At 39.5% G+C, this 144,179-nt stretch overlaps 1 long non-coding RNA gene across 1 annotated transcript; it reads right to left on the bottom strand.

Annotated features, from left to right (window-relative positions):
* Positions 1-49,141: 49,141 nt before the first annotated feature.
* LOC104006010 (uncharacterized) lies at positions 49,142-114,156 on the bottom strand. The gene is made up of 6 exons (XR_679536.3): positions 114,072-114,156; positions 104,153-104,269; positions 100,120-100,277; positions 54,073-54,501; positions 53,137-53,193; positions 49,142-51,098 (listed from the first exon to the last, which is right to left on the bottom strand). It is a non-coding gene; the product is annotated as an uncharacterized LOC104006010 (long non-coding RNA).
* Positions 114,157-144,179: the final 30,023 nt, after the last annotated feature.

The raw sequence follows: 144,179 nt of genomic DNA, 5'->3' as shown, positions 1-144,179 counted from the left end.
GCTTGGTTTATTCATAATGTACATATTTTCTATTTAATTTAACATAAAAATGCTAAGCTCAAGTCTGGAGACCCAAAAGAAAAAAAAAAGCCATATTTCTCAATAAAGGTAACAGAGGCCATTTATCAAGTACCTTCTATATATACCTGGATGAGGCATTTTAAATCTAGCATATAATTTTTGTCATTTTTAAATGTTGTCATTGAATTTTTACAAAAATTCTAGGTAGGTGGTACTATTACCTCACCGGTGATATTGACAGGTATAATTAGGCCTTGTCATCACATAACTAACGTAGTAGGAATATGGAAACAGTGCCCAGAATTGTAACTAGACAGACATCAAGAGCCCTCCAGGGCTGGTATCTCTGCTAGGGCAGAAAAGAGCCCCCCAGTCCCTGCTGCTGGTAGAGAAGCATCCCCCATCAGCATCCCCACGTGATATGTGGAAAAAGAAGGAACCTTTGCAGCAGCATAGGGCTGGGGTCAAACTTCAGCTCTGTCTCTTTCTTTACATTTATTGAGCTAATTATAGACTATCCTGAGCCTCAGTTTCCCTATTTGTAAAGTGGGAACTTTAAGAGACTCAGAGTGCAGTTAGTATGATTATAAAACAAGACCACGCCTTAAAGTCACAAAACACAGTTCCTTGTACATAGTGAATGTTTACTGTCGGTCCCCTTTCCTTTTCCTAATCACTCTATTCCTTGGTTTCCTTACCTATAAAACTGACCTAATAAAGATTGCTACTCTGTAAAGTTGTTGTGGGGCTAAGAGAACATATAAAATGTATAAGGCTTGGAGATTCATAAATGTCAGGACTTATTATTTCTTACAAATGTAAATGGATCAGGGAATATCTTTAACAGATCAACCCAGGTGAGGATTAACAGAAGTACCAGAGAGAGGAACTAGGATGCTTTCCTTCAAGTGTCCACCTCTCCCAACCCCTTCTACCAATTAACAGGTGAGAACTCTGAGATTGCTAAAGCCTAATAATTTGACCAGGATTTCTCAGTAAGCTCACTGTGCTTTTTTGGCTCCATGATCCAGCCCTTTCCACCACCTTTCTTTTACATCCCATAGGTTGCCTTGAGCCTAGTTGTATGTAAGCCTCCCAGGATGACAAGGGCAATGCTCATGTCGCAGGCTGACTGTGTCAAAGTCCCACCAAAAATTTTATCCTGTGTTATCATTGAATTTGAAGAATTAAGATGTGACTAATAACAGAGCAATATCCACATAAAATGAACTGCTACAGTGCAGCTCCTGCTGGATCTGCTCCAATCAGCAGGCCCGTACCAGAGGCTCTGGACTCCAGAGATTCATTCAGTTCCCAGCTACTGTCACCACCTCAGAACACCCTTCCCTGATCCTCCACACCACTTTGTCTTCCACACATCACCTGTTTGTCTCCACAGCACTTACAGGTATCTGGAAATAGCATGTTTATTTGCTTCCTGTCTCCGACACCAGAATGGAAACCTCATGACGGCTTGACTTGCCAGTCTAATTCAAATTCCCAGAACAGTGTCAGATTGATACCAGATTCTCAATAAATATTTGTGGAATCAATGAAGGCATGAGTAAATTTGAGCTGGAATGCCTATGCCCTACTTGCAAGCCTTTCTTGCACCCTTACCCCATCACTCCTAACCCCTTCCAGTGCCATGTGTCCACCAAACAGAAACCCTGGAACTCAATAACAACCCAGAGTCCTAGCGGGACTACACATTATTAAAGCAATTCACTCTTTTGAAGCAGGTTTTGGAGCCTGGTCTGGCTGGTTCCAAACCAAAATCTTGGTAGCTCTACAATTTTCCAAAGCTCTGGTGATCTGTAGCCCACATGCCTGAAAGTGTGCCATGATGTCCTGATTCTGTGCAAACCAAATGCTGAGGAGTCTCTGAGACTAGAGATTGCACTGTAATTCAACTCAATAAACATTCCCCAAGTACCTTCCATGTGCTAGTCAGTATATAAGCAAAACAGAAACTGTATTAGTCAGGAATCTTTAGAGAAACAGAATCAATATATAGATATAATAAATATATATTATACATAGAAGACTTATAGGAATTAGCTCAGGCAGTTACGGAAGTCCCTAAGCTGGATTAGCTGTCTGCAAGCTGGAGAATTAGGTAAGCATCATTCAGTACAAGTCCACAAGCTTGAGCAAAGTGGGAGGATGGTATGAGACCCGGTCTAAACATGAAAACCTGAAAACCAGGAAGAGCAAAAACCTCCAAGGGCAGGAGAAGATGGATGTCTCCATTCAAGCACAGAGAGAGAACTCACCTTTCTTTCACCTTTTTGTTCTATTAAGACCCTCAATGAATTGGATGATGCCCACTGCACTGGGGAGAGCTACAAGCTTTACTCAATTCTCCAGTTCAAATGCTAATCTCTTCTGGAAAGACCCTCACAGAGACACACAGATATACTGTTTTACAGCTACCTGTGCATTCCTCAGCCCAGTCAAGCGGACTTGTAAAATTAACCATCACAGACATCCTTACCAATATGATATGGGTTGTTCTGGCAATGCTTTTCACCAGAAACTGATATGGATAGGAGACGGGAAAATATTGAGTAGAAAAGGATGGTTCCCCAGCAAAGGCCCTACCCCTAAGCCTGGAAACCCATGGCTTCAAATGGGAACAGGCATTGCTGGTTTTGAGCCCAAAAGTTGTCTTTGGCCCACCACACTCCCCTATTCTGTACCCATATAAACCCCAGACCCCAGGCTCCAGAAGTAGATGAGGAGATGAACAGAAGAGCAGAAGAATGACAGAACAGCACGGCAGAGGAGAGAAGAGAAGGAGCATCTGAACACCAACAGGAGTTCAGCTAGGGACCATTGGAGAGGATACTGGTTGCTGGACAGCCAAACTCCAGGGGAAGATCATCTTCCCACTCCATCCCCCTTCCAGCTTCCCATCCATCCCACTGAAAGCCACCTCCACCACTCAATAAAACCCCCACATTTATCCTTCAAGTTCCTGTGTGACCTAATTCTTCCTGGATGCCAGAAAACGACCTGGGTACCAAGAGGGCACTGAGTTGATTAACACTTAAGCAGTCTGTGGACAGCAAAGCTAAAAGAGCACACTGTAACACATGCCCACTTAGGCTTTGGGAGTCACAGATACCCACCCCTAGAAGTTATGGTGGGGCCGGAGCCCCAAGGCACTTGCTCCAGCTCTTCAACCTGCCTGTCTGTGTGCTCCCCCTCCTGTAACAGGGTGGGGGTGGGGGGAGTTTAAGCACTTGGTGGCTGAACACACAAGCCACACCCTTGTTGCACATCCTGTGTGGGGGATAAAGGGACTCTCCCATTTCAAAACTATTTCCCCTGCTTTGAGACACAGGGACTAAAAATTATGTCATTAGCTTTTAGTCCTCAAGACCACTCAACTCTAGCTGAGTATCCACATGAGGGGCACCATCTTAGCCACTCTAATGGAGATTATTTTACCAAATACTTGCATGATAACAATCCCAGGAACCCTATAATGCAGCACAGGCCCTGGGAAATTTGATCACAACAAGGAGTACCAGAAGTAAGGAAAGAGGTTACCTAAAGGGTAACCTTTAGAAAGAGAATCCAAAAATAAACTCTACTTACTTCGGGCAGTGGAGTAAATGCCTGGGAACACTTTCCTTGGAGACAGATAGATCTGCCATCTCAGCCTGACTCAGCCTCCCACTAGCTGCATCAGCTTGGGCAAACTGCTTAATGTCTCTGAGACTGTGGTCCTTCAGGTGATGCAGGAAAAATAATACACACCTCATAGGTTTCCTATGGTGAATGAATGAATGAATGATTATGTACAAAGTGCTTAGCATTGTGTTGGGCTCAATAAGTGATATTTATTATTTATTATTATTATTCTGAGCTTGCTTAAGTATAGACCTCAAGAGGATCAGCCAAGACTACTGTACCCTTTGGAAATATCCTTTCTAAGGACAAGAAAAATGTCTTGGAATAAGACTCCATAAATCCCTCTTTCACCGTGCCTGATAGAGTTAAAGCAGCTTCCCCGAAGTGCCTTGGCTCCCAAGGGCCCTTTACTTACTGGGAAAATCTGCTTCCTCCCTCATGTGCTCTGCTTATCCTCCTACTCCCATCTGCACCAATTAGCAGGGAGCAGATTGTCAGAGACCCAGGAGAGCACCTTGAGAATGGGAACGCTGTGCTAGGAACAGGTGAGCCTTCGGAGCCTGTGCAGGTAATGGGGTCGAAAATGAAGACGTATTAGGGAAAGAGGAATTACAACTCTGCTGACTAAATGATGAAGTGAATGGAAATGAAAAACGTGGCATAATTTGTTAAGGAAACACTAGCTGCTGCAGGCAAAGGCAACAATGAGGGAGGCTGGATATTGTCGAAGGTTATAGAATGAACCAGCAGTCATAACCTGAGGCCTTGCTGTGACACAATGGAGGGAAATTTTACTCCCAGTGTTTTCTTTATATTTTAAGGGTTTCTATATTTTCAAAGAGGTCTTCAATTCCCTAGTTATCTAGCTCTGCCCACTGAATAAATATAGGAAATGACTTTAGATTAACATAAAAATACAAGTTTATGCCTGTAATCAGAGTAACTGAACTGAATATAAGCCATTTAGATTCTAGATGGTGTATTTCAAATAACAATTCAGAGAGCCAACCCCAGAATGTTTTTCTAATCACCCATGTAGAATGGCATTCTCGAATTACCACTGTAATGTAAAACAATTTGACCAAGGAAAGGTGATGAAGTAGATTCCGGTAAATAGAAACTGCTGTGAAACTTTGCCCCATATATAAGTATGTCATCCAGGAAGGTTTGTGCATGTTTACCAATCAATATATTTTTCATTACTTTAACCTGTTGTGATAGTGCCTGTCAATCCTTTCTCCCCCAACCACAGATGCATGATTGGATTGGTCTCCTCTCTCTCTCTCTCTCCCTCTCTCTCAATCTCTCTCTGTCTCTCTCTCTCTTCCTCCCTCCCTCCTTCCCCCTCTTGAGGAATACCACTGTTTCTGATAGTTACTGGAGGAGAGATTTTGTGGCTTAGAGGTAGGGCTAGCTAGGGCTCCAAGATGCAGCCACAGAGAAAAGCGGAAAACAAACCTCTAAAAGTCAGAGTGGCTTCCTCAACTGTGACTGACTTTCCCAGTACCTAGGAAGCCTGACTGTACTTCCTCTTTTGTTCAGGGATTAAAAGAGAGTTATCCTACCAATAAACCCCCTTCTCTTTAAACTAAATTGAAGGAAGGCCACAGAGCCCACAAAGGTAACCAGCTGGTTTATATGAAGCTTGAAGATTCTTCATCGTTTTCCTGACAAGTGTCCCTTCAGACTTTGCTTGAATACCCCCTTGAATGCACACTCATTATCCCACAATATGGCCCATGCCATTTCTCAACAACTCTTCCTGGCAAGGTACATGGGGACAAATAATAGAAATAAATGTTTCCATCAATTAATTGATCAATTAAGGATGCAGATGAAGCCGGAGCAAGAAAGCATAATCCCAATCCTGTTATACAACTTCTCCCAAACCCTCTCTCCTGCAGGGCTGGCAGCTATTCACACATCAGTGGATCAGGAAAAATGGAGCCCTTTTCATCACCTTGCTCTCCATCAAGGTCTGGACCACCAGAAGGATAGTATCAAAAGGAGGACAAGAAATTACTCATAAAACATTATAAAGCACTGTGTCTGCCTCCATTAGACTATGGCTGGGCAGCCATAAATATGGCCCTGGTGGCTTTTTCTGTCCATGGTTCTTTGTATAAAATTGTGTTTTCCATTCTAGTGATGGAAGTAATGTATTTTTGTCATAGAAAATCCACAAAAATGGTAAATCACAAAGAAGTAAATAAGAATAAACCATAACCCCACCATCCAAAGATAACTGCTGTCCTTTTGGTATATATCCTTCCAAGGGATTTTGTTTGTTTATTTACTTTGTTCCTTAATTGCAATATTTTTCATAGTGTTTTATAATTTGCCCCTATTTAATGTAACACTCTACCATAAACATTTTTATTTTATGTTTTAATAACTTAAACAATTTAAGTTATTAAATTTCTTCTTCAACAAAATCTTTAATGGCTATGGTGTCCATGTGCATGGATGTACCATTATCTGTCTATATTATTCTGCTTTTGAGGGGCACTTAAGCTGTTAGCAGCTCTATATAACATGACATATGATGGAGGAAAGATCAAGCACTCTGGGACCAGAGAAGAAGAGCTCAGAGAATAGACTTAAGAGGTCGAGGAGAGTTTCCCAGAGGAAGTGACTCTTGAATAGTACTTTTCAGATTGCAAGGCAACACAACATTTATTTAGTCCTCACAGTTGGTCAAGACAGTATTGGCCTTAACATTTCTCTCAGCTTGACTAAACTTTAGACAGGCTTCTTCATGTCTCTAAGTCACTGACCTCTCTTTACTTAGAGCATTTGCTTTAGAAAACTTGTAATTATAAATTCTTCCTCTGTCCCTTTGAGAAGTAAATCTTCTTAAAAGCCTCTTGCCAGGTTTATACTCCAAGAATGTCTTTCTCAAGGATCTGGGAGCCATCCTTGGAAATGTCATCATCAAGGAAAATAGAGTTCCTATCCCCAGTTCGTATGGAAAGGTAGGAGCCTAGCTTTAGCAGGCACCTTGTTCCAAGTTGGAAAACTTTCTTCTATCATGAAGATATGAGGAAGTTTAGTTTTCCTTTGGGTGAAACCAATTAGCAAAGAGAAATAACCTACAATGCCCCCATCTCAGCTTTTAAAACCTCTTCAGCCCTTTGTTTCAGCAGAGTTAAGCTTAGACTGAGTTCTGCGCTCTCCTCCCTATTGCAATGTTCTTTAATAAAGTGTAGGAGACCCAGAGACCGCCTCCAACCCCCCTTTTAGCTCTTTGTGGGCACTTCAATTGAGTCAAGAAACCAAATTGACAATAGGCAGATTAATAAGAGAAAAGCATACAAATTTTATTAGTTTAACATGTACATGGGAATCTTACAAAAAAAGTGAAGCTTGAAGTGGTCAAAGCAAGATGCTTTCATACTATTTAGGCAAGGAATGATATATTTGGGAAGAACTGACAGGACAAGGAAGATATGGTTAGAGACAGTAAATTTCTATGAAAGTCACTGGGAGATATAGGTGGTGTGGAGGGGTGTAAAGCTAATGGAAAATAAAGATTACTTCAGCAAGTATATTTATTCAGGTCCACTGCAGCCCCAACTTCCCAGTCTCTGGTGATAAGGGCTATTTTCTCTCTGGTATAGGGAGGGTACCCCTCCCAGATGAAGGATTTTTTAAGGTTTGCTGCGTCTAGGAAGAGACAGGTCATCTAGCCCTTTCTGATATTTCTTCAGTGCTTTTCAACTGAAAATAATCAATATACCAATTTGGTATATTTGGGAATGGCACATTCTTCACTCCTTCAAAGTCTTCCTTGACTGTTCAATTTTATCCAGTACAAGTTTTGCTTTGACACAATAAAAGTCTTAGAAAGTATCACTTCCTATTGTGCAAGTGAAGAAAACGGGACTGAAAGAGAAGTGACAAGGCACAAAATCCATGAGTACCTAGAGCTAATGTTGGTGAGATTCCTGAGTTCTCTTTGAATTCCTCCATGCTGCATTGACAAGAGAGGTTGAAATTAACTAGCACAGTTTATTATGCTGACAGCCTTACTGACTTGCTGGCTTCTCTATGGCTTCTTCACCTACAAAATGAAACCATAATACTACACACCTACAGGGTATCTGTGAGGGTTAAATGAGTTAGTAAATGAAAAGTGGCAGTTTCCAGCACATAGAGCCTACTATTCTTATTAACATCATTATTATTGTTACTAAGAAAGAGCACCGATTTTAGAGTCAGAAAATCTGGGACCAAATTTATCACCAACTGGGTGAGGGTATTAGGCAATCAACTTGTTTCCTAATAGATTGTGGAAATATTTAAATTACATAGCATATGCAAAGCAAATGGTTCACACTGGTCCTTTGGTAGGCAGAATTCCGGAATGACCTTTCAAGTTTTCTGGTGCCCAGTTATTCAATTAAATACAAATATAAGTGCTGCTGTGAAGATATTTTGCAGATGTAATTAAAGGTCTAAATAAGCTACCTTTAAAATACAGTGATTATCTGGATGGGCCTTACTGAAACATGCAAGCTCTATCAAAACAGAAAGTTTTATCTAGCTGGTTGCAAAAAAACGAAGTCAGAGAAATTCAAAATGTGACAAGGATTCAACATGCAGTTGATGTTTTTAAAGATGGACAGAGCCATTTGAAAACAATCTGAGATCAGCCTCCAGGAGCTAAGAATGACCCTCGGCCAACAGCCGGCAAGAAATTTATGTCTACACCCCAAGGAAGCAAATTCTGCCAACAACCTAAATGATCTTAGAAGTGGATTCTTCCCCATATCCTACAGATAAGAGCATAACTTGGCCAATACCTTGATTTCAGCCTTATAAGACTCTAAGAAAAAAACCCAGCCAAGTCTGCCCCAACTTCTGGCCTACAGAACTGTGAGATCATAAATGAATGTGGTTTTCAGTCACAACATTTGTGATAATCTGTTATGCCTCAGTAGAAATCTAATACAGGTCCTGTGTGAAGTTTTCATTTGTTTGTTTTTGTTTTCATTTTCCTCAAACATAAACTAAAAGTAGATGCAGGGGTAGCAACTCAGCCCTTTCCTACGTGCTCACATATCCTGGTCCAAGGTCAAAGTATTGTATTATTCCCTGGGACATCCTGGCTACACAGGCAAGCATCCTGCTTAAAAGTCTAAGGCAGCCTCAAGAGTCCCTTTGAAAATACACTTGCTTTTCAAGCCTCAGCACCAATGCACTAAAGAGTTCAGACTGTTTTCAAAATTGAGAAATGCAGGCAAGTCCATTTGTACCTTTTTATTGACATATCTGACCTTGCTGGAAAAGTATGTTATGTTTTGCTATAAAAATTATCAGAGAGTACAGCTTGCTGCATGATATTTCATATTACAGGACAGAGCACTCAAAGCCACTCTCCTTGAATGAGCGCTGCCATCGCCGAAAATCTGTAGTATCTTGATGAGATTTTTTTCCCCCCTAGCATCAGGTCTGCAATGTTAACTGGGCCTCACTGTTAGCAAGTGATTCAGTAGATGGAACCTTTGTGTGACATTTCCTTGATTGAATCACTCCACCAAGTATAGGTGCAGTTGTGAGTAAAATAATCAGTCTTGGGCTTTATTTCTCAAAATTATTGTTTCCTAAAAGCTCTTGGTGGACATTGAGAATGCCTGTGATCATTGGGTTTGTTTGGATGTTGACTCTTTGGACAAATCTCAAAACTACAACCAAAATTCAAGTCAGGGCCAATGAAAAAAATAAAATAAGCCCTCTTATCATTTTGTCCAGATTTCTTGTCCTCAGGCAGAAAACGTATCCCCTTAGGATAACTGTGTTACGTATTCTAATCTCTACATACTGTAAAATGACAGAATGTCCATGTTGGCTCTTATTTGTTCATAATTCAATGAAGCATTAACTTATATATGCTAGGGACAATAACAGATGCTGGGGATACAAGTTTGAAATTAACACAGCCGTGTATTTAAATAGGAAAGGCAGATATTAACCTTTCTAAGGAACTCATGCTGCCCCTTCATCTCTTTCTATGGATAGATCAAGATAAAAGGCAGATTGTGGAATATTAAGAAGACAGTTGAACAACCAGGGATCACTCCTACCTACTAGATACATAACTTTGCACAAGTTGTGTAAGTTCTCTAAACCCCACTTTCATCATGTGTAAAAAGGGAGTAATAATCAGATTGACATAATGAGGATATTGTTAAGATTAAAGTAGAGGTCTTAGCCCATTCAGGCTGCTATAACAAAATGCCATAAACTGGGTGGCTTATAAACAATAGAAATTTATTTCTCAAAGTTCTGGAAACTAACAAATATAAGATCAAGACACAGATTTTTAATATCGGGTGAGGACGTGCCTTTTAGTTCAGAGACAGCCATGTTTGTGCCATAACTTCACATGATGGAAGAGGCAAGGGAGCTCTGTGGGGTCTTTTTAAAAAGGGCGCTAATCGTATTACATAAGAGCTTCATCCTCATGACCTGATCACCTCCCAAAGACCTCACTTCCAAATACCGTCACACTGGGATTAGACTTCAACATTTGAATTTTGGGGAGGACAAAAAAATTCAGTATATAAAAGCAATCAAGCGCATCTAGAGAAATTTCTGGTTTGAAACTTGTCTTGCTGATTAATTTGCATCTTTAATAGGTATAACCAATGTTATATGTCATTTAGTTTTAAGTAAATGAGTTTACTCCCTTCAAAATTGCATATATCTAAGGAAAGAATCTACAATTGGCAGAAGTCATAATGATTTACTCTCAGGACAGTTTTCTTTTCTCGTTTCTAGTTCTGATAGTGTAGGGTTTCTTTTTTATTATGTTTTTGTATTGCAAAACAGAATATGTGTTCAAAATGGTTATGAATATCATAAGGTATGCTCCTGTTTTTGATTCAGACATAGGCTGAAATTAATGAAAATATATTTTTTGTTTTCATTTTTAAGTCTGTACAAGAGACTAATAATAATACAACAAACCTGATGATAATATGTACTTCTCAATCATAACCATTTTACCAGGCTCCAAAGGATTGCCCATTACTTTCAACACTAGTCGTGTTTTAACCACTATGCCTGGGGTGAAATATTTAAACAAAAAAGTTCTAGCCTCTCCTCTAACACGGATCTTTGGGTAAAGCGCCAATTGGGTTTATATCTCAGTATCTCCATATGTATTAAAATTGCATTTGATGTGCTTAAAAGTAGCTTTAACTAACACAATTATATTATTTAGTTATATAGCAAAATAAACTTCCATAAAATATGTGACTGGCCCTTTAACATTCATTTGAAAACAAAAGCCAAATTAAGATAGCTATTCAAATAAATGCATTGAATTCTGCAAGGCCTCAGCTAAAATATGTATCCTTCAAGGCAGTACCTGCATGGTATTTGTTTTGTTTATCTGATTCCCTTTTGACCTGTTGCTATAAACACCATGGGCACTTGATATATTTTCATTGAATAATTGATTGACTGAACTGATGCAGCAGGCTCCCATTTATGTCTCAGACTCAGCTAGATGTATTGAACCTACAAGAGTGAGTGAATCAGGACAGATCCCCAGACACAACCATAGCAAACAAATATCACCCCCAATAACCCAAGCTCTAGGTTTAATTTGGTCATATAATGAGATACGCAACTATCAACAATTCTTAATTGGTTTTCATTGTACATGAGAGGGTTTTTTTTTCCTTTTTCTCAGTGTGCTAGACCTCAAGACGATCCTTTTCTGTGTAAATGCTATTTTTTCAAAACAAAGAATGTGATGGTTTATATATCTTTTAGGTCAAATATTGGAAAATGCGAAAACTTGGAGAGAGAGGCCTTGGGTTTCCTTGCCACTAGAGTGCTTAAGATGATTTTAGGCAGCTGGCTACCAAGACTGTGTGCTCTTTCTGCCCTTTGCTTTGTTTTCCTTCAAGGAACCAATCTATTCGCTGATCCTGCAAACATTCCTAAGGCATCTGGCCAGACACTGGGCTAGATGTGAAAGTGAATAATAAAAAAGCATTCCTGACCTCAAGTAACTCATAGGTAAAGAAAAATATTTAACTGCTTTAACTTTAAGTATTACATTAATCTTTGTGATTGCAATTGCCTATTACGAGTGTCTACTTCCCAGGGAGGTTGTGAGATGAAGCTCAAATGAGATAATGCATGTAAAAGAACAAGTCCAAAGCCTGGGATTTTGTAAGTGCTCCACCAATACCAGCTGAAGACAATGGGAATCAGGCCCCCATTGTTACTGATACTTTCAGCGCTTAGAAGAGCAACTTTTCCCCATCAATGGATAGAAATGTTCCTATGATGGGTGACTGAGAGTGTAACCTTGAGTCTAGAGAGGAAAGGCAATGGAAGTATGCTTTTCCACAGGGAGGTTTGGGGAAGAGGAAGCAAAAGTCAAAATAATTTCCTTTCCTTGAAACCAGACTCTTGATGAATTTCTGCTTCAAATATTAGTTCCTCTTTTAGGTATGCTCCTTTTCATTTTCTTAGCCCTCATCTGCCTTTCTAAGGTAGCTTGTTTGCTCCTTTGTCATGGAGTGTCACTGTGTTCTATGGTGCCAGGAGGCAGTACAGAAAAGTGCTCCATGCTGAGACTGAGAGGCTGGGAAGGAAAAGCTGCTCTCCCCAGAAGATAAGACAGACCCTCACAAAGACCTGACAGACAGCCGACCACAGGGGCTCTAGCCACACGGTGTGGCTAGAAATGCACAAATCATCTTGGAGTCATCTACTTTTTCCCTAGACACATTCGTCTCCTCGATAGCCAAGTACTGAAGATTTTGCCTTCTGAGGACTTCTAAAAACTGCCTCTCTTCTCCACCCTAACCAGGGTTTGACCTCTGCAGTGTCTTCCTCACTCTTCCTCTTGCCTTCAGTCTTCCATTAAGTCCCTCACCTGCATTAAAAAAAAAAAAAAAAAAACCATGCCTATGCTCCTTTAATTGGTTTCAGAGCTTCACAGTCTGTCTCTTGCCTCCCTCTCCAGCCTCACTTCCGCAGCGCTGTCTTCCACTTTGTCCCCCAGCAAGACTGCATTGCTTACAGTTCCCCAGAGCACCATGTGTTCTTTCTCTCTTTGCTTCTGCTCATGATGTCCCTTGGTCTAGAATGTTCTCCACAAACCCCTACTGATCCTTTGAGGTTACAAAAGGACCTTGCCTCCACCTAGGCCTCCACTAGATAAGATGCAAGTTCCAACAATGACACCATTCAAACCCACTCAGATTTGCCCGGAAGTCTTTAGGGTTTATCATGGAAAAACCCACATCTCAGGAACTTCCTCCCTACCCTAGTCCCTAATCTTCTCTAAGCTTTCTTCACTCCTCCCTGATTAGGTCAGGTACCCTCCTCCGTGCTCCTTTAGTACAGATCGTCTGTCACTACCACATTGCAGCATGATTAGATACTGATGTATCTTAACCCACCCTTTGACTCTGAGCTCCTTAAGGGCAGGAACTGTATTTATTTAATTTTCTTCCTTTTTTATATCCTCATATAACATAATACCTGGAACACAACTGGCAATTAATAAGAAGGGAAGGGAGAGAGGGAGAAAGAGAAGAAGGATAAAACAAAGGAAGGAACAAAGGACTGAAGGTTTGTTATAGTAAAGCACATTGTTTAGCTCCAAAAACGAAGACATCATGGGATTCTCAGTCACCATATGTATTTTTAAGAACTGAAATACCACTTGACCCAGCAATCCCATTACTAGGTATATACCCAAAGGATTATAAGTCATTCTACTATAAAGACACATGCACATGTATGTTTACTGCAGCACTATTTACAATACCAAAGACTTGAAACCAACCCAAATGTCCATCAATGATAGACTAGATAAAGAAAATGTGGCACATATACACCGTGGAATACTATGCAGCCATAAAAAATAATGAGTTAATGTCCTTTGCAGGGACATGGAGGAAGCTAGAAACTATCATCCTGGGCAAACTAACACAGGAAGAGAAAACCAAACACTGCATGTTCTCACTCATAAATGGGAGCTGAACAATGAGAACATATGGACACTATGGGGGGAGTATCACACACTGGGGCCTGTCGGGGGGGGGGGGCGGGGGAAAGGGGAAGGGGAGCATTAGGACAAATATTTAACGTGTCCAAAGCTTAAAACATAGATGATGGGTTGATAGATGCAGCAAACCATCATGGCACATGTATACCTCTGTAACAAAGCTGCACGTTCAGCACATGTATCCCAGAACTTAAAGTTTAAAAAAAAAAGATGTAATATCTATTTATTTATTTTTTTCTTGTAAGTAAACCTCTTTCTATAGCAATACATGGAAGTAGATATCACTGTACTATCCAGTACAATTAGATATACTGGATATTGGTTGGGGACTAAATTAGTACAAATGTTAAAAAGCTACTGTAGCAAATAAGCACCAACCTTTTAATGTCTTAACATAATAGTTTATTTCTAGCTTATACAGAGTTGAATTTAGAATGCAAGTGTTCCTCATTGATAAGCATCTCTGCTCCATATGGTCATTAGGGGTCCCAGGCCTCTTCCAACCTGTTTCTCTCTCATTCATTGAGGTCAAAATCTTCTAAATCTAGGCAGCAAACAGGAAAAGAGCTTGAGGACAGACTGTGGGCAACTGTATAGACCAGTCCTGAATGGGCTGCTGGACATTACTTCCCTCTCATCCCATTAGCTAGAACTCAGTCACACGACCACGCCTAACTGCATGGGGAAGCTGAGATGCTCAGATGAGCTAATGAATGCAAGGTGATGAGCTCAAAGCCTAGAATCTTGTAATATGCATTAGTTACTAATATTATTATCACTGGTATTACCTACCCACCTTTATGCCAAGGGCATTCTAAGCTAGGGGTTACCTTTTTTTTTTTTTCTGATCCCTTGGGTCTCTGAAAAGCCACCACAAAGTTCCCACCGTCTGCTGCCCCCTTCATCAATCCCACCCTCAGGTCCTTTTCCTGCCTTAGAGATCCTAAGCCACTAGGAGAAGAAAAACAGAGTTTAATGTTTTGACCACTATTTTGAGAGCCCCCAGCTAAACTGGGATTCCAGTATCAGCGTGCCTAGCAATGATGCCCTGATGGAAAATGAATGGGAGCTGGATATGGTGTTTACAGTGTGCCGTTCATGTAATGCTTCTTTCACCTGGTGGAAGGGCTAATGCTTAGTCGTCCAACCCATGACCAGAGGTTCCTCACACAAGGAGCTTGTTTATATTGGCAGATGCCCTTGTGGCTCTTGTCTGACTCATGTACAGTTTATACCTGCCTGGCTATTGCTGTGGTGTTGGGAGCCAGGCCTGTGTCCCCCACCCTGGTGTCCCAGGGAAACTTGGCCCGGGATAGTCCCTGGTTCCTCAAATGGAAGGTGCAAATTAAATAGAGAGAGAGAGCGCACACATGTAGAAACTAGCAGTATAGATAAGGGACTAGGGTGTGCATCACTTTAAGTTTTCAGGCAAGTGCCTGATTCATCCATTTAAAGGAAGTTGTGGGCAAGCCGGGAGCCCAATTGCCTAAGCAGGAGAGATGCCTCTAAATGCTCATCTCTGCCACCGGCTTGAGCCCCTCAAGTGTGGTGTAGAACTGGAAAGTGTCAAGAGAGACTGAGCCCTGCTTCTGATATGAGAAAGTTAAACTCATACTCAAAATGGATGTCAAGGCAACATAAAAGTATAAGAATTCACTACAACTACATATATACTAGATGTCAAATGTTACAAAATGCAGCACTATCCATCATCAGACAATGATAAACTGTAATGGAATACAATTGCACTTTGTACTCAACCATGCATTTTATGAGGCTACTATAAAGTTTTACCATCAAACTCAAAAAGCAATAGTAAACCCCTATGATTCCTATGTTCTACTTTCCTGGGTGCCTTCAACAGGAAAAAAAACTATTGATTTTGAGTTGTCTGAAGTACACTCTATAAAAAATTACCCACAGTCCGTGGCTTTCTTTTTACCAGGCTCATATAATAGGAGAAAATAGGAGGTTCCTACAGAATTACACATCCAAGGCAGTGATATAGACTGTGGTTAATGACAGCCAACATTTCAACTGTGCTCAAACCTGATCTTAGAAGCCCAAATCCTAGCAGGACAGGCCTGTCTTTATGAAAAGCCCACATTCTTTCTAAGACCAACCGAATCAAAATAGAGATAGTAGAGACATATTATTTCAACTACACAGACAACTTCTATCTTCATGCACTTTTAAATAATTCCTTACTATATTTGATCCTCACAACCCTCTTGTGATAGACATTAGCCCAATTTTACAGAAAAATAAACACTTTAAGAGTTCAAATAGGTTGTCTAAAGTGATAAGGATATGTTATAACAGTGACTAGAACCCAGTTGTTCTGTTGTGATTCCTGGGACTTGCTCGGTCCTGATTGCCTGCTTCTCATTGTACAGTATCAAGAACCAGAATGAAACCCAGTTGAATGTCATATTTTGAAGAAGCCAAGATAGGAGAGGAGAGAGAAAAATCCAAAGGCTATAAAAAAAAATCACAACTACAACTTAGTCCAGAGTCAGTGATCCCCAAATAAAGCTGGGAAAGATGAAATCCTTAAAAAGCAAGGAGAATGTAATCTGGAATGGGTCCAAAGATGATGCCTTCATCCATTCGAGCTGTTGTAACAGAACCCTATTAACTGGGTGGCTTATAAACAACAAAAATTTATTTCTCACAGTTCTGGAGGCTGGATAGGCCAAGATCAAGACCCCAGAAGATCTGGTGTCTGCTGAGGGTCTGCTTCCTAGTTTATAGATAGCCTTGTTCTTGCTGTAACCTCAAAATAGTAATAGAAGGGGCTAAGGAGCTCCCTAGGGTCTCTATTATAAGTGCACAAATCCCATTCATGAGGGCTCCATCCTTATGACCTTGTCATCTCCTAAAGGCCCCTCCTCTCATAAAATCATTATTTTGGGCACTAGATTTCAACATATAAATTTGGGGGTGGGTAACATAAATGTTGAATGTATAGCAGATAAGATGCAAGTTCCAACAATGGCACCATTCAAACCAAGGCCACATGACACCAGGGCTAGATCACAGCTTCGTCCTGTGGCCAAAAGAAATGCAAGCCGTCATAGGGTCTTATTCTAGATTCCTAAAGAAGAAAGATGCCCTTAGTCTCCTAAAGCTCCTGACCTTTAACCTTTACACAATAAAATGGCTACAGCAAACTGCAGGTAAATGTGCCCAAATGTTTAATTCCCCTCCCACCAGCAAGCCTCTTGTGTTGATAAAGACCTGCAGACAAGGTGACAAAGCATGAAAGGAACTGTTTCCAACAGTTGGGTTTATTCCATTTCTTTGCTTATTTTCCCTGAAATCCCTGCAGAAAAGAAAGACAATCAGCATGTGAACAGCTATGGACAATTCACAAGGAGATGCCTAGCTCTTCTTAACCGATGGGAATTTATTTTCAGGTTTTAATTTAAAGCATGGGGCTGACCCAAAACCCATCATCACAGCCACTTGCTTGAGAATTTTCCTTACTAACTTGTGAATCTTCTCCATCACTGTGCAGGGTGTTTTATGTTTTGTTTTATTAAGCTGAGTTTTTTCCCTCCCTTCTCTGATTGCTCTGCTGGAGCTTGATGCCAGGTATGCTAGTGGGCGAGGGTGGGTGGTGTGGCTGTTCATTGAGACATTGCACTGCACCTGTCTCACCTATAGCACCACTGCCTCCAAGCAAAGATCCAGCTACAGAGACAGTAAAACAACCTCCGGGAGGCCCAGGTGCTGCCTGGCTTTCCTGGAAATGTTTGTAAACATGGTTGTCTTGTGCACACCCATAACTGCCAAACTCATTTGTAGCCTCTCCGTCACATTCCTCCTCTTCTACCCCAAATTGTCCCCTGAAAATAGAAGTTCCTCCTGAGCATGTATTACCCACAGTATAAATGCAGTCGTCTGTACAGAAGCGTTTATGGCACCAAGACAATAATAAGAAATGACTAGAAGAAACTGGTGGCAAGTCAAAAGCTAGTAACAGCTGATAGCTTTTATACAACCTGTCTCAGGCAATTTGGTAAGTGTGGTTTCAACCCACACGTGGCAGACACCCAGTTGGTTAATAGTCTGCCTCAATCTGCATCAGATCTTTCTGGCAACAGACTCTTCCCTGCACCCCCATCACTCAAATGAAAAAGCAAGTTAGTGCACCTTTGCTATTAGATGCTGACTGCAATGCAGTCTTGTCTTAGTTCCTGAACTCCTTTATCTGGATCCTATGTTAGAAACAAAGGATAAAAGGTTGTTCATACATTTTATTTAGCCTATTATTGGAGTTTTAAAAGCCTGTTTTGTTCACCAAAGCCCTCAGTGTCTTGGCAAATGTAACAAGTGTGAACATGCTGGAACCATCACAGTGGAGCAGCATTTCATATGAGCAGAGTTGTTATTGCCCCTATTCCACTGCTGGGTCCTCAAGGCAGGGGCTTAGTCTTATCCCAATATGCTTCCTCCCTACCCCCAACACAGAGGTCTGGAGGGTGAATGCTTTCGAACTGAATTGAATGCAAGGGACTTTATATTGAAATAGCAAGAGGATTCCTTTCTTCCTGAAGAGGTCTCCTTATGGGTGATTTTCATTTTCTCCTTTGGCCTTTTCTACACTTTTTTCAAATTTTCTGACATGAACATTTATTACTTTCATAATCATTTATTTGAAAATAAGTTGTTTAACAATGAAGTCTCCTCAGAAAACTCTGAGACTCTGCCACCAAGAGGGTAAATTTTTTAGGTGTGAAAAATACATAAAATGCAGCCTTTTCGATGATCATCACAACCTTAGCTTTATTAAATCATCATCTTCATGGAAGGCAAGGGGAAGCTCTGTGGGGCCAACTCTTATGTATCCTTTAGCTACCAAGGGACAGTGATCTACAGATGGCGTATTTATAGACAGTGCACCTTATACATGTATGTATCTGTGTATGCATGGGCAAAAACTTTGACTATGGCTTAGATGGTTGAGCAACATTTGTTCCCTGGTCAGTAAAACAATCTAAGCCTATATTCTAAAGACATCATAACCTTTTTCTAATGGTCATATTTCTTTTTATTTGGAGACAGGGTCTTGTTTTATCACCCAAGTTGGAGTACAGTGGCATGATCATGACTCACTGCAGCTTCAACCACCAGGCTCAAGAGATCCTCCCATCTCAGCTTCCTGAGTGGCTGGGACTACAAACACACACCATCATGCCTAGCTAATTTTTGTACTTTTTGTAGATATGGAGTTTTGCTATGTTACTGAGGCTGGTCTCAAACTCCTGACCTCAAATGATCCACCTGCCTTGGCCTCCCAAAATGCTGGGATTACATGCTCGAGTCATGGAGCCCAGCTCGTATGTCTTGATAAGACCCCATCAGCATAATTGCTGGAGCTCAAGTTTTCCCCAACAGCCAAGAACAACTTTAGTTTCTCAGCACTGTGGAAGGGGTGGATTATCGGCTCTCCCTGCTGGCAGTTACCCCATGCCATGTCAAAGAAACGGTTCTTTGTTGATGCTCTGCCCTGCCTCTGCACCTCTCATGGTCACCCTAGCTGTACCCTCAGAAGCTTCCCCCATCGTCATCCACACTCCCCTCCCCTGCTGCACACACACATACACACATCACTGCAATTGCTGCCACCCTCCTGGGGTAATAGGGTCCATTGGACCCTAAACCCAGCCCTGCACTGGTACTCTTCTCCCAAGCTTCTGGGTGTTCCGTGGACTAGGGAAACATGTTACCTCAAATTCTATGAAGATAAGGGTACTGGTTTCTCACCTGTTCTGTTTGGCCAGTGCCAGGAAACACTAATGGGATATGTGCTTCCCGACTTCTCTCTAATGTTTCTAGGATCTCCTCTGTTTCTCTTTTCATTGGAAAAGAAACATGAAGAAAGAAAAATTCACCTTGTCCTGGTCACCTTTTCTCTTACTGAATAGCTAGACTTGCTCTTGCTCTTCCGTACTAGTGAGGGCAACTCCAGAAGCCCCGAAGGGCACTCAGCTCTAAATGGCTTTGTTAGGGGAGCAGGGCATGGAAGCCAGTGGAGGGCAGTGGAGCCTCGACTCAAGTAAACACCAAGGGCAACGAACGGCAATGGCCTATGGGAACCAGGGTCTCGAGGCACCCCAACCTCCCTCCTTCTAGATCTCCCTCTTTCTGGGTATAGGCTGTGTTTAATAACTCCACTGAGGAAGTTTAATAACTTTGCTCCTGACAGTTTTAGGCTCAGACCCTGAAAACATCACAACATGAGAATAGTACTTCAGTTGGAAAATCTAGGAAAGGGCTTTTGACAGCCTGGCCGGGGTTGTTGTGAGGTCAGGGCTCCAAAACATGTCTATTCCCATTGTCGAATGTGAGCCCTACAAGAAACCTTGCAGATATTACAGCATTGTTTCAAAGATGGGGGAACTGAGACAGAACAGACTTAAATGACTTTCTTGGTGTCTGAGAGTTAAAGAAAGGGAGTAGAGAGACTCTCATACTGCTTTAGAAGTAGAAGGTAATGATAAGTGGGCTCTAATAGTTCAGATTAATTTACTGTTTTCCAGAGACTATGCTAAGCACCTGTTATGCATTATCTCATTTATCCTTCCATCAACTGAATGGTATAGGTTCTAAGATTATGATCATTTCACAGAGGAGAAATTCAAGGGATACAGAGTTGAATAACCTGCTCAAAGGCACACAGTAAGGAGGAAAGACTTGGCCAAGCATGTGCTCTCAACCACTAATTTATGATGTGGTACCTGCACCCAAAGATCTGTTAATCTATTAGCATTAAAAAGTTGACTTCATGAAACAACAGGGACAGATGCTATAGAATTAAATGGTAAGTTGTGTAGGCTAAATATAAGTTCTACAGGAATTCAGAGCAGGAAGATATTAAACTTATGGGACCTAAAGTAGTCATGGAAGACTTGATGGAAAATGCTCTGGGTTCCAAAGGGTGAAGAGGAGTTAGTTGAACAAAAAAATGGTGAAGTGACATTTAAGGAAATTGGCATGATGACAGCACTTAAATGTCAGCATTTACGATGGCAAGAGCGAAGGAATGCAATGAAGAATAACCTTGGCATTCTGGAGGATGGAGAGAAGGAAATGAATTAGAATGGAAAGGACAGACTTTGAATCTTCTTTGTCCTCTCATCACTTCATCTTATTATCATTATGATTTTTATAATTTAGATCCCCTCTTCAGAATCTGATAATGGCTATACATCCTCTTTCCCTATTAAAATGTACATACATGCTAAAACCTGGATTATATGTAAGCACTACAACAGACCCCTTATATAAAAGACCTATTTCCCCCAAACAAGCCCACTCATGAACCTCTGGTTCAGAACTCCTGCACTAAAAATGTCTAGGTTGGAATGGTTTTTTCTAGGTTAAATAAAGCCAGGTACCAGGTAGAATGAGAACTACCTGGAATAGGAAGACCTGGACTCTATATCTCGGTAATTTCAGATTCAGTCTAGGAACTTGATATCTATGTTCTAAAATACTCAATGCCTTCATTTGGGAAGTATTTATAGAACACCAACGATATACAAGAAAGACTCTCTGTGCTGAGCAGTGAGGAAACAGTCTAAAAAGGGACCCTGCCTCCAGAGAACTCATGGCTAACCCCCTTGTCTTGATTCTCACTCTTTCATTTCTGCTCATCACCTAACCTTGCCATTCTCCTTGAGTTGCAGGAGGTCTCATCATGTTGCAGGGTTTAGGATATACTCCATTACTCTGACACTTCCTTTCTCCATCCTATGTTCTTCATTCACTTCACATTTGCCTGCTGAACAAAGTATTTTTAAATAATTTCATTCTCACCTCTAAGTATTCTAAAATACAATTCTAATATGTGCATGCTCTCTCTCTGTATACATAGATTAATAGATATAGATATACATATACATATAGATAGATAGATATCTGGAAGATCATTTGGCTTATAGAAAGCCAGGCATCTTTAAAGCTAGAAAGGTAAAAACTTGACTCAACCACTTCCAGTCTGGAAGGTCTTGGAAAAGATGAAACCCCCTGGCCTCAGTTTTAATATCAGATGAGTAGGGATAATAATCATGTCTACATTTCTCAACTATTGCATTTTCTAAATAACCTATACCTAGTGTCTGGCACTCAGTAGTTACTCAGAAAATTGTAGGGTATTCACTTTTCCATCTGTATCAGCATATGTTATGTATTACTTCACATTTTAAACTCTTAGCAAAACCTACTTAAAATTTTTATTTTCAAAAAAATGTTAGAATTGCATGTATTATTTAAACTCAGGGGCAGTGGGAAGACAGATTTTTGTAGTGACAAAAAAAAAGCAGTATTAAATAATACTTTCTTCGTGTATTGCAACATTTGGCATTATGCCTGATTTCAATTATTAGATGGTGTTGCCTAAATACGGTTCTCTACTTCAAATGAGATACATGTCCAAATGACTTGATTAACTACACAATGAGAGATTTTTATTTTACTTTAAAACATCAACTATGATTACATGTGGTGCTAGGGATAAATTTCAGCACCAGAAGATATTGTTAGATCATTGTTTGTAATCAATTAGTCGGTGTAGAGGTAGGGCTATATATTCTTTAGCTATCTTCTCTCTGTAGCTTTTGATAATTTCCTTTATTCTTTTTATTGAAGATATGACACTCAAGAGGCACCCTAAGCAGTTCTCATTGCTTTGCAGATGGTTTACAAGTTACATCCCTTTCTGGGTCAGTTTCTCACTCTGACAGAAAGCCAGGGTCCACTGCCATCCTGCCTGCCTGATGGTGACAGGCAGACCTCACGCTAGACTCCCCCAGGATTTCGGACAAAGCACACAGTGCCTTGGAAAATCACTGTGGATGCAAAACACCACCTTTAAAGAAACTATTTTAAACTAAATTGATTCTTTGTTCTTTAGCCAATTAGCTAATCCTCCTCTTGAGACATGCTTCCATTTAGAAAAGCTAAAAACACGGCTCCTGGCCTGAGACTTAGAGGAGACGAGGGATATGCTGACATAGACATTAAGTAGGATTGAGCCTAGAGGGCAGCTGCATCCTGATGAGCTACTTTAGGATCTGTCCAGGATCTGCAGTCTTTGTGGCAGGAGCACATCAGTAGAAGGGGTAGTTCTAAAAGAAGCCAAGGAAAACTGAGACAGGAAGGCCTGAGTGTCTGAATCAATGATGACGCCAGCCAGGAGGGTCTGTCATGGGCATGGCAGCCACTAGATTCCAACAGGGACCCTCTTCCCTGCTGGGATTTTTGAAATAGCTCCAGCTTCCCTGAACTGTGTGAAAAATCACATAGCCAGGTCTCCACCTTCACAATATGGTCCTGAGAGAATCCTTGGGGGTTAGAAGCAAAACAGTTGAATCTGCCACACTGAGCTTCCATAAAGGAAGATGGGGGAGGGGAGGTATATGTGGGAAATGGGGGAAATGGAATGAGTCTAGGAAGACAGGGTCATAGCCAAAGCCTCATAAACAGCTCTCTTAAAGTAAGTATTTGTAACAATTGTCTTTTCTCATGTTTAAGTTTTTGCCCTTATTTCATTATTCTGTGGTGTCTGTTCAATGAAGAAATATAGAGAAACAAAACAGAAATCAGTCACAAATTCTTACAAATTCTTCCAGTCATTTTTCTATATATGTGTTGATGTTAATATGCATGTTTTACATAAATAAAACATATTATAAATGTTTTTAACATAATTATACATTATTCATTCAAGTTTTATAGAATGTATGTACTAATATTTTTAATAATTACATAGAATCCTGTTGTATTACTAAGCCATAATTTAAAATTTAGTTTCCAATTTGGGGACATGTGTGTTGTTTCCAAATTTTTAGCTATTGTAAGCAACTGAGAAGAGAATTCTTGAACATACGATAATATGCATTGTTCTAAATATCCTGGTAGGACATGTGGCTTAATCACCCTTTTCATCCCAGACCCTGGTTTCAATGTCTGGTTTATGATAGGTCATGTAGGGATGGGATGTTCCCTGGGGTAAAAGAAAGCACAGCACCACACACTCAGTCCAAATTTTTCCAGGAGCTGGGTCATTCTAGGCATTCTCAGAGTCTCTGACACTGCCATCACCCTCAAATTTTTATTGAACAATTGCTTCATGGGAAACACACAGGCCACATGCTTCCCAGACAGACTAGCTGATGCAACCCTGGTAAGCACCAACTTAGAGGCCACCAGAGTTGTATTCCACCCCAACCTATAATGAATCTAGGTCAGAACTGACTCTTCCTGCATCAACCTTAAGAAATTCAGAACAATGAGATTATAGGATATGGTTCTCTTACTCCCACTCTGTTTTAAATGGTTTTGGAATAATTTTTTAAACATTGAAACTTTAAGATTGATTGGCTTGGGAATCTGTACTGAAGAAGGAGTGAGTTGGAGTAGGTGAGTGTAACTATCTCCAATTAGAAGTGCCATCCATACATATAATAAAATATTCAAAGGCTTCCCAGGGATGTCAACTTATTCATAATTGATTTAAATGAATCACTGAAATAGAGTCCTTTAATCTCTCATATAACATGTCTCTGAAAAATTAAAATTGAATCACAGTACAATTTTTTAAAAATCCAGCAAGTGTTTCAATTACCTAGATGGGTTTGTCATTTAACTCAGCTGCTTCATGAAGTATCCCCCACCCTCGAGGTGGTTCAAGATTTAGGCTCTATGGTCTTCCAGATAAAATACAACCAGGAGGATATGAATGGCATTGTCCTTCATGTAAAAAGTGAAATTTTAAATTATTTCTCTTCCGCAGAAAAAAAAATGAAAAGCAAACAGAAAGAGAAATCCTTAAACTACTCACCTTCACTGTATCTACAATGTTGTTAAGTCTAAATGCAGGTACATAGAAGAGTCCCAAAAGTAGATTACTGTGTGGCTTCTGTCCCGTGTCACGTTTGAGGGTCTTGCGTGGTCCTAGTTGACCAGCTTCTCCAGAGGCCACTTCTCCACTTTGGTCCAATTTGCACATGTCAAAGATGAGTCCTACTTAGGTAGGCACTGTGAGTTCAGACAGTGTATTCTGGCAGTGTTCTTGCAAGATAGAGAGCAGGAGCAAGCTGGTGGCACAGGCCAGATACAGTCAGGGACCAGATAACTGCCTAACCAGAAGGGTTTCCATCTGGAGACCATTCTCAGAGTTTTCTGGAATCTTCTCCCTTTCTTATACCTGTATTTAGTCTGGGTCAGTTACAAGATGTTTTTTGTTTTGTTTTGTTTTGTTCATAAAGGGAGCTTAAGCTATTCTTGTAAGGATGATGTATTAGTCTGTTTTCACACTTCTGTAAAGAACTGCCTGCTGGGTCATGTATAAAGGAAAGAGGTTTAATTAATTCACAGTTCTGCATGGCTGGGGAGTCCTCAGGAAACTTACAATCTTGGCAAAAGGCAAAGGAGAAGCATAGCACCTCTTACATGGTGGCAGGAGAGAGAAAGCACACAGGGGAAACTGCCACTTTTAAACCATCAGATCTCCTGAGAACTCCCTCACTATCATGAGAACAAAATGGAGAAAACTGTCTCTATGATCCAATCACCTCCCACCAGGTCCCTCCCTCAACAAGTGAGGATTACAATTTGAGATGAGATTTGGGTGAGGCACAGAGCCAAACCATATCAGGTGAGCTTTGTTTTAAGGCTCATGAAAGTTACATCCGTACTGAGATAGGCTTGTCTCTAGAAATGGGACTTAGGATTTTAGGTCCCATGGTCAAAGAGACCCAGTGATCCCCAGCAAGCATTAGAAATCCCCAGGCCAGTTTATATCATTATTTCTAAGTGACAGTGTAGGCCCTGCAAGATGTTTGGGTGAGTCCTACAGTTATTCTTCATCTTACAGCATGATGTGTTTCTTACAGTAACTACAGCCTGAAATCTCTTTGCAGTGATGTAGTGTTGACATCACTTTCTACCAGCTGATGAGAGACAACTGGGAACATCCCCTCCCAAACCCATGTTCAGTGACATCCAGTTAATTTAAATTGGTCATGATGGGAGTATTTACACCATGAAATTGGCAAACTCTACTAATCAAGGCATTTTCTTTTTCCCTGAGACTCAGTTGTTAATCATTTACCAGTAACTCACTGCTTTATAACCTGGCCCACAATCCAGTAATTCACCTCCTCTGACCAAGTACTGCTGGTACAGAGGTAAGCCTTGAGCTGACCACACACACACTCATAGGAACACTCAAAAAGTATTTCTTTACTAATTAATAAAAGACTAATCTTAGACTAGTGAATGATAGGCATTGTCTTCTATCCTAATAAAAGAATGAAATTCTTCTCCTAGTTCTCATTTTCACTGTAATATTCTCAAGAAACATTGACACCCTGGACTCTCACAGCAGTTAAAATAAGAAATTAAATTAGGAACTCTTGAGCAGCTTATTATAAATTGCTCAAATGTCCATTTGTCAAACCATTAAGGTTTTCAGAATAGTCATGACCCTTTCCTGGGTGTTCTGGTTAGTGAATAATATATACCTGCAAGTATGTCCCTGATGTCCAGCCCCCAGTGAACACTTAGCATTCAGGTATGTTGATTGGCTCATGTTCCACAACCCCCAGAGTCAGATCCTAAGTGAGAGCTGCTACTTCCCTGCTGTGAATTAGTATCTTTCCACATGAATGCATTAAATAGCCATTGGTAATAATCATTCATGCATGGAACGAACAGACAAAAGATTTGCAGGTTATAAGTCTACACACCAACCTCATTTGTTCGTTGATTTATTCAAATTTCATGGCTAAGATAATAACAAATTTTAGCTCTACTAGCTTACATGGATTTTAACACTTTCTCTGCCAGGCTGCATTACTAAATGATATGTTTTATAAATCTTTTGTTTAGTGGTAAAGAATAATTGAATAGAGATCAGATATTTATAAAATACTTTATGTATCCCACTAAAGACCAATAGCTCACAGAAGCTTTAGTCAAACATTAAACTACTCCATGTGATCTGCTTTGGCTGTGTCCCCACCCAAATCTTACCTTGAATTATAGCTCCCATAATTCCCATGTGACATGGGAAAGACCCGGTGGGAGGTAATTGGATCATAGGGGTGGGTTTTTCCCATATTGATCCTGTGATAGTGAAAAAGCCTCATGAGATCTGATGGTTTTATAAAAGGACAATTCCCCTGCACACGCTCTCTTGCCTGCCACCATGAAAGGTGTGACTTTGCTCCTTATTCGCCTTCTGCTATGATTTTGAGGCCTCCCCACCCATGTGTAACTGTGAATCAATTAAACCTCTTTCATTTATAAATTACCCAGTCTTGGGTATGTCTTTATTAGCAGTGTGAAAACAGACTAATACACTATGCCAACCGTTCTTTTTAATAAAAACTCTGAAACACCAACAAGCTGCTTTGGCTTAAAAAAAAAAAAAAAGACAATGCCACTTTTGTTTCCCTACATCCATAAGCTCTTTGAATATCTAAGGCCAGATTTTTGTCTACTGGAACTCATTAAATGGGATAGAACCAATCACCTATTGTAACAAATTACCACATACTTTGTGACTTCAAACAACACAGATTTTCATTTTACAGTTCTAGAGGTCAGAAGTCCAAAATGGGTCTTAGCTAAAATCAAGGTTTGGCAGAGCTACATTCCTTCTGGAGGCTCTAAAGAAGAAAACATTTCCCTGCATTTTTCATCTTCTAGAGGCGGCCTACATTCCTTGACTTGTTGTCGCTTCTTCTGTTTTCAAATTCACCAGTGTATCATTTTCAAATTTCTCTCTCTCTTTTTCTCCTTCCATCATTGTATCTCCTTTCCTCTCTCTGTCTCTTCTACTTCCCTCTTCTCTTTCCCTTAAAAGTACCTTTATAATTACATTGGCCACATAAAATAATATGGAATAACCTCCCCACTTCAAGATTCTTAATTTATTCATATGTTCAAATTCCCTATTGTCATTTTCATATAAGGTAACATATTCACGGTTTTTAAAGATTCTGACATGGTCATCTTTAAGGGTTTATTATTCTGTTTGTCACAGTGAGGAATCTGCCATGGGAGACTAGAAAGACAGTAGCTTTTGGTGTGTAGTAAAATCAATTGGCAAAAGTATTGCCTATATTAATTTGGAAGATAGAAAATGGATTTGTGCACCTGACTAAAGAGATTTCCAGGCAGAAGATTGAAAGTGCCAACTGGCTCTCGTGTATAAGGAATAGAGAGATTAGATACAGAGAGAAGTATTAAGTATGCAAGCAGAATTTCAAGGAACTATAGAAGATCAAAGATGTACTAGGTTGGAAAATAAAACTATTTCACATTTTTTACTGTCTTTAGTCAGTAAAAGAGTCAAAACTAAGAAATAGCCTCAGAGTTGAGATCAAATCAAAGGTTTATCTATAAGACCTTTAGTTAAAACCTCAGAAAGATTTAACAGAGTACCTAGTTAGCCCCTTTCAATTAAACTAAAGTTTTCTAAAATCTTAAAGACAATGTCCCACAGCACCCTGACACAACAGAGAGAAGTCTGCCTTAAAAAGGGCTATGGAATGACTTTGGAGGCATGAAATCAAATTTATAGAATTCCCACTGAGTGGCATGTGTAAAATTTTGTACTAGCTTGAACTACAAGGAGGAGAGAAGGTTCAAAATGAAAAGAAGCTCCGGATCTCCAACTTTCTATAAGCAGGAAGCAGATTGAGAAAGCTACTTAGCTGCGAACACAGGCTATTTCTTTTAGAAAAGGGAAGACTAGATGGTAGAGCTAAGAGCCAAAGAGAACCATGGATTAGGAAACCATTCTCAAGAAGCAGAACTGGGTCCTAGTCAAGGAACATTTCTTTTCCTATAACAAGAAGCCCTGACACTATGCACCTGGCTAAATTTCAGAATTGCTATGGATCAGTGACAACTATCTGCCTCCTCCTACCCTTCTCCTTTTAGAATGAAAATATCTAATGTGGTTATTTTGACTCTCTTCTGTATCACCATTGTGTATTAGGCATCAGGGATCAAGTGTCTTATCTTTTTAGTTCACAGATCTCAAGATCAAGAGAAGCTCACTCGAAGTCCTCATCCACATCTAGATCAGATTCAGATCATGAATTCATAAAATTCACTATGGTGTCATGAGTAAGTGAAACTTTGGGAACCTTAGAAGGTGTAGTCATATTTACATATGGAAGAAAGCAGAGAGCAGACTATCACTGAATGTTTGATTAATCACCCCCAATAGATCACACATCCCAGGACACATGCTCTTGTTGATTCTCCTACTGCATTGAGTTAGAGCTTGGCTTCATGAATTTCTTTGGCTAGTGATATATCAACAAACATTACTGATATGGTTTGGCTGTGTCCCCACCAAAATCATCTTGAATTGTAGCTCCCATAATCCCCATGTGTCGTGGGAGAGACCAGGTGGGAGGTAATTGAATCATGGGGGTGGTTATCCCCATGCTGCTCGTCTCATGATAGTGAGTGAGTGCTCAAGCAATCTGATGGTTTTATAAGCACTTCCCCCTCCGCTTGGTTCTCATTCTTCTCTCTCCTACTGCCTTGTGAAGAAGGATGTGTTTGCTTCCCCTTCCACCATGATTGTAAGTTTCCTGAGGCCTCTCCAGCCATGTGGAACTGTGATACCATTAACCTCCTTTCCTTTATCTAGTCTCTTGCAGTTCTTTATAGCAGCATGAAAACAGACTAATACAGTAAGTTGGTACCAGGTAGTGGAGTGCTGCTGTAAAGATACTCAAAAATGTGGAAGTGACTTTGGAACTACGTAACAGGCAGAGGTTTGGAACAGTTTGGAGGGTTCAGGAGATGACAGGAAAATGTGGGAAAGTTTGGAACTAGAGACTTGTTGAATTGCTTTGACCAAAATGCTGATACTGATATGGACAATAAAGTCCAGGCTCAGATGGAGATAAGGAACTTGTTGGGAACCAGAATAAAGGTGGCTTTTGCTATGTTTTAGCAAAGAGACTGGTGGCATTTTGCCCCCGCCTTAGAGATCTGTGGAGCTTTGAACTTGAGGGAGATGATTCAGGGTATCTGGTGGAAGACATTTTTGAACAGCAAAGTGTTCAAGAGGTTACTTGGGTGCTGTTGAAAGCATTCAGCTTTATGTATTCACAAAGATATGGTTTGGAATTGGAACAAGTCTAAAAGGGAAGCAGAGCATAAAAGTTTGGGAAATTTGCAGGCTGGCAATGTGATAGAAAAGAAAAGCCCTTTTTCTGAGAAGAAATTTAAACCAGCTGCAGAAATTTGCATAAGAAATAAGGAGGCAAGGCCAGGTGTGGTGGCTCATGCCTGTAATCCCAGCACTTTGGGAGGCCGAGGTGGGCAGATCACAAGGTCAGGTGTTCAAGACCAGACTGGCCAATATGGTGAAACCCCATCTCTACTAAAAAAAGACAAAAATTAGATGAGCGTGGTGGTGGGTGCCTATAATCCCAGATACTCAGGAGGCTGAAGCAGGAGAATTGCTTGAACCTGGGAGTCAGAGGTTGCGTGAGCCAAGATCGTGCCACTGCACTCCAGCCTAGGCGACAAAGCAAGACTCTGTCTCAAAAAAAAAAAAAAAAAAAAAAAAAGAAAGAAAAGAAAAAAGAAATGAGGATCCAACTGTTAATCACCAAGACAGTGGGGAAAATGTCTTCAGGGCATGTCAAAGGTCTTCAGAGCAGCCCCTCCCATCACAGACCCAGAGGCCCAGGAGAAAAAAGTGGTTTCATGGGTCAGGCCCACGGCCTTGCTGCTTTGTGCAGTCTCAGGACATGGTGCCCTGCATCCTAGCCATGGCTAAAAGGGGCCAAAGTACAGCTCCAGCCATAGCTTCAGAGGGTGCAAGTCCCAAGACTTGGCAGCTTCCACATTGTGTTGAGCCTGCAGGTATACAGAAGTCAAGAATTGAGGTTTGGGAACTTTTGCATAGATTTCAGAGGATGTATGGAAATGCCTAGATGTCCAGGCAGAGGTATCTGCTGCAGGAGCAGAGCCCTCATGGAGAACCTCTGCTAGGTCAATGTGGAAGGGAAATGTGGGGTTCGAGCTCCCATACAGAATCCTCACTGGGGCACTGCCTAGTGGAGCTGTGAGAAGAAGGCCACTGTCCTCCAGACTCCAGAATGGTGGATCCACCCCAGTTTGCACCATGCACTTGGAAAAGCCGCAAACACTCAACACCAGCCCATGAAGGCAAGCAGGAGCAGGTCTGTACCCTGCAAAGCCACAGAGGCAGAGCTGCCCAAGGCCATAGGAACCCACCCCTTGCATCAGCGTGACCTGGATGTGAGACATGGAGTCAAAGATCATTTCGGAGCTTTCAGATTTGGCTGCCCCACTGGATTTCAGACAGACATGGGGCCTGTACCCCTTCTTTTTGGCCAATTTCTCCCATTTGGAATGGGTGTATTTATCCAATGTCAGTACCCCATTGTATCTAGGAAGTAACTAACATGCTTCTGATTTTACGGGCTGATAGGCAAAAGGGACTTACCTGTCTCAGATGAGACTTTGGACTTGGACTTTTGGGTTAATGCAGGAATGAGTTAAGACTTTTGGGGACTGTTGAGAAGGCATAGTTGTGTTTTGAAATGTGAGGACATGAGATTTGGTAGAGGCCAAGGGCAGAATGATATGGTTTGGCTGTGTCCCTACCCAAATCTCATCTTGAATTGTAGTTCCCATAATTCATACGTGTCATGGGAGAGACTCAGGGGGAGATAATTGAATAATGAGCGCAGTTATCCCCATGCTGCTGTTTTCTTAATAGTGAGTGAGTTCTCATGAGATCCGATGGTTTTATAAGTGACTTTTCCCTCTTTGCTTGGCACTTCTCCTTCCTGCCACGATGTGAAGAAGGACGTGATTGCTTCCCCTTCCACCATGATTGTAAGTTTTCTGAGGCCTCTCCCACCCTGCAGAACTGTGACTCAATTAAACCTCTTTCCCTTATAAATTACTCAGTCTAGGGCAGTTCGTTATAGCAGCATGAGAAGAGACTAATACAAAAACACAAATAGAGATTTGAAAAAAGCATATGCATTTGGAGTTTGTCCTCTTGAAATGCTTCCCCCCACCCCAACCATGGCTCAGTCCATCTTCCTTGAGAATGAATGACCCCTGGAGGAAGAATCCCAGCCATCTCAGCAGACCCACCTGAATGCAGCCTCCAGCCAACTTTCTGGCTCAATGTACCCATGTGATTGTGCACAGACAAAACCAGAAAAGAAAAAAAAATCACCCAGCAAACCCACAGAATCATTACAGAGCAATAAATAACTGAAACAGGAATTTAATAGAAGCATGGGCTCAGATGCTACTGAGAGCAAATGAAGCCGAGTTCCAATTTAATTGCCCTTTTTCTAGTACCTAGAGTCAACCTATCTCCCCATCTACTAAACCTCCCAGGCTTCCACTATGGCTTCCACTATAGCTTCCCTTCTATTGGTACTAGATTATCTCTCATAAATCTCATTCTTCATAGTCACAGTCTAACTCTTCTCATCACTTGCCTTCACTCAAAGACTCCCAGAATTCTATTTATGGATTTTCCATAATACTTGACCATTTAGTCAATGTTTAATGAGTTTTTAAGATAACATTAGCCCTTATGTGATTCATCGTCAGGTTCCTGTATTGTAACAGCCCAGGTTATAAGGTTATAAGTGTGTCATTGACATAAAGTTTTATCAAAAGGAACTGGCATAGTAGCTTGTTTTAGAAGACATTTCTCTTCCTCAAAATATTTTGTTGTTTTTGCAAAAATATTTGGTGTTATTTTAAGTACCTTTCTTTTCCCCTCAAGGTTCTACCTAAGCTTGGGCTTCCAAGCAAAGTCTAAGAAAAATTAGAAACATCAACCACATAGATTGATGAGGCAGATTCAAATACTTCAGTGCCCAAGTGCCTCCTGGGAAGTAACTTCCATGCTTGGGAAAGGACAGTAACTCTTCCAAGATTGCAGCACTATATTGTCTCTTAGAAAATGAAAGAGGAAATGATCCAAAGAGTCTCCCTTACTCACTGCCAAAAACACTGGAGACAAACAAGATTTTCCCTATATTATTTTGGCTACTGCTACCTTCAAACCCATGAGGTAGGCAGAACAGTATTATCATTTCCACTTTATGAATAAGGACTGTGGCTTCAGAAGGATAGGGGACTTACGCAAGGTCACAGGGCTTGCATGGGACATAAACACAGCTTAAGCTCAGATCCCTCTTTGAAGCAGGATTCTGATAATTATCGCTTTTTGGAGAAACTTGGATCCAAGCCCTAGATATTTCCCTTACTGGACTGGTGAATTTGAGCTCATTTTATTACTTCCTGTGCCAATTGTGGATAATAGTAGTTGCATTACAGAATTGTTATTAAGATTAAGTAAGTTTGGGTGGAGGGAAAATAGCAATTAACAACAGTTAAGTATGTAGATACTGAGCCAGATTGCCAAGGTTCAAATCCCAGCTCTGCTACTTTGAAGCTGGGTGACCCAGGCAAGTTGCTTAACATCTCTGTGCCTCCACTTCCACTACTTTAAAACAAAGATTAAAATAATAGCCTTACCTCATAGGATTTGTAGGAGATTAAAGATGGGCTAATATATGAAAAGCTCTTATAACAGGATCTGACTTATAGTAAGCACCAGCTCTCATTACGTTAAGCCTGGCATAGAAGCAGCATTCAATGGGCTATACATTCAGTGCTCCTTCTACTGCTCTGTGATACTTTGAAATTTTAGAGTTCACAGATTCACATCAAATGTCCAGTTTCTGAACCAGGAGACACAAGTCCTCTTGGTTGGCACTGTCAAAGAAAAAAATCTTTACCAGAATGAATAGAGAATTTGTCTCTGCTTTGATGAGACACAAATAAATTTTTTCTCACCTGACTGTAGTTGACTGTATTAAATAAATTATTCACTAAGAAAGAAGAAAAGATTAAACATTTCTGAACAAAAAAGACAGCCCCAGAACACCTAAGAAAGCTCCGTGGTCCCTTGTGGTATAGAGCAGACACGCTTAAGGATCAATTTCTCAGAGAACCAAGACTGTGCATCAGTGATTCTACAAACCTGTGACTCTGTGCTGTGGGGATAAAGGAAGAAGTCAATCAGAAACGTTAATAGATTCAGCGTCTAAAAACAGAGGAATTTAAAAATAAAGACAGAAGTTCTGTGCATATCCCAGGGAGCTCCATCATATACACGTTTCACTTTTACACTTTAAGTATATGCTCTCAGGTAAAGGAGAGAAAGAGAGTTAGAGAGATTAGGAAACAGAGAAATAAGTACACAAAAAATGCAGTAGTTGATTCCAACCGAAACACCCCTCCATGATCCTATGCCTGGAAATGAGAGTGACATTGGGTCATGTCTCTGCTCCCTTCTCGGCAGATTCCCATGACCATCTCACCCCACCACAGAGAGTTATGGGGAGCTGCTTTCATACAAATGGCCCCAAATCTAGGATTACAGAGAGCTGCTTTTATACAAATGGCCCCAAATGCAAGCCAACCCCTTCCCCTGGTGCTCCACCAAAGAAAGAGCCATGGGCTCCAACCACGGAGGATGAACTGGAAGCAGTGGATTTTCTAGCACAAATGTCAGCCTCCAATGAATTCTCTTCTTAAGGATTTTCAAGTATAATCTCAACAACGGATTTTCACCTTTTATGCAACTCTTCTGTTCTGTGTTTTTTTAGAATTTATGTCACAGTGTTTCCTATCTGAGCCCATAATGTAATCTAGAAGAAAGAAACTTCAGTCCTTCTATAATGCAAGAGATCAGGCCTTCTCATTTCACACCCATAAATTTAATTGGATTGCATTTTGATGATTTACAGTATTGCAGTCTTGTAAAGAAAAGGAAAATAGGGACATTTATCACTGCTTCTCTGATCCTAACAACTATCATATCTTCAGCCCATACAAGTAACTCAGAGTATGGAACCTACAGCTGCTGGACTTCGGCTGCATTCCCCAGATGGAATGGAATGTTTGCTGTAATACAAGCAAGAGATCTTTTTTTGAGGAAAATTTAGCATAACTATAGTAATATGCTTTCACCTTCTGGTATGAAAGTGGTGCCATGGGCAGTAGGACTTGTTTTAAGTTTATCCGAAACCAATTTATACTCAGGGGGTTAAAGTATTACTTCTCCCAGGAAACTGCATGTACGTGGAGGGGGACAGAGGTACACTTGAAGGGACTTTCTGAAAGAGAACTTTTAACACAGAAGAGATTGGGGCAGATAAATGTTTTCATTAAAGTAAAAATTTCTTTCTTTTCTTTTTTTTTTTTTGATATGGAGTCTTGCTCTGTCACCCAGGCCAGAGTGCAGTGGCACGATCTTGGCTCACTGCAACCTGTCTCTCAGATTCAAGCCATTCCCCTGTCTCAGCCTCCTGAGTGGCTGGGACTACAGGCACCTGCCAATACGCCCAGCTAATTTTTGTATCTTTAGTAGAGACGGGGTTTCACCATGTTGGCTAGGCTGGTCTAGAACTCCTGACCTCAGGTGATCTGCCCACCTCGGCCTCCCAAAGTGCTAGGATTACAAGCGTAAGCCACTGAACCCAGCCAGTGTTAAAATTTCTTAAACTCGAAGTTTCATTTTATATATAAAATAAAAATGGACTTACCCTCTTTTCTCTTTATTCACTTAGTTATCTGTGTGTTAAATTCAAATTTTAGCCTAGATTATGTTATCAAAAAAAAAGCAAAAAACAACAACTAATTCTGAATTGATAGCTGCTGAGTGGTATCTTATTGAATCCATGAAGTCGTCATTATTACCCCCATGTTACAGCTGAGGAACCTGAGGTCCTCTGGGATATTAAGTAACATACCATGGTCTCATAAATGACAGAGTGAGGATTGAACACAGGTCTTCTGACACTAAAGTGCCTTTTACTTTATGATAATTCAGCATCTGAAAACAGAAGAATCGTTTTCAGAAATCAACCCTGAATTGTAGGACCAGAGTAAAGACAGCTAGTCTTACTCTTTTCTCATAGTCAGAGATACCTCTACTCTGATATGAGTCACTGACAAAGAAAATGAAGAAGAAAAGAAGAAACACCAAGCCTTCTTGTCCTTGGCCATCCCTGTCTGTGCTAAGACATATCAAAAGTTACAGTGTCTTCTCTTTCTTAGGGACAACTCTTCTTGCCCAACAGACAGCTGGTAAAAAGGGCATACAATCTATGGATATCACAAATCAATCCAACAACATCCTAACCAAAATCAGAGCAAAAGATGCTTAAAAACCCAAAAGAATTCACTAAAAACTAAATCTAAAAGTGTAAAAGGTTTGGAAATTTAAGAATGTGTCATAGAGAAAGAGGTATTTGGGCACCAATAAAATTGCACCCAGACTGCTGAGCACTCCACAGAGGAGAAGGGCTGGTTCTATGTTTAATGTATCAAAAATTCTCAGTGGTGGCTCCTGGGAGTCTTCAAGCCAGCAGCTTTCTCCTTTTCTTGGTCTCTGTGAAACAGAACTGCAGCCACCAAAAAGCACTGCCTGCAGCAGAAAAAGTTAAAAAAAAGAAAAACTGGGTAATTTCTATCCCTCAGGCAGATATATGCAGAGTAGGCAAAAGCAAAAATTAGAAACTCCCCATCACTCTGATGCAGTCTTTCCCCCAGGATTCTCCCAGACCACTATGCTGTCCACAGTAGCAATATGTGTTTCCTCACCCAACCACTGAAGGCTGACTTCTTCAGCAAACACGCTGTTTTTCATGCACCTTGATTCTGTCTCTTCTATATTTCAATTTTCTAATCCATTTCTTCCAATAGCTTTCATGAGAAAGGGGGAAAAGAAAGCTTTCAAACTATTATGTGAAAGTGTACAAATGAACAACCATAGGAATGTGCATTTCTGGATGTATTTAAGTGAGCATTTTGATTCTATTGACAGATCGCAAAATGAAGTGAATACTAAAAACTAAGTTCATTTCTCAAGCATAATTCAAATCTTCCAAAATCAAGCAGAAGCCCAGACTATTTGATTACGTGATCTTGATAATAGCTAATCATGCATTGTTACTCAATTATGTATGGGAACAGCTTAGCTGTGAGCCCTTGTTTGTGAGTGTTATCATTGCCATTTGCAATCCAACATTTAGACACTTAAGTTTTAAATATGCATTGCATTTTACCACTTACAATGATCCTAAATAATGAACTCTCTGAGGTACAATTTATTCATTTGTATAATGAGGTTCAAATAGTATAATACCCTTTCCAACCATCTCATCTTCTAAAAATAGTCTAAGACCTTTAATATACCTGAAATATAAGCATTTTATAAATTCGTATTTAAAACAAATGAAAGTCAAGAAACTAACTTAATGAAGCGATCAAAGCGATGGACAAAAGTCAAGGAAACTGGGTTCTAGTTTTGATGCTTTACTATCTGCTCTGTTTATTGTTGCATTAAAAAACACCAAATTTAGTGGCATAAGCAATGGTGTTTTGTTGCTGCTATTATTCACTCTCACAGGGCTCGGTGCATGAGTCATGTTCAAGCTTTCTAATGTGGTTGCAGTCCAACAGTGGCTAGGGCTGGAGTCACCTGTAAAGCTACCTCACTCATAAGTCTGGCTATTGGCACTGGTTATCAGCTGAGATTTCAGCAGACAATGTTAGCCCAAATCCCTATATGTAGGCTGGACTTCCTCACAGATGACAACTGGGTTCTAAGAGGGAGCATTCCAAGGGCTGAAGAGAGCCAGGAGTGCTGCCTTTTGTGACCTAGTCTGGGAAGTCATCTAGCTTCCCTACTGCTCTATTCCATTCAGTACAAGTTAGCCGTGAAGTCCTGCCCATATTTAAGGGGAAAGAAATTAGGGGCCACTTCCTGAGAGGAGGAATGTCCAAGAATTTATAACATCATTTTTGAAGTTACCCCAGTGGCTTTGGTCAACTCACTTAATATCTAGGGTGCCGTGATCAATAACTCATCCAAATTTGTCATTTTAGTGTCTAAAATTTGAATATACAACAGCAATGAATTCAGCTGTGGATAGTCTGTTCTCACGCTGCTAATAAAGACATGCCCAACATTGGGTAATTTATAAAGGAAAGAGGTTTAGGGCCGGGTGCGTTGGCTCAAGCCTGTAATCCCAGCACTTTGGGAGGCCAAGACTGGTGGATCACAAGATCAGGAGTTCGAGACCAGTCTGACCAACATGGTGAAACCCCGTTTCTACTAAAAATGCAAAAATTAGCTGGGCATAGTGGCAGGTGCCTGTAATCCCAGCTACTTGAGAGGCTGAGGCAGGAGAATCATTTGAACCTGGGAGGCAGAGGTTGCAGTGAGCTGAGATCACACCACTGCACTCCAGCCTGGGTGACATGAGAGAAACTCCATCTCAAAAAAAAAAAAAAAAAAAGGAAAGAGGTTTAATTGACTCACAGTTCCACATGGCTGGGGAGGCCTCACAATCATGGCAGAAAGCAAATAAGGAGCAAAGTCACCTCTTACATGGAGGCAGGAGAACTCCCATTTATAAAACCATCAGATCCCATGAGACTTATTTACTACCACGAGAACAGTATGAAAGAAATAGCCTTCATGATGTAATTATCTCCACCTGGCCCTGCCCTTGACAAGTGGAGATTATTACAATTCAAGGTGAGATTTGGGTAGGGACACAGTCAAACCATATCAAGCTGCATTTCTCCAAATATTTGATTTTTCAAAAGAGTAACAGCAATATTAATAATTAACATTCATCGTGTGATTACTATGCTAAATGCCTTAAATATGTCCTATAATCCCTATGTCATAGGTACAATTATCCCCTCGGGTCCCTATAGATGCACCTTAAACTCAGTAATAAGTTAACAATCAACAGAACTAGCAAAATCTACGTTTGCAATTCCCAACATAAAGAAAAATTGTAAACATTTCTTTAGAGTTTGGTGACAGTAATGTTATTTTGGTTTAAGACATATTTTCCGTACTGATCATCATTGGGGAATGTTACCTATTCTTTATATGGAGAATGAACATAACCTCCTCAAGTCTCCTTCCCAAAAATAAATTATCCCCAAAGAGATGTCCTTTAATCAGAGGACAAACGTGTGTTATGATTCTGCCTGCAGACCCTCACAAAAGGACCCTTGAAACCACATTTGAGGATACCCATCTATTAAAGAAAACTCTCCATCTTCCCTCAGAGGAGACATTCAGCCCTTATAGCAGGCCGGACTGCAGTGAAATTCTGAGAGCAGAACTTAATAAAAATACCAGAGCCCAAGCCCAAGTATTATTGAACACTAAAGAAGCCTGCTCCTTCCCCAGAGCACTCCATTCTGACCGGTCTTATTTTTTAAAACACAGCCACAACCTTAACAAGAGGTGCATGTAAAAGCCAATCCCAGCGTGATCAGGGACTCAGCGGAAGAGTGAGAGTGTGCAAAGGCCAGGGGTGAAGTTAGACAGAACCGGCACCCCTACTGATTATTGACATATTGACCAACTCAGAAAAGTCAGAAAGTCAGGCCATCCCTGAGTCTTCCAAATCCACACCACTTTATTGTAAATGGAAAAGATCCTTGCACAGAAACCAGAGAGCACGATGCAGAGGGAACTAAACAAGTGCAGGCCCAGGTGCGGCCAAACCTCCATCATTTCCAAATGACCAGAATGACAATTTGGAAAAGGTCAGATTTAATTCGACACAATTGCCCACAGGGAGCCTGGAGCCTGTTCTGTGTTAGCCTTGGATTTAGAAAAAAAAAAGGAAAAAAGAAGGAAAAGTAGAAAATACCTAAAGAAAGAAAGGAAAGAGTAGACGCTGTTTAACTTCCCCTTGGGAATTCATTCTATTAAAAACTGTTTTCATGCACAATCGACACTCAAGAGCCTGGGGTTTTATTGTATATCAGTAGAGCAATAAGTGTATGCAATAAATAAATCTAAAACTGAGGTTGCTCAAATGAAAATATGCCTGAAAAAATAATCAAACTGGCCTCTTGAGAAATACAGAGGAAAGTCCAGATAAATTTAATAACAGAAATGATCAAAATGGTTGCCATGCTGTTAGATTTTTACCAGTTTCAAATACCTGGTGAGTAGTCACTGCTATGCTGTGAAATTTCTGTTAAGTAATTAGTTTTGAAATGTTGCCCAGACTGGTATTATTATATGCTCTTCAAAGGGGGATTGGAAAGGCTGTGATTGTTCTTGTTTATTACTCCAGGAAAACTAAAGCATCATCAACAGGATGTTTGTGGTGGCACTGGCTGTGTCAAGATCTGGACCACACTAAGCCACAAAAAAAAAATCTTAACCCAGGCTTTGTGGCTTGTTCCTAATAGGCTCTTTTCAATACAGCAAGAGTACTCATTTTCTAGCATTCTCTGGAAATGCAGAGATTCCAGAGCAGAGACCTTGCCCTTAAAAAGCTCAATTTAGAGAAATAAGCAAGGATGATGAACAGTATCTGTATAAAATAATAAACCACTGGATCACAGCTTTGTTTTACAGTTTCCCACACTGGGTGCATTAATTATTTTTCCCCCTCATTGTAGGTAGTCACTTTTTGACCAACACAAACATTCAGAATTAATTAATGTTGCTACGTGCTTTCTATGTGTCAAGGACTATGCAAGATGCTTTAAAATGTTTATATCTTATTTGATCTTTCACCCATCACCTGGGTTTAAACTCTAGCTTCTCTTCATACTACAGGATTTGGGTTAAGTTCCTTAACATTTCTGAGCTTCAGTCTCCTTATAGGTATATTGGATATGATTATTGCACCTACTCATATGATTATTGTCAGAATCAAACAAAATAATGCTTGCATTTATAAATAAAGTTTTTTGTTGTAAACAAATAGAAAAAAAAGACTTGAAAAAATAAGTTTGAAGAAAATGGAAAGATTAATGAAAAATCTGGAGAATCAGGCTCTAACCAGATAAGAAACTAAAGATTCCCAGGAAATGTTCATAGCAGAAAGCACTCCCCAGCCTGTCAGTAGTGTTGCTCACACAGTGAATGAACTCTATCCATTGCTTTCAGTTACTTTGTTCAATATGTAAGATCCCAAAAGCAAAAAGTCTAATTAACCATACTTGGATTATGTGATTGCCCTTTAACAATACTTAGTGAAGCAAAGAAAGATCTGGCAAAGGGGACCCATCAGCTCCAATGATGGCAAACAGGGGTCCTGGATCTACACTCCCACCAAGATCACACATACTTGGGGAGAGGTAAATCTCCCAGAGAAAATCAAATGCTATTAGGAAAGGAGAATGAGTGCTACATAGCTATCCAAGATGAGAGAAGTCTACTACAACATGAAATGCATGGAATATCTCAGGACTCAGTAAACGGCCATTTTCCGTGATTTGGTTATTATTATTCACATTGTGCAAAAAAAAAAGTAAATAAACTAACACTCTAGGAGGTTGGTTCATTTTCCTAAGTTACACACAAAATTAGCCAAAGCATCTGAATTCCAAGACCAGCACTTTTCCAATGGGAAGAATTAGGGTAAAAAGTTGGAAAAAACAAAGAGTTGTTTAGAAGGATGAGTACTGAGGAAAATCTGTTCAAGATTTTTGGTTCTTAAACTTGCTTTTCCTTGGGCACAGCATGAATTTTCAATGTCATGCTCTTAAGTTAAAGCAGCCTGATCTGTGATCTCTGGACATCCATACCTTTGAGGTCAGATATCATTACTTCCCACCGAGGAAGCTTTCTGCTCAACAAAAGAAAAGCCAAACTTCCTCAGAGAGGTTAGAAGGGTGTAAGTACAAGTTTTAACCTCCTGTTTTCTGATGAAATGGATAGGGAATATAAGTGTTTATGAAGTCAGACACACATGAATTTTGCAGCTAATCTCACACATAGGAAAGACCACCTGAGGCAGCTGCGATAGCAGAAGGAATTAGCATCTTCTGACTGTTATCTAGAGAAGTTTTCCCAAGCCTGAGACCCCAGTCACTTCTAATTGATAGCAAAGTCTGTTGCCCCCAGCAAAACCACTAAAAATTGAAGAAAAAGAATACATCTGGTCTCATGGGTAGCTTCTCCACCCCCACCCCACCATCACATCTCCAAGAAAGTCAGCTGAGCACACGGCAAAGGTCTGTGTGCTCTGGATGGGGGGAGATTTGCTAAAGCTGCATATACTCCTCCAAAATTCCAGCATATTAAAACAGTTGCTTAGAGTTCCCTTTGCATAAAAACCAGACAGACCTTTGGGGAGAAACTGGAAGAAAATTTTAGGAAAGATGGTTAGATCCTTAGACATGTGAAAAAATATTTCTGGAAGATACAAGTGTTGGGGGAAAAATATATAAAAGGATGTGGAGCTTGGATATGATGAATGGGGCAGATACTTACACTAAGGAGAGAAGTATCAAGCCACCTGGATTCTACCTTGAGTCACTGGGTTTTAGGATTGTCACTGAGGGACACTTTTTGAGGATGGTGATAACTCTGGTGCTCTCCAGGCCCTGGAGCTTGACCCAAGTCCCTGGGCAGAAAAGATTGCACAATGAAGAGTCAGTTTTCTATAAGAGCTGTAATAACTGAAGGAGAGAGACTAAGGTGGGATAGGAGCAGCAGAGCTAAGAGCAAAGAAGCTGCAAATGGCAGAAGAGGAAGAGGGTGGCAGATGACCCTACAGAAAAGAGAAGCAGCTGGGATTGGAAGCAAAAGCCCCAAGGGGGGGCCACAAAACAGCATAGTGAAGTGTTTCACCCATGGAAACGGAAGCAGGAGGGTGTTATCAGCAACAGAGAAGAGCACACAGGCAACCATAAAACCAATGGGAAAGGCAGGCATCGGGGTCAACCACACTGTGACTGCTCTTTGTGGATATCATTCATGTGCACGTGAATTCAACTATGCACACATGCGGTACCAACCATACACATGTGGATACTGACTGTGTGCATGTGGATACCAACCCCATTCACATGGATACCAACTATATGCATGTGAAGCAACAACCATGTGCACATGGAATACTGACCATGTTCGTGTGGATACCAACCACATGCACATGAACGCCCACCATTTGAATGTAGATGCAAAACTTATGCATATGGATGTCAACCATATGCCATTGATACTGACTATATGTAAGTGAATATCAACCATGTGCACATGATTACAAACTATGTGGAAGCAAGCATATTTTCTAAGGAATCCTCTTACCAACACTAAGAGGTACATTATTAATCCTGTTTCACAGATAGGGACACTGGATCTCTGGAAGGATAAGTAACTTGCCCAAGGTCACACAGTTAATATAACCAGGGTAAAAACCTAGGCCTGTCTCATAGCCCACATTTTGTCTCCATTGCCTTATGCCCATATCCATGGCTGATTCTCACCCCCAACATTCACCCCCACCCCCTAAGACTGGCAAAGACCCGTAAAGCAAAATCTAACTTTTATGGAGTTTTACCATATTAAGCTACTGGAGTGCAGTGGCTCGATGTCAGCTCACTGCAAGCTCCGCATCCCAGGTTCAAGCGATTCTCCTGCTTCAGCCTTCCGAGTAGCTGGGATTACAGGTGCATGCCACCACGCCTGGCTAATTTTTTATTTTTAATAGAGACGGGGTTTCATCATGTTGGTCAGGCTGGTCTCAAACTCCTGATCTCAGGTGATCCAGCTGCCTCGGCCTCTCAAAATGCTGGGATTACAGACGTGAGCCACTGCGCCCAGCCTAACTGGCTGTTTTTATAAACAGCGTCCAATATCAATTTTACTTGGTTCAATGTTTTCCATATAAGCCTTGCTCTAAGCACTTTACATATGTCATCTCATTTGGTCCTCACAACAGTTCTTATTTGGTAAGTATTCTTATGGTACCCACTGACTAGATGAAGAAGCTGTGGCCGAGGGAAGTTAAGAAACTTCATAATTACACAGCCAGTAAGGCACAGAGCAAGGACTCAAACACAGACTTATCCATGATGCTAAGCTGCCTTCCTTCATATAAAAATTAGGGGAAAAACAGGAAAAATATTTATAAAGTCATCTAAGTTTTCTCTTTTTTCAGGAATATACCTTTAAGAAGTTATTCATTCACCTACTATTTATCGAGGGCTTATACTCTGTTAGGCTATCCATATCCTGATCTGACTTTCACCTATGAAAAAAATGTGCCATAGCACATGTGGCGCTCCATCCACAGAGTGTTTCTCCATTTGGAAATCTTAAAATCAACTGAAAAGAGTCCTGCCCTCTTTTCTTCCTTCTTTCTTCCTCCATTCTTCCTTTCTTTTGCTCTTCATTCCTTGCCTTCTTTCTTCTTTTTTCTTATTCTTATGATATACCATTTGCTTTTTTAAAAAACTGTAATAATAATTTGTGATGGTTTATAGAGACAAACAAATCAGAGCATGTGTAGAAAATGTCACCAGTCTCTACCTGCCCAATTCCAATTGCCCCCTGAAAAATCCCAAGTTAGTAGTTTAACAGGTATCATTTTGCACTTTGTCCATGCCAGCGCTTACCAATTTATGTAGATATTTTCAACATACATATACAGGCTGCAACATACAACTGTCATATATATTTTGCCATACAGCTCTTTACAATTGAGACGTACCATACACATTACCCTGAAACTTGCATCTTTTCCCTTAATACTGTATCTAGAATATTCCTACATTCCCACATATTCATTCTTTTTTATATTTATATTATATTCATAAAATCTCATAATGCAGAGGTCAGAAGACTACACAGCCTGCTGGTCAAAACTGGCCTGCCACCTGTTTTTGTAAATAAAGTTTTACTGGCACTCAGCTACATTCATTTTTTAATGTATTTTCTATGGTTGCTTTCTTGTTTCAACAACAGAATTGAGTAGCTGCTACAGATAGTATATGGCACTTAAGTCTAAAACTATTATCTTTCAAAAAAACTCTTGCACTTTTCTGATTAATTTAAAAAGCTGAATATTCTTTCATATATCTACTGGTCAACATATTTTCTTACCTGTGAATTGCCTGTTCATTTTCTTTGCTAATTTTTGTACTACGCTATTAGGAGTATAATATACTTTTAAGCAAACTTGCTCTGAATACTAATAGAATTAGCTAGAATCCTGGCCCCAATACATACTAACTGTGTGACATATGGAATGTTACCTGATTTTCACGTGCTTCAGTTTTTTAAGCTATAAAATGGGATGGTAACATTGCCCCAGCTTTTAGAATTATTGTAATGATATAACAAGGATTTTAAACATATTTATTCTTCTTATTTATTATTTCTATTTTCTTTCTCTCTCTTTTTAAAAAACAATCTGTCTAATCAAAACTCTCTTTTTTCAAAACCAATCTGTCTAATCAAACAGCAAGGGTATTCTGCAAACTCCCCCTTGAAAATCTCCAGGATACATTCAGTGCATTGTATAACATCTAATATATTCTGAATACTGAGAACTTCTGAAGCCACCAAATATGTGTTTGGCCTCTAGTGAGGTCTAGGAGGTGCATAGCTAATAGGATTAGAATATTCTGGTGGTGTGATTTTTGAGTAGTGTGGGAATAAATATCTTTTCATTATTTTGCTTAATACATGTTTCATTTATATGATCAAAAACATTTTCTGTATCAGTCTAGTAAATCATAAATGAGTTTGGCTGCAATAAGTGAGGGTCCTGCAGGCCCTCAGAGATAGCATTCCTAACATTGGTTTTATTGTACAGGGCAGTAGAAGATAGAACCCCAAATCCACCGAGCCTGTGATCTACCTTGATTGAAAAAAGTAATTCCTGCTAAATTCCCATTGCCTGCAATTAAAAAAAAAATACTCACATCCCCTCCTTTATTTTTTATCTATGCATTCTATTAAGCTTATGTGTACCTGTCCTATCTTAGCTACTAAATTGCAAATAGCTTGAGGGCAGACTAAGCATCTGGTTCACTTTTGTGACCCTCACAGCACACAACAGAATATGTTCCACAAAGCAAGAGTTCATTAAATAATAACTGAATGAATGAATATCAATAGCCTCAAGTTTTTTGGTTCTCCTAAAAACAAAGCAAAACAAAGAAATTTTAGTTAATTTAGGGCTTTGGGTCATTGAGTTCCAATTAATTGACATCCTACAGGAAATGGAATCTCTCTAGCAGTTCTTCTTTCATGAGAGAACATTGGAACCTAGAGAACCTGGAATTCCTGATGGGGTCTGATTTGGAATTTGCAACAAAAAAGTTGAATAGATTTTGTCTTGAGTTTTCAAAACTTAGATTGTTAAAATAGAGCAGAATAATAATAATAACATTTGGAACCAACACCTAGTAAGCATGTTACATATATCAGTTAATCCACCCCAAATACTATCAGGTTGGTAATATTCTTATTCCCATTTTGTAGATAAAAACTCTACAGCACATGGTGATTAACTAACTTGCCCACGGTCACACAGCTAGGATGTGACACACTAAAATTTAGCCCCACACATATGGCTCTAGGACCAACACCTTCTTCTCTACATTGCAGTAGAGACATTGCCAAACAAAGTCACCTAGGAACAAATTGCCAGAAGAGGTCAGATCTCTTAAAGCACTAGAGTTAGAATAAGAAAGCATGAGCCTGACTCCTGGACTAACAATTACCTATAAGCAAAACTTCCAGCAAAAACTTCCAACGCCTTTCTTGGACCTTGGTTTTCCTCATCTAAAAGGGGGATAATACCAGCCCAGAATCTACCTTACAGTTGTCTAAATTAGAATGACATAATGTATATAACAAGCACTTTCTAAACTATAGAGCAAGCTATCATGGTCATAAGCCCAAATATACTAGAATCTTGCAGTTCATGTTAGGAGAAGAGCATAAGAGGTGGGGAATATATTTAAAAGGAAGTGTTAGTTGTACTCACTGACCCTCAAAAAGTAGATACAAGTAGGCAAAGGGGAGATGTTCAGAACACTTATACCTCAAATTTTTTTTTTTTTTTTTTTTTTTTTGAGACAGAGTCTTCCTCTGTGACCCAGGCTGGAGTGCAATGGTATGGTCTTGGCTCACTGCAACCTCTGCGTCCCAGGTTCAAGTGATTCTCCCGCCTCAGCTTCCCACGTAGCTGGGACTACAGGCACAAGCCACCACACCCGGCTAATTTTTGTATTTTTAGTAAACACGGGGTTTCATTATGTGGGCCAGGCTGGTCTCGAACTCCTGACCTTGTGATCCACCTGCCTCAGCCTCCCAAAGTGCTGGGATTACAGGTGTGAGCCACTGGCCTGGCCTATACCTCAAATTCTAAGCACTCCAGATTACCCAGGCCACCATAACACTGTAGCTGAATCATACAACTAATTATTTCAATTATCCTCATTTCACTGCAGTGATATAACAGGGATTATGAGTTGTATTATAAAGAGACTAATTATAAAGAGACTAATTATAATGGCAAATTTCACCAAAAAGTTTTAAAAATAATTTTACATATGTTGCCAACCCTATGGGATATTAAACGTCTTTAGATGAGAATTAACAGAAAAAGAACTTCTAAAATTAGAGAACTCTACATCTGTATGGCAGGAGGAAGGAGAAGAGATAACTAGCCAGAGCTATGTGTGATGATGCAATTCTGTGGTTAATTTCTACTTTCCTAGTCCCAGCCCTTTCCTTAGGCTCATCCCTCTATTAAAGTCCCCTTTCTTCTACCCATTAAAAAATGTTAAACCTAAATGCCACCTTCTCCATGAAGCATCTCCTGGTCACTGCAGCCAGAGGGGATCGCTCTTCTCTGAGAATCACTCTATTTTTATTTTATTTCTCACAATGACTTAGAAAAGACTAAGCTCTTATAACAACAACAAAAAAAAAGACCCAGAAATATTGTGACATGAACAAGATGAAAGTTTATGGCTTTCTGTATAAGATTCCTGAAATGAGGAATCCAGACTGGGAAAGCAGCTCTGCTCAATCCAGTCATATGGAGACCCAGATTCCCTCCATCTTGTGGCTCTGCCATCTTCTGGGGCACTGTCTTCCACATGGTTGAAGCTGGGCCACAAATATATCCATAAAAACTTCAGGTAAGAGGAAATAGCATAAATCCATGGAAATCACTTTCTTTTAAGCAAGAGAAGCAGAGCTTGAACATAACATTTCTGCTCACATTTCACTCACGGCCGCACCCAACTACGTGGAAGCATAGGAAATGCAGTTTCTCGCCAGAGGAAAGGGAAAACAGTTCTTTTGGATAACTGGTTGTTCTCCACTCCAAATTCTTATGGTACTTCTAAAGGGCCTTTTGATAGAGTTCCTTGCATAGGTGTTTTATTTTCTCAACTCACTGTGAACTCCGGAAGTGCAGGGGTCACTGAAACTCACAGGATTGGACTTCTGTACCATGGCAGCTCAGTGCTCCACACTGAGTTCAATTTGTTGAAATGAATGGATGAATGTTCAGTTTTTCGTAGAAAGACCATGGGTCCTTTGTCTGCTCTTTCTCTTTGTAGTATCTACCTCAATTATAATTACTTAGAAATTTATCTTTTTAATATCTCTTTCTCTTATCTCTTTCTCTTATGTACATTGTATCCCTTTATGACACTACAATAAAGACAGAACCAGGTTTGATGTGTATTCTCACATAGGAAGTAAACACACACAAAAATTATTAAATAATGAAGGCGTATATTTGTCAAAAGTTAGTGCTAGCTCATTAAGAAACACCTCAAATGAGAGTAGGTATCGAGGACTGTAATGGAGACAGGAAGGCTGGCTACAAAATGCATTCCCTTCATTCCCGTTGGTGTTGGATGTCATCTTGAGGGTGGGTTCTGTCCAATAAAATGTGAATACATGGGCAGAAATGAGACCCACCACTTCTAGCTTTTGACTATGTTAAACCTTCAAGTTCATTTTTCACACATTCTTTCTTTGCCTGTTGACAAGATACAAGAGAGGAGATTAAGGCCTTAGGGGATGGTGGAGCAATGGGCAGAAATGATAAAGGTCCCTGAATGATCATGTGGAGCACCACCATAGGGCCTGCATGAAAGTAAGAAATAATTTCCTTTGTATTGAGTCATTGATGTTTTGGGTATTTTTGCTGAAACAGTTTGCCTACCCTAACTAATACAAGAAGAGAACCCCAGATGATGCTGTCTGATATTTCTTACATTTTTTCAGCAAGATGTTTACTTTTCTTATCTTCAGAAGTGAAAAATAGTCCTGAAAATACTTTACTAGGAATGGCCAATGGCTATAGTTGGGACAAGCCTTACTCTTAGGTCATATTGATAGACAAGGGATAACAAAAAGATGCTCCGAACAGGATCGTGGCACCCACCAAAATGCCTGAAATTCTCACAACTAAAAAATCATTATTTGTAAGTTTTAGGATTTGTTTTTCAAAACAGTTTTACTGAGGACAAAGGACATACAATAAACTACATACATTTTAAATGAAGAATTTAATATGTTTGTACATATGTATATACCTATTAAAGCATCACCACAATTAAAATAATAAAAAAGCATCACCCCAACAATAAGTTTTCTCATGCCCATTTTCAATCCATTCCCCCCTTTCCTTCCCATCCCCTCTTCATGACACCCTCATCCCAAGTAATCTTTCATCTGCTCTCTGTCACTATGCATTAGGTTATATTCCCTGGATTTACTGGATTTACTGTTGTCCCCTCAAGTATCCTCAGGGATTTTTTTCCAGGACATTCCTGTGGATATCAAAATCTATGGACGCTCAAGTCCCTTATGTAAAATTGTGCAGTATTTGAACAACTTTCCCACATTCTCTTTTATACTTTAAATCATCTCTAGATTATTGATAATACCTGATGCATTATAAATGTTATATAAATAGTTGTTATATTGCATTGTATTATTTTTATGTTGCATTTTAAAATTTTTTCAAATATTTTTTATCTGTAGTTGATTGAATCCACAAATGCAGAATCCCCAGATACAGAGATTCTTCTGTATATATAAATGGAACCATACAATACGCACTGTTTTTTGGTCTGGCTTCTATCATTCACCATAATTATTTTGATACTATTTCACATTGTAAAGTGTGTCGATAGTGCATTCCTTTTATTACTGGGTAGTATTGTGCTGCATGGATATACGACAATTTGTTTATTCATTCACCCGTTGATGGACATTTGTGTTGTTTCCAGTTTGGGGCTATAACAAATAAAGCTGCTACAAACATTGGCGTAGCAGCCTTAGTATGGGTATGTGCTTTCATTTCTCTAGGTTAAATACCAAGGGACAGAAGGGCTGGGTCATGTAGTAGACACGTGTAGCTTTTAAAGAAAGTGCCAAACTGTGTGCCAAAGTTGTTACACCAACTTGGCATTTCCGCCAGCAATGTATGGGAGTTCCATTTCCTCTCTATTTTTACCAACACTTGGAATAGTCAATGTTCTTGATTTTAACCATTTCAGTAAGTATGAGTGATATCTTATTTGCCAGAAGCAAAAGTCCCAGAATCCACTTTTAAAATACAATTTTGACATTGTCAAAAGAACGTGAGCTATAATGGTAGAAAAACTGGTTACGTGTTTTCACAATATCATATATGTAGGTACAACTTTGTCAAGGCAGGAGGATATTCCAGGGAATGCCACATGCAAAGACTTGGAAGTCTGAAAGACCATGGGGCAAAATGACAAGTAGTTCAATAATGGTAGAGTAGAGTGTGGAGTAAGAAGTAAAGAGTGGCAATAGATAACTCTACAAAAGCAAGGAGTGGCCAGTTCATGAAGGGCATGGCATGCCATGTACATGAGTTAAGATTATGACCTTAAAAATGGGGAGTTCTGAAGTGGAGGGTGATGTAATCAGATTTGTGAATTAGAACCTTCAGCTCTGTGAGGACCACACTGGAGGAGAGGTGAATCCACAGGAAGACAGTCCATAAGAAGTTCATTATTTTAGTGCAGATCAGAGATAATGGGGACCTGATCTAGTACAGTAGCAGGAGGGAGAGAGGAATGGAAACTGAGACACACAGGAAAGCCAGACTTAAGGGATAATTTCCTGGAACTTAAATGACTTGCTTTGAGAAGAAAGATAGGTAGGGTATTCTCCTTATAAAATTAGAAACAGGCCAGGTGCAGTGGCTCACACCTATAATCCCAGCACTTTGGGAGGCAGAGGAGGGCGGATCACAAGGTCAGGAGATGGAGACCATCCTGGCTAACACGGTGAAACCCTGTCTCTACTAAAAATACAAAAAAAGTTAGCCGGGCGTGGTGGCAGGCACCTGTAGTCCCAGCTACTCGGGAAACTGAGGCAGGAGAACGGCATGAACCTGGTAGGCGGAGCTTACAGTGAGCTGAGATGGCGCCACTGCACTCCAGCCTGGGCGACAGTGCTAGACTCCGTCTAAAAAAAATAAGAATAATAATAAACAAAGCTTGGAAAGCAGGTTTGTGGGAGAAGCTGCTAAGCTCATTCCATTACTCCTGAGATTAAAGTATCACTGATTATGAAAATGAAGGCATGTGGACATCAGATTTGGCCTCATTCATTCAAAATAGGTGTATTAATTCTTATCTATGTGCCAGGTATAGTAGGGAGATGGAACTATGTGGTAAGGGAAATAAGAATAGAATAGAAACTAGATATCACTGTTTCACTGCTAATTAGTTAGTTAGTTTTCATTTATCTTAGACAAGTCTTTTGAACTCCTGGTTTACTCATCTGTAAAACAGAGGTAATAATGGCAATCTTGAACATTTACAATACAATAAAGAACAATACTACATGAAAACATGATAATTCAAAATAGAAAATGGTAAGAAGCATACAATAGATATAGAGTTTGGGAGCTTCAGAACGGTGTCTACTTCCAGTTGGCTCTCTGGCCATACATTGCAATATATAACTATTTATGTCCTCATCATTTTCAGCCATAAGTGATGGCAGAATCTTGAAGGAATGAGCCCATAAGGCACTTTAATGTAGTAATAGGAAAGTCATGTCACAGTATGCCAATCATGGCTCAGGCAGCAGGAGGCCTGGAGAAATATGTCTTATTCCTCCCAAAGGCCAGTGTTAAGGGATATCAGAGAGAAAACATAAAGTTGCTCAGGACCACTATCAACATGTGACTCTGCAGGAAAGCAGAAACTGTTCATAGGTTTGCAGGCTGCTCCCCAGCTATGAGGGTGCTTGTCTCAATGGGAAGAACAATTTTCAAGGTATCAGAAGACTAGAAAATTAGTCCCAGCACTACCACATAATAGCTATGTGACCTTGGGAAAGTCACTTACCTTCTCTGGTTCTCCGTGCCCTCACCTATAAAAGTGAGACTTAAAATCATCTCCCCTAACACTGCCATCTGTAACAATGTATGTTTATCTGATACTTTTCTGGACAAATTGGCCCTTGAAAGGGGAGCTCCTTCCCTGTCCTGATAAATACAGTCTGTTTGCTCAGCAAGATTAAGTAACATAATAAATATTCTAGCCAGGCACTGTTTGGACTGTGACACAGTTTAAAAATGCTAATCTGCTGCATGGCAGTCAAAGCCTGCATCAGCTTCACATATTTATAAAGATGTCCTTGTCATCCAGTGCTTGGGTCAATTTTCAACTCACATTTGCCTTGGTGACTTCATTTAGCTACCTCTCTGCTACTGGTTTGTTAGCTGGGTCTTCAGCACATAACAGAGGTCATGCATGCAGAGCAAAAGAAAATCTCTACATATATTGTGGAATATAAATACTATTAAGTCACCCAAGGTTTTACTTTAGGAATCTGGATTTCCTGAGAATGATTTTTGCCCTGGTTTTTGTTAATTTGGCTAATCTCCCCAGTTCAGCACCCTGGACAGGGGTACCACACTGAGTAAGCTGATAGGCATCATTGGGAGAACCTAAGAGTCTGTTTGGTGGATTGAAGAAAGCTGCCTTCGAACTTAAATGGAGCAGAATATCTTTGCAGGCAGCGTAGTGAAGAACTATCTTAGCCAAAATGTGCATGCACTGCAAATGAGAGGTTGCTGTTTTCCAAAGAAGTACGCATAAAGTGAGGGGAGGCAAGAAAAAAAACCAACTCAGACAACTCTCACCAGTATCTATTACTGTAAAATGCCAGAAGCAATTATGATGTCATGTATTGTCTAAAATTGGGGCAGTGAGACAGCTCGAGATGCAGTTGGAGCTAATAAACCAAATAAAATCCGCCGAGTTTTACTGCATTGTATTGTTTCTTTACACAATTATAGGCAGTGAGAAAGGCATCTGCCACATTATACTCGATTTATTCCTTCTTTATTTTCTTTTATCTCTTCCCTTCCTATGTTAAAAACAAAGTACGTGAGATAGGTTTGGGGATTTTTAAAAAGCTTTCCTGGATATATCCAATGTAACTTACTGTTGCAAGCCTTGAAAATATCCCCTGATTAAAATGTGCTTACCTGTTTTGTACTTACTTCAGCAGTAAGCATCTTAAAAGAGAGCAAAGAGCTTCCCACCTTAAATGAGAAAGAGAAAATAAAAATGATGCTTGCCACTTGGGATCTTTCTAATAAATTCTACCGAAGAGGGTCCTGTGCTATGGGGCTCATTTCCAAGATATTTCTTTAATCAAGATTCTAAATCCAAATGCATGCTTATTTAACTTCCTTTGGATCTGACAGCATTAAGTTTTTTAAAAAAGTCAAAAGCTCCCAGCACTTTGGGAGGCCGAGGCGGGCGGATCACGAGGTCAGGAGATCGAGACCATCCTGGCTAACAAGGTGAAACCCTGCCTCTACTAAAAATACAAAAAATTAACTGGACATGGTGGTGGGCACCTGTAGTCCCAGCTACTCAGGAGGCTGAGGCAGGAGAATGGCGTGAACCTAGGAGGTGGAGGTTGCAGTGAGCTGAGATCACGCCACTGCACTCCAGCCTGGGTGACAGAGCGAGACTCCATCAAAAAAAAAAAAAGTCAAGAGCTTTTTTTTTTCATTTTCAATGTAATAAAAACATTCTTACTTTCTATGCAGTTTTCAGATAAGATCAATTGTTTTATTTATCTCAAATACTAACAAGGATTGAGCTGCCAGGAGACTTCAGCACTCAGGGACCCCCAAGTTGGTTTTTTCCCTGGGACCCAGCCAGGTGGTATTTCACACATTTTAGGAGAAGCCACACAAGCTACTTCTTTGGAGTTAAACCAAGGAATGTATCCAAAGAGAGGTGGATTTTTTTGTTTTGTGTTCATATGATTTATTTTCCTTCACAAGCTGTAAAATCCTTCACATCTCACTGATGGGGGAAAAAAAAAGAATACAATTCAATGATATCAGAATGTGCACAATCTTTTCAGCTGAACCCAAACTGCTTTCATGGGTCACATTTCTACTTACCTCGGGCTTCTGTGTTTTCTGTCCGTCTCTCACCATCCCAACTTATGGTGAATAAAATCTTCATGCAGTGAACATATTAATTATATGAATTGCATCTTCATGTAAGTTGTGTGAATTCTCAGGTCACATCTGTGGAACGCCAAGGCCAAAAACACCCAACTCCACAGGGATGTTGTTTGCTATGCCCTTTTGGTCATCGGTAGATTGATTTTCATGTTCTGGCTACACAGACAGTTAGCAAAGCTGAGCATTGTTTCTTGCTTTGCACTGAAGACCCAATTAGCCAACACAGTCAATGAACAGGTCAAGAGTTGAGGTTCAAATGGGCTCCTCAAGGCCAAGTCTCTCTGTTTGAACAGCTTTCCACCGACCTTTGTCCTCATCACAGGTGATCTCTTGTAAACGTGTCACCAAACTCCATGTGCAGAGCTAAAGAGGAAATAAATCCTGGTTTATCCAAATATCATGTGTCACTGCACAGTCAAATCAAATGGCCCCAGAAAGATCATTACTGATAAAGAATAAACTGTTAGCACAGAAATGTAAAGACTTTGGTCAGAAAAGGCTCTGAACTGCAGAGATAAATAAATACACAGTGAATATTTAGATATATCCTGTGTTAAAAGCAATTTAAATTCAGTGTTACTTTTAACTCTTAATAGACCAGATGTGTAAGTCTCAGTGTGTTGGTGATCCCCTGTCAGTAAAATAACAGGACTCTCTTGTCATTGACTACACTTAAGTCTGCCACTATAAATTCACATCAGATTTATGACTTTCTGAGCCTTCTTAGCAGAGTTACAGGCCAATAACACGTTAGGAATGGCATTCTGGCTAGCTGTTTTACTCACCACACATTATATAGATTATAGTCTTCAAGACAGCAAGGGGTTATAAGACTCAGATAATAAATCTACCAGAGATTAGAGTCATAAGGATCTTGCTGAACATCTGACCCACCCAATACACTTGCAAGGATAGGTCCAGTCTATTTGTCTCCTGTGAGATGAACTTGGATATACAGGCTATACAGCCTGCCCCAGATGGAGAATAAATTAACCACAAGGCCAACCAACTAGTTCCTCTGTAAGTCAACATCAGTAGGAGTGGTCCAGGGTTCTCTGTCATAGTAGCAGCACCTGGAATGAGTAGCTCTCCGACACTGCCTTGTTGACATGCTGAAGGGAACAAGGAGTTGGCTCTCTTGAAATCTTTACAATTTTCTGCAGCCCCTGGCCCCAAAACTCATGAAACTGACTCCTCTTGGGAATTGGAACAGAAAGATGATGATCAGAACAGAGGCATGAGTGGCCATATATAGACTGGCCTTTCATGAAGAGGAAAATATTTTCCAAAGGCTGGATCCACTCATCTGGAAGCATTTTTGACCAGTTCTAAGCACACAGGTGGAAAAACAAAACAAAGCTAAACAAAACTATCAGCCCTAACTTTATAGCACTTGCAGCCTAGTCAGATAGACAAGCAAAATAAGCAATGCATGACAGAGCCACCTAATAACCACTCTAAGACACATCCCTGGGGCTGACCCTAACTTCAAATGGCTGTCGATTTTTACTCGTTAGTATTTTTCTAGTCCATGTAACAAACTTGCACGTGTACTCCCTGTATTTATAAAAGTAAAAATTAAAACATTTTTTTAAATTCTAATCAGTATTATCTTCCTTTCTCACCACCAGTACTTTAGAATCACCAATTCACCATCGGTTCACTTCTATGCAGGTACATTGAGTAAAAGGAAGCTAACCGACATTGTCTGAAACCTGCCTAAAGTGAAGCAAGGGCCAGGGTGTCCTCACACAATGTTTCAGCAACTTGTTTTATTGCAGTCCACACAGAGGCCCCAAATCTCCAAGAAGACGAAACTAGAGAAGACGACAGAACAATCTTAAAGTTGTAATAGCTTTGCCAAGGTCTGTGTCCTAATTCTTTAACAACATCCTATCTTTGTGCTTATCTTGTGCCTTATTCAATCCTACTCCCCAAGCCCATTCCCACTGCTCGGTCAGTGGACACACTTGATCTAACCTGTTCTTTGGCAACACACAGTGGTGAAGCACACATCTCACTTCCCAGAAATGAGATGCCTAGAAATAAGATGCATCCTAAAGTTATGCAAAGAGGTAGAAACCACTGAGTTTAATATAAAACAAGTTCAGGATGCCTTTTTGAAACCAAGTATCCCCCTGCCTCTAATCCCACCATTAGAAAACCACCAGGTTGAGTCTTGATTTTGATTTTTTTAACCAAAATCACTGTTAAAAATAAATATCCAGTGAGAACTTAAATCGTTTTCCATGTTACAAGACAGAGTCCCTTCACATCTAGTCCCACCTAAGCATAAGGCTTGGGCTTTCCTTTCCATAATGTCCCTGCCTCTCTAAGCGTAATGACCTCCCTCCTATATTTTAAGACTCTTATGTATGTCCCAGGCCACAGAAAAAAAGTAAATTCCCCCCACCCCCACTGCCCCCAGATTTTTGATGGCCTCATGAAGTCTCATCACAGTTATCTTCCTACCAAACAATCCATGAGCCACCTGCAGGCAACTCTCCATGAAAAGTTCAGATCTCACAAGGGCAATGAGGCTAATGGCTCCACTAGCACAGCTCCTCCACCTGCCTGAATGTGGCCAGTCCTCTCCCCACTGGCAGTCTGCCTCTGAAGGCTGAGCTTCCAGGGTACTCTCTAGTACTCTGCTTGGCTGTTCCTATTACCCACCCCACAACATGTCTTCACTTGCTTTGCACCACATTTCCCATGAACTCACTTCTCTCCTGCCTCCCCTCCACTAAGGTCACCTATCCTCCCTGCTCCAGCTCTCTTTCATGCAAGGAGGTGAGGCGATGAGCAGCCTGGCTCTCTAGTTCTTACTCTATCCTCTTTCCACTTCTCTGATTGTGGCACTGCTTCCCTTAGAACCCACTTTGGAAGTAAGAAAAGCAAACCTGACTGTTTATTCTCATTCTTAAAAGCCGTATGGATGCCTCTGACCAAACATTGGATGATCACATAAGACAAATGGGGAAAAAGAAACATGAACATTAACATTTCAAAATACATCTTGTTTCACCAAGTATTGGCATTTGACACTTGAAGAAAATCAAGGGGCTATGGATTCCATACCTCCAAGGACTGCTAAAGGATGAATATAATACATGTGAAGTGTTTAACATGGTGCCTGGCACACAGTGAGGCTTAGAAAATATTAGCTATTCTTCTTATTATCAGGAAAAAGGAAAGCTAATTTGGAAGTAGCCTAGGAGAGACAAAAGGAAAAAAAACAGTGAACATTCCCATCATTGCTCAAGCTTATTGGAAACCAACAAGACAAGGCCTGCCATCTTGGGTTCTCCTCTCTCCCCAGTTTCACTTTGACTCAACTTTTCTTCTATGGCAGCTTGTTATATGCAAAAAAAAAAAAAAAAAAAAAAGACCACTTGATCTACACTCAGACTCTGAGTTAATTTTCATCCTGTTCTTTGAAATTCTCTAGCAGGGATTCTGCCGTGACTGTAATTATATCCAAACACTTTTACAAAAATTCAGCATCATCTGTATATTGTAGAAGAAAATATTCCTTCCGCACCATTGGTGGCACCATTAGCCCTCCAATAACAGGACGCTGGGTGAAATGGTCCCCTTCGAGCCACACAGAGACCCTTTGACAACAGGTAAATAGTACAAACCTGTGCATTAGAACCCGAATCTAACACACTGTCACCACAGGGAAAGCCAGTTTAAAATCATAAATGTCAAGATATAATTAGCTTAAAGGTCAGGTTTAATTATAGTTGTTGAAAATGAAATACACTAATTACTGAAACCATGTCGGGAAATTATTTTAATGGTTGGAAATGTTTTGTTGGTGCCTTTGTTTCTACAGAATGATGGTTCCTGTTGCTTGATGAAAAAACATGGTGACGAGCATTTGCTTCCCTGCATGGATAGAAGCAGAGAACAAAACAGAGTTGATGAAAAAGCTCGCAACTCCAAGCAGCGCCACAGAACAGTTGCTCTATGTTATTGTATTATTAATCATTTTCTTATAATCGGTGCTTTAGATATAATTTTAATGAAGCTTCAAGAAAAGCTCAATGCATTACATTGTAACAACAGAGGAAGCACATTTATCACTTGGTCTGTAGGTCTAATGGCAAAACAAATCAATAAATAAACAACTGCTGAGAAAATAACTCAATAACTGGAAAAAGTTGTTTTACCTGTAGGATTTCTGAGATTTCTACTGGGAATATTTATTGGCTCACCTAAGTATTTTTCTTGTGATTTTATCATCTCTTTCCTTTGGGCTTCCAAGGAATAAAAAATTTGAACAATCTTTCATTTAATTTTATGTTTTGTCTGCTGTTTTTTTTTTTAAAAAAAGTGATAATATTTTTCAAAATTTGGCTCAGTTTTAAAGGAAAAAAAAAATTTGTAATAAAAAAATTCCCAAGAAATCTAAGTAATAAGCAGGCACAAGTTATCAGAACTCTTCATAATTGGTAGAAAAGTCCTTCGGAAGATTTAGTCTGAATACTGATATAACCCCATAGGGAAAAAAGGAGTTTTATCCAGTGTGGTTCTCATATGGAGATTAGCACTCCTGAAGAGAACTAAAACATCAATTTTTGGAGGAAAAAAATTGTTAAAAAAGGCAAGAACCTACAGAATGTGTTTTGTCAAAATGGAGAACAAAAGGCTAAGAAAACAGTGTTTTACTCTCTGAAAGACACATTGAGGGAGACAGTTTTAGTTGAGAGAGGAGAAGCTGCATGACACCAAAGCATTTAAATAGCTCCAAAAGAACCCACTTGTGACAAAGCGAGAGCAGAGCTATTCTCCAGTAAGCCACAGACAATGCAAGGAGAGTCTGCACTCTGCTCTAGCTCAATAATGCACAAAGAAAATGGCATTTAATTAAGAGTTGCCTGCCTTCCAGGTACTTATGACATTGAAATTAGTGTGGACATAAGGCACTAAAGCTGACATCAACATAGTTCACCCAAGAAGTCATTTACTTAAGATTTACAACCCACTGTAAGAGAAAAGTGAAAATTTATGAAAGGTTTCCATCTGGCAGGCTATATCATTAGCATTCAAACTGATAGCAGCAATGATTTAAATTTCATAATCTAAGTGAAGATATGCACCAAAAATTCTTCTAAAATATGTCTAATAGCTCTAACTGACTTCTTTATTAGAGTCTGCCTATGAAAAAAATGTCAGATATCAATGAAGAAGTCATCAAATGTTAATTTTAGTCTATCCAACTGATAGAAATTCATAATAAAGTAGCATCATTGTGGCTGAAACCCCCACCTAAGCTCTCTGAAAGAGATGCAATAAACTAACTCCTTTTCATTGCTTTAAAAATAAAACCCAATTGCCTTGTTTCATCTGGTTATAACGAGCGTTTTAAGTCATAACAATGATTATTTATTAAATACCAATAGCTATTTCGGGGGATGGAGGGGAGAGAGAGTGAAGCCTTTGGCAAGTGTTGTTCAGAGCTGATGAATAAATCCTGTTAACAGAGAGAAGGAAATATGTATAAATCTCTTACTGCAGGAGAATCACTGTCCCATCCATTTTTCTGAATTAAAACTCACTGTCACTACAAAATGCCCTCATGTTGTCAGAACAGGACTGTGTAAGAAGATAAACCCTTGATATTCTCCCTTAAAAATGCAGACAGATAAATGTTTAAAACAATACAAAACGTGGTTTACATATCAGAATATAACATACCAAGACTTAGAGCACCCTCAGATGATACTGGGTACAAGTTTAAAATACATTTAACTTTAAAGGAAGTCAATATATTTCCCTGGGTTTCATGTACAATGCTGCAGAGGTAAAAAGAAAAATAAAAGTTACAGATTCAGAAGACAGGCTGGAATTAAATTTAGTTCCACCACATTTTAGTTCTGTGACCTTGAGCAAGCTATTTATCCTCTCTAGTATTCTATTTCCCCGTCCAGAAAACAATGTCTACCTCATAGGATTGTTGGACGAGACGTGAGATGTTATATATGAAGTTCCCAGCACAATGGTTCACAAAGAGTTTTTAGATATGCAAAGCTTACCTAGGATATCCATAGAAATAGAAACAGGATGTGTTCTATGAAGCTTCTAGACCCCCCAACCCTTGAACCTGGCTGTAGGAGTTGAAGACACAAGGTGTGACAGAGACATACCTTGTATACAGTACACCTTGTATATTATCAGTTATTCTTCTTTGCTAAGGAACAGCCGAGTATGTCCATATATGTCACACAAATGTGCCCAGAAAAATAGGCCCCTCCATAACTCTAGGGAATACCGTGATTGCTTTCTATCTGGGCAAATGTGGTCATAATAAGTAATATTTGCCAGATATTTCTTGCTCTCTGCCTCACATGCATAAGATAATCCTGTGTTTCCTGGCTTTTTTGTGTGTTTGAATAGCGTCATGCTAATAGTTATAAGTAATGAATCAGAAATACAAATAACAGTGAGATGGAGTAGCCTCTGTGAGACCCTGTCTTTCCTCTGTTACAATAACCAGCGGTGTCTAAGACAGTGGACTCTGACTCATCCTGAATTTCTGAATGATGGTGTAGAGAAAGATGCCAGCCAATTCACAATGAACATGAACCAGGTGCAACAAATAAGCCTTTGTTGTGGCAAGCCACTGAGATTTGAGGATTGTTTGTTCTCACAGCAGGCCCTGACTATCCTAACTGATGCAATAGGTACTTTCTACTGGGATCTGATGAAACGAATGAGAAATGAAGAGACAGGTGTCCTCATTTTTTTAATTATTGTGCAATTATGTGATCACTCAATTCTACCAGAAGCAGAGAGGAAGGGATCAAGGTAGACCTTATAAGTAATGCTTGAATTGAATTGTGATCTTTAAATATTCGAGGGGTTTATTAAATTGATTGGAAGGAGGGGCTGTAGAAAAACATTTTTGACAGAGTAAGAGGTGGAACTCTCAAAGATTTGTCTAGACAGATAAACAAGATGAGAATAGAGGGTCATCACAAAGCCTCTACAAAGTCTGGACTTTATTTGATCAGCTAGAGGCTATTCTACTGCAAAATCTATGACAGTTGATGGTGAAATGTTGAATACATATGCCTGGACAATCCCAGATTCTGAGTGAAATAATAACAATGACATCATGACAAGCACTGGTGGGAAATGCCACATGGTGTAGCCCACAACTTAGAAAAGATTGGCTGCTGATCATTCACAACCCCAAAGAATAATGGAATTCAAAATTGTAAAATTTACCTTAAAAAGTAAATTATTCCCAATCTTTAACATTGAAACTCAGCTAATAGCAGATATTTGGTACACAGTTTACAAGTTATCCTAATGCATTGATAATTTCTAACAAAAACTTCTACTGTGGGCAATGGAAGCCATCAAAGAGCTCTAAGCAGAGGAGTGACATGACTGGAGGTGCACATCTTGAAAAAACTTATTTAGAAACAGTGGGCAGGATGGAATGGATAGTGTAAGATGATGGTTAGGACACCATTTAGGAGACTGTCACAGTCATAAGCTTTTACAGCTTATAAAAATAAGAAGGTGGGTGTGCCCATCTACCAAATTCCAAGAGAAATTTTCCAAGAGAAAATTTGTCTTTCTTGGTATCTGTGGTTATTTGAAAACTATCTCCAAATAAACTCTTTTTTTTCTCCCAGTAATCTCTCAGTGGCAGTACTTTTCAACTTGGTTTCTACCACTTGGCCTTCCTTGCTTTCTCTTCTCCCTCACTATTGCTTCTTCTCTCCCCTGGGAGAACTTACAAATGTGCTTTAAGACCTCGGGCAGTTGATGGAGTGGGGTACTCAGTTTTTCCCTAGAAAACCATGGTTATGACAGTCCAGGTCAAGATAATGAAGGCACGAACTGACACGAAATTCAGAAATGAAATAAAGAAGAGATAGAAAAAGGAAATGGTAAACTACTAAATTCACTACAGCTTGTATATTGTCAGGGGAACACACTTTTCTAGTTGGATAACAAGGTTCCTGGAATGCTGTAGGCACTCAACAAATATTTGCTGAATAAATAAATAAATCTGAAAAACAAAATGCAAAGCACCAAATGTATGTTAGGATTTATCAAGATGGATCAGCAATGACTCCTGCTCTGAAAGACTTTCTCACGCTGCTGTTAACCCAGTATCTTAAGGCACGGATGGAATACCTGGTACCAACGCCACCACCTCTCCTTAGTTTTCTGCACCCATAGCAATCATTTTAAATTGGCCACTATGATTTTTCACTGTTGAACCTACACTCATAATCAGAAAATCCTTCAGAAGACAATGTCCCAGAAAATTATTGTCAGTTGATCAGAGATGACGAGGTAAATGAGATCTAATCACCTAGTCACCTATTTCTCAGGCTTACCAATATGCTGAATGAGTTTGAAAGGAATTAAGCAGCAAAACGAAACAGAAAATAATATATTCTGTGTTTTATTCCTACTCACCATTTAATTATGTTTCTGTGTCCTAATGGACGAAAACTGGAGCATGTGAGGTGAGCAGATATTGACTGACAGGTCCCCAGTCTCAAAAATGGGTAACTGAAAGCTAGGCCTACGTGGGTTGAGAAAGGATGGGAATGAATAAAAGAAGGAGTGGGTAGCTCGGCCTATACAAAGTATTTATGTTAAGAGAAAAAGAAGAAATTTGTTCTATTTGTTTTGTTAATATATGATCTGCAAGGATGCCTCCTACATGGATTTTTTCAGTCCAAGCCATCTAAGGTAAATAAGAACTGTGAAAACCACATCAGACTGAAAAGCAAGAACTATGTCTAACTCTGCTCTCTCACAAGTCATAGAGTAAGCAGCAATAACATCAGCCACCCCTCAATTTCCCAATTAGTACACAGGGAGTCAGAATAACTTCCAATAATGATAATGGCCACTTATGGAATGCCTAATGTGAACTGGACAATATTCTAAGTATTTGCATATATTATCAAAGCCAAGACTATGTCTCCCTTGGAATCAAGAATAGTGAAAAGGCATTCTCCTTTTGCTTTAGCTGTAATATTCTCCCCACGTGACACATGACAGAAATCCAGGCTCAGTAAGATTAAAGAACTCATGCTTACATCACGTAAGAAACAAAGATGGCATTGAACTCAAGTCTGCCTGGTTCTGAAGCTAATCATAGTAACCATTACGCTATCTATATAGAAACTGCTAAATGCCATTTTTCAAATTACATTCAGGCAGTTGGGCTAAGACTGAGGCTTCAGAAAACAGTACAATTCCTGTGTGCTGTGCTAACACTTCTGTTTAGGAACGTCTCATTGAAAAGATTCTGAAAATGAACTCCGTTCAGCAAACCCACCAGTTTAATGGCTACCCGTGTGTGCTAGGTGCTAGCTGACATCAGCATATAAAGCACTTTATGAAGTCTTTATTGACCTGTAAATGTTGCTCCCACTACTAATGGAATAGTACTTATGCACCATTGGACTGTGGAAACCTCTACCACTAGGACTCACTCTGAATGTTAACCCGGGCTAGCTGCCATCAGATAAATGAAGAACTGTGGCTGGTTAATCTTCCCAGGACCACAACACAGACACAGTGGAGTCCTGGTGAACAGACTCACTCTCTTTTTCAAGAAGCAGACATCCCTCCTTAGCATCTGAAATTACTAGATGATTTTACATTGCATCACACAAAAAACAGGACATTCTGGAAATGTGCTTTCTCAACATTTGGCCCTTCAAACCTAGGGGAAGAAAAAAAAAACCTGGCAAAATTATTTGGAAGGATGAAAGATGTAAATGCTGTTATAAGCATCTCTCCAATGGTAAATAACCAAGCTTTTATTGGGTGAATGTAATTAGAGACAGATTTCAATGCCTCTTGGATACAGCTGTTTCTGTCCTCCTGGCTTCAGACTGTTGCTGGATCATTCTGCGGCCATTGGCAATTTAGCCAGTCAGTTCTGCCTCGGTGCACCCAGCTGACCTCCTTCTCCACCGAGATGATGCACCTGCCTATGAAGACTGCTCAGAATTCCAAAATGAGGTACCCAAATCTCAAAGGCACCTTGAAATATGCACCTTCAGTGACACAGCTATCAGGTTTTGCCTTGTATTAGTATTTGTTCTGGGTGTGTTTGTGTTTTAGGAGGCCCTTGGGGAAAAAAATATTCCTATAATCAGCCTGATGCTGCCAGGCAATGGTTTTTGTTTCTCCTAGATATCCTGTCACTGCCAGGCAATGGTTTTTTGCTTCTCTTAGATATCAGAAAGAACTAAGAGAAAGTATTCATTGTCTACTTTTCTAAAGGAAGGTATGTAGAGATCTCTGTATAGCACTAAGAGAGAGACTTTTGGCCAGACACAGAAAGACAAATACGAGGTAATCTCACTTCTATCTGGAATCTAAAAAACTCAAACTTACAGAAGCAGAGGGTAGAATGGCGGTTACCAGGGGCCAGATTGGGGGCAGAGGAGGAATTGTGGTGATGAATAAAAAAAAGAGAGAGAACATCTGCAACAAAAGGAGATGCATGTAGATGTTCAAGGCATGTTTTTAAACCATGCTTACTTGCTTTTTATGGTATGTAAAACTAGGGTAAAGCTTGTCTCTCGATGCCCTAAGTATGGTAATATAAAAGAGTGACTGGATGTGACAATGGACCTGACCTTAGGTTAATCACCAGTTGCCTCAACAAGGACTTAGCTACAAGCTTCAGAGTAACCCACTTACCACCACTTTAATAACAAGAAAGCTTATAAACTCCTGACCCAATCTCCTCAGGTCAGAAAATCTCAATTTCTACATAGGACTGGAAACAATACAGATAGTACTTGTATTTGTTAGGAAAAAAAGAAAGAAAAAATCCTTAGACCAGTCTTCGTCTGTTGGTGTTCTGCAGTTTCAGCATCCTTATCATAAACAAGAATCAAGTGTTAGGGAAGAGAAGGGAGAGAGCACCAATTTGGACAGAATATAAAATAATCCAATTCCACCTTAGATTGTGAGTAACTAGAGGACAGGAACTGTGACTCTGGCCATAGGCCTGGCCTCACAACACTAAACACAGAACTGTCACTTAAAGTTTCTCAGCTGGGCACAGTGGCTTACGCCTGTAATCCCAGCACTCTGGGAGGCTAAGGCAGTGGGATCACTTGAGATCAGGAGTTTGAGACCAGCCTGGCCAACATTGTGAAAACCCATCTCTACTAAAAAAAAAAAAAAAAAAATACAAAAATTAGCCAGGCATGGTGATGCATGCCTATAGTCCCAGCTACTCCAGAGGCTAAGGCAGGAGAATTGCTTGAACCTGGGAGACAGAGGTTTCAGTGAGCCAAGATCATGCTGTTGCATTCCAGCCTGGGCAACAGAGTGAGTGAAACTCTGTCTCAAAAAAAAAAAAAAAAAAAAGTTTCTCTAAAAATGCTTACTGAATTGGATTAGAGTAGACAATGATGTACCAAGTGTCTAGGGAGGATAACATTTGGGACTGAATAGAATAACATTATTTTATTACAGCTTTAAATGTAGTCCTGCTTTTGTTTTCAAGGAGACTGCAAATAGAACAACTTCTTGATTCTATTGGTATTAGAGTTCTAAACACAAGGAGACAATATATCACTGTCTAAAGGCAAGGGGTCCAGCAAATCATCACTGAACACTATCTCAAAAGGTTACTTGGTCAACCTTCAAGTTAGTGACAGTTTCCAAGACCTCTCTTTCCTTTTTTTCTAAAGGACATTGTATTTAAACAAAATCCAAAGTCCTTACAATATGAGTTACTATTGCTAGGTAACAAATGACCTCAAATTTAGCAGCTTACAACAACAATTTTTCATCTCACACAGTTTTTAAGGGTCAGGAATCTGGAAGTGGGTTTAGCTGAATGATTTCAGATCTCTCATGTGGTTGCCATCAAGCTGTTGGCTGGAATTTCAATGATCTGAAGGCTTGATTAGGGCTCGAGGACCTATGTCCAAGCCTACTCGTGAGGCTCACAGGGTGAACCTCTTCATAAGGTTATTAACAAGATAGCCACTGGTTTCCCTCAGAGCAAATGATCTAAGAAAGAGAGACACACACACACAGGGATAGAGAGAAAGAGAGAGAGGCCACATTGTTTTTTATAACCCAATCTCAGAAGTCACATACCACCATTTCTGCCATACTCTATTGGTAACAAAGACTAATCCTGGTAAAGTGTGCAAAAGGACCACACAGTGTATCATTGGGGACCATTCAGGAGAGTGGTTACCACACTTACCAAGACCCATAATGCCTTACAAACTTCTCCCGGCCTGCCTTCCCAAACTCACCTCATGCTACTTTCCCCCATGCCTGCTATGCTGCAGTCAAATGGTCTTGTGACAGTTCCTAGAACAACGTGAAACTTTTCCTCTCTCAGTCCCTATTTATTTGCTCTTTTCTATGCCTGAAATGCTTTTCTTCTGCTTCTAAAACAGATCAATGCTTCTCATCTGATTAAACACCATCTTGTCTGATAGGCCTTCCCACAACCTCTACTTCAAAAATTCTCCATCCTGTGATACCCCATTATTTATTTCTTTTATTGTACATCTGTACTTATGTTTATTCAGATAGACCTTCCCACACCATCTTCTTGAAAAAACTCTTCACCTTGTGATATCCCATTTTTATTTCTTTCATTTTACATCTGTACTTATGTTTATTCATGTATCTATCTGCTTATGGCATTTTCTAAATACAATAAGCACCATCAAGACAGATGCCCTTTCTGCCATGGGCACTGTTGTATCTCCAGTGCCTGGCACAAAATTGATGCTCATGAATATTTATTGTCTGAATGAAAAAGGCACAGTCAACAGTTCTTCCCAGTCATCGTCTTGTATTCTAATCACCTCGACTCACACCTACACAGTGGACCAGGGACATTTTCCCAAGTCAAGCCTCAAAGCAAACCTTCTAACACATATTCCCCACCACACTTCCTTCATCTCCTAACTCAGTTTCCTCTGAAATGATCACCAACAATAAAGTCTAGACTGATTTAGCACCCTGAAGATTTTCTTCTCCACCACCTGGTACAGCATCAGGCTGTCCTTTAAAAGTCTCTAGAATGTCACCCCATAACCTTCTGTTTAATCTAGCTTTTCTTTCTCTTGCATCCAGTTTCTACCTGGTTGCTTCATACTCAATTTCTACTGCTCAGACCAATAGTTTTAAGTTGATGCTTTAGCACATTCTGTTGGCACGGGCTCTAAAGCTCAGCAAAACCCAAGGATGCTAAATTCCTGACCCCTCACCTGCAGGCTTGTGGCAAGTCTGGCTTCATACCTACACTAAGCCAGAACTCTCAGGACCCCTGCTTGAGTCCAGTACTCAAGCATTAGCTTGAATTTGAACCACAGAAGAACTTCAGACAACTGGTGACTCCTTGTTAGTATCTGGCCTCTTGTTGTCTAGAGATCTTTTTATCATTTTGTATTAGTTCATTTTCATGTTGCTGATAAAGACATACGAGAGACTGGGCAATTTACAAAAGGAAGAGGCTTAATCACAATCATGGCAGAAGGCAAGGAGGAGCAAGTCAGGTCTTACATGGATGGTAGCAGGCAAAGAGAGAATGTACCAACAGGGGAAATACCGGATGCTTATGAAACCATCAGATCTCATGAGAACTCACTCACTATCACAAGAACAATATGGGGGAAACTGCCCCCATGATGCAATTATCTCCAACTGGCCCTGCCCTTGACATGTAGGAATTATTAAAATTCAAGGTGAGATTTGGGTGGGCACACAGAGCCAAGCCTTATCACATTTGAACACTCATGAGTAAGGTTTTCAAATACTCAAATTCTCTGAGTTATCTTTCTTCAATTGGACTTCGTTAGAGCATAATGGCTGATCTTTAATGGGGCAGCATATGCAGAAATACTTTATTGAATATTTTACTCTCTTATCCCTAATTCTGCATTGCAATGTGAAATCTGCTGGTAGACATGTGTTCTAGACCTAACTCTGAACTTATCCTCAGTTTCCTTATCTGTACAGTAATAATATAGGCCTAGATGCTGTGAAAGGCCTTCCTAAATTCTATCATAAGTGCAATACACAATATCAAGGCACATGTGGCTTTTCCTAGTTGTTTATCTCTGATTTTTTAAGGTACTTCTGAAGCCGGATGCCAGTTTCTTCAGCAACGTGCCTGAAATGGAAAGTCTCAAGTCCTCTCTTTGCTTGTTTTGCCTGATCCAGATGGCCTCCTTCATCTGTCTGGATCCTTTGTTCTTCTTTCCTCAGGGATATTTTAGAATCAGCTTCCACAAAGATGAACATTTCTTTACCCTGAGACTTGTACTAGCCTACAGGGACCTTGTGCAAATCACCTTTGGCAAAGGTGTTCTCATTCATTACTGTGGCTCAACTTTCTAATCAACCAAGACAAGAATTCTGTCACATTTAGAGAAGGCTGAAGGCTTTCTCTGTTAACTTCCCAGATGTTTCCAGGATCAGGAAAAAAAAAAGGAAAAGAAAGTAAGAAATCTAAATTGTTTTAACCTGAAGGCCAAAATACTGATACTTTAGCCTCTTTGGCTCATTACTGGAAGATGTTTCCAAGCATATTCTTAAGAATGACATAAAATATTTTCAATTTGCTTCATTTTCATGGTCAGAATTATTGTGTAAGTTTTGGGGTCTAAGAATTAGAACTGATGTCACACGCAGAGTTTGTCAATTGCTTGTTAAATTAAAAAGAAAATAATAAAATAATATTCTGTACATATTGCAGTCTGTGTTTTCATACATATTACCTGACCGTCACCCTTTACTCTTTGTTATCTGTAAGGTATGCAATGAATTAAAAGAAGAGACTATATTGTCTTTATTAGTAAAAAAAAAAAAAAAAAAAAAAAGTAACAAAAATATCACTTTGGTAATTTTTAATGTAATAATAGTGTTATTAACAAGCTTCTAGGAGAATTTTCCAGCTAGTAATTGCCATGACATTTTCAATCACAGGTGCTTTTATTACTAAACAGTGACTGACGGGCAAAAAAAAAAAAAAAAGAGGTAATTTTACTCATGCTTCAGGAACCTCAGAAAACTTCTCAAGTTTTTGAGAGCAATAAGGGGTTGAACTTCCTCAGTCTGACCCCAGTTTCTCCATATTCTGTTAAAACAACTCATGTCAGAAAATATTTCTTTCTAATCTTCTTTTTTTTTTATTAAATCCCCACTGATATTTTTCTATAGAAAAATCAGGAGATATAGTTCAGAGTCTGTGGTTAAAGAATCCCACTTGGGCATTCCTATCAGAGGTTTTAAACTAAGAGGATTTCTTCAAAGCCTATCATGAGAGAGTGTTTCAGTTATACAATATACCAAGAGAAAGAAAATATCTCAAAATTATCTTCTCTTGAGTACCAGGCCCTTCTGTTTCCTACTGCACACATTTTAGCTATAATGCCATCTGTTTAAATTTGCTACTTATTATTCACCTTTTCCTTTGAGGTTATTAATTATTGTTAATATGCCTTCAAAACAGGTTAAAGTCATGCAAGCAAGTGAACGACTCAAGGCAGGAGAGACATTTCACAAGCCTGCTTCATTATCATAGTTCATCCAATTATTTTTAATAAAATGATGATATAAAGGACTGGTTAGAAAAGACCAAGAAACTTTGGGAAAAGTAAAAATTGTTTTATTTAAAACACATTAAGTATGAGAAATGTGACTTGCTTAATACTAGATTTCCATAGTTTTATATGGACACAAACAAAGGTGTAGATTATGTATCAAAGCTCTGTACTGAACCATTTGCATTAAGGCAAAACAATTAAGCAAATCATTGTCTGTCTTTATTGAATATATCAAATATTTCATAAATGAGTTCCCAGCTGTGTTACCTAGAAAAAGAATATTTTTTTACATATCATATATCCCAAATGTTAAAAAATAAATATAAATTAAAAAAGGATTAAAATGGCAAGAAGGATAAATCAACTTTTAAAATCTCAATTTACTAAGATCATTACCATTTTTCTTCTGATTCCCCTGCAAGCAGAACCCATGATAATGTCATCTGTGTTTTTGCGTTGCCCAAGAATATTCCCCAAAACTCAGTTTAAATCTCTCTCTTTCTTCCCTTATAGTTAGGTATCAACTGAGAATTCTTTTTGTTTTCTGCTAAGAACTTGGCCAATAACAAACAAATGAAACAATGAAAGCCTATAGTCCTTGCAGATTTGGCCATTATAAATCTGCAGACTTGTGCAGTTCAATAAAAACAGCACATTCAGAAAAAATTAACCCAACTACCACAATGATTAAAAATGAGTGCAAATGCATTTGTTGTCTAACACACCACCAGACACAAATCAGAGGGTAAGCAAGGGATACACAAAAGGCTACAGATGCAGAAGGTTTCACATGGTTTTTCTCTGATCTTGGGAATTCAGCTGCCAATGATGTTATCTACATTAAATAATAATAATAATAATAAATAAACACCTTGCTATGCTACTTTTCATTGCTATCTCAGAAAAGTTACATATCCACAGAAGAGGCTGTTGACAAACACTGGGCTCTGCTGGTTCTTGGATCACTCCCAACAGCATCCAACACTGTGAAAGGCCACATCTTCAACAGGGAGTGAACAGTATCTCTACCTTTAGCCTTCCAGAATCTCTGAAAGGCCGTCTCCCTGCAGACATTTCTTTGTAATTGACACCACAGATGGGCCTAAGTATGCTATTTTCCCTAAAAACAAAGGAGGGTATAAATTTTTTAAAATACAGTGTGCTCTACCCAGAGGAGACAGAGATCAGGTTTTTGTACTTTAAAGCACAATGTCTGTCTGCCAAGCAAAGGATGATGAACCATTCCCAATGACTATTTCCAAGGTGCTGGGTTAAAGCGCTTTTTGCATGTAGTTAAAATCAAGCAAAGAGTCAATGGAAAAAATTCCCCATGAAATGGCTTTTAGATGTCCTTGTTCATTGTTCGTACAAGCAATTATCTTAAAAGGAGATGCTCATCTGTTCCAGTCACTAACATTTATACCTGTCCAAGCCACGATTAACTCCTATTGAAAATTTTGTTTTCATGGTTATTATGAAACTTAATCATGTTTATGGATAAAGCCAGTTCAGACATTTGAACCAGGCATCTCTTGCAGAACAGTTTACATCATTGTAGACAGACCACAAAACACCTTCTAGATAAACGCTCCCTATAATCTGTCACCAAAGCAATATGAAGTCAATGTTCCACAGATAATGGGGAGGAGAGGAGGGACTTCTAACATGTTTTTATTATCTTCAAGATACACATAAGGGAAAACTGAGACATATGTGTGTGTGTGTGTATGTGTGCACACATATGTAGTATTTTGATATTGTTAGAGTAAGTGGATAGATAGATTGATAGATTGATTAATATAGATTGGCCAAATACCTCTCTTAACCCACATTAAACTCCCTTCTCTTCAGGAGTAGAGAAGCTAGAAAATTCATATAAGGATAATAAGTATGTGTGAGGAATTTTTCCCCAACAAAATGCTAATATATAAGTAAATGGCATCCAAAAGTTGTACCTTTTTACTTGAATCAATTTTATTGTAAAGAACAGAAACTCACTCAAACTAGTTCAAGAAAAACACAGAAGTAGGGGTTGTTACAATATCCAAAGGCAGGAAACTAAACGTAGTCGGGCCTCTCTGGAAATGGTAAATTCAGAAACTGAGACTTCTCTTTCTGTTCCTCAGAGGCCTATTTCTGTATCTGTTTATATGCTCTGTTTTTCTTGTTTCTCTTCCTAAATGCCTCTGTGTACTTATGTTACACAAGGCCCACCATGGGGACCCCAGCCTCTGATCTTTCAAATTTGGTCTTTTTAGTCAGACCTTCTGCTATGTGCCTCTGCTTAGTTCAAATTCCCAAGAGATAGATTCTGGTTATCTGTTGGTGAAGCAATGAATTCACTGGCCTTCAGTCAGAGATTCCTCCCTGCCCAACAGCAGTGCCTGGGAAGTGGGATACCATGGTATACATCTGCTTGCAGATCATGTGGCCCACTTTCCAGCCATGCCTTTGGAAGTCTGGAGTCTGAGTGAGAAGCAGTGGTCTAATCCTGATGTTTGACATGGGCCTGTGATGAATTACAGAGGTTCAGCTCATTTGTCATCTATACCAGCTTCCTTCTTGTACTGCAAAAAGTTAAAAGCTATATCTCCCATATTCCCTTGAAGACAGATTTCTGAATACAAATTAGTTTCTGCTCATTATAAACACTCACATGAGATTTTAGAAGTTGAGCATGAGGTGGAGTTCTTCCTGCTGTTTTGGTTTTCCTGTGGCAAATGTTGGGGTTTACTGCCACAGCATTTGACACCCAGCCCTGTGCCTCACAGAAGTTGGGATAAGTCATGAAACTGGCCCTATACCACAGCCAAACTGGGGTGTTCATGAGGACCACAGCTCCAGGGGGGGGCTCTTAATTCCCCATATTCCTAGCAGAGGAAGCAGCTTCCCTGGGAGACCAGTCTAGTGCATTAGTTCCAGGGATATTCCCATGGGCCCAGCCACATCCAAAACACATCAACTTCCAAAGATTTCTTAAGCCCCTAGGTTTAAACCTCTTTCTGCTAAAAAAAAAAAAAAAAAAAAAAAAAAAAAAAAATAGCCACAGTAGTTTCTCCTTCCTAAAACTGAAAGGGTCATTGAGCCCAGTTCAATAGGATTTAGTATCCCAATCAAAATCTAGAGGACAGAGAAAGATGATCAGTCAGGAAGTGTCTCATAGGAGCTGAAAAATCACCCTGAGGTAATTAAAAGGTTTAGGCTCCATTTGTTGACTAAATGTAGGGTACGCCTTTGAATAAAACCATATAAGGTATTATCCAAAATGTCCCCTGTTGATGAAAAAACAGACCTGACAGTAAAGTGGTAAGAACTGATTTTATTTGGAAAGCATTGTGATAGAGGACACACAAAAAAAGCCCTCAGTATAGAAATGAGTTCAATTCAAACTATGATACGGAAAAGTGGGGATTTATAGCCAAGGTGTAGAGTGAGTTATCAGTGGATGGATAAAGGAAACATTAGGGTTGTGGAGGATGCTGGCTAAACCGACTTAAGAGGATTCTTGCTGAAGCCAGGCCAGGGTGATCAGACATCACCTCAAGAACTGTGAGGATAAGGAATTTGATCAGATATTAAGGTGATGGGATATCTACATTCAGGAATCTCTCTAAACTGACTTAAGAGGATTTTTGCTAAAATTGGATAATGCAAAGATAGATGTTTAAGTCCAATAGTCTAGGCCTAACTGAAAAGAGAGTTCAGAGGAGCTTGACTGGAGAGACTCTTTGTAACATCTACCCTGACCCAAGGGGCACAGGGCTCAATTGTTACAGTAAGGGGCTCTAAGGAATTTTAAAAAGTAAGCCTGACCTCTTGGTAATTAAGAAAAGTGATTGTCACATTTTGAAATCTACAAGAAGCTAAGTGGAAGAACAAAGTTGCTGATGGGAGAGAAAATCATTCTCCTTGCACCAGCAAGATGACCAGCATGTTGAGATTAACTTTAGCAGCCACAGAAACCACAGTGACAGATTAAAAACTGGACTCTTGAATGGAGACTAGCAAGGATAGTAGCAGCAGGTGAACATTAGTAGAAGCCAAACTATGAGACATCAGAATAAGTAGACAAAAGGTCCATATTCCCATCAACCAATACTGCAGTCTAGCCCTTCTAGTCTGTGGCTCAGGGTCGTTCTTACTAATATCAGTGTGTGACCACATTTATGATCTTATAAGTGAACACACTACTTTTATCTTCCTTGACAAAAGTAACACGAATCTAAAGAAAGGCTTAATCAAATACTCTGTTATTAAAGTTCAAGGGATAAAGTCAGAGGTGAAGATGCACTCACACATAGATTTGAAAACCAGGAAGAATATGGATGAACACAAACATATTTAGAATTAAAAGAAGAAGAAAAAGATTTAGAAACTGATACAAAAAAGAAGAAAATAAGAAAGACCAATTTCATAAGCAAAGAAAGAGGATAACAATGACAATGGTAAAAAGAAATTGATTAAACAAAATTTATTGAGTGCCTACTATGTCCCTGGTATCATTCTAAGCCTTGAGGGTATTTTAGTGAATAAGAAAACAAGAAGAAAAGAGGTGACAGGTAATGAGACTTCAGAAATTCTGAAGGTAGATTAGGATAAGATCAATGAAAGGCTTTTATAAAGCAGTTTTGAATTGTCCTTTAGAAAATAAGAAGCCATAAAATTTTATTTTTTTATTTTCAAAAAGATATTTCTAACCCATATTAGAAATGGATTAGAAATAGATAACATACAACATTTAGAGAAGATAGAAGAGTTAGGGCCTATAGGAATAGTTCAAGCAAAAATCATCTTATCTTAATTTTGGATACTTTCTAATTACTTCCTATCTTGAAAAATTAGATAACATTAATCATAGTGGACACATGCATACATATGTTTATTGCAGCACTGTTCACAATAGCAAAACTTGGAACCAACCCAAATGCCCATCAATGATAGACTGGATAAAGAAAATGTGGCACATATACACCATGGAATACTATGCAGCCATAAAAAAGGATGAGTTCATGTCCTTTGCAGGAACATGGATGAAGCTGGAAACCATCATTTTTGACAAACTAACACAGAAACAGAAAACCAAACACTACATGTTCTCACTCATAAGTGGGAGTTGAACAATGAGAACACATGGACACTGGGAGGGGAACATCACACACCGGGGCCTGTCAGCGGGTGGGGCAAGGGGAGAGAGACCGTTAGGAGAAATACCTAATGTAGATGATGGGTTGATGGGTGCAGCAAATCACCATGGCATGTGGTGTACCTATGCAACGTGGCATGGCATACTATGCAACAAACCTGCACATTCTGCATGTGTATCCCAGAACTTAAAGTATAATAATAATAGTAATAATAATAATAATAATAATAATAATGAAATCATAGTGGAAAATGAGGAATGAAAAGTGTTTCTTGTTTTGGTTTGCATGTAGAAGGGTATAGGGAGTACAATTTGTGGCCTATTGAATTTGAAGTACCTGTATCTTTTAGAAGTCAGGCTTAATTCAACAGGTCAATGATTGTAGTTTGAGAATTATGTCTTTCTGTTAAGGTTAGTGGACATGTTTGGCAGACCAAGAGAAATAAAACCATCAGTTTCTCCAGAGCACAAATCACTGGGGGCTTACCCAGATTTTCAGTACATCTTCAACTGCACTAACTCTGTCTTCTCTCCTCAAGTATCCTCCAAAGATGAATCCCATGCAATTGTCACCAGAAGTTTTCATAATCTTGAAGGAAGTAGCAGGTCACTGATTGCTCAGTTGGAAAAGCTTCCAAACAGATTTTTAAGTCAACTCTAGGGAAACCAGGTAATAGTGTCCAAAGGCACTCAGTTACACAATCAGGACTCAGTACAAAGCCTAATGGACTGATGTGCAAAACGAGTTGAGTTTGAAATAACAACAACACTTTATAGAAGTTTAAGTACATCTTCTGGACTGAATATGCCACATTATTTACTCTCTTCCCCTTCCCCGACTCCCCTCCACCTTGACAAGCCCTCAAGCACTGTCATCTCCTAATGCACAAGCAGCATGATCCGAAACTCTTTAGCCATAGTTTATTGGATATGAAGTAAATGTCTGAAACAAATTGAACCATTAGATTCTTTCTCCTAGGAATTATCTCCTGGAAATCACTTAATTAAAGCAATGCCAGTTAGAAGGTCATAAAAACATAGGAACTGAGGCTGCCATTTTGAGGTGGTCTGTTTTTAAGAGCCATATGCAAGCCGATGAATAGCTTCAGTCAGAGAAAAATCAAGCAGATCTACATCATGAACGATAAACGACGTGGCTCAAGAACAAGAAAGATAGAAGTGGTGAGTTTCTGACATCCTTCCAGTTGCTTGGGGAATGACCCAAGAGCATCAGGGACAAAAATTATCGGTGTATGGATGCTCTTAACCTTCCCCTTTATCCTCATTAGCCTCTGCCAATGGTCTCCCTTTATCCATACTTAGATGAACTTTGTTTTTGCAGGCCAGTTTTCCTTTAAGTTGGAGGTTCTAGGTAAAGTGCTGGCAAAATGGGAGGAAACTGGGAAGAATTCTTGCCTGAATCAGAAAGGTTTTAAAAAGCCAGAGAACATGTACCAAAATAGAAAAATAAAACTGGGGGAGCATTGACTGTCAGAAAAGTTCTAGAGGTAGCTTGTTGAATGAGACTCTGGAAAGGTCTAGGGATCAAGAGAAACAGGAAGGAGATCTGTGCAAGTATTACTGTGGTTTGTGAATTAGGTTATTTTTAATGTTCTTCAGAGGACCCAAGAAAATAATATTCTTATTTAATATATTTTGGAAGCTGGACTATGCTGGTATGAAAATGGCTGGGTACTGAGACATAGGACATGAGGGCCTCTAGATTTATATGGGCTAAGCCTACAATATATTTTCTATTTTTCAGCTAAATTCAGTGAATTTCCATTTCTTGTTTCAGAACCCTTCTTTAGACATCTTCTAAAAATTCTAAGATTGAATCCTGAACTTATTTATTGTACCATCTCTTCAACACTGGCTGTAATACAAGGCTAGGTATCCTTTTCTTATTTTACAGAAGAAAAAGAAAAAAAAAAACCTCTAAGATCTTTTGGGAATGGAGAAATACAGAATTTGACTATCTTTTCCCTCAATAGGAACCACTTTTAATTTAGATAGAATTTCTATATTTGTGGAAAGTAAAAAATAAACAGGCAAATAGTAAAATAAATACAAAAAAAACTTCTGTCTCTGTCTTTTAATTCCCAGTACCCTAACATACTCACCCTTTACCCTCCCATCTCCCCTCACCCATTTAATGTCCCCTAAATGTAATGATATCAAGTTCATTGCCATTTAAGTCTTTCCTCATTCAACAGCCAGGGAAATTGTCATTGGTATGCAAACTGGTCCCAGGCAAGGAACATTACTCTTTAATCTCCTAATTTTAATTGGTATGCCATCATGCAGACTGGTGCTGCTAATGGCCTAGTTTGTAGATTAAGACCAGCAGATCTGAACTGCGGTTTGCCATTAATTACAAATAAAAAGAGGAAAAACACTGAACAATGATAAAGGCGACCATTCCAAATCAGAGAAAAGATGATTCTTCCTCATCTCCTCCAAGGTTCATGACCCTATTTCAATGTCCATTTGTAACAGGATTCGAATTAATGCTTTCTGCTTGGTCAGATAATTTCAGAACAGTTGGTAAATTGAAATGATTTGCTGTGTATATACCAGCGCGATTGTCTGGAGCAGGAAATGTTGCTGAATGATTCTCTCACAGAACACATTGTTTTAACTGATAGAGCTGTTTCTTTCACTAAACAAATATTTTAAATGAAAAGACTCTTTCACTATTTAAAGAAAATATGTTTTCCTCCTGTGAAATTAACTACTGTTATTACTTTATTTAAAGAAAGTATGTTTTCCTCCTGTGAAATTAACTACTGTTATTACTTCTGGTGTCTTTTCAACATCCAATAAGCAAAGAGTCTAATACATGTAATCTTTTATAGAGTCCACACATATATCTATCACCAGTGAAGAAAATGAAAGTTCCATATGAAAAGGAAAGTTACATATCTATATAGATGGTAGATAGAAGATAGATAGATAGATAGATAGATAGATAGATAGATAGATAGATAATGGATAGATAGATTCTAGGAAACATGGATAGAATAGCCTAATTAAGGGGTGAATCTCTTCATCTCTTAGAAGAAACAAGTAAGAACCACTGCCAAGAACAATAGAGTAGACGAAAAAAAAGATTGCATTACTTTGCAAAAAAAAGATATAAAATACAATAATGTATTAATGCTTGTTATTAGTTAAATTTTGTCTCCCCAAAAATACGTTAAAGCCCTAACACCAAGCACCTATAAATGTGACCTTATTTGGAAATAGATCTTTGCAGATGATTGAGTTATAATGAGGCCATTCCGGTAGGTCCTAATATAATATGACTGGTGCCCTTTAAAAAGGAGGGAAATTTATACACAGAGACAGACAAGCACAGAGAGAAGATGATATTTAGACACATAGGGAGAAGATGGCTATGTGATTTCAGTGATGTATCTACCAGCTAAGAAACCTTAAGAACTGTCAGAAAATACCAGCTAGAAAAGACAAGGATAGATATATCTACAAGCTGAGGGACACCAAGAATTATCAGCAAACATCTAGAAAAGGCAAGGAAAGGTTCTCCCCAAAGCGACCAGAGACAGCATGGCCCTGCTAACACCTTGATCTTGAACTTCTAGCCTCCAGAATTGTAAGACTATAAATTTCCATTGTCTTAAGGCATTCAGTTTGTGGTACTCTGTTACAGCAGATCTAGTAAACAAATACGATGCCTATCTCGATTCTGTACTCACTTTCCTGCTGTCACTATTCTAACCTACCTGTCTTTCCTCTTTGTCTAAGGAGTTTAGTTTACAGAAAGTCTTAGAAAAATAACCAAGAGTAACTAATAGTTCTTGAGATCTTTCAAACCCCAGCTTATGTCATTCTTAAACAACCCTGAAGGTATATATTATCATCCTTTCTTATCTGAAGGGAACACTGGATCTCTGAAACATTGAGTGTCTTGCCCAAGGAAACACAGCTAGAAAGTAATACAGCTGAAATTTGAGCCAAAGCCAAAGCATGTTGCTATAAGAAGCATTCTTCTATATCACACTGCATTTAACAATGTTTTAGGCTGAATAAAACAAGAAAAAAAATTCTAGAAGGACTAGTGAACTTTCTGGAAAACAACCACATCATTTCAAAGCCAATGTTGCTGCAAAGTAGAGTGGAAGATTCTGGTGACAGAAGAGGAGGGGTGCAGGGAATTAGTGAGGGGAATGGAAGACAGGGTCCACAAGACCCTCCTCCTCCTTGACCCTGAGGCCAGGGCATAGGACTCCTAGGGACTACCCTAGGAATGTCGGTTGTAGAAAGGCACAATAAGGACAGAGTTGTCCCTCTGCTACAAGAACTGTGATACTCCTTACTCAACCCCAGAAATCTAGCTTCACAGTGGGGAAAAAGAAAAGGCTGTTTTTGCAGACATTGGCCTGTAATCAGATATCTGGGCTCATTTTTGGAGCTGGTATTGTAAACAGAGCAGGTGCCCAGAACCTGTCCCTAGCTGTGCAAAGCAGTTGAAGGCATCTAGGGAGTACAAAGATAGCATGGGGAGAACAGAGGCCAAGAAGCACATTCTTTTCCTTCGTCAGATGAGAGAAACTTCCTGCCCTGATAGGGGGTGGCCTTCTGCTCCCCTATTACAGGAGGCTATTTGAAGCATGTCAAACACTCCCGCACCACAAGGCAAAAAAAAGCCCCTGTCTTTCTTTTTTGTAGCCACAATGATTGAGTATCAGCATCTGCCTGGGAGCCTGTTGAAATGGTTTGTTGTTTTTCTGTTTTGTTTTGTTTTGTGTTGTGCCAATAATAATATTTTCAAATCTTGTGCCTCTGAGACACTGTCTAAAAACAACTGACAACCAGCACAGCAAACACAACTTTTCACATGTGTGAAAATAAAAGTCCTTAAATAATAATAACAACCATCATATAGTTTCTGATCATTATATGTCAGGCCCTGAAGCAAGTGTTGTACAAACATTACATCGTTTAATCCTCTTAGCAATCCAGTAAAGCAGTTGTTATTATCACCATTTTACAGACGGAGAAACTGAGGCTCAAAGTGAGCAAATTGACTTGCTCAAACCCAAACAGCTAGAAAATGATAAGGCTGCCATGCAATCCTGGGGTTATTTTATCCCTAAGCCTGCATTCCATTTCCTACAAATAAAGAGATAGTTTTGGGGTGGGAAGTTCTGATAAAGGAGTGGGGAGACTGATTGCCCCTGCACAAGCTTCCCATTCCATTTACATGTTTTAGGCTCTTTAGCCTCCAGGGTTGAATCAGAGCTGGGCAGGTGACAAGGGAGGACTAGGAAGCTGAGTCATGAGCAGAAGAGTCCTCAGCCAAGGTGGAATTCATCAACTCAACAGCACTAGAGGCTCAAGGAACAGTGCAGTTTTCTTGGGACAAATGAGAGCCTCTTCATGTTGCTCCCCAAAAGCTCCACATTCACCAGGGGTACACATGTGACTACTTGGCCTAAACAAAAAGGTAAGGGAGCCCTTGTCATCTGTCCCATCCAGACCAAGGTGACAAATGACAAACATGAGGCTTCAAATCAGCAGATCACACATTTCCTGAAGAAGCATCACTTACAGCTTCCATAATTACAGGCAAGTGGTTCTCAGCCTTTCTTCCCAACCCAACAGCTGAGAGCTATTGCCCACCCAAGTAGTTACAATGGCTTCCAGAAAGTTATAAGGAAATGGGGGATTCAGTCCGTCATTTGAATGGAAACTCATTAGAGGCCAAACCTAATTCCAAGATGTCTGTAGGCATCCACAGAAGAGTGAGCTTGAGGAAAGAAACTGTTTCTTACTCACTTTAGATTTTTAGCACAGTTTGGGGAACAAAGAATATGTTCAGTGATATAGTTTGAATATTTGTCCCCACCCAAATCTCATGTTGAAATGTAATCCCAATGTTGGATGTGGGTCCTGGTGGGAGGTGTTTGTGTCATAGGGGTGGATCCCTCATGGCTTGGTGCTGTCCCCATGTTACTGAATGAGTTCTAAAAAATTCTGGTTGTTTCAAAGTGTATGGCACTTCCCCCTCTCTTTCTTTTGCTTCCACTCCTGCTATGCAATGTGCCTGCTTCCCCTGGGCCCCCTTTGCCTTCCACCATGATTGTAAGCTTCCTGAGGCCTCCCCAGAAGCCAAGCAGATGCCAGCAACATGCTTCCTGCACAGCCTGCAGAACAGAGAGCCAATGAAACCTCCTTTCTTTATAAAGGACCTATTCTCAGGTATTCCTCTATACAGCAATGCAAGAACAGCCTAACGCTTTCACTAAGTATTTATTGTAGAGAGGGATAGATGAATGGATGGTGAGTAGTATTTGAAGTATTCGAAGTATTTGAATACTTCAAAAGTATTCGAAGAGAAAACTTGCCAAAAGTTATAGTTAAGCAAGGAATGGGGAAAGAAGATGAACTATCAAGAGGACAGGAAGAAGAACCATCATTTATTCATTCGACAAGTATTTACTGAGCTCCTACCATATGCTAGGCACTGTCTAGGCATTGTGGATACAGAGTCAAGAATCCCTACCCTCACAGAGCTTATATTCTAGTGGGGGAAGGATGGTCAATAATGTAAAAGATTACTAAGTATATAGTACATTATGTTCATACCGTTAAATCCTACAGAATTAAGATAAATCTATACGTGGGAAAGAAAAACAAACAAAGATTGTGCCATTATTTTTTTCTTTTCTGACTTTGTATGTATTCAAAAATCCATCCGTGGAATTTACCACATTAATAAAACAAAGGGAAAAAATATGTTCATCTGAAAAAAAAGTGATGATTAGAAAGTGATAACTGCTTTGGATACAAAAAAGAGTGAGGTGGGTGGAAAATGCTACAGACTGCTGCGGTTTCATAGAGCATAGTAATGAGAGGCCTCATTGAAATTATGCCTCTACAAAGTCTTCCAAAGTTGAGGGAGTAAGTTATGCAGGTATCTGGGGGATGATAATCAGTGTCAACAAAGACAGACAGTGCAAGTGCCCTGAGCAAGGCCTATGCCTGGAGCACTTTAGGGACAGCAGAAAGAGAGTGTGGCCAAGACGATGACAGAGGGGGAAGACTCAGGAAATCACACTGGGAAGGCCATGGTGGTGGTGCAGGTTGTGGAGCTTGGGCAATTCTACTGAGTTTAAAAGGAGCCAAGGGAAGGTTTTGGGAAGATGATTAACATGGTCTCACTTCTACACTCTGGCTTCTGTGTTGAGAATAGACATGAGGTAGGATAAATGGGTGGGGTCTGAGAGATTATTTAGGAAGCTGAGGAACAATTCAGGTGAAAGACGACGTTGGTTTGAGCCTAGGAAATGGCAGTGCAACTGCTAATAATTGTCATGTGTTGGTGTATTTTTGAAAATGACCCTCTAGAATTTCCCAATAGGCTGGATGTGAGAATGGAAAAAAGAAGTCATGTATAATTCTTTATACTGTTGGCCTGAGCAACTAGAGTTACCATTAATTTAGATGGGAAAACTGCCAATGGAGCAATTGTAGAGAGAGATGAGGAGTCAGCTGGGGACACTCATGTTCAAAGCATCTATTCCATGGAGATGTAAATGGTGGTGTTGGATGCAAGACTCTGAAATAGAATGGAGATGTCTGGCTAAGAGATATAAACGTGGGAGTCACCAATTTGTATGTGATATTTAAAGCTATGAAACTGGATGAGATCACTCAGGCAGTGAGTGCAGATGGAGAAGAGAAGAGGACCAAGGACTGAGCCCCGGGGCTCTCCAATAGTAGGAAATAAAGGTCAGAGAGAGAGAGATGAAAAAAGAGTGAGAGAAAGAGAGAGACACCAGAAAGGAGAAAAACCAAGGGAGGATGGTGCCCTGGAAGTCAAGGGAAGCAAGGGTTTCTAGAAGGAAGAAGTGAGCAAGGGTAATAAATGCTGTTGATATGTCCAGTAAGACAAGAGCTAAGAATCGACAATTGGATCTAGCAATTCTGAGGTCACAGGTGACCTTGACAACAGCTAATTTAATAAAGTGGTTGGAGCAAAAGTCTGACTAAAGGGACTTTGGGAGAGAATGGGAAGAGAGAAGTGGGAAACAGTGAGAACAGACACATATTTTTGAGAGTTTTACGGAAAAGGGAGAAGGATGGGAAAAGAAAAACAAAGGAAGAAGAAAATAAATAGCACACCAAGGAGTGAGGAGTTGGGAGCAGCCCACTCCAGTGTAAGCAGCAGGGTGGTGCCTTATCTGTAGTGAATTTTAAAATAATGATTTTAAAAACTGGCACAAAGTTAGTCAGCTTTATAATATTATCATTGGAGAGCTGTTCTAAACAATGTCTGTGATAAAATACTGCCCATTTGAGCCTGCTTCTCTCACCACCGCTATTCATTTGCTTCACCATTGGAAAGAATAAAGGAAGACAAAAAAGCATTAATTAAAACGTATTTTGACTTCCACATAAAATCCCTCTCTACAAACTGTGGTGGTACAAATGCTATATAGCAACTGTTGTCAGCCCCTTCCTGGCAATAAGTAGAGTGGCGCATTGGATCATTTCCCAACCTCCTGATTTGGGGTCTTATATCGTTCCCTTTTGTCTTATGGAGGCTGTAGACTTCCCAGACATGACCCTAACAGAGCAGAACGGACTTTCAATAACCAGTTTTCCTCTATTGTGTTGAAGAAGGCATTGTTGGGCTGGTTCCACTAGCAGATCTTCACATGCCACTGTATGTACAGGAGATGCCCTCAAGCCTCACCCTGGGTATATCAATCTATTAATCAATAAATGAGCCAGCAATTTTTAATGAAATGCCTACCACATAGACAGTTCTATGCTAGATGTTGTAGAAAATTAAGAGTCAGAACTTCCTTTCTTAGACATCTATCTAATCATTACCCTATTGTGTTCACCAAAATCATCCCTAATAATGAAGTTTTCACCAAATCTTGGCTCTCTAGTCAGACGGAAGTTAGACATGGCCACAAGACTGCCTTATTGTCAAAGGAAAGTGAGTAACAGCGACACGTGTCCCTTCTGTGTTGAGGATTTCAGACAACAGACACACTTTCCTATATTCTCTGTCCCCTTCCTCTTGGCTGGAACCCAGGATGCAGTGGCAGGGATGCAGCTTTGAGTATGCAGAAGACAATGCTCAGGGGATGAAAAAGGAATGACTTAGAAAGAGCTGAGATTCTCAATGATCACATAGAACAAGATGCCCACCTAGATGTGTAAAATGACAAAAAGTCAACACAATAACATTTAAGCCAATAATCTCAGAATCTAATTTGGGATGGGATTTTGCATCTTCCCTAACTAATGTGCTTTCCTATCTCCAAACCTTCCACATGTCCTCAATGACAGGAAAATAAAGTGAACATTGCTCAACGTCCACACAAGGCCCTTCACTGTCCAACCCTATATTACTTTTCCAGTAGTGTTATCTTGCACTCAAGGCCCCATCTCTGGGTGAAATTCAATGAGGTGTGGAGATCTATTCAGGCCTAACATGTTAAATAAATAAATAAATGTGGTCAGTTGATACTAACCTGAAGGCAAAGTTAAGACCCTTTTTATTTACTTATTTATTTATTTTTGAGACCAAATCTCATTGTGTCACCCAGGCTGGAGTGCAATGGCACAATTTCCACTCACTGCAACCTTCACCTCCTGGGTTCAAGTGATTCTTCTGCCTCAGCTTCCCAAGTAGCTGGGACTACAGGCATATGCTAGCACACCTGGCTAATTTTTGTATTTTCAGTAGAGGCGGGGCTGGGTGCGGTGGTCCACGCCTGTAATCTCAGCACTTTGGGAGGCTGAGACAGGTGGTTCACTTGAGGTCAGGAGTTTGAGACAGGCCTGACCAGCATGATGAAACCCTGTGTCTACTAAAAATACAAAATTAGCCGGGCGTGGTGGCGCATACCTGTAGTCCCAGCTACTTGGGAAGCTGAGGCAGGAGAATCGCTTGAACCTGGGAGGCAGAGGTTGCAGTGAACCGAGATTGCACCATTGCACTGCAGCCTGGACAACAAGAGCAAAACTCTGTCTCAAAAAAGTAAAAATTAAAAAAAAATAGAGATGGGCTTTCACCATGTTGCCCAGGCTGGTCTCCTAACTCCTGACCTCAGGTGGTCTGCCCACCTCGGCCTTCCAAAGTGCTGGGATTACAGGTGTGAGCCACCATGCCCAGCCTTAAGATCCTTTTTAAAAGTATTAGTCTTTGGCCTGACATGGTGGCTTACACCAGTAATCCCGGCACTTTAGGAGACCAAGACAGGAGGATTGCTTGAGCTCAGGAGTTCGACCAGCCTAAGCAACATGATAAAACCCGGACTCTACAAAAAATACAAGTATTTGCTGGCCATTGTGGTGCACACCTGTAGTCCCAGCTACTCAGGAGGCTGAGTTGGGAGGATCCCTTGAGCCCAGGAGTGTGAGGCTGCAGTGAGCCATGATCTTGCCACTGCAATCCAGCCTGGGAAATGAGAGAGACTATCTCAAAATAAAAGTGCCTTTTTTATAGTCTCTGACACTTTCAGTGTTAGAAACTGACAAGAGAGGACAATTTTATAACACACTTTTTAAATTATAAAGTTTTAAAGGAAATTTTAGGTTCACAGCAAAATTATAAAGGAAGTATAGATCATTTTCATATACCCTCTGTCCCTACACAAACACACACAGCCTACCCACGATGAACATCTCACATGAGAATGATACACATGTTTACAATTGATGAACCTCCATTGACACATCACTAGCACCCAAAGTCTGTAGTTTACATTAATGTCCACTCTTGATGTTGTATATTGTAAGAGTTTTTGACAAATGTATAATGACATGCTTCCACCACTGTAGTATCATACAAAATAGTTACTCTGCCCTAAAAACCATCTGTGTTCCACCTACTCATCCCTTCCCTACACCAAGTCCCCACCCTTACATGTAGGACCAGGAACTGGGGAATCAACACATGGATTTTGAAAATGTGAGCAACACATTTCTTCCCTTTAGCCTAAAGAGAAATTCATTCCTGCACATTTGTTCATTTTAGGAGCAGCCAGTGTTGCAGCAATGTTTTTACTCCTGATTATAAACTAAGAGATTTACAAGGACCCATGACTAAGAATATATTTCTATCTCCTTAACAACTAGAGAGTCTGGAGCAAGATGATGATGTTAGGGAAAATTAATAATGCCTCATCGTTGTTCACAAGTCTTGTGGTATACTTCACAGTTTTCCAAATTCTTTTACATACGAGACTCATTTGTTTTTGTACATGTCTTTCTACTCTGCCTACTAGACTTTATGCTCCATGTAAGTAGAAACTTGTAGTAGTTATTTGTGTCTCTTTATTTTGATAGCTACCTGTTGTTAAGTGCTAAGTAAATGTTCTATAAATTTAATTGGATTTAAATTCATAGTAACTCTGGGAAATGGGTGGGACAAGCAGTAGCATCACTACCAGACTGATGAAGAAAATGAAGTTCCAATGTAAAGGAACCCTCCCGTTTATTCAAGTTGCAGAATCTTAAACTACATGAGTACAGGTTGCGGGGGAATCCCTAATCCCAACTATAATTTAGTTCTTGCCAAATTATCGGGGAAAAGATTGTCATTTGATTTAACCGGACTTGAAGAAATAAAGAAATGTAACATTTCTCACATACCTGGATTTTTGAAATATGATTCATATTTGCTACATGCTCCTGCCTTTATTTCATGATTTATGAACCCTGGACAGCACCTATTAGCTCTTTGCTGTGAAGGATAAACAATTTGGTTCATTAACACTGCCTTCTACCTTCCCTTCCTGCCTCAATCCCCAATTTGTGTTGATTATATTATTAGATTTTTATAACTTGGAATATGACAAACTCCATTTCTTGAATTTTCAACTTTAACCAGTATTGACAACTTGTTATTAAAGAGAAGAAAATTACTTCCTTTACTTATCCTTTTCCTTACCTTTCTTTCCCTTCTCACCCCCCATTTTGTTGTTGTTAAGTAGTCAATGTATACGACATTTACATTCTGTTTTGTAACTCTAACCTCAAGTGCAACAGATTCTGCCTATACATGCATCTATGCAGCAACTCAAAATTATAAAACAGCGTTTGCATTTGGGTGCTTATGCAAGTATTATTCAATGTAGAATCAAATAGTGTGGCTCCACACATTGTGAAGGAAATATAACCCTATATAGTAAAGCATTATTGGTAAAGGAAAAATATTTTCAGTGTCTTACTCAAAAGCAGTGCTTCTCAAACCTGAATGTGCACATACATCACAAAAGAATCTTGTTAAAATGTGTTTGGTCTCTGGTGAGGCCCAAGACTGTGCATTTCTAGCAAGCTCCAGGTAATGTCAATGGTGTCTGCCAGTTCATGGACTATACTCTGGGGAACAAGTCTCTAATGAATCCTCTTTTCATACCTTTTCAACCCCCATCATCTCTTCTGGGTCATAGTGAACCTCAAGTGTTTTTGAAATCCATTATCTTCTTTTGTGAATTTCCATTTCCACCACTCTTAGGGTTTCTATTTAGAAAATTCGATATGATCTCTGTCTCTATTTTCAATTCCCTACAACAGAATGCTAATTACTTATCAGGACCCCTTTTAAAATCAAGAGCCTGCTTCGGGATTTTTAAGCAAAAACATTTTCACTTTGTTTGTTTGTGTGTTTGTTGAGACGGAATCTCACTCTGTCACCCAGGCTGGAGTTCAGTTGGTACGATCTCAGCTCATTGCAACCTCCACCTCCCAGGTTCAAGCAATTCTCCTGCCTCAGCCTCCCCAGTAGCTGGGATTACAGACATGAGACAGCACGCCCAGCTCATTTTGTATTTTTAGTAGAGATGGGATTTCACCCCATTAGTCAGGCTGGTGCTTAGTTAAGTATTCTTATGGTAAACTCATGTTCATCTCTGAATTCATTCATGTTTATTTTCTTGCCTAGAACTCCAGACTTAAAAGATCCTACTTCCAGCCAAGTGCCAAAACATTTTAAAACATGTTAATCAACAAAGTCAACTGCCTCCAAAATGCCATCTCCGTCAAAATATATCAAGGCTTCATCTCAATTAAACATTTTCCTTCTTGAAATTTAGTAATTGGACCCTGCTCCTTGAAACATGATCCACACCCTTCCCAAAAGTATACCTTAATTTCTTATGCAGAAAAAAAATTAAAAAGCTGCTTTCTTCATCACTGTGACACTTACAAATGACACAGAGAAGAAATCATCACCTAGTCATTTAAAAGTCTCTCTGAAAAGGTCTATAATTCATTCACATGGCAAAAACTACAACACGAAAAGCAATGTGATAAATAAATCCAGCCTAATGAGAAAATATTGTTATGAGAAGGAAGAAAAGGATGCAATTAATCCATTTTTAAATAATCTTAAAATAATGCTGAGGTGCTCCCTGGATTCCATATCTTGAAATATGACTAGTCATTTTTATATTTATCCTACAAACCCTGATTACACAAAAGCAATTATGAGAAAATGTGTAATAAAATAGCAGGTGATGCTGAGTGGAATTCAGAAAACTGCCTACAGGGGAAAAAAGGGAGTCATTCATTGCTAAGCATCCCTAAACACTATGCTTTAGGAAGAGTAGCGAATATAAATTTTAAATATTTGGAAACTTCAGGATGTCTTGAATAAAAATATACTCCCGTCCCCATTTTACAGCTTGGGAAAACTGAGTCAGCAATCATCAATTGCCCTAGATTTCTGCAGTACTTAACCCCAGAAGGGCACTCGGAGCACAGTTTGATTTAGAAGTGTAATTAGGAACCCTTCTCTCACTTAGCTGAGTCACCTGCTGTCTTGTTGCACACTTCTACTAAAATTAAATGCATTAATTTTTAAAGCTGAGTCTGAGAGAGGCCCATCTGCAGTGTAATCAAAGTAAATTATATTATTAAGTGTTCAGAGGTCCAAGGCACAAAATAAAATAAAATAAACATGTATAAAAGACTAACAATGCCCTAGGCAAATAGCTAGGGAACTGTTGATCATATCACCACCAAAGCTGCTACCAGCAGCTTTAATATGTAAAGTATATTAAATATTATATAATATTTAATATAAATTAAATATTATATAATATATTTAATATAAATTAAATATTATATAATATATTTAATATAAATTAAATATTATATAATATATTTAATATAAATTAAATATTATATATATAAAGACTCAGAATATAAAGACTAAGGCAGTGGCTGCAAATATTTTTTTCCTAGCAGATAATTTTTTCCTGTGAGAAAGAAAACACACTAAAAGTAGAATTACTGGTTTGCTATGTGATGAAACCCTGACATAAGTAGTTAACTTTTTAGATTACATTTTAAAAGTTTATCAGGGACCATTTGTGAGGTTATATATTGTCACCCAGTGGGCTTGGTTTTATGAAACTTCACATTCTTTTTTTTTTATTATTATACTTAAGTTTTAGGGTACATGTGCACAATGTGCAGGTTAGTTACATATGTATACATGTGCCATGCTGGTGTGCTGCACCCATTAACTCGTCATTTAGCATTAGGTATATCTCCTAATACTATCCCTCCCCCCTCCCCCCACCCCACAACAGGCCCCAGAGTGTGATGTTCCCCTTCCTGTGTCCATGTGTTCTCATTGTTCAATTCCCACCTATGAGTGAGAACACGCGGTGTTTGATTTTTTGTCCTTGCGATAGTTTACTGAGAATGATGATTTCCAATTTCATCCATGTCCCTACAAAGGACATGAACTCATCATTTTTTATGGCTGCATAGTATTCCATGGTGTATATGTGCTACATTTTCTTAGTCCAGTCTATCATTGTTGGACATTTGGGTTGGTTCCAAGTCTTTGCTATTGTGAATAGTGCAGCAATAAACATACATGTGCATGTGTCTTTATAGCAGCATGATTTATAGTCCTTTGGGTATATACCCAGTAATGGGATGGCTAGGTCAAATGGTATTTCTAGCTAGATCCCTGAGGAATCGCCACACTGACTTCCACAATGGTTGAACTAGTTTACAGTCCCACCAACAGTTTAAAAGTGTTCCTATTTCTCCACATCCTCTCCAGCACCTGTTGTGTCCTCACATTTTAATGATCGCCATTCTAACTGGTGTGAGATGGTATCTCATTGTGGTTTTGATTTGCATTTCTCTGATGGCCAGTGATGGTGAGCATTTTTTCATGTGTTTCTTGGCTGCTTAAATGTCTTCTTTTGAGAAGTGTCTGTTCATGTCCTTCGCCCACTTTTTGATGGGGTTGTTTGTTTTTTTCTTGTAAATTTGTTTGAGTTCATTGTAGATTCTGGATATTAGCCCTTTGTCAGATGAGTAGATTGCAAAAATTTTCTCCCATTCTGTAGGTTGCCTGTTCACTCTGATGGTAGTTTCTTTTGCTGTGCAGAAGCTCTTTAGTTTAATTAGATCCCATTTGTCAATTTTGGCTTTTGTTGCCATTGCTTTTGGTGTTTTAGACATGAAGTCCTTGCCCATGCCTATGTCCTGAATGGTATTGCCTGGGTTTTCTTCTAGGGTTTTTATGGTTTTAGGTCTAACATTATGTCTTTAATCCATCTTGAGTTAATTTTTGTATAAGGTGTAAGGAAGGGATCCAGTTTCAGCTTTCTACATATGGCTAGCCAGTTTTCCCAGCACCATTTATTAAATAGGGACTCCTTTCCCCATTGCTTGTTTTTCTCAGGTTTGTCAAAGATCAGATAGTTGTAGATAAGTGGCGTTATTTCTGAGGGCTCTCTTCTGTTCCATTGATCTATATCTCTGTTTTGGTACCAGTACCATGCTGTTTTGGTTAATGTAGGCTTGAAGTATAGTTTGAAGTCAGGTAGCGTGATGCCTCCAGCTTTGTTCTTTTGGCTTAGGATTGACTTGGCGATGCAGGCTCTTTTTTGGTTCCATATGAACTTTAAAGTAGTTTTTTCCAATTCTGTGAAGAAAGTCATTTGTAGCTTGATGGGGATGGCATTGAATCTATAAATTACCTTGGGCAGTATGGCCATTTTCACGATATTGATTGAGTTTGCTCCCCAAATGAGGCAAACCACTCCATCCCTTGCTTCCTATATCCTGTCTGTTTGATAGAGACATCTTTCAAAATTAGAACTCACTAGAGTCCAGGGCTCACTCTTAATTTTAGGTAAGTTCTATGATATGCCTCTGCACAAGGTGTCACCTAGAGTTTTTGAGCATTCCTCTTCAGGAGTTAGGAAACTTAGGAAACTCCCAGGGAAAATTGACCCTTTCCACCTAAGGGAACATAATGGGAACTACAAGAGAAACCTTGGGTATAATGCAAAGATGTTAACAACCTGAAAAATGCCAGACCTAGGGCAAGTAGCTTGATAAGAAGGGAAAAGGACTCAGGCATTGGGCAAAGAAAGAACTAACCAGAATACAATAGGATGAAAGTCTAAAAGAAAATTCAAGGAAGCATTCCTTCCCCCAAATTGAAACAAGTTGTTCAAGGCGCATAGAGTGGCAAAGGCTAAATGCACGGTAGGGGTGTCTTGAGGGGAATAGGGACCAAGGAATAATACATCAACCTTCTTTGCTTCTATTGCTTTGAAATGGTTTCTGCTGCATTCTTTGGTTCAGTGACTCCTGAGATCTCAATAAAGCAAGTCATCCTAGCTTTAACAACATTAAGAATTCCTTGGCACATCTATGTGCCCACGGTGATTCAGACCAGGAGTTGGCACACTGTAGTCTGCAGGCAAATCCAGCCTGCAGCCTGCTTTTGTAAGTAAAATTTCACTGGAACACAACCACACCCATTGATTTAACTACTATCTATGTCTGCTTTCGAGCTACAGCAGCAGAGTTGAATAGTTGGACACAGAAACCATATGGACAATGCTTTAAATACTATACGGCCCTTTACAAAAGAGGTTGGCTGACGCTGCTACAGACTGCTCCCCACTTCAGCCCCCAACACAATAACTGATTTTGCAATAGTACAGGGCAACTCTGGATTTGGTCCATTACCACTACTCCAAAGGATTTTTTCCAATATTTGCTGATAGCATTTGATGTATTATGAATAGTGAAGCATTGTAGCATAAAGTGGAAGAACACAGGATGCAGAGTTGACTAGCTGTCATTTGCCATTTACTGGCTGTGTGACTTTGAGCATGTTGTTTGACGTTTCTGTGCTTCTGCTTCGCTCATCCATAGTAGACAACCAGTTCGCCACAACCTCCTGATATACATGTCCTTCTGTATTCACCTCCACTTAAGTATAGGCTGGACCTAATGACGTGCTTCTCATCAATGAAATATGGCAAAATCAAGGGGATGTCACTTCTGAGATTGGGTTACACGAAAACTGAAACTTCTGTCTTGCTCTTTCATTCTGTTGTCTCTTGCTTGCTCTGATGAAAGCCAGCTTCCATGTTGAGAGATGTCCAATGGAAAGGTACACATGGCAAGGAACTGAGGGAGGCCTCTGGCCAACACCTAGTGATGACCTGAGACCCTCAGTCCAATCGTTTGTAAGAAACTAAATCCTGCCAACAACCACAGTGTGAGCCCTGCAAGGGCCCTGCAAGGACTACACCTCCATCTGAGATCTTGAATACGGTTTTATGAGAGGCTCAGAGTAAGAGGTACCCAGCCAAGATGTCACCAGATTTTTTTACTCATAAAACCTGTGAGATAATAAATGTTTGTGGTTTTAAGCAACTGTTTGATGATTTATGATTTATGTGATAATTTGTTAGTCAGTAATAGCTAACAACTAGCATTATGAAGAATAAATTCATACATATAAATTGCATACAATTATGCCTACCAAATATTCAACAGGTGTTCGTTATTATTGGCTTACAAGCTTGGTTTTCTTACTTCACTTCCACTTGCATTGCTTCAATTAGAGTGTAGTGGTTAAGACCGTGAGCTAACTGTATCACTTCACCTCACTGAACTCTGTGTCCTCACCTGTAAATGTGGTTAGGAAAAGAATATCAAACTCACAAGATTTTTACATGTATTAAGTGGTATATGAGTTTGCTAGAGCTGACATAACAAAATGTCACAGATTGGGTGGCTTAAACAACAGAAATGTATTTCCTCACAGTTCTGGAGGCTGGAAGTCCAAGATCGAGGTGTCAGAAGGTTTAATTTCTTTGAGGCCTCTCTCATTGGCTTTCAGACGGTTGCCTTCTCACTTACGTGTTCACGTAGTGATTTGTGTGTGCACATGCCTGGTCTCTCTCTCTCTCTCTCTCATTCTCTTGCTCTCATCCTTTCTCTCTCATTTTCTTATTTTGTCTCTCTTAATCTCTTCTTATAAAGACACCAGTCATATTAGATTAGGATTCACCCCAATAACTTTAACTAAATTGCCTATTTAAGGACCTGTGACAGGTTGAATATTTGTGCCCCACAAGACTCATTGTTGAAATTTCGTTTCCAACATGGCAGTGTGGAGAGGTGGGTCGTTTAAGAGGTAATAATGAGGGCTATACCCTCATAAATGGATTAGTCTATTCATGGATTAATGGATTAATGGGTTAATGGATCAATGGATTATCATGAAAGTGGGACTGGTGGCTTTATAAGAGGAAGAGAGACCTGAGCCAGCACACTCAGTCCCTTCCATGTGATGCCCTGAGCTGCCTTGGGACTCTGCAGAGTGTCCTCACCAGCAAGAAGGCCCTTGCCAGATGCAGTCCCTCAACCTGGGACTTCCCAGCCTCCATAACTATAAGAAATAAATTTCTTTTTAAAAATAAATTAGTCTTATATATTCTGACATAAGCAATTAAAAAATGGTCTAAGACAAGGCCTTATCTCCAAGTCCAGTCACATTCTGATGTACTGGGGGTTAGAGCTTCAATATACAGATTGTGGGGGAGATACAATGAAGCCCATAATAAGAGGATAATTCAAAGAAATTATTTCCAAGAAATGACTTGGGAAAGTATGAAGCCCACAAAAGGCAGAAAATCCAAGTTAGCTTTTATTAATATTCTTTCCAATATATATGGTGAAGGAGCTAGGGACATGCTGATATGGTTTGGCTGTGTCTCCACCTAAATCTCATCTTGAATTGCAGCTCCTACCATAATTCCCACAAGTCATGGGAGGGACCTGGTGGGAGGTAATTGAATCTTGAGGATGGGCTTTTCCTGTGCTGTTCTCATGAGAGTAAATAAGTCACATAAGATCTGATGGTTTTATAAAAAGGGGAGTTCCCCTGCAAAAGCTCTCTTGCCTTGCCTGCCACCATGTAAGACATGTCTTGCTCTCCTTTCGCCCTCCACCATGATTGTGAGGCCTTCCCAGCCATGTGGAACTGTGAGTCAATTAAACCTCTTTCCTTTATATATTACCCAGTCTCGGGCATATCTTTATTAGCAGCATGAGAACAGATTAATACACATGCCATCCCAAAATATGCCTGCTTTGTATATTGATTATTTCATGCAGAAAATATTGGAGAAAGTGTACTTGTAGAAAAAGCTATCTGATCTGCCATTTCCTACAGCAAGCCATAAGAATTCCTTTGGGAGGGGTGCCTTTCCCCATACCAGGGTGAGAAAATAACCCCTGATCACCAGAGAGGATATTGTTGCTGCTGTGGGTCTGAATAAACTCCCTGAAGTAACCCTTATCTTCCACTAGCTTTACACCCCCAATATATCTCCTAGTGATACCCTTAGAATTTACTGCTCCTAGCCTAGAGATCCCTTTGTCCTGTCATTTCTTCATGAATGTATCACTATTTGTATACAAAGTATAAAAGCATCTTGCTTTGGCTATTCCTTCAGATGTTGCTCTCTTGTGAAGATCCCCATGTACATGTGAAATTAATAAAGCCTGTATGCTTTTCTCTGGTCAGTCTGTGTTGCATCAATCTAGTTCCTAGACACAGCCAAAGATCTCACATAAGAACTAAGGTAGTGCGATTTTTAGCCTCCCCTACAATGGAATGCAGAATTTTTAAGCTATGAGGGGCTGTAGGGGCGCTGCAGTCAAAATCCCTCACTTTAGAGAAGAGGACACTGGTAGCCTATATATCAGAAGCCACATCAAAACGTTTCACTTTCTAAGTTACCAGTGGATACATTTACTAATCCCAAATCACAGGATAGATGCAGAAATCTGGGATGTTGGCTTGCTGGGTATAGAACACAGGCACATCAAAACGTTTCACTTTCTAAGTTACCAGTGGATACATTTACTAATCCCAAATCACAGGATAGATGCAGAAATCTGGGATGCTGGCTTGCTGGGTATAGAACACAGGCACATCAAAACGTTTCACTTTCTAACTTACCAGTGGATACATTTACTAATCCCAAATCACAGGATAGATGCAGAAATCTGGGATGTTGGCTTGCTGGGTATAGAACACAGGCACTCTAAAATCAGGATTTTAGAACTGAAACAAATCTTAAAAACTATTTTATTTAGTCTTCTTACAGAAATAAGAAACAAGGTGTACAGGTTCTCCAGTTAATAATGTAGGCAGGAGTTGAATTCATGTCTATTATTTCCTTGAAGAAAGTTACACTGAATGGCTACTATATAGCAGGCATTTTGCTGGACACCAAGGATAAAATGGTAAATCAAACAGGTAGGGACACTACTTTCATGGAGCTTGGAGTCCAGCTCTACATATTGGTAAAAAGAAACAAACAACAAAAACTACAATGCAGTAGACTAAAGACTGTCCTTTGACAGCTCCCCATTCCCTAGACCACCAAGTGTTGCTTGGTCCTGCACCCTTCTTATCTCTATTCCTTCACCAACTGCTCTCATTCTTTCCATGTTTTCAAATACAATCTTGATGTTGATGACTCCTGAAGGTGTATCTCCAGCTGTGACTTTTCCTCTCAGCTTCCAACTCCTGTATTGAACTCTATCCTGTACATCTCAACTTTGATCATTAATCAATATTCCAAACTTAACACATTTAAAACCAAATGCTTGTTTCTTGAGTCTTTTCCATCTCATTAAATGAGTATTCCCCTGTGTATCCAACTACTGAGGCCTATAGAATAACTAGGAGTTAGCCAATCAGAAGATTAGACAGTAAGTAAGGACTTGAATTTGCAAAAATCCAAAAACAGAAAGAATATGATGTATTTAAGGAACTGGAAGTTAAACATGGCTTGAGTACAGAGTTCAAGGCAGAGAGTGACAAGAGATGAGGTTAGGAAGGTGTACAGGGCCCTGTAAGTCATGACGAAGAGTTCAGGTTTACGTACAAAGTCATGAGGAAACACTGAACTGCTCTAAGCAAGGCATAAAAGATTAATAATGAATTTTTGAAAACTCTGGCCACATTAAGGACAATCCAGAATAAGAACAGTACTGATGGCAGAAAGCATAACTAGGAGGCTATTGCAGTAAACTCTGGTAAAAGGGGATAATGATCTAAACCAGAGAAAAGACAGTGGGGATGGAGAGAAGCAGAGAGATCTGAGAGATATTGCATAGGTAAAGACAACAAACATGGGGGTTGTGTAGTTAGGGTTGTGTTTCAGTTCATTTTTTGTTGTTTATAACAGAATACCTAAAACCGGGTAATGAAGAAATGAAATTTATTTCTTACAGTTCTGAAGGCTGGGAAGTCCAAGGTTAAGGGAACTCATCTGGTGAGAACCTTCTTGCTAGTCTGCCAAGTCCCAAAGTGGTACAGGACATCACACAACAAGGGAACTGAGTGCGCTAGCTCAGATTTTTCTGCATCTTCTTATAAAGCCACCAGTTCCACTCCCATGACATGAATTCATGAATTAATTAATTCATTCACGAAGGCTGAGCCTTCATGACCCAATCACCTCTTAACAAACATAACTCTCAATACTGCCAACATTGGGGATTGCATTTTAACAAGAGTTTTGGAGCAGACCAATATTCGAACCATAGCAAATTGCATTTTGTTTCATGTAATAGAAATCCACTGCAATGGCTCAACCAAATAAGTTTTAGTTTTCTTACATTACAAAAGTCTGGGTACAGACTGTCCAAGAATCTGTGTCTACTCAAGGAAGCCGTCAAAGGTTAGGTTCTTCCTAGCTTCCTGCTCTATCATCTAAAGCATGTGGCTCTTATCTTCATGGTTGAAAAACGTGTGTTCTATCTGCAGGCATTGTTTCTGCAGGCATTGTTTCTGCGTTCAGGAAAGGAAATGAGAAAGAGGAAGGCAAAAAGTTTGAGCCAACTTAGCCTGTTATTTAATATCAGGAAAAAGATAGGATTCTCAAAAGTTCTAAGAGACTTCCACTCTTATCCCACTGGCCGATAGCGGGTTATATGATCACCCCTAGAGTCTCAAGGGGTGAGTATTTTTATTGGAGTATATTACTGCACTTAAACAAAATCAGTGTTCTGAGTAGGAAAGAAAGGAAGAATGGATATTGGGTAGGTAGCTGTGAGTGTATGCCATAGAGTCTGATTGGATTTGATGGCAAGACAAAATCAAGATTATTGCCCACATTGGTTTCAGTGTTCTTACTCCCACAGCCACCACAGTAGGAAGAGAAAGAGTGGGAGGAAGGGGAGACAAAGGTTAAAGGGAAACATGAGTTCCACTTAGGACATGTTGAATGTGTACTATCTGTGGGACAATTACGCATAACGAGGGTCTGGAGCTCATAAGAAACTTCTGAACTAATGATATATGGCTGAAAGTACTACATATCTCATCCAAATACCCATGACCTTTCTGCTATATCTGGCTGATCTTGCAAGCTTCAAATCCTTACTCTTTTAAAACCTCTAGCCATTTATGACTAGTACTCCAGTGATCCTCTCTGAAGTCATACAAGCTTTTTAATTTATCCATTAATATTGCATTTTATGTTGACCAGAATGCAAAGAAAATAGAATTTACTTGGCATCAAGCTAAGCAGTTTTTATTTTATTTGCTACCTGCTGTTGGTGTGTTTTGCTTTCTCAGGATCATTCCTGAAAGGGAAAAAATAAAAATGGCAAATGAGAATCACTCATCACTTTCATTGGAGGCTAACTGATGGGAGATATTCCAGCACTAAAGAAATAACATCTTTTGGCAGGGTTGACATCAGTTGACATTTCTCATCCTGGGATTGGACAGGAACATCTGGAATCCTACTAGAGCTCGCTGGCAAACCTCGGATCCAGCTGCTACACAGTTAGACCACTTTTGTGTCCTAATCTCTGCATACTGCTTTCAGCTTCTCCAATTAAGTAATTAGATTAGATTAATTAATCAGATTGGCCTACTGGTTCAGATATTTGTAAGACTGTTTTACCTTACAATAGAACAGTCATTACATTTCTCACTTTAACCCAGTCCTTGTTAACTGGGAAGATTCGTTTTAAAACAAAACTCCCTATAGAGAATTCAGAATAGACAAAACTTAAAATGAGCCATAGGAGGATGGTTCTACAATAGGAACTATAATAATACTGCATGATAACATTTTGAAGCAGCAAGACACATCTGTAGAAGATTACCAGCATGGTAAACATGTGGCTTCTGTTGGAAATAAATGGATAAAACATTGTATAACCCTGCTGGTGGGCAGAGGAATAGAGGTGTCTTTCAAAATACATAAAACACTACAGTTTTTAATTGTAATCACTGAAGTGAATCACATTATCAAAGAGTAGCCTATAGAATTTCATGTTAATCATAGTGAGGAAAGAGAAATGCAGGAAATTTAAGCTCCTTTAGAAATATGCTCAATATTTTCTCTGCTGCATCTCTTTTTCTTTTCTTATGCTAATTGTTTCAGCTTTTCTCAAGGTAATTGCCAGATCACAGCCTCCTAGTCTTCAGATTTTAGTTGTAGACCCACTGTCCAAGTCAAGAAAGAAGGAAATTATGAATGCTATTCACCAAATATTTCTGCCTTTCCATCTTCCTGGCCATTTATGATTTATGGGACCACATAGCTAATTTTGGCCAATGTGTTGGAGTAAACACATCTTATGTCATTTCTGAGCCAGTATGAGACCCTGTTGCATTTCATTTAACTGTGTCAGTTTCTGACAACATTCAAGACAGTGGATCTCTGAGTGACCAAGATGGGCTGATCTCCCACTTCCCCACCTCCATTCAAAATTCTACAATAGAAATTTTTCCAGAATGGGCCGGGTATGGTGGCTCACACCTGCAATCCCAGCACTTTGGGAGGCCAAGGCAGGTGGATGACCTGAGGTCAGGAGTTCGAGGCCAGCCTGGCCAACATGGTGAAACCCCATCTCTACTAAAAATACAAAAATTAGCCAGGCGTGGTGGAGGGCACCAGTAATCCCAGCTACTTGGGAGGCTGAGATAGGAGAACTGCTTGAACCTGACAAAAGGAGGCTGCAGTGAGCCGAGCTCAAGCCACTGCACTCCAGTCTGGGCAACAAAGAGTGAAAGTCTGTCTCAAAACTCTACCCCAAATCAACAGAATATACATTCTTCTCAGCACCACACCACATTTATTCCAAAACTGACCACATAGTTGGAAGTAAAGCACTCCTTAGCAAATGTAAAAGAACAGAAATTATAATAAACTGTCTCTCAGACCACAGTGCAACCAAACTAGAACTCAGGATTAAGAAACTCACTCAAAACCGCTCAACTACATGGAAACTGAACAACCTGCTCCTGAATGACTACTGGGTACATAACAAAATGAAGGCAGAAATAAAGATGTTCTTTGAAATCAACGAGAACAAAGACACAACATATCAGAATCTCTGGGACACATTCAAAGCAGTGTGTAGAGGGAAATTTATAGCACTAAATGCCCACAAGAGAAAGCAGAAAAGATCTAAAATTGACACCCTAACATCACAATTAAAAGAACTAGAGAAGCAAAAGCAAACACGTTCAAAAGCTAGCAGAAGGCAAGAAATAACTAAGATCAGAGAAGAACTGAAGGAAATAGAGACACAAAAAACCCTTCAAAAAATCAATGAATTCAGGAGTTGGTTTTTTGAAAAGATGAACAAAATTGATAGACTACTAGCAAGACTAATAAAGAAGAAAAGAGAGAAGAATCAAATAGACACAATAAAAAATGATAAAGGGGATATCACCACCGATCTCACAGAAATATAAACTACCATCAGAGAATACTATAAACACCTCTATGAAAATAAACTAGAAAATATAGAAGAAATGGATAAATTCCTCGATACATACACCCTCCCAAGACTAAACCAGGAAGAAGTTGAATCTCTGAATAGACAAATAACAGGTTCTGAAATTGAGGCAATAATTAATAGCTTACCAACCAAAAATAGTCCAGGACCAGATGGATTCACAGCTGAATTCTACCAGAGGTACAAGGAGGAGCTGGTACCATTCCTTCTGAAACTATTCCAATCAATAGAAAAAGAGGGAATCCTCTCTAACTCATTTTATGAGGCCAGCATCATCCTGATACCAAAGCCTGGCAGAGACACACACAAAAAGAGATTTTTAGACCAATATTCCTGATGAACATTGATGCAAAAATCCTCAATAAAATACTGGCAAACCGAATCCAGCAGTACATCAAAAAGCTTATCCACCATGATCAAGTGGGCTTCATCCCTGGGATGCAAGGCTAGTTCAACATACACAAATCAATAAACGTAATCCAGCATATAAACACAACCAACAACAAAAACCATATGATTATCTCAATAGATGCAGAAAAGGCCTTTGACAAAATTCAACAACACTTCATGCTAAAAACTCTCAATAAATTAGGTATTGATGGGACGTATCTCAAAATAATAAGAGCTATTTATGACAAACCCACAGCCAATATCATACTGAATGGGCAAAAACTGGAAGCATTCCCTTTGAAAACTGGCACAAGACAGGGATGCCCTTTCTCACCACTCCTATTCAACATAGTTTTGGAAGTTCTGGCCACAGCAATCAGGCAGGAGAAGGAAATAAAGGGTATTCAATTAGGAAAAGAGGAAGTCAAATTGTCCCTGTTTGCAGATGACATGATTGTATATCTAGAAAACCCCATCGTCTCAGCCCAAAATCTCCTTAAGCTGATAAGCAACTTCAGCAAAGTCTCAGGATACAAAATCAGTGTGCAAAAATCACAAGCATTCTTATACACCAATAACAGACAAACAGAGAGCCAAATCATGAGTGAACTCCCATTCACAATTGATTCAAAGAGAATAAAATACCTAGGAATCCAACTTACAAGGGACGTGAAGGACCTCTTCAAGGAGAACTACAACCCACTGCTCAATGAAATAAAAGAGGATAGAAACAAATGGAAGAACATTCCATGCTCATGGGTAGGAAGAATCAATATCGTGAAAATGGCCATACTGCCCAAGGTAATTTACAGATTCAATGCCATCCCCATCAAGCTACCAATGACTTTCCTCACAGAATTGGAAAAAACTACTTTAAAGTTCATATGGAACCAAAAAAGAGCCTGCATTGCCAAGTCAATCCTAAGCCAAAAGAACAAAGCTGGAGGCATCACGCTACCTGACTTCAAACTATACTATAAGGCTACAGTAACCAAAACAGCATGCTACTGGTACCAAAACAGAGATATAGACCAACGGAACAGAACAGAGCCCTCAGAAATAATGCCGCATATCTACAACTGTCTGATCATTGACAAACCTGAGAAAAACAAGAAATGGGGAAAGGATTCCCTATTTAAGAAATGGTGCTGGGAAAACTGGCTAGCCATATGTAGAAAGCTGAAACTGGATCCCTTCCTTACACCTTATACAAAAATTAATTCAAGATGGATTAAAGACTTAAATGTTAGACCTGCAACCATAAAAACCCTAGAAGAAAACCTAGGCAATACCATTCAGGACATAGGCATGGGCAAGAACTTCATGTCTAAAACACCAAAAGCAATGGCAACAAAAGCCAAAATTGACAAATGGGATCTAATTAAACTAAAGAGCTTCTGCACAGCAAAAGAAACTACCATCAGAGTGAACAGGCAACCTACAGAATGGGAGAAAATTTTTGCAATCTACTCATCTGACAAAGGGCTAATATCCAGAATCTACAATGAACTCAAACAAATTTACAAGAAAAAAACAAACAACCCCATCAAAAAGTGGGCAAAGATATGAACAGATACATCTCAAAAGAAGACATTTATGCAGCCAAAAGAAACATGAAAAAATGCTCATCATCACTGGCCATCAGAGAAATGCAAATCAAAACCACAATGAGACACCATCTCACACCAGTTAGAATGGTGATCATTAAAATGTCAGGAAACAACAGGTGCTGGAGAGGATGTGGAGAAATAGGAACACTTTTACACTGTTGGTGGGACTGTAAACTAGTTCAACCACTGTGGAAGTCAGTGTGGTGATTCTTCAAGGATCTAGAGCTGGAAATACCATTTGACCCAGCCATCCCATTACTGGGTATATACCCAAAGGATTATAAATCATGCTGCTATAAAGACACATGCACATGTATGTTTATTGCGGCGCTATTCACAATAGCAAAGACTTGGAACCAACCTAAATGTCCAACAATGATAGACTGGATTAAGAAAATGTGGCACATATACACCATGGAATACTATGCAGCCATAAAAAGGATGAGTTCATGTCCTTTGTAGGGACATGGATGAAGCTGGAAACCATCATTCTCAGCAAACTATCTCAAGGACAAAAAACCAAACACCGCATGTTCTCACTCATAGGTGGGAATTGAACAATGAGAACACATGGACACAGGAAGGGGAGCATCAGACACACCGGGGCCTGTTGTGGGGTTGGTGGAGAGGGGAGGGATAGCATTAGGAGATATACCTAATGTTAAATGATGAGTTAATGGGTGCAGCACACCAACATGGCACATGTATACATATGTAACTAACCTGCACATTATGCACATGTACCCTAAAACTTAAAGTATAATTAAAAAAAAAAAAAGAAAGTGTCTCAAAAAAAAAAAAAAAAGAAAAGAAATTCATCCAGAATGAGAACTAAGCCTTCATATTTAAAAACACTGGGGTTCAGGGTTGTTAGTTACCACAGCATAATTTGGTCTATTTTTATAAATATAAAGAGACATTTTTTGTATCTAGACTACTAAAATATTGTTCAACATGTTCCTTTGTGTACTTTGTAAAAACTTTAAGAGACTTAATTTAACAGAGAACAAGAATAGTTATTAACAGTACTTAAAACATGACCTAAATTAGTACAATTATTAATATTAGCATCTGCTCATTTTTAATAGTGACAACAATGCTATTTTCATCTGTAAGGGGATTTCATTCTTTTATTAACACTTCTTTCTGATTTCAGAAGTAAAATATGTTTATTGATAAAAATATGAAAATGCACAAAAAGCAGCAATAGAATTTTAAATTACCCATAATACCTAAACTCAAGGATAACCACTATTAATTTTTTACATATAAACTTCCAGTCTTTAAAGTAGGGTTCACATTTTCAATACAGCTTTACTTCTGCTTTACTTAACAATGTATTGTCAATATTTCTCTTTATCATTAAATATTCTTATTCATCATTTTAATGGATGAATGGTATTCCATCATATTGATGCATAATGATCTGGTAAATTAACTCCCTACCATTGAATATTTAATTGTTTCTACTTATTTTTTGCAAAATAATATTTCCCTACATCTATAATAATTTTCTCAAAACCAATTTTTAGAAATTCAACTGCTGCATCAAATAGAATGTAAAATTTACAGGTTTTTGACCTTGTTTGCCAAATCACACTTCAGTAATGTAAGTATATTTCATAGTCTATCCAGCAATATATGAGAATATTTATTTCTTACATGCTACTAACATTGGAAATTCACCAGCATTGTATAAAAGATGAAAATCAGTTTCAAATTTGTATTCAAATTGTATGCATTCAAATATATTCCTCTTTTCCTTTGTGTTTTCTTTCTTTGTTAAAAATGTCTTTCGAACTCCAAAAATATGTTTACCTACATTTTACTATAGATCTTTTATTATTTTATTTGTTAATATTTCTTTAAATAAGCCATCTGGATTTTTTGTTTTCTGTTTGTGTAATATGAAAACATATTTAACTTAATTTGTTGTTTTACTAAGTAGTCATTTTTTTCCTAAGCCATCTAGTGGATAAACTATTCATTCTCTGCGTGTATTTGGGTCTGCTTCTTGGCTTGTATCAATTCCATAGTGTTTCAATTGTCGAGACTTTCTTAGTATTTTTCTTATCATCTAAACAAGCACACACAGGCAGGTAGGTGTGCATATATACACACACACACACATTGAGGACAGTCATTATTTTTCCTTTTTGAATTACCTTTCAATTCTTCAGAGTGTTTCAAAGTCTAGAAATCTTGAGCATTTCATGTCAGGGGCAGCACCGGACCTGATGCAGGAAGATCTGTCTGGCAGTGGAGGAAGCTTCAGATGAATTCTGCAAGGCAGACTACAATATGCCCAGGGCTGGCAGATGGAACTTCTTCTCAAGAAAGTTTCACTCTATCTAAAAAATATGTCTTTAGTTTCTTTTTTTTTCCTTTTTTTTTTTTTTTGAGATGGAGTTTTGCTCTTCTTGCCTAGGCTGGAGTGCAATGGTGCGATCTCAGCTCACTGTAACCTCCTCCGCCTCCCAGGTTCAAGCGATTCTCCTGCCTCAGTCTCCCGAGTAGCTGGGACTACAGGTGCAGGTTACCACGCCCAGCTAATTTTTGTATTTTTAGTAGAGACGGGGTTTGACCATGTTGGACAGGATGATCTTGAACTCCTGACCTCATGATCTGTCCACCTTGGGCTCCAAAGTGCTGGGATTAGAGACGTGAGCTACCATGCCCGGCTGTCTTTAGTTTCTTAATATTTACATGTGCTGTGAACAAGACACTGTCCCTGTCACTCCCACGTTAGAAGGGAAGAAGCAAACAGAGGCAATTGTCATACATTGTGATGAACTGCTCCAGTAAAAGTGAGTTCAGGACTTCTGCCTAAGAACACGGACCTTTAACAAGCCTGGATTAGATAACTGCAAATATCCAGGTGACACTTTGGGATGCCACAGAGAAACTGTAGTGTAAACCTCTGTCCCTTCTCCAAAAAGGTCAGGATTTTCCAAACACCAAGTCCTATAGTAGGGCAGCAGGTCTAGATTCTGAAGGATGCCGGTTAATCATGCCCTGCAACCATTGATTTTATTAGGCATGCATCACTACAAAATATAAATACTAAATAATTTACTTAAAGCATTTTTGTTGGAAATAGCATGCATGATTAATTTTGTCCTTGATGTGAGATGAAAGCTGAATTGTTTCTATCTAATTGGCAGTTCCCTTCAACAGCTTATTTTCATTAGTAACCACTTGTCATTGCTTTTCTTGATGCAAAGTAAACATCATAATGATTCAGAATGTTTTTAGGCTTTGGATGAGATTTTCTGCTTCTGACTCCAAATAGAGACAATTTCATAGACAGCCCAGTAAGGAATATGAACTAGGACTGTGATATTCACAAAGCGGTCAACTGACTGGTTTCCCGCAAGAGCTTACGAGAAATACAAAAACTCAGAACCCAACCCAGACCTACTATATTTGAATTTTCACTGTGATAGAAAAACCCCAATGATTGTGTGCACATAAAATATAAGAAGCTCTGACCTAGGAGACATGGGGGAAACTCAGAGCCCAAATATCTCTCTCCCCTCCTTACTCCATCATGATATATTTGGGGCTTAACCATTGCATGTGTGATGTTCAACACAGACAAAGGGTTGGATCTAAGAAACAGTTTTTTTTTTCCTTTTTTTTTTTTTTCTTTTTTTTTTTGAGACAGTCTCGCTCTGTCGCCCAGGCTGGAGTGCAGTGGCGCGATGCTCACTGCAAGCTCCGCCTCCCAGGTTCACGCCATTTTCCTGCTTCAGCCTCTCAAGTAGCTGGGACTACAGGCACCCGCCACCACGCCCAGCTAATTTTTTGTATTTTTAGTAGAGACAGGGTTTCACCGTGTTAGCCAGGATGGTCTTGATCTCCTGACCTCGTGATCCGCCCGCCTCGGCCTCCCAAAGTGCTGGGATTACAGGTGTGAGCCACGGTGCCCGGCCAAGAAACAGTATTTTTTTTAAAACCCACTCTTAGTTTCGCCTGAGCTTGTGTCTGCTCAAACACTGTTGCTAGGATGTCACTTCAGGGCAGAAACCAGCTAAGGTCAAATTCTGTTTTTAGTATGAAAAATTTAAAAGAAATGTCCAACATTGGGTATGTGCTTTAAAAAAAAGTTGAGGGGGGGGCTTGTTTGAGTCTTTCAGGTAATAGAATACTCTCCAGCTGTATGAAAAAAATGTTATAGGAGATGAATATTCAGTAAATGGCATTCACACTGTAGTGGGATGCTTTGTGAGAGACACTTTTGCTTCTCTCTCATGTTTATGGAATTCTAGAATTTCAAGATTGACAGAGTCTTCAAAGATCTTCTGGATCTCACCTCTACTTTCTACTCTGCTTGAACACCTCTGATCATGGGGGACTCATTACTTATAGAAAGGCAGTCCCTTCCATTTTATGGAAGTACAAATGGTTAGAGAGTTCTTTCCTCCTTTGACTTCAAAAATATGCTTCTCTGTAGTTTATTTCCTGTGATCTGGGATCTTGGCCTTTGTAATTCATGGAATAACTTCATCCTCCTCTTCATAAACTAGTCCCTCAAAATCTGAAGTCACTTACCATGCTTTCTGTTCTCCAAATTCAGCATCCCCATATACTATAGATTATAAGGAGTAAGAAAGGAAAATTAACTACAATTCGAAGTCAACAACAATTTCTTATGGTTTAGACTTCCCTGGCCTGACTACTTTCCCCTGGGTATACTTCAGTTTCTGTCCAACCATATCCGTGTATTAATACTTTCATTCATTTATTCAGCAAATATTTATTGAATCATTGATTGCTTATTGAAAGTGAGGCACTATTCTAACCACTGGAGATATAGTACTGAATATAATCAACAAAATTCAAGTCCTTGTGGGGTTTACATTCTAGCTGTAGAAATAAATAATAAAAATTGCTATGGAGAAAAATGAAGCTGCGAAGAAGGAGTAAAGAATATTTCATGCAGAGTAACCATAAAAGCCAATATTTGAGCAGAGGCCTGAAGAAAGTAAGAAAGCAATCCATGTGGGTGTGGGAAAGAGCATTCCAGGGAGAGGAAACAGCAAGTGGAAAGGCTCGAAGGAGAGAATACACATGGTGTGGTCTTCGGACAGCAAAGAAGCCACCGGAGCTGAGGCTAAGTCACCTCAGAGGTGAGGAGGCAGGAGCTGATTATACAGAGACTTGTAAACCATTGAAAGGACCTTAGAGTATTTTCTCTGAGTGAGATGGAAAGCCACTGGTACATTATAAGCAAATGAACAACATAATCTGACTTAGTGCTAGATAGCCCCTCTGGCTACTGTGTAGAGAATAACTGGGCAGGGCAGAGAGGCAAAGAGGGATTGGGGGTTTGCAGGAAAAGCAAGGAGAACATTGAGGACACTACGGCAATAAGCTAGGAGGAAAATAGTGGCTTAGATGAGAGTGGTAATGCTGGAGAGTGCTAATACTGCTGTGAGCCAAAGCCATTCCACAAGCAATGTTTCTGTTCTCAGTACTGGTTTTCATGGGACTCTCATTCAATGTAACCTATAATCTTTGGAACTTAATGCAGGGAATACGTGAATCCATAACTCCACCAAGCTCTAGTGATTTCTCCAAAGAAATGCTTGAGCTCTCACTTCCAAAACTCTGTCTCTGCCTAACCTTCTAAAATTTCCTAGAATACTTCAAATTCTTCCTGGATACTGTTCTAGCATCTGGTGATATGGGATTACCGGATCCAAATGCATGCCATTTGCAACAGCCAGCCCAGAAGAACAGACACTGGCAGGGTATTATCCGTGTTCCCTCTGAACTTACAATTCTTTGACGTTGATTGCTGCCTAAGACAAGCACCTATGACTTTTCCCCTACTGGATTTAGAGGACTCAGCCCAGGAGTGGTGTAGGCCAGAAGGACAAGGAATATGCCATTCCCAGGGACAGTGCTTTTAATGATGAAAGTTGGAGAATAATACCCGAGGCTACTTTACCCCTTGGGTAGAACCACACTGAGGCATATTCTGCACTATCTCTCAGAGGTGCTTGTCAGAAATTACCCATAGTTGCCCACAGGGGTAACCTGCTCATTAACACTCACTATGTTGATTCTTTTTCCTTTTCCACCTCATTTCCTCATTCCTCCTCTAGTGTTTCTTGGCACTATGTTCAAAATAAGTTATGTGATTCAAATCTCCATCTGCTTCTGGGGGAACCCAACCCAAGACAAGTAGTACAAAGAGAATAGTAGAGAGCCACTCGTCTTAGCAATGCAGTGGGCAGACTTTTCTGAAGACAATGAGCTATCTCAGTTAATTCAATCAGTTACAGATCAAACTCCGTGTTCTACTGTGTTCCCCATTCTCACTACTGCACTTGAATAGCACTTAAAGTTTTTTTAAAGAATATTATTAACAAAGGAGTAATTATTTGTCATTTTAAAGAGTGGAGAGGGAGATGACATAAGCAAGATAACAGAGTAGAAAGTCCAGGATGTTCCATTTCCCCAGAGAGAAACCTATTCAACCACACATGGACCAATTCCCTTTGTAAGAAATCCAAAGAAACTGAGAGGTCCCTGCACCCCAGGTCAGGGCAAAACCAACTGCGTCAAAGTCAGTAAGAAAATTTGTGGCACCCACTTGCCACACCCCTCACTTGCCATTGAGCCCCATAGCTCGATGTAGTGCAATTGGAGGAAAACTGTCCATTTCTGGCTTCTCCTTGGAGAAAGCAAGAGAAAACTAAAATATCCATCCAATGTGCAGGATTTTTAGGTGTTGCCTGAAGGACTGGTTTCTGTCTCTCTTGTCTCAGAGTGCTGATGTGACCCAGCATACTCCAGATCACAGAAGATCACTGCAAATGAAAAAGAACCGGGTGGCTTGCTTAAAAGCCAGAGAACCTGAAATACCACAAAGAGAGACCAAAGATGCAAGAAATTAAGAAGTCCTGAAAAAAAGAAGGAAAGCTGGCAAATACCTCTAATTGAGAATGTACTTGAACAAATCCAGAAAAGATGCATTCACAGAAAAAGTTTGAGAGGCCTCTGGAATCTTTAGCCAGGCTGAATAGGAAAGGTCTTGCCCTGTCTAAAGCCATTCTATAAAGACTGAGAGAAGCGACTTTTTTTTTAATGTGCAAATCCCAGCACAAAGTTACAAGGCACATGAAGAAATAGGAAAGCATGGCCCAATCAAAGAATCAAAATAAATCTATAGAAACCAACCCTAAAGAAATGAAAGCCTGTAAGATACTTGACAAAGAATAAAAAAATAACAGCCATAAAGATGCTTAGTGAGCTCAGAAAAAATCAAAATTAGAATATCAGCAAAAAAAAGGAAATATAGAAAAAAAGTCAAATAGAAATTCTGGTGCTGAAAAATACAATAATTGAACCAAAACATTTACTAGAGTGGTCCAACAGCAGACTTGATGAAGCAGAAGAAAAAAATCAGTGAACTTGAAGAAAAGTCATTTGAAATTATTCAGTAAGAGGAGCAAAAAGACAAAAGAATAAAAAGCATGAAGAAAGCCTAGGAGACTTACAGATAACCAAGAAGAAATGGATAAATTCCTAAAGACATACAAGTATCAAGAGTGAATCATATCATTAAAAAAATAGAAAATCTGAATGTACTAGTGATGAATAAGAAGATTGAATCCACATTCGAAAACCTCCCAGAAAGGAAAAGCTCAAGACTAAAGGGCTTTACTGGTCAATTCTACCAAACTTTTAAAGAAGAACTAATGTCAATCTTTCTCAAACTCTTCCAAAAAGCTGAAAAGGAGGTAATACTTCCAAACTCATTTTATGCAGTCAACATTATCCTAATATCAAAGCCAGACAAAGACACTATAAAAAAGAAAGCTGTAAGCCAATATCTCTGATACATATAAATTTTTAAATCTTCAACAAAACACTACCAAACTTAATTGAACAACAAATTGAAACTATTATATATCACATTCAAGCAAGTTTTATTCCTGAGATGCAAGTATGGCTCAATGTATGAATCTATCTATACGATATGTCACATTAATAGAACAATAAAAATCATACGATCATCTCAATAGACACCAAAAAAGCATTTGACAAAATTCAGCACCACTTTATAATAAAAACACTCAACAAACAAGGAGTAGAAGAAAATTACCTCAACATGATGAAGATCATATATGAAAAAGAAAAAATGGAGCTAGCACCAAACTCAAAGGTGAAAAACTGAAAGCTTTTCCTCTGAGATCAGAAACAAGCCAAGGATGTCCAGTCTCACCACTTTTACTCGCCATGGAACTGGAAATCTTAGCTACAGAAATTAGTCAAGAAAAATAAATTAAACTTACCCAAATCAAGAAAAGAATAAGTAAAATTATCTCTGTTTGCAGATGTATATGTAGAAAATCCTAAAGTTCTTTTAGTTTCTGAAACAAAAAATCCTGTTGAATAAACAAATTCAACAAGGTGGCAGGTTTCAAAATTAACATAAAAAGTTGGTTATGTTTCTATACCCTAAAAATTAACAATCCAAAAAAAAGAAGTTAAGGAAAATAATCCCATTTATAACAACATCAAAAAAATAGTTTGAAATAAATTTAACTAAGTTGGCCAGAAACTTGTACACTGAATGCTGCAAAACACTGGTGAATGAAATTAAAGAAGACACAAATAAATTTAAAGACATCTCATGTTCATGAATTGAAAGATTCAATACTGTAATGTGCACATTACCCAAAGTGATCTATAGATTCAATGAAATTCCTATCAAAATCCCAGACTTTTTCACATAAAGAGAAATAATAACCCTAACATCTATAGGGAACCACAAAGTACCCCCCAAAAGCCAAAACAACTGTGAGAAAGAGCAAAGCTGGAAGTCTCATACTTCCTGACTTCAAATTATATCACAAAGCCACAGTAATCAAAACAGTATAGTACTGGCATAGAGATGAACCTATAGATTAATGGAACAGGAAAAATACCCTAGAAATAAACCTATGCACATTCAGTCAACTTATCTTCAACAAGGATGCCAAGAATACATCATGGGGAAATATATATCTCCAACAGATGGTGCAGGGAAAACTGCACATTTAGTTGTAAAAGAATAAAATTGAACCTTTATTTTACACCACACACAAAAGTCAACTCAAAATTCACTATAAAATTAAATGTAAAATCTGAAACTATACAACAACTACAAGAAAACATAAGAGAAGAGCACTATAACTATTTTTCCATGATTTCTTGAATATAACATCAAAAGCACAGGACACAAAAGCTAAAATAGACAGAAGGGATGACTTTGAAAACCTTAAAACCTTCTGCACAGCAAATAAAACAATCAACAGGATGAAAAGCAACCTATGAATTGGAAAAAAAATTTCCATATCATATAGCTGATAAGGGGTTAATTTCTAAAATATATAAGAAACTCCTACAACCAATTGCAAAATAAGTAACTCAATTTAAAAATGGGCAAACAGCTTAATTAAATAGACATTTCTTTGAAGAAGCCATGCAAATGGCCACTAGGTATAGGAAAAGATACTCAGCATCACTAACCATCAGGGAAATTCAAATCGAAACCACAATGAGGCCAGGCACTGTGGCTCACACCTGTAATCCCAGCACTTTGGGAGGCCGAGGCAGGTGGATCATTTGAGGTCAGGAGTTTGAAACCAGCCTGGCCAACATGATGAAACCCCATCTCTACTAAAAATTAGCCAGGCATGGTGGTGGGCGCCTGTAATCCCAGCTACTCAGGAGGCTGAGGCAGGAGAATCACTTGAACCTGGGAGGCAGAGATTACAGTGACCCAAGATCACACCACTGAACTCCAGCCTGTACAACAGAGTGAAACTCTGTCTCAAAAAAAAAAAAAAAAAGCAACACACAATGAGATATCACCATATCCCTCATATCTGTTAGGATGGTCATTATTTAAAAAAAAAAAAACCCAAAAACCAGAAAATATCAAGTATCTGTGAGGTGGTGAGGATGTAGAGAGATTGGAACCCTTGCACACCATTGGGGAGCAAGATACAGACACTCTATGGAAAATAGTACAGAAGTTCTTTGAAAAATCTGAAAATAAAATACCATATGATCCATCTGTCTCATTTCTAGGTATGTATCCAAAATAATTTAAAGCAGGATCTCAAAGAGATATTTGAACTCCCATGTTCATTGTGGCATTATTCACACCAATCAAGAAGGGAAACAACCTAACTGTCTGTCAACAGATGAATGGATAAAGAAATATGTGATATATATACACAATGGAATATTATTTAGTCTTTTAAAAGAAAATCCCATGATTTGTTTCAGCATGGATAAACTTTGAGAACATTATGCTAAGTGAAATAAACCAGTCACAGAAGGACAAATACTTCAATTTTCCACTTACATGAAGTATCTAAAGTAGTCAAACTCATAGAAGCAGAAAGTAGAATGATGGCTGCCCTGCTGTGGATGGGGAAATTGAGGTATTATTTATTAATACAGTTTCAGTCATGCAAGACAAAAAAGTTGTGGAGATCTGCTGTACAACAATGCATATATAGGCCTGGCATGGTGGCTCACGCCTGTAATCCCAGCACTTTGGGAGGCTGAGGCAGGCAGATCACTTGAGGTCAGGGGTTTGAGACTAGCCTGGCCACCATGGTGAAACCCCATCTCTACTAAAAATACTAAAATTAGCCAAGCATGGTGGCAGGTGCCTGTAATCCCAGCTACTCAGGAGGCTGAGGCAGGAGAATCACCTGAACCCAGGAGGCAGAGGTTGCAGTGAATAGAGATCATGCCACTGCACTCTACCCTGGGCCACAAGAGCAAAACTCCATCTCAAAAAAAAAAAAAAATTAATGCACATATAGTAAATACCATAATACTGTACAATCCACTTACAAATTTGTTAAGAGGGTAGATCCCATCTTATGTGTTTTTTACAATTAAAAAAAAGAAATTATGCCAGCAAGAGTCACATACCTATGCATCGAAATGTACAGTCAACAAATTACAATTGGATAAACCATTTTAGATAAGGCCTGCACCTGCAAGCTAGAATGACTGACCAGCTGTGTAACCATGGGCAACTTTCTTGCCTAGTCTGGGCTTCAGTTTCCTAAGTAAAATGACTAAAATAAATTAACTCTAAAGTTGATCCTAACAAAGTTTTATGACCCTGAGTTTCTGGTTTACTCAGCATAACCTTCATGATAAGAAGCAAAGTTATCAACCGTCTTTAGACAGACCTAATTTTACATTTTCATGTAGCTCATTGAGGCAATTTCTTCCCTAATCTATTCCTTTGTGCTGAACTTTTTTAAGTTTGACACTCTAGATATCCGTCTGCCTCAAGCAAAACAGTTGACAGAAAGCCATGAACCCATCATGCCCTGATTCATAGGAAGTAATTACTAATAATCCTAATTCTGGTTCATAGTTTGCTTGTCAGTAATTACAGCTGCAGTTGAATGCTTTCAGCATTAACCATCAGCCCAGAGTTGCAGCTCCCTCCTCATCTCAGGGAAATGGAACTGTGAGTACCTTTCAAAGCAAGGTTTGCTGCTTTTTTGCCTGGAACACTTTTTAATTGGGTATCATTTGGAAACTTCTAAATCCCATTTTAGAGCTTCTGGTCACTGCGTTACTTATTGAAGCCTTAAAAGCTAGTTATGAGGCATGCCTGAACAGTGCGAATGTCAAAGCAAAAATTACGATCATCTCTGCTTTCTTCCGAGAATGAAAAAAGCCATCATCTTGACCTTTTTTTAAAATATACTAAAAGAAATCTAAGATAACAAAGCTGTATGAGAAAGTACTTATGAATTTGGGATTGAAATTGCACTTCTAATTTAAGAGTTTTCCATCTAGTTAGGAGGGTTTAAAATTGTTAGGTTGTTCAGAAACCCACAGACTATGTAAATGTACAATTTTGGTATATCCACCCAGGTGCCTGACTAGAAACTTTAGTCATCTTTACCTTCGCCCTCTCTTCCCCACCCACATCTAATGAGTCAACAAACTCAACCCATTCTACTTTTCTAATGATTTTGGAATTTACTCCCCCACCTCCACCCCCATTACTGCTGAAAAGGCAATTAAAGATCTCGTTACTTCTTAAGTGGGTGAGTGGTTGGCTTGATCCCAGCCCTTCTCCACCTCAGGACTCTCCTACACGGACACAAGAGATGGCTTTACTAAAGCACAAATTAGAGGCTGATTTTCTACTTATAAATACATGATGCCTCCCTGGGGCATAAATGAGTCAAAGCCTTAGTTTGGTACTTCCTACTTCTTTAGCTTCTTCTCTTAGACTTCCACTTCATCACTTCCAGCTGTCTAAATCCCACCCACAAGACTTATTATTTGTCATCCCTTGAATTCCAAAATGCTCTGTGCACTTGCAAATATTTCTGTTAGCTCTTTTCTTTGCCAAGAATTCCCAACTTTATATACTGAAATCTTACTTATCTTTGAATATGAAGCTCACCCATCAATTTCTATGAAACTTCCCACAACTCTTTTAGAACAGCTCAATTGTCTTTCCTACATGCTTCCCTAGAACATTTATTTATTCACCCATTCATTTTTTTTTTCATTCACCAAATCTTTAAGAAGCAACTAAATTCTAGAGATACGGACTCCTGCCCTTGGGAAGCCTACCTTCTTATAGACTATTTCTACCACATGGATGCTAGCTCATAGTCTTTTTACCCATATTTTAATCAGTGTCCTGTTTCCTTCATTGGACCACAAACTCCTTGAAGGAAAGAGATTATGTTTTATTCAGTGCCCAGAACAATGAGTGATTTTCAACTAATATCTATTGAATTTTACTTAAACTGGCTTATCTCTTGAGTATGTATGTACAAGTATGTATTTGTATTCAAACCAAGAAACTTACAATACCTAGTACTTTGGTAGCTGTGCACTGTCCTAGGCATCATCTATATATCACTATCTAGCTTAAAACAAAACAGATGCTGGTGCAAACATCTCACCAGCATTAGTGGAGGTAATGAATAAGAAGCACTTGTCACAGTGACTGGCATCTGAAATTGCTAAAAAACACAAATCCCTCTTCAGGTTAATTTGAGTAGCCTTACATTTTTTAAGATTCAAAATAAGCTGGTCTTTGTTTAAGTCTGATGGACTTTTCAAGTAAGAACGTCCAACAAAGCAAGAGTTTTCATCCAACCCATTTCCTCAAAGGGTTTACCATTCAATCAGTAATAGTAGAGGCATTTGCAAAGAAGAGTAGAAAAAGGTGAATATTTGAATTTCTGTAAGAGATCTGGGTTTCAGGACCAGCTCTGACATGAATAACTTCTGGAAAATCACCTCATTTCTCCATTACTTAGTTTTCTTATCTGTCAGGGATGGGGACATTAATAACACTTTTACCTCCCTTGAAGAGTTTTGTGGATAAAAATATAATAACTGTAAGATTAGCCTGAAAAATAAAGGTAAAAGCTTATCAAATGTGAGGTAGTATTTGTAATAGTAAAAACTTATGAAATGCTCTCATGACTGAACCATCTCTGAGGGATGTCCCCAAGCACATATAAGGCTGTTTGGTAAATTGATACACATATGGTCAGGGATTTAGTGGCAAGAGATAATAAATCCTCCCCAGGTCCTCTTGGGGCAGATAAGAAACAAGTATAGCCAACCCTCAGTGACCTGTGATAACAAGGCCAGGGATGATACGGATAAACGGATTTCGCAGATTATCCAAAAATATAACTTTTCCCAATTAGGACCTCTAAACTTTTGCAGAAATTCCTTAAAAAGAGCCAAATTACTTTCACCTGGACTCATAACCTACATGATTTTCACCACCAGTTCCTACCCCTTCCCATGCCTAGATACAGCTGCAAAACAAACAAACAAACAAACAAAAAAAACAAAACAAGAACAAGTAAGTCTGCTGGGGCAGCTGCCATACCTAATGCTGAGCTACCCGTGAGAACTCAGTACATTTTATTTTCAGAGATGTGGTGCTGGCCCTGTCTATATTTTCCTGGCGCAAGGAAAAAGCAACCTAGGGCCTGCCAACCCAGAACATTCTGTAAGTGACCTCAAACTATGGTAATTTCCCCAAGCCGCCTGAAGGAGCTTGTCCCTTCAACTGATCCCTTGGCAGCAATGAAATCAGGTCTTGGATAATTCCTAATCCAGAACTTTTCTGCAGATTTCCAAAGCTGGGGCAGGAAATGGCTTAGAAATGAACAAATCTGTTATTTGAATTATTCAACAATTCTTTCCTTGAGAACCCCATGAGGGAGTTGCTTTCCTGTCATTTCTCATTATGAAAGCTTTTCTTTCCCTTCTTTTTGCTGCTTTTCCTGAAATATTAGCAAGATAATTCAAAAACACTGTGAAAAGCACCTTGGGAACGACCATCTGCAAAACAGCAGCTCCATAGGTTACATGCAGCTTAATCTTACCTAGGAACTCCAGAACAAAATGTAGGCAGGTTAAAAAGCAAGAAATCATTGATACCCTCTCAATGGGAATTAGAGCAACATTGAGAAAAATGAACTAGCGATGACACCTACTTTAAGTGACTTGCATTCTCATTCACTCATTGATTCAATGAATGTTTGTTGAGTGTTTGCTCATGCCAGACACTCCAAAGAGTACATTTGGGTTCTGTCTGTCCAGTTTCCAGAATACTATCAGTAACTGCAGCATGCAATTCTCCTCCAAATCTGTCCATTTTGCATTTATGCCAGTGAAATAAGTAAATAGAGAGAGTGCAAGGTAGGATGACAGCCATCCCAGTTTGCCCAGAACTAAGGGAGTCCCGGGGACATAGGAATTTCCGGGGTTTTTTTTATTTTTGTTTTTTGTTTTTTGCCCAGACCAGAATGCAGTGGCATGATCATGACTCACTGTAGTCTCAACCTTTTGACCTCCCAGGCTCACGTGATCCCCCTGCCTCAGTCTCCTAAGTAGCTGGGACCATAGGTGTGCACTACCACACCCAGCCAATTTTTTAATTTTTTGTGAAGACAATGTCTTACTGTATTGTCCAGGCTGGTCTTGAACTCCACGGCTCAAGGGATCCTCCTGCCTCAGTCTCCCAAAGTGCTGGGATTATAGGCATGTGCCACCATGCCCTGCCTCAGTTTTCAAACTGAGAAAGTCCTGGGAAAATAGGGATAAGTTGGATTTGACCTTTGACAATCTTTTGTGTGATCTTTGATGATTTTTTTAAATCCTTAGGCCTCAGTTTCCACATCTGTAGAATAAAGGCACAAGAATAGATTATCTCTAAGAATTACCTTCAGCTTCGGTATTCTAAGAGTGAATTTAACATGTTTTTAGGATTAGAATGGGTTCTGGAGAGGCTATAAAGATATCAGGAGCTCCTTAGAAATATCTATCCACAAATAAAAATAACATTGTGTTAAAATCCGGCTAGATTCCCAAGATTACAATGATCTAATCTAAAGTTAAGCCACTCCTTTTAATTAAACATCTGCGTTCTTTGCCTCCATGCCTGGATAAACTTAGCTCAGCACAGAAAAAGTTCTATTCAGAAACTGTGACAGAGAATCCCAGAGTCTGTTCCCATAATAAATAGCTTAAAATTATATTCAGCTGGGTTCCTTAAGCAATTAAGCAGGGTGATCATCTCATAGTATTTCAGGTTGAATAGACTTTTGTTGCCATTAGGTGCTTTTGTATTATGGGTAAGATTGTAGAGGGAATTAAGGAGCACAGACCACGTGAATAATCACATCTTTGAAAGAATCACAAGAAATCAGACGGGAAGATGGGGAGAGGAATGCAGCCTGATTCAAATTCTAACGCTAACTTAGACAAAGACTTTACTTTTCCTGGACTTTAATAGCTTCATCTATAAAATGAGAAAAAAACATATTTCCCAGTGTTGTGTGAGGGTAAACTTGTTCTTTTTTTTTTTTTTTTTTTTGAGACGGAGTCTCGCTCTGTCGCCCAGGCTGGAGTGCAGTAGCGCGATCAAGGCTCACTGCAAGCTCCGCCTCCCGGGTTCACACCATTCTCCTGCCTCAGCCTCCTGAGTAGCTGGGACCACAGGCACCCGCCACCACACCTAGCTAATTTTTTGTATTTTTAGTAGAGACGGGGTTTCACTGTGTTAGCCGGTATGGTCTCGATTTCCTGACCTCGTGATCCACCCACCTCGGCCTCCCAAAGTGCTGGGATTACAGGCGTCAGCCACCACGCCCGGCCCTAAATAAATTTATTTTATAAATTCATCCTTATATTTTATACATGTATTTTATACATATAGTGTGTATATATATATGCACTATATGTAATATATACACATATTTTATTATATATAGTGTGTATATGTGTATAAAAACTACTACACACTACTATTCATATAAAATATAAGGAAGGATTTATAAAATAAAATAAAATTTATTTGTATATAAACCTATATATAATATATAACTTGAAGGATTTACAAAATAAAATTCATTTATATATAAACCTATATGAAATTTGTATTATATATAATATATGCTATACATTATATATAATTTATATATAATATATGCTATACATTATATATAATTGATATATAATATATGCTATACATTATATATAATTGATATATAATATATAACTTATATATGTTATATATTAAGTTATATATTATATATAAATTAATTATGTATTTATATATATATATAAAAATTACATATGCAGTCAACCCTTGAACGACCCAGGGGTTAGGTGCACAAACCCCACACAGTCAAGAATCCACATACAACTTTTGAGTCCCCCAAAATTTAACTACTAATAGCCAATTGTTGACCTGAAGCCTCACTGATAACATAAAGCTGATTAACATATATTTTATGTGTTATATGTATTATATACTGTATTCTTATAATAGAGAAAATATTATTAAAATTATAAGGAAGAGAAAATATTTTTACTGTTCATTAGGTGGAAGTGGATCATCATAAATGGAGCATGGCCTTTAGGTTCATTATTTTCATGTTGAGTAGGTGCAGAGGAGGAGGAGGACGAGGAGGGGTTGGTCTTGCTCTCTTAGGGGTGGCAGAGGAGAAGAAAACTCATGTATAAGTGGACCCATGCAGTTAAAGGGTCAACGGTATAAAATGCTTCTAAAAACATTAATAGAGAATACGTACTGTCCAACTGCAACAGTCCTTGATATGAACAGCATTTCTAAATGCCAAAAAGGCCATGCAAATCTAGAGGGATATGTTGTAAAAGATTAAGTAGCAGAACCACTACGTTTAGCTCCTTCAAGTCCCATTAGATCTGCTTTTTGGCTAACCCAAGAGTCTCCCAGATTAAAATAGGAAGTAAGGTGTCACTGAGCTCCCCTCCATGTCTCTGAGAAGCATTTTCCCTTAAATTGTTGGAGACAAAGAGCAATCTAAGAATATTTTGTGATCTATAGAATCTCATGCTAACAAAGGCCTCCAGATGCCCTACTCTGGTGATGCTTTCTCTGACTTGGAAAAATGCTCACCCAGACCCTGCTTAAGCAGAGTGGGGAACAGAGAACTAAAGAGCACCTACGGTTTTTATCCTGCCATTTTGCCTCTATTTAATGCATCTTCCCAGATTCAGTTCATCATTGATCCATCTGATTGCATTCTTTGGGATTCCTGAGGCTAATATGTGCTAAACACCATGCCTACCACTCATGCAGTAGGTACTCAATAAATGGCATTGTTCTCCCTTGCAATACTTTCTTCTTCCTACGTAATCACTGGCTCAAATTAGGGCACAGTTAGCATTCTTTAAAAAAAGCTTTTCCTGGCCAGGAACGGTGACTCATGCCTATAATCCCAGCACTTTGGGAGGCTGAGGCGGGCAGATCACCTGAGGTCAGAAGTTCAAGACCAACCTGGCCAACATGGTGAACCACCCCCCGCCCCACCCCGCCGCTCTCTACTAAAAATACAAAAATTAGCCGGGCATGATGGTGGGTGCCTGTAATCCCAGCTACTTGGGAGGCTGAGGCAGGACAATCGCTTGAACCTGGGAGGTGGGGTTTGCAGTGAGCCACTATCGCACCATTGCACTCCAACCTGGGCGACAGACCGAGACTCTGTCTTAAAAAATTTTTTTTTAAAAAGCTTTTCCTGATGTCCAGGAAGACCTGCCATAGGCTGACAACCAGGATATTCCTCTGGGAATTAACAGGGAAAATTCAAGAGGAAGATAGGAGAGCAAAGTGGCAATTTGGCACTGGGATCTGAATTCTATTTGCAAGGAAAAAAGGCTCCCTTGCCTTTAGATTGGCGAGTAGCCCATGAGCTGCTGAAATTTCAATTCAATGGTAAAAGTATATTGCTCCCCCAGTCCCTACACCCTTGTACCCGTGGCATGGCAATGCTGTCCCAAGTTTGATTTAACTTTCTTGCCAATACACAGGAACAGGTTGTTAGAAAACAATGATCTCAAGACCTCCCTCAAAACTGTGCTGTTTTTCAACCCCATTAGTGTTGAGATAGCAGTGTACGATTGCAGAATGATTTATCTCTCAATACTGATCTGTTCCTACATTACTGGACATTTCCTCCACAGCTGATTCCATCAATCATGCAATCATCTGAGCAGCTCTGCAGCCCATGCTCCTCTGACAGAGCCACACTTTTGCTATTTATCTTCCATGCCGTCTCTCACTCTTGTCAGTTTTAATTCTGCTCCATTCTCATTTTCTTCTCCTGTACCCTGAGGGCTCTGTCTGGAACATATTATTATTCAGTATTTACAGGGATGTCACTTGAAACATGTCACCATCGGAAATGACAAAAATTCAGGGATTTTCACAGAATCATCTGTGCCCCAACCACCATTTTGAATTTTTATACCGTGATGTAAATTCCACAACTACCCATGAATCTCTAAAATTATTGACTTGGTTCAAAGGAAGCCTTAGGGCAAGAGTGTGACATTTGCAAAAATCCTTCCAGTTTAATTGCAAAGGTTTCATTTTGGAGGAGACTTTATTCAACTTTCTATTTTTAGAAAAAAATGTAATTTAGAAATGCTCGCACCATTATTAATGTTGTCACACAAGTAAGACCTCAAGATCTATCCCTAAACCTCTAAAATTTATCATTATGAATTGTCTATATTGTATTATCAAATGTATTACTTTTTTAATAACCGAATTAAAATGCTTACCTAACTAACACCCACATAGCACTTTTGGTGTCCCAGGACCTGCTCTAAGCATGTATACACACATATTTTACTCCTCAAACCAAAATGTTATTGCTGTCAGAGAGGGTATTTGGGCAAACTGTTTAAATAGAAGGAGAAGTCCATTTATTCAACATATACTAGACCCTCAACTTTTTCACATTATCTTTCAGATGCTGACCACAGTTCTGAAAATAAATATGGTGATTTGCATGTTCATAAAAGAGAAAGATGAAGGATTAAAAAGTTAGCAGACTCACGCAGGTGGCTCAGCCAGTATCTTAGCCTGTACCTTTCTGATTCCAAATATTCTGCTTCTCAATGTCCCACCATGCCAATCTCTATCTTTTTGCCTTTGGAAAGGGATCTGATATGCCAGGTTATTGTAAAAGCTTCTTTCTTAAAGTTTTGGCTCAACCTTTGTCCTGGTGTAATGTCTTGTCAGTCGAAGCTCAGCCATCTTTTTGTATCAGCCTCAGTGCCAATTCACTGTGTCCAGATTTATCATGAAGGAGGCGATGAGGTGGAAAGTGTACTTGCCTTTTCCCTAGATTGGACTAGAGTGACACAAAATTCTGGATCTGTCCTTGGGCCTGCACTGGTGCCAGGTCACATGAGCTGACTCCCCTTACGAAAATAAAAGCATCCTCCCCCTGGTATAGCCAGGCTCACTGGAGTTCTACACTTGGGTCTGGGGCCCAAGGTCCAGCTAGGGAAAACATTCATTTAACTTGCTTTGTTCAGTAAGCTATTTCCCCTAAAGGGTTCTACATGGAGCAGTGACTGGACAATGGGCAATAAGTATTTCTTTGTCCCCTGGCCAGTCTCACATATCACAGACAACTTGGAGGAAGCTCAGCTGGACCAGAAGAGCCAGAAATTGGGAGCATGCAATGGCAGATCATCAGGGCAAGGCCACTCACCAGCAGGGAGGCCCAGTGAATGCAGAGCAGGTGGCAACAGGAAAGACTGGAGGCCAGTCTGATAGGAAGGCAAACACCAGCAAGAGGCAATTCCGGGATCATTTATGGGAAACCGAGGCATGGTCTGCAGAGGCAACCGCCCCCCCACCGTCACTTCCAGAGAGATGAACGGAGACTTGATCTCTGAGAACCCAATCTTCTCAACAAGTTGACAACATGCTAATAAGCATAGTGTCTTACTCTGTAGCAGGTACTTTTACTTTATGTGTTATTAACTCTCCATCTTCTCAACAATCATATCAAGCAAGTGCTACTTCTATCCCCGATGTATGTATAAATTTGTCCAACCATGTAGCTCATAAGCAAATTAACTGTAATTTCCAAACCTAGATACACCGACCCTAGAAACTACACTCTCACAAATTTCCTACCCACCAACACCTCTTAAAGTTGAGGTGAGAACTAAGTAACAAGCACTTATTAGCTGCAAATTTCAGTGGAAAGCACTAGTCCAAGCATTTGTTTGAAACCCCCCACACAATTTGTACAACAACCCTATGAGATAGTGTGTCCGTCAGCATTTGGTCACAAAAACAAAAGGTATTTTGCATGTTCTAAGTATCCACAGTTCTAATGCAGGAAATTAGAGGTTTGCAGTCTTTTGGAAAGACTTAGCAATGAATTCAGGGAAGCCACCAGGACCTTTCTGCCTGCTGCTGTATCTATGCAAGTGGGAGTCGACACTCACCCAGAGGCCACTGAACACCTTAAGGGCCTCTGGGAGGGTCTCTCTGGCTTCTCAGCCAGCATCCCTGAGATAGGTGATTCTTAGGCTTACCTGAAAGCCATTATAAATCTCTTATCTACCTGCCCACACACTTGCCTGCAACCAACTCCCTTAAAACATAATGGCTGCTGCTTCTCTCATTTTAGGAAAATCTCACCCAAGTCCCTCTCCTTGGCAGACTCTACACAAAGCCATACACAAAAAGATGTTCTAAGAACCATAGTTATTGGCTTCTCCACAGTACAGGGGAGACTTAGAAGGCAGTAAAGATGCATCAAGTTGAGAACAAATGATCTGGTAGAATTAGGTAGAATTCATATACCCATTTTACAGTTGATGAAACTGAGGCAGAGGCACAAAGCGGTTAATCAATTTACACCTAATCACATAACTTTAGTAAATGATAAAGCCATGATTCAAATGTAGAGGGACTGGCTCCATAATCTATGCTGTTGCCATTGCATGAGATTGTTTTCATGGAAGACTTAACTCAGCACAGCTTGGCACACCTGTTAGTGCTACACTCATTGTGGTGGCTGGGTTTTATTCTTATTGATACATTTCTTGTGTTACTATATTTGTTTTTCTCATAATTAGCACAACTGGGATTGCTCAGCTAATACCCATGGAATGTTGAATACCCCCACCCACAGTCTGCCCCATATCTCAAGGCAACCTAGACAGGTTTTCTTCCTCTAATGAATTATCATTATGACTTAGTCCAAGATTTCTAAATAATTACCAGTTCCAAAAAACCAGTATCCACAGATATGTGCATGAATACAAGCATACATGCACACACATATGCACACACACACACACACACACACTCCGTCTTTATGAGCAGCAACGTAACTGTATTTCAATGGATGCAATTGATGAGGGCGAGTTCCAGGCGCTTCACCCAGGCAATCCCGGCTGGCCAATTATTGCAGACAGCCTGCTCCCACCTATTCACCACACAGAACACATGTCAAAATGCACTCGGAAACAACACTAGGCTGCAGCACACTGAGAAGGTGAGGCTGAGCATCGGACTTGCTGACTTTGGGCTGCCCGGCATTGCCCGGAACACGTGTGTGGTCTCTGATTCCATCTCTAGATACTGCAGGGAAGGCTCTGTAATTGGAAAATGCTGCCCAAGCAGAAAGTCTGCCTTGCTTAATAAACAGGGCTCTCTGAAGATGTTCAAAATTACCAGAGGAGAAACACAGCCTGGTGTTACCATCAGTGTTCTAGAACTGGCTGAAATTGATCAAAGGTTTTAGCTGCGATCTTTCTCCTACAGCTCATTTAACCATGCAATTAGGCAGTTAAGTAGATGCAAAATATTTAAAATTAAAGATGCTTCTCATCAAGCCAGTGGTCAGAACTTTTTAAAGTAAATGATCAACTTGCTCTTTCTTCGTTGCTTTCTTCATCTCTCATTCCTATCTATCCCCAATCATGCTTAGGAGAAAAAAAAAAAAAGAAAGAAAGAAAGAAAGAGAGGGTGCTTATCTTAACTCAGCAATTTCTTGATTTCTATCAAATGGTAGGAGCAAAAATAAGAATTTGGAAGATTTCAAATGAAAACGCTATAGAGCAGAGCAAGGGCACAAACACGTGGCTAATGTATTTTGTAAATGTAAGGGAGAAAATTATGCATGAATAGCAAATTTCCATGATAGGAAGGTGAACAGCCTGTTTCACGACTGCAAATTCAATGCTGGAAATCACATCACTCTGAACACGTATACAGTATTATATTCCGATTGAGAAAGGAATGCCATGCAAATGCACTCAGCGAAAAGGCAGCAGAGGAATATTGCATCTTTAACAGGATTTTTTATTCAAATGTGCTGAGCCAAACCATTTAAAATTGCATTTGAATAGTAAACAGATAACATCATCATTTTTAAAAACCTGCACACTTGTGCCAGATCAACAGAGAGCCTGCAAAATAAAGACAGAGAGAAGGAGGTATCAGCTCTGAATAGAAAATAAAATTAAATATGACTTCTCGGTCATGAGGCTTTCTTCAGGCCTCAAAAAGGTAAAGCAAGGTTAACTCCATCCTTCATCAGCACAACTCCAGGAAGGTTTCTGAGGCAGCAGGTTCTTCCTCATCAATGTACGTTTTACAAGCACAAATTTAATTTGAGTGGAGGTTTTTCTTGCCTCTTCCACCAAATTGCTTTCGTTTCATTCATCAATTTGCATTACTGGTGTTTAGTACAAGATATCAGGGAAAGGTGAAGGAGAAATGCAATCAGACAATGGTCCCCACAGAATTAAAATGCCAGTGATTCAAATGCAGAGGACATCAAAGGATGCCCAAGAAACCATAGTAACCAGGCTTCCAGGAAAGCCTCAGTTTCCCGGAATCCTCCCAAATGAATTCTTATGTTAGACAAAGTTTCTGCATAACTAAAAGCTGGACCTTTATGTGAGCAGACATTCCTATCAGCCTCAGTTTTCCAGAAATATTTTAAAAACATAGTAACCAGAGGACATCTAAGGATGCCCAAGAAACCATAGTAACCAGGATTCCAGGAAAGCCTCAGTTTCCCGGAATCCTCCCAAATGAATTCTTATGTTAGACAAAGTTTCTGCATAACTAAAAGCTAGACCTTTATGTGAGCAGACATTCCTATCAGCCTCAGTTTTCCAGAAATATTTTAAAAACATTTTTCCTATATAAAGTATACAGATCAGTGCTCTGTGGGGGAAGGGGGTCTTTTGTCTACTTTAATTAGCATTAGTCAGGAGAAATTCATATGGGAGAGGAAGAATTTCATGAGTCAGGGAAAGCATAGATGGCTGTAAGCTGAAGAATTCCTTAAATTTTGGAGAACTTCTGAGGCCAGGGTTTTGTGATCTGTCCATGAGGTGATGTCATTTTTCTCTTTTCTGTGTAGTTTATCTCACCAGGTTGCCATCCAGCCTTCTGTACATTCTGTTCTCCTTGAAGAAAGCATCTTGGTAAAGGAGTTAGAGATTTACACCCAGAAAGGCTGAACTGGAAGTTTCTGGTGTGTCCCATCCAGAGGAACCCTGTAATGGATCAGAGGCCAGTCTGAGGCTTGCCTATAAAGCAGGGAGAGGCACAATTGGAATCAGAAGATCAGCACAGCAGAGACGCTAGATTGTATTGTGCTTACATGATGACTTTAGGATATTTTATTTTTTTGAGACAGAATCTTGCTATGTTGCCCAGGCTGGCCTCGAACCCTGGGCTCAAGTGATCCTCCTTCCTTTCAGCCTCACTGAAGCTGGGATTACAGGCATGTGCCATCATGCCCAGCTTTTGAAGAATTTTTTTTTGTCATGGCCCAATAATTTTTTAAATTCTATTTACAAATTTCTAAATACATAATAGTGAAAACATCAAAAATATAAAAAGGTATTCAGACAAACTGTCTCCCACTATTGTCCTCTAACTGCCCTGCTGTCATCTCTTTGAATAGGTGACCAACTGCTTTTTCGTTATTATTCATCTTTTATTTATTTATTTATTTATTTAGAGACAGAGTCTTGCTCTTGTTGCCCAGAGAGGAGTGTAGTGGCACAATCTCCACTCACTGCAACCTCCATCTCCTAGGTTCAAGTGATTCTCCTGCCTCAGCCTCCCAAGTAGCTGGGATTACAGGTGTGGTCCACCATACCCGGCTAATTTTTGTATTTTTAATAAAGGCAAGGTTTCAAGGCTGGTCTTGAACTCTTGACCTCAAGTGATGCACCTGTCTCGGCCTCCCAAAGTGCTGGGATTACAGGCATGAACCGCTACACCCAGCTGTTATTTTTCATCTTTCCAGAAAGTTTTGATGTGTTTGAGTCATGGCTTCTTGGCTTCCTCAAGTATCTTCTAGACCTTGACATGCTTGACATCTCAGGCCCTCATTTTTCTCTAAGGATCAGACTTCTCGGTTTTTATACTGATCATCTTTCAGGAAATGAAAGCTTGTCTTTTCATTCCAATTCAGAACCAGCAACAAGATGTTAATAATATTTTCAGACACAAATACAGTTTCTTAGTAAGTTTGATCATTGTTTTGGAATATGAAAACTTTGTTTTTTTCTCAGGTAAATCCATCATTCTGAAATGATCTTTCACTAATGACAATTTAAAAGGATTAAAACCAGTCTTACTCACCCATACATTAATTTGTTCTCTTTGAGTTTAAAGGTAGATTTTATTATCTCAGAAAATACTGTTGATGATATTTGCTATTATTTTACGGTATCTGCAGGTTTTGTTTGTCCAACAATCATTCCCCCTACTTTTGGTGACTGTACCCCATTCTTAGTTGGAGAACAATCCCTATTCTCAGCCCTTGTGTTTCAGATTGAGTTGATACGATGCTTTAACAACAAGAATAGACATGTGACCCTTTCCAGGCCAATCAAAGTCAGATTTCCCATGGCTATTGTGATTTGTTTTGGGATCATCACATGACCCAAGCAGACCAATGAAAACTTGCCCTGGCCCTTTTATTGTCTGTCTTGGGAAAGAGAAATTCTCTGTACTCTAGAGTTGCTAACCCAGGAGGTTTGTCAACCCAGAGCTGCTGGAGGCCATCCTGCCACCCACTGATGGACCTTACCCAAGAATGAAGTGATTTCATAGTGTCTGTAGTGGCAAATTACAAAGAAAAGCAGAACTGAAAAATAGAGAAAGAAAGATCCTAATTGTTTAATATCTGAATCCAAAGTCTCCTTTTCAAAAATGTGAACTAACTAATCCCCTTTTGTTCAAACCATTTGAATTGATTTTTTGCCACTAGCAACTAAATGAGTCCTTTTATAGTATTTAATTGCAGTAGCAGTCGACCTACATTTATTCTATTTAAAACTGATCATTGGTTCACTCATACCGCCACCAACACTTCCGTAAAATATAGTACTGTACATAGACCAAAAAGCTCTCCAAATATTATTGCTTACCTCTTTACAGACACTAAGCATTAAAATATGCTGGTACCATGTATCAACTGGTATGAGATATTCGGCTAGTTCCAAAACCTGATGAGTTTCCACCCGGATTGGTACTTAAGGTCCTAAAATATATTTTTTGGAGGCTGACACTTGTAGTCTCAAGAGTTCATCTAGTCCAGTAATTTCCACATCAGTAAGTTCTGGCCCCACCTGACCTCAGAATCAGAACCTACAAGAGCAGGACCCAAGAATTGATACTGTTAATGTCTTAGCACCAATATCTGTCTTAGTCAATGCAGGCTGCTATAACAAAATGCCATAGACTGGATGGCTTATAAACAACAATAATTTATTTCTCACAGCTCTGAAGCCTAGGAATCCAAGATCAAGGTTTTGACAGATTCAGTGTCTGATGAGCACTAACTTCCTGGTTCATAGATGGTGACATGGCTGTGTCTCCACCCAAATCTCACCTCGAATTGTAATAGTCCCCACATGTCAAGGGCAGGGCCAGGTTGAGTAATTGAATCCTGAGGGTGGTTTCCCCCATACTGTTCCTGAGGTAGTAAATAAGTCTCACGAGATCTGATGGTTCTGTAAGTGGGAGTTCCCCTGCACAAGCTCTCTTGCCTGCCACCACATAGGTAGTACCGTTGCTCGTCCTTCATCTTCTGCCATTATTGTGAGGCCTCTACAGCCATGTGGAACTGTGAGTCCCTTAAGCCTCTTTCCTTTATAAATTACTCAGTCTCGGGTATTTCTTTATTAGCAGCATAAGAACAGACTAATACAGATGGCTGTCTTCTCAATGTGTCCTCCCATGGCAGAAGGGATGAGGGTGCTCTACAAGGACTTTTCTATAAGGGAACTAATCAACCTCCACTTCACAACCTAATTACCCTCCCAAAGGCCCCACCTCCTAATGCCATCACATTGGAAGTAAGAATTTCAATGTATAAAGTTTGGGGAGACACAAATATTTGGTCTCCAGCAATTAACAAAAGCCTCTTGATGGGAATTATGCATTCAGCCCAGAACTAGTCCTCAATCCAGCCTATCTCCTAATTATCAAATGAAACCCAACAGTTGAACCCTACCTTTGTTTTCATGAGATCAAAAGATACATCTTCCTGTATCAAAATTCCTACTGTCAGCCTCTTACAGCTTTGTATTTTCTTATTCTGTCTTAATACACATACAAGCTTCATTCATAAGGAAAACTATGTCACAGGCAAATTGCACTGACATACCAACCTGCATCAATGGTCAGGAAATCGGTAGATTCCTCCTACTTTTGCTCACACTTCCATTTTCAGTATTTAAAGATTGATTATTTAAAATCCCTCATTACTAACTTTTACCAAATACCCCAACCATGAGACTAGGAAATCAAAGGAATCCCATGATCAAAATCATCACTGTGTTCAGTTCATGATGCCTATAGAGTTCTACTGGTGTCAGTGACCTAGCACGGTGCTAGATATAAGAGTAAGTTTCAATAAATATTTCTTGAGCACAAACCATGATCAGATAAATGACGAATTCAGTCTATCAAGACCAGAGCACATTCTCAATCATCTCCTTTCTGAATTAAAAAGCACTCATCTTGCATTCACCTGAGGAAATCATTGAAGAAACGGTTCCTACAGCTCAGCACAGAAGGCTGTGGCCATCCAGGACACAGTACTCACAGACAAGAGGCTCAACTTAGAATCCCTTAAAGGTCGTAAAGATGATTTCTCTCCATCCCATATGGATCAGAGACTGCAAACTTAAATGCCCACAGGGGGCAGGCATTTAAGGACTAAAATAAGGGAGGTATAAGATTTATAGTCCTCCAATTTTTTCATACTTTTAGTTCCACAAAACACACTCAGTCTCAGTGTTGCCGAACCACAAGGTTTAGAGCAGCATGCATTCTCCATAGCGGTGATATCATTCACAAGGGGGCAAAAATTTTTTACTGAGAAGTGCAAAATCCTTAGGTAGTACAATGGCTTGTGGTCTTCCAAATGGCCACCATAGATAAACCGATACACAGTGTGTTTACGTTATTAAAATATTCTGGGGATGGATAGGCAATTAGGAGGGGAAAAATATCCTGAAAGGAAACTTTCTTAGGGTAATGATAATGATAAAAATGTTGAGAAACATCAAGAAACTGGAGAACTTTGGAATCTAAACGGGCAGATGTTCTCAGCTGCAACTGATTTGTGGCTATGTGAAAATATGGCAGAGACATATTTTTAAAAGAAACCATAAATGTAGATATTTGGATAAAATTTCCCAATTATTAAATGTTTATTTTAAAAGAAAATCAACAATAATTCTTTATGGACCAAACAAATTATATCTCCAGGGCCATGTGGCCAGCCAGTGGCCAATGTATAATCAGCCTCCTCACTGGAAATTTGAAGGAATTGTTATGTCCTTAGAGCATTTGGTGATTGCTAATCAGTTGCATTAGACAAAGAGCAAAGGCATTATTTATGCTGCACCTTTTTAGGAAAAGCTTTCATCATTTAATCTGAAAGTGAGCCATTTGCCCATTGGCAAATTTGAGAAACTTTTTTTTTTTTTGGCTAGCGAATATTAACTAAGGTGTCAATAATCTTTGAAAAGGGGCCTTAGTCATTCCAAAGCTATTTTTAAAATGAACAGAACAATTATTCCGTGGAAAGAGTGCTTGTGATACATGCAGGCTTTAAAGTTCTGCTTTTCAAACTCTGAAGCCTAGTTCCTGCATAAGTAGAGATTTGTTTATTCTGCTTATCTCAAGCCATAGCGAATACTGTCCCTGTCTCTAAATGGTCAGATTTCTGCCTACCATATCTTAATTCTGCCTTAAAGCGATAACTCCAAAAAGTTAGAGACTGTGTTTACTGAACTTGTTATACTCACACAAAAGGATGCTAAATATTTGATGATAATCTTCCCTTTCTTTGAATTAATATGAGTGCCAATCTAAACAGCACATGTTGAACGAAAATTTTATTTTAATTGCATTTCCCACATTCCCTTCCCTTCACATAAATTCTAAGAATAAAATTAAAGTCAGCTCTAAAAAGTGTGTCTTTCCTCCTCTAAATGACATGCAGACATTAGCTTTGCCTTAATCACTTTTCATTTGAGCAGCTTAGGAAGGCTCAGCATGAATTTTTTATGTGTCAGATATACTCCTCCACCTACTCAATCCCTTCCTGCTGTTTCCTGCATTTTTCCCCCATCATGCTTTTACTTTGGAAAATCTATTTCCTCCAAGATATTCAGTGTTTTTTTTTTAAGTAATTTTACCCCTGGTTTGCTGGAACAATGCTGAGTGTACAGGAATATTGGTAAACTCAGCAATTCAACAGGCAAAAATGGAAAGGAAGTGTCAAAGTCATTGGGGAATGTGGGGGACACCCATTAGGCATATCCCCCTGGGCTTGAGGAAGCCATGAAATGCCTGGGAAGCATTTTCCTTTCCAAGATGGGGGAGGACTTTGTTATTTCCTATCTGTGTTCACCTAGAGGAGCTAAGTTCAGGAATTAAAATTTAATGAAGAATCAAGTTTGAAATTCTGCACCAGTGCACAATGCTTATAAATATACCACACTGATACTATCCGGGTATTATAAATAATACATGTAATGTTGATTAAAATTTTGATGTAAATTTCTAAAAACTTTATTAAAGTTGTAAAATAACTGACATGGGTTGTTTATAGTTAGGTGACAACTTAATTAATCAACTTCTTTCTCCACTGCAATAAAGACTGGAAGAGCATATTCTCCACTTTATTTTTATCCCTGAAGAATGAGCCAGAAAACACAAAATTATCTCCCTTTCAAAACACCAAATTATCTTTCTTTCAAAACAGTCTGAGTATTAATTGTGAAGCATAACAGCACATAGTCATTGCCTAGACTAATAATTAATCAGGAAAATACACAACTCTGACATTCAACTGGTGAAGAACTAAAGTGATAACCAGGGAACATTTATTCACACTCAGTCCGGAAATGATCATTTTTGTCTTGGTACAGGGAAAATTTTCAATTTTCAGGTCACTAAACAATTTAATTCTTTATTAGAGATAAAAAATTAAACACACAAATCATCACTACATGAGAGAAAATGCATATATACTCATACATATTGCACGCTGGTTGTCTCGGGATTCTTGTTTAATGAGACTTATCCCTTTTTAAATGAGAAATCCCAGGCTGATATTGAAAATGAATAAGATGATGGCTAGAGTAATGTTTTAGATAGCCAGTCTTTTATGACTTTATTATTGTCCTTTTGCAAGAGTTTTATTACAAATGAAATACTTTAGGAATTATAAAAAAAAGGTGTCTGTAATTATTGATGCAGGCTGTATTCATTCACTCATTTACTCAATAAACTTATTGCCTGCCATGCCCTATGGTGGCATCAGGAGGGTTGCCAGGGTCAACTAGATGCACATGGTCTACTGAGTTTACACTGCAGCAAGAAAGACATATTATGGACATAAATATCTTTGTGGAATGGAGATAGAGCCAAACCCACCTGGATTCAAATCCCAGTTCCATTTGACTCTTTGAATCTCGATTTTCTCATATGCAAAGTATGTCTAGCAATATTACTTATATCATAAATGTTATCATGACTCAATGGCATAATTCATAATAAATTCTTAGCACGGTGTCAAATATATAGTAAGTCTTCTATTTAAAGAGTTAATTTATCCTCCTTCTGTAGTTGTAGTGTTGTGTTGGCGATGGTGGTCGTTGTCCTCCAAAGGAGCAACTGTCAGGATGTGAGCTCTTAGCATACAAGAGGGGAATATGATTTATCATTACCCAGATCTGCACTCTTTCAAATTACCCCCACACCATGATTATTCTGACTCTCCCTCTAGGCTCAACCGTGTGTAATAACTGTTCCTTAAACCATGCTTCAAATCTGAATCATGTTGCTATTTACCAGCTGGCATTGCTAACACGAGCCCTGGATTAGCCATTAAGCAAAGTAAGTCTGTGCTTAGGACAGGAAGGGAAGGGAGGGGACACCTGGTAGTTTTCTCCCTAGTTAGGAGAAAAAGCTAGTTAGGTGCAGGCTTTTAACTCTTTTACTGTCACACTCAACTTCATTGGAATGTTTTTTTTTTTTGGAGACGGAGTCTCACTCTGTCGCCCAGGCTGAAGTGCAGTGGCGTGATCTCAGCACACTGCAAGCTCCGCCTCCAGGGTTCATGCCATTCTCCTGCCTCAGCCTCCCGAGTAGCTGGAACTACAGGCACCTGCCACCACACCTGGCTAACTTTTGGTATTTTTAGTAGAGACGGGGTTTCACCATGTTAGCCAGGATGGTCTCAATCTCCTGACCTTGTGATCTGCCCGCCTCAGCCTCCCAAAGTGGTAGGATTACATGTGTGAGCCACCACGCCCAGCCAGAATTTTTTATTATTATCTCCTTGGAGAGTTTGACTTTAATTTCCGTTGCTTAGGAAACATTTTCTTGGCCATGATGAGTAACTAAAGTTTAAAACTTTGGTTTGAAGGTGTCATCAGATATCACATTTGTTTTTAATCTCATGGAGTGAGAGTGTCTGGTTCCCTTCCAGTGTCAACACAACTGACTGGATCTGGCTAGCACTTAACTCATCAGCTGATTTGTGTAACAGAACCTTAAGCTCTTGATTTTAAGCAGTGGCAGGGCCCAGGAGGAGCCACTGTTGGACAGTGCTTAGGGCATCAATTGGCCATATGCTAGCCCTGTTAAATATCCATAGGAGTTTACAACCTCTCTGTCTCCGGTATCATGATAACCACTTTCCCATAGATATGTGAGCCTGACTCCTCATGCCTGGAGACAGAATTGCATTGATGATTTTCATAGGGTCAAGTTTGCATGACCTCTCAACATTACCCAGCCTAACCTCCTATTGGAGGTCTAAATCCTATTTCTTCTTTTGGTGGCCCTATAAGTCTTTCTGCTGCCCTTTTTGCTGTGTTCTGCCACTTACTGTGACTACAGCACTTTTTAAAAAATATTTTATTTTATTTTATTTTAAGTTCCAGTATACATGTGCAGGTTTGCTACATAGGTAAATGTGTGCTATGGTGGTTTGCTGCACCTATCAACCCGTCACCTAGGTATTAATCCCTGCATGCATTAGCTATTTTTCCTGATGCTCTCCCTCCCCGCACCTCACCCTCCTGACAGGCCTCAGTGTGTGTTGTTCCCCTCCCTGTGTCCATGTGCTCTCATTGTTCAGCTCCCACATGTGGTGTTGGGTTTTCTGTTCCTGCATTAGTTTGCTGAGGATAATGTCTTCTAACTCCATCCATGTACCTGCAAAGGACATGATCTTGTTCCTTTTTATGGATGCATAGTATTCTATGGTATATATGTACCTTGAAATACTATGGTGTTCCAGAATCTAAAAGGAATAGATTTTCTTTATCCAGTCTATCATTGATGGGCATTTGGGTTGATTCCATGTTTTTGCTATTGTGAATAGTGCTGCACTGAACATACACATGCATGTGCCTTTATAATAGAACGATTTATATTCCTCTGGGTATATACCCAGTAATGGGACAGTTGCATCAAATGGTATTTCTAGTTCTAGGTCTTTGAGGAATCGTCTCACTGTCTTCCATAGTGGTTGAACTAATTTACATTCCCACCAACAGTGTAAAAGTGTTCCTATTTCTCCACAGCCTCTCCAGCATCTGTTGTTTCTTGACTTTTTAATAATTGCCATTCTGACTAGCGTGAGATGGTATCTCATTGTGGTTTTGGTTTGCATTTCTCTAACGATCAATGATGTTGAGCTTTTTTTCATAGGTTTCTTGTTCACATGTATGTCTTTTTTTTTTTTTGAGAAGTGTCTGTTCATATTCTTTGCCCCCTTTTTAATGGGGTTGTCTTCTTGTAAATTTGTTTAAGTTCCTTGTAAATTCTGGATGTTAAACCTTTGTCAGATGGATAGATTGCAAAAATTTTCTCCCATTCTGTAGGTTGTCTGTTCACTCTGATGATAGTTTCTTTTGCCATGCAGACACTCTTAAGTTTAATTAGATCCCATTTGTCCATTTTTGCCTTTGTTGTAATTGCTTTTGATATTATCCTCATGATATCTTTGTCCATGCCTATGTCCTGAATGGTATTGTCTAGATTTTCTTCTAAGGTTTTTTTAGTTTTGGGTTTTGCTTTAAGTCTTTAATCTATCTTGAGTTAATTTTTGTATAAGATATGAGGAAGGGGCCCAGTTTCTGTTTTCTGCAGATGGCTAGCCAGTTTTCCCAGCACAATTTATTAAACAGGGAATCCTTTCTTCATTGCTTGTTTTTGTCAGGTTTGTCAAAGATCAAATGGTTGTACATGTGTGGTCTTGTTTCCGAGATCCCTATTCTGTTCCATTGGTCTGTGTCAACTACAGCACTTTGAATGTATTTCCAGTATAGCCCAAATTGATTTGTGCTGTCATTACTTGTTTACATGTTTACCCTTTCAGGATAACACCTCACCCACCTTTCAGTTCATAGCAACTGACTCACACATACATAGTAGGTGTTCAATAAATATTTTAAGCAAGTAAATTTATAATTTAATGAAAAGATGTCAGTAGAAATAGCTGAAAGGTATGTAATACTTCTTATCAGAGTCCTAATTAGATTGAGCTCTAAGTAATCTAATTAAGCATAGAAATGTTCTCTTAGATTCTTTTGTCACAAAAGTTCCTAGACCTGAAAACCCACAGTTTAAAATCAGTGACTCTCAGATGGTTAATACAGAATGTGTATAGGATATTCAGTCTTCTCAGAAAATATGAAAGGGAGTTGAGATGTTCTGGGTCACTTGTATTTCCACCTTCCACTGCAGTTCATTATGAGATAATTAGTTAAATATCAATTTATCTTGAATTATTATCTTCTTCCAGCAACTAGCCTACTTTTCTGAACCTCTTCCCAGCAACACACCTCAATGCAATTGTCTATTCTTGCCATCTCCATCCACTCCCTATATTAATTGTCCAATAACAGTTCTCAGTACTTATCTCAATGGACTTAATAGCAGCATGTGGCATACTTTATTGCTCTCTTCTTCTTGAAACACTCTCTTCTTCATTCAGCCAATTCTCAGTCTTCTTGGCTGGTTTCTCTTCATCTCCCTAACCTGCAAACATAAGTGCGTCCACACAGTCCTTGAACTTTCTTTCCTTCCCACTCATCAGTCACTTCTTTAGAAATCTTATCTAGTCTCCTAGCTTTAAATACCAACTATACACAGAAGGCTTCCAAATTATTAGCTTTAATCCAAACTCACCCATCAATTGAAGTTACAAATACAACTGCATAGATAACATCTCCACCTGGACACTTAACAGGCATCTGTTTGCCAGACACCTGTTAGCTACAACAGTCATGACACCAGGTTCAAAGCCTTGAAGAAGCTACTCGGAGCTGGAAAATATAACTTAGTGTTTACTGAAGGGAACTTACATACAGAGCAGTCCAGTGGTGGCTTCCTGGCCAGGAGAACCACCACAGCCTACAGATAACATGCAGTTTAGGTAGCATTTTTCACTTAGCACCCTAACAACCTCCACCTGAAAACCATTATTTAACCCAAAACAAAGGACCTCCATCCCATGTACAGGATGGTATTGGAGCTCAGATGTTCATCATAGATAAAGAATGAATCTCTAGGTTGGACACTTTGGGATTCCTTAGCTCAGACCTTGGCACACACATTTAGGTGGGTCTGCCATACAAGGTAATTCTTGGGTAATGCTTAAGTTATTACTGCCAGGTGCATCTGCCATATAGCATCTCTAACCCAACATGTCTAAAACTGAACTTTTAGTATTCCTACCTCACATCATAATAACTATTTCCTTTTTTGTGGTTACTCAGACCAAACTCCTGGAAATTATCCCTGACTCCTCTTACCTCACTGCCACTCTACTTACAAATTCTATTGATTCTCTCTTCCAGATACATCCAGAATCTGACCACTTCTCACCAACTCCATCCTGGTCCAAGGTCCATTATTTTTTGCTGAGACTATTACAAACGTTTCCTAATTATCTTTCTGTTTCTACTTTTTTCTCTCCACAGTCTATTCTCAGTACACTAACAGAGCGATCCTGTAAGTGGGATGATGTCATTCCTCTGCTCAAACTCTCTGATAGCTTCCATTTTATCAGAGCAAAAGCTGACACTTTGCAATGGCCTGTAGGATGTTGTTATCTCTCATTTCTCCATCTCTCTGGTTTCATCTACCATCTCCCCTTCACCCACTCTGCTCGAGATATGGTGGCTTCCTTGTTTTTCCTCAAACATACCAGAGCCTAGAACAGGTTTGACAGAGGGTAGGTATTTAATGACTATTTGTGGAAGGAGAATTGAAAGAAGGAAAGAAGAAGAAAGGAAGCAGGGAAGGAAGGAAGGAAGGAAGCATGGAAGGAAGGGAGGAAGGAAGGAAGGAAGGAAGGAAGGAAGGAGGGAGGAAGGGAGGCAGGAAGGGAAGGAAGGAAGGGAAGGAAGGAGACAAAGGCTCAAATACCGCATTCAAAAGTAAAGTGGCTGTTTTTAAAATAATATGCTTTGTTATTTTAACAGTCAATAGAAATACTCTTTAAAATACATCTGAGCAGAATTTGGATTTTGATGCCAGCTTTAAAGCTAAATTGTAGGGGTTTGTAACCATTCTTACCATTCTGTGTTTTCAGAAAATTATCTTAGTGTCCATAGACAAATGGAACGAGCACATTATAGAGTCTCAGAATGGTTTCAGAAACAAAGCATTTTATACCAAAAAAAGAATCATATTCTGAAGTATTACTTAGGAGCACAGGCATTCATTTCATGGACAAATCAAAAATGCAATCTGAAGAAATTGATGTTATGCCAGAAAAAAGTATACAACTTAAGGGAAAAATTGGGTTGAGAGAACAGAAGTGACCAACCAATGATATCAGATAGAAAAATCAGAATAAGTCTCCATAAACTTAGACACAGTTTTTTAATCCTTCACAGATCAATTTCAAAGGCATTCTCATTGTCCTGCAGAAATCACAGATCTGGATCTATAAACCTTCATTTTCTAAAATTTTAATATCTTTGATATTGTTTTAAGAAAAAGCATCATGACCTTAAAGTCCACAAACTGTGGAAACACAGTAAGTTTTGGATCCAAACCATGAACTGGAGGCTCTGCACCAATACAGGAACAAGGGAATGGATGTCTACCAAGAGAGAAGCAAAAAGCTGATGTCTCTGCCTGCCCTACAAAACTAAAAGTCCTGATATGATAAAGCATTTCAATGTTTCCTTTCTTCTATCTGTCTACTCCACCTAAGTGGTTTATTCAGATACCTAAAGCTTGATTGTTAGCTTTTTGTTTTCCTAAAGGATATTGCCTGCTTGCCTACATTATCAAGCAGACTTCATTGAATGTAATTTCACTTATTTCTGGTGGCTCAGCTGCTTCCAGAGACATAGCATGATATAGCGATAGAGAATTGGACTTTAGCAACAGAGCAAGGCCCTGTCTCAAAAGAATAAAAAATTAAAGAATTGGAGTTTAAAGACAGACTGACATGAGGAAATACTCCTTCTTCCACTCACAAGACATTTGACCTTAAACAAAGTTATTTAAGCTCCCTAACCCTCAGTGTCTTCATCTGGAAAATACGTACATTAACAATATTTCTGCAAGGATCCAGTGGGATACGCACAAGAGCAGCACTCAAAGATACTTCTGACTCGTCACCTTGCTTCCACACCCATCACCAGCACAGCCATTCGGGACCACACTAACTACCAAGCACGTGCTGGATGAGAAAATTGAGATTGGCCTTTCCACACTGCATAGATCCTAGTACATTTTTCTGTTACCCCAAACCCTCTTGGTCCCAATTTCTTCTTTCCAGGTTGTCAGCCATTGTGGTCCCAACATGCTTTGCAGCCAAAACTATGGTCTCAGCTATCACAGTTCTCACACCAAATTGCTAGACATTTTTCTGGCTCCTCCCTCCTCTAGGATCTTGCTGGTGTCATTTGGCCAATCCTTTGCTGCTTTCCTGGTTTACAGCTTCTATTCTACTGTGACTGGCACCAACTCACTGTGGTACTTAGAATTACAGAAGTTTAAAGACACTTCAGATCTCTTACGTAAGTCAGTATAATGAAATTTAATGCATGGACTTGGGAACGGCAATTCAATCACCCAAGATCTTTTTGTGGGGGACAGAGGGCAAAGGCAGGATTTCAACCTCTATCAGAGTCTGAATAATAGCTGTAGTCCAAGACAGTGTTAACCACTGACAGGAAGATGGGTAATTAATAATAACTGATATTTGCTAAGTGGTCTCTACCATTTTAACTACATGATCTCTTTTAGAACTGTTATTTTTCCATTGCACAGGTAATTTGCCCAAGTTCACCAAGCTAATAAGCGGCAGATCTGAGATTTAAGTTTCAGGTAGTGTGACTCAAAATCTTTGGCTGCTTCCACTGGGCCACACCACCCTCCCATGCAGCCCTCCAAGAGCTCCCAGGTGAGCAGGGTGGGCTGGAAGAGAGACTGAGAGAATGCACTCCTAATGGAAGCTAGTGGAAATGGACTAGGATGTGGTGGACAGGTGGAGAGGAGTTGAGAACTGGGAATTAAAGAAGCAAAAGAAAGAAGAATGAACTAAGCAAGATGCATTCAGAAAAAGTAGGCAGTAGTGACCAAAAAAGGGAGAGGCCACCACAGCCCAAACCTGTAAACACTCAATGGGAAAACTGTTAGGTGCCTTGGGCCACATTCTTCAAATAAGTCAAATATTACCCATGATAAGGTAGTTCACAACTTCCTAACCAGTATGAAATGTAGCATGACGTTAATCCCTTTAGTTCTCAAGGATGGGGCCAGGAGACCAGAACCTCTAGGTAAATTCGTTTATTTTTTCCAGCATATCTGGACAGTGCAAACAGTATCATGATATAAACGAGGTTAGGAAGCCTGGGATAACTATTCCCATTCCTTGTCATTCTCCCCATGATGCCAGTGGGCTCTGGTACCTTCGGAATATGGAAACTTCCACAAACCTAAACCCTTGAATTGACAAGAAAGCCTATTTTGGAGTGTCAAGAACTTAGAAAATTACATGAAATAAGATTGTCCCAGCAGTTTACAATATCTGAAGGGATCTAACAGAGCATCAAGTAACAAAAGCAAATGCTTCCACTGAAAATAACATTGAGGGTTCCAGCAGGTTCCTGGTAATCCATCAATTCACAGGACATACAGCAAGAGAGATAAGCAACCAGGGTCCCTCAGAGGGAGTGAGGCAGGGCTCATTCTTGCTGCTTGTGACTCTGTATCCATAGCAGCAAGGCTTCTTCCAGACCCCCTCACGCAGGGGAGCTGAGGTTGCTGACACATTTTCTACCCAGTTCAGGATCAGCTCAGAATTTGCCAGGATCTGAGGGTGGGTATCTTGATCTATTCGTGCTGCTACAATGAAAAGTACTGTAAACTGGGTATGCAACAAACATTTCTTTCTCATCGTCCTGGAGTCTGGAAAGTCCAACCTCCAGGCACTGGCAGATTCCATGTGGGGAAAGCCCATTCCTGGTAGATAGCACTGTCTCTCGAAACAGCTCTCTGGGGTCTCCGCTCTAAGGCACTAATCTCATTCATGAGAGCTCTGCTCTCATAACCTAATTACCTCCCAAACACCCCACCTCCTAAAACCTTCACATTGCGCATTCGGGCTTCAACATACAAATTTTAGGGGAACATAAACACTCAGACCATAGCAGTGAAAGAAGAAGATCACCAACTCAGTGTAGTAGACTCTCAGGAAGGCACAGGCAAACCTCATACATTTCCCCATGGCCTAGCATCTTGAAAATTGTTGACCTGCTGAAAGAAGGTGGCGTCCCCTTGGAAAGGACTGTTAAAAGAAAAACTTCAGCCCAATTAAGTTTAAAGGAGTTTAATTGAACAATGAACGATTCGTGAATGGGGCAGCCCCCGGAATCACAGCAGATTCACAGAGGCCCCAGCACAGCCACATGGTGGAAGAAGAATGATGGGCAAAAAAAAGGGAAGTGACATACAGAAATCAGAAGTGAGGTACAGAAACTACTAGATTGGTTACAGCTCAGCATTTGCCTTATTTGAACACAGTTTGAACACTCGGCAGTGTATGAGTGGTCGATGTATGGCTGCTGGGATTGGCCAAGACCCAGCCACTGTTACTGGCACACACTCCCAACTGAGGTTTTCAACCTTATCTACGTATTAAGTTAGGTTACAGTTTGTCCACAAGGACTCAGATAATAGAAGTATGGAGTCCTTCTCAGGTCATATTTAGTTCACTTTTACAGGACACAATTAGTACATGCAAACAGGGGACCATGCCCCTATTCATCCCGTTCCATAATCAGAGAAGAGGACAGGAGCATAGCATTTACCACTCTCTCCCTCAACACAAAGCCCAAACTTGTCGCTTGGTGTAAAGACCCCTTCACGGGCCTTCAGGACTTTCGGTGGCTTCAGGCATCCTCCCTCTCCATTGCAGTGATTTCCATTGCCTCCAATTTACATTAATCCATCCCTGCCCCAGTGCAAGTCCTGAAGTCATGAACCCTAGCGTTTTTCACCACACTTTCAACAATCCAACCGCTGAGGGTAATTGCATGCTTCCGAACCCTCATCTGTGCCATTGATGCAGCCTTTTGGAGGAAGCTGAGCCTCATTTGGTTCTCATTACTGGCAAATATAAGACCAGGAAAATGTGTTGGCAAGTCTTGTGAATTTCTGGCTCCCTGCAAAATCATTCAGTCCCACAGTGCTGATGTCCCATCCCCAGGTGACAACCACGCTTTTTCTACAAAACCCACCAAGGACTCTATGTCTAGGGGGAAAAAATGGCCAGGAACGAAGGCAGCAGCCAGTAGCCCAATATCTATTCAGCCCCATCTGAGTTATTGTCTGCTTGCTATTTCCTCCCATTCTGGGATTTGGTTTATTCTTGAAAGAAGATTCTCGTCCTCTCTTTCTTATTCATCATAGCTGAGAATGTCACCTCTAAAACCTTTTTCTCGCCCCTGCTTTGACCAAATAATGTGGCCTCCCAAGATCCTCCCTTGGCACTCAATATTATATCAAATTCAAATAAATCACAGTTGACTTTAAAACCCTCAAGCAATTCGTGTCTGCCTACATCAACTCCCACGCTCCTCAGCTGCTCTTGTCACATGAACCTCCTCGCAGCCCTCTTGCCTCCACAACTTGCAATTCTTCCTGCCTTTCTTGCTCTCTCACCCACCTGAATGAACCTCCCATCCCTAACTATCAAATTACTGGTTTGAGAAGAAACAGGAAAGGTTGAGTCAGGTATCCCGATGCATATTCTTTCCCTGCTAATTTCTGGCGCTGTGACCTTGGGAAATGGCAGTTATCATAATGATAACAAAGGCGGCATTTATCAAGCACTTTTATGTTTTTAACCCATTTAATTCTCACAACAGCCCTATAAGACATGAACTACCATTATCTTCATTGTAAGGATGTGGAAAATCACCCAACCTCTCTAAGCCCAAGTTTTCTGATTTAAAAACTGGAAATAATAATATCTGCTTCTCAAGGATAAAAATTAAAAAATATATATGCTAACACAGTGAAACCCCGTCTCTACTAAAAAATACAAAAAAATTAGCCAGGCGTGGTGGTGGGCGCCTGTAGTCCCAGCTACTCGGGAGGCTGAGGCAGGAGAATGGCATGAACCCGGGAGGTGGAGCTTGCAGTGAGCCGAGATCGCGCCACTGCACTCCAGCCTGGGCAACAGAGGGAGACTCCATCTCAAAACAAACAAACAAACAAACAAACAAAAATTTATATATATATATGTATGTGCAATACACAGCATATAATTTATGTCAGTTTCCTACCTTTCTAGCCCCATTGTCAAGTCCACCTTATTCACTATTTCCTACAATGTTTGTCCCTCTCAGAATTCTCCATTCAGCTAAATAAAAGAAAGGCTAGTGCTCTTCTTCAGCAGTTAAATATTGTTTCTTCCTCCTGTCCTCCAAAATACGTAAGAGCTACACACTATGTTTTTCTTAAAGGAAACAGAGGTCATGTCTGCTGTGTCCCAGAAACGTAATGACCTTCAGCTCAGCACCACTGCTTCATGACACTTTGTTTATGTTTGAAATAGAAGCGTGACTTTACCTTTAGAAGGGGGAGCAATTGCCTATTAAATATGTGAACCGAGGCCTTTTCCCTCTGCAGAGATCTTTCCTCTTTCCCACCTGTTTACTGAAATGCCTTCACCAGAGGACAAAGCTTGTCATTCCACAAAGCCAGACTTACAATACAAATCTCACCAAATGAGTTAATTCTTGGATGTGACTACAAGTCACTGGTTTCAAATCTTCTCTTGCCAGCAGGGATTGGCAGAGATGAAGAGAAACAAGAAGCAGAAACACAGGCAACACAGAGTTGGTTGTGTCCACTTAGCTATTTATCCCAGAAATAACACCATGCTTTGCCATGCCTAGTATAGACATGGCTACAGCGACAATCCAGGTGAAAGATACAGGTTTTCATGTGATTCCTTAACAAAGAGAAGATTGTTAACTATGATTGCCGTCTACCTATAGCCAACCTAGAAGACTTACCTCAGTTTACAAGGTAAGCCCCCTTTGTTACTCTACTTATAACCTTAACATTATTTGATAATTAATATTCATTCATCCACCATCCCCTAAAGTCAATAAAATTACCAATATTTCACATACTTCAAGGTAGGACTAGAATTTGCCATCCTTAAATAAATGGCATCTCATGTAAAGATTATTTTTTCCATGTTAGTAAAAGACACTGAATAAATATTAATACCTATAATTATTTTCCTGAAATAAATAAGGTGAAAAACTAGTTAGTGTTATTGCAGACAGCCTCTAAGACATCCACAGAGATACCTGCCCCCTAGTATTCACACCCTTATACTAGTCCCCTTTTCTCAAGGATGAGTTGGACTCACTGACTTGATTCTAATTAATAGAATATTGTCAGGATGTCAGAGGATTCAAACCAGAGTGACTCTATCTTGATTGAGGCTAGGAGAAAGGTGGCTGGGATTTGCCAAGCTGCATTCCCAGGAGATTAGGTATTCCTAGCCTCAAGATGTTTATGGCTAAGGGAACAGGTGAATAATGTTTACTAAGCAGACCCAGGCCCAGGAATGTCCTGATATCTTGAGAACAAAAGCATACCTAATTTTCCTTTAAAGATAATAATATCGATTCTTGCAAAATATAGTAATTAAGAAAATTAATCCTTTATCACAACCCTTGTAATAGAGTACATTTCTCCATGATTTTTGTTGTTGTTGTTATCCTATCTATAAACAA

Source organism: Pan troglodytes, chromosome 3 (assembly GCF_028858775.2).
Source record: "Pan troglodytes isolate AG18354 chromosome 3, NHGRI_mPanTro3-v2.0_pri, whole genome shotgun sequence".
In the NCBI taxonomy this organism is placed as follows: Eukaryota; Metazoa; Chordata; class Mammalia; order Primates; family Hominidae; genus Pan; species Pan troglodytes.
This window is presented reverse-complemented; position numbering and strand designations above follow the sequence as displayed.